Source organism: Neovison vison, chromosome 3, assembly GCF_020171115.1.
Source record: "Neovison vison isolate M4711 chromosome 3, ASM_NN_V1, whole genome shotgun sequence".
NCBI lineage: Eukaryota > Metazoa > Chordata > Mammalia > Carnivora > Mustelidae > Neogale > Neogale vison.
Window position 1 is genome coordinate 150,190,490 of NC_058093.1, and position 141,128 is coordinate 150,331,617.

Here is a 141,128-nt window from a genome sequence, read left to right on the forward strand (position 1 = left end):
GACACAGCAAGAGAGTGAACACAGCAGGGGGAGTGGGAGAGGGAGAAGCAGGCTTCCTGCTGAGCAGGGAGCCAGATGGGCTCGATCCCAGGACTCTGGGGTCATGACCTGAGCTGAAGACAGGTACTTAACGACTGAGCCCTCCAGGTGCCCCCTTAGTAGTTATCTTGATGCCTACCTCTCCCTTACCAATTCAATCTCTAACAATTTCTGTTTTACCTAAGATCTCCTGAATTTGTCTGCTTTGTTTCCCCACAATTTAGTGCAAGCATTGCTCTTGTAGCCCTGCAGTAGCTTACCTGGTCTCATGTACAATTTGGTCCCTCTCCCATCCATTCTCCATACTGCAGCCAAAGTATTTAGAAAAATGCAAGTCTTAACATTACGCACTTGCTTAAAATCCTTCAGTGCTGTTTCAGTTCGCAGCTCTTAGTTCTGAAGGGGAAACTAGGAGCAGATTCCTTTTCCTTTAACCAAGTATGCCCTTACATAGAAAATAGACTTAACAAATATGAATAAAACAAAAACAACCTTCAGACCAAGTGGGGAGGAAAAGTAGAGGGTCGCTAGTCCAGAAGAATGTGTTCTAGCTCACAACATAGCAGGCTGCAGCCCTGGGCAGAGGGGGTGTTGGATGGGTTCTGGTAGCACCCAGGCAAGGAGTTCCATATGTGCAAACCAGAGTGTGTATCCTACTAAGACTGCTCCAGAAAGTTTTTCATTTAGTCGTTTTCATAGAGAATGCATAAGATGACCACATCTGCACTCAAGAAGTTTTACTTATTTGAAGGTAGCCATTGTGGATCAGAGACTCCCAGTAGGTGCGTGGGAGAGGAGCAGTGAGGGAGATGGTTACATGCCACCTCAAGATACTGCTCCACTAGGGACGATAGGCAAGGCCTGGGGTTGCTCCCTAATGAGAGGCAAGATGGGAGTGTTGGCAGCTTAAGGTTTTGGAACAGCTGATGTAGGAAAAGAGGAACCTCGTTGCCTGAGGTAGGGGTTAACACAGCTGCAAATGCCAGATGCTATTCAAGTAGCAAAGCATAAAATGACTTAAGAGATCGGGTATTTCACAGAAAGCATCACGGAGTTAACTTCCAAGTTCCACCTCTAGAATGGGCATGAAGTGGTGCAGCGAGGGAGGGTGGCGGCAAAGAAAGGTACTCAGTACTCGGTTCACCAATGGGGCTGCAGAAGGGTAAAGAGCTGCTGAGCGAAGACAGAGGTTTCGTTTATCCTCCTACACCTGGGGCTAAGCAGGTCGTGCCCTTCAGGGAGCGGGTCTTAAGAACAATTTTTACACCTCCAAAGTGGCAAGGAGCAAGCCTACACTCTAGAGTGAGGGCCCGCAACCCGGAAGCAGGCAGGGGCGGATGAGGCGGAGTTGGACGGGGGAGAGGCGGGACTTCCGGTGCGGCTGTCGGCCCAGTTTCCGGCGTCTAGCGGCTGCTTGCCTACCTGGACTGGCTTCGAGGACGTTGCGGACGGCAGGGTTGTGCTGACTTTCCTGGTAGCGGGGCTTTTGCTGAGGACGGCGTGCGGAGCAGGGGTGAGGAGCCGCTCTGGGACGGGCGACTTCCCACCCGTGCGAAGGCTGCGTTTCTTTGTGAAATGCTGGGTGCGTCTCCAGGCCACCCCCCTCCTGGGCCGCGGACCAACCCGCGCTCGCGCTCTGAGATGACGGTCCCACCCCTCCGGGCGGGGGTGGTTCCCGTGGCCGCCGGGCCGGCGCGCATGCGCGGAGTGAGGCTCCGAGAGCTTCCGTGTGGTCGCGGGGCTTCGGGGCCGTGGTGGTGCGGGGCTGTTTGTAGTCCTGTAGCACATCGCGATTCTGGTGTGGTAGACATCCCACGGGACCTGCCCCCTGGACTGTTTTTCGAAGCTGGTGTCCCTTCCGGTCAGTCTGGCCAGGTCCTGGATTTTGCAGTGGGGCGGAGTGCAGTGACCAGTCCCGGGGCCCTTCATCCAGGAGGTGGAGGAGCTCGCAGTTGTTAGTGCTGAAAGACCTTTGTTCCTGGAATCCTCCCGGTCAACTGAGACCGGGATTCATGAATTGGGTTAACTCACAAGCCCATACTGAGCGGTCAGTAGTGCCGCGGAAAAGGCCACAACAGCTCCTTTCCTCGAGTGATAAGTGGAGTAATAGGAGCAAGCTAGGAGCTCCTGGCCCGTCCCTGGGCGGAAAGGAGTTGCACTCGGGAATGCCAGAGGAAAGGATGCTAATCTGAGACCTATGAACTGCAGTTGTCCAGGGGAAAGGAGGATGTAGGGGACAGGTGTGGTAGAAGTCAGAAAACAAAAGGATTTCCAGACAGAAGTCCAGCGATGAGGGAGGTAGAGTATAGGGTTGGTAGCCGCCTGCAGTGCTGTGGAACTTCCGCGTCGAGTAGAGGGGAAGGAGTTGGAGAGGTGAACCCAGGGCTCCTCACAGCAGGGTTCATTGTTGGAACTTTACCCTGAAGACAGTGCAGAGCAACTAGAAGATTTTTTTTTTTTTTTTAGATTTACTTATTGACAGAGACAGAGGAGAGGGAACACAAGCAGGGAGACTGGGAGAGGAGAAGCAGGCATCCCGCGGAGCTGGCAGCCCTGTGTGGGACTGGATCCCAGGACCCTGGGACCTTGATCTGATCCTGAGGCAGACGCTTAAGGACTGAGCCACCCAGGCGCCCCCAACTGGAAGATGTTTAACTGGATAGTGACTGAATACTAGTGTCATTTATGGAGTGCATACAGTGGTTCCAGACTTTTCCACCAGAAGTACATAGGGAAGAAAAGAGAGTTAGTATTCCCCAGGAGGTCTAGGAGGCATATTCTGAAAAGCCCCAACTTAGCAGGAGAAAATGGTTTGTTGAAAGCTCTTGTCTTAAATATTTATTCAAGATTTGAATGATATGCCCAAGTATAGACTTGGTTTGGTAGAAAATGTTTTCTCAAATTCTCAGTTTATTCTGAGGCTTTAGGACTTTGTGTCACATGTATCCTGTGATTTCTGTTGGCCTTGACGTGTGCCTCAGATTCTCTCCCCTCCTCCCCACATACTTAACCCAGCCTTCCTGTGTGTGCAGCAGTGCTCACAACATGTGTTACTTTCTGTAATTGACCTGTCAACCCTTAGAGTTGGGTGTAATTCTTTCTACTTTAGTAATGAAGAGCCTGAGGCTGAAAGGTTAAGAAAGTTGCCCACGTTCACACAGCTAGTGAGCTGACATTCAAACCCAGCCATGTGCAGCCCCTTCGTTCTTGGACTTCGCTAAACTACTTCACTTCAGGTAGCGGATTTGGGGCTAGAAATAAGATTTGAAGCAGAGAAGACACTTAGGGAGTTGTTGAAATAGGCTAGATGAGAGGTAGTTTCAAAACCAAGATCGTTTGGGGGCGCCTGGGTGTCTCAGTGGGTTAAGCCGCTGCCTTCGGCTCAGGTCATGATCTCAGGGTCCTGGGATTGAGTCCCGCATGGGGCTCTCTACTCAGCAGGGAGCCTGCTTCCTCCTCTCTTTCTCTCTGCTTGCCTCTCTGCCTACTTATGATCTCTCTCTCTCTCTGTCAAATAAATAAATAAATAATCTTTAAAAAAAAAACCAAGATCGTTTTATGGGGTGCCTGGGTGGCTCAGTGGGTTAAAGCCTCTGCCTTTGGCTCAGGTCATGGTCCCAGGGTCCTGGGATCGAGCCCCGCATCGGGCTCTCTGCTTGGTAGGGAGCCTCCTTTCCCCCTCTCTCTCTGTCTGCCTCTCTGCCTACTTGTGATCTCTGTCTGTCAAGTAAATAAATAAAATCTTTTTTAAAAAATTAAAAAAAAAAACAAGATCGTTTTAGTAATTATGGAGAGAAGTGAGTGGATTCAAAGGAGGCAGAGCTGAGGTGACTTGGCATTTGATTGAGTGGGAGGAAGGAGTGGGAGAGGCTGGTGGCTACATCTGGATGGCCATTCCTTGATAAGGGTTGTAGGAAAGAGCAGCTTGGAGGGTAAAGAGGGCTTGCTGTCCTGAGATGCACCACGATATTCAAAAGGAGATATCCTTCTGAAGTATCTTGAAGAGTTCCTTTTGGCATGAGAGAGAATTTACTTTTCTTCTCTGCACTGAATATGGGCCATTCATTATCACCTGTTGATGGCTTTCTAAGTTAAATCTCCTATAACCTGTTCAAACTATGGGAGACGGTGGGACATGGACCCAAGAAAAAGGACATGGGCTACTTCCGAAGCCTTTGCCTGTTCTTTGGAGGTGACACATGTATTTTACAACTATATTTTATCAACTACTGACCTGTAGATCAACTAACAAGTATTATAGGGGTTCAGACGAGGTCATGGCAGAAGTGGCCATGGCCTATACTGGGGCTAATTAAGGAAGTGTGTTTTGAGGTTTGAGTGGGGCATCTCAGTTGTTGTTGTTTTTTTTTCTTCTAGACCTGTCACTCTCAGATATGTAATGCTCCAGAGAGCATTTTAGGATTTAAAAGTTATGTTCTGTGGAATTGATGAAAGCAAAAATAGCCTTTTAAAATGCTTTGGTAACATTAAGCCTATGTGGATACTTCAATAAGGATTAATATTATCAGTATTTATTATGACCATTTGCTGGCTCTAGCTGTACAGGTTTTTTTCTTTGTTGTTGTTTTTTTTAACTGCAATTCTTTTGTTGTCTGTCCAGTCTTGTTTATATTTTGTTCTTTATTAACTTCAGAGTTAACATTTTTTATTGAGTACAGATGTTGCCCATTTTTCTACTGATTGTTTGTCTTAATATTTATAGTTTATATTTTCTGGATTTTGGTCCTTCCTCACATGTAGAGAAAATTTGTTTTTCATTCTGTATGTTTTCACTCTGTTTCTCTCTTTCCAGTACTTTTAAAAACTCTTTTCCAGTAATTGAATTTATCTGCCTTTTCCTTTATGGTTGGTGCTTTTTATATCTTTTTTTTCCCTAAGATTTCATTTATTACTTATTTGACAGAGAGAGACACAGCAAGAGAGGGAACACAAGCAGGGGGAGTGGGAGAGGGAATAGCAGGCTTTCTGCTGAGGAGGGAGCCCTATGTGGGGCTCGATCCCAGGACGCTGGGATCATGACCTGAGCCAAAGGCAAAAGCTTAACCGACTGAGCCACCCAGGCTCCCCGGTGCTTTTTGTAGCTAAAAAAAAGCCATTCCTATTCTCAAGTCGTGAAGATACTCTATCTAAAAGTTTTACAGTTTTGCTGTAAACATGCAGTCATTTAATCTACCTGGGAAAAAATTGTGTGTGGTGTTATATGGGAGTGCAATTTAATTTTTTTTGACACCATTTTATTGACCACATCATTCTTTCTTCATGTATCTGGAATTACCTCTGTCATGTCCGGTTTCTACACATGGGATGGAGGTCTTTTTCTGGATTCTCTCTTCTGTTCCAGTGATTACTTTGTCTCCTTATGTGCTAATACCACAACATCTTAACCAATTATGAGACTTCATTAGTCAAATTTGTATATTAGGTAAAGCAAGGTCCCACCTTCTTTTTCTTCTCCAGTCTTGGCTGAAGTATGTTGGTTATCTCTGGCCATTTGCACTGATGTCTAGCTTTTAGAATCAGCTTACCAAGTACCACAAAACATTCTTTGAGATAATGATTTAAATTGCCCTGAGCCTATAAATCATTACAGGGAAAACTGACATCTTTACAATATTGGGTCTTTTAATCCATGAAAATGGTACATCTGTATATTTAGGTCATTTTTTGAGGCTTTCATTGAAGTTTTTAAATTTTGACCTAAAAATGTCGACATCATTAGACTTTCCTGGTTACTTTACATTTTATGACACTGTTGCAAGTAATATTTTTAAATTTGTTTTCTAAATATTTTTAATGACATAGAAATGATAATGATTTTTAATATTAATTGCTATACTTTCCTGCTGGTTCAGCATCTTGAATTTTTGTATATACACTCATAACATGTATGAATAGCAATAGTTTTCTCTTTTCCAGTCCTTATACCTTGTTTTTCTTGCCTGACTACACTAACTAGGATATGATTTACACTGTTAAGTGGAAGTGGTCTTAGTAACATCATTGTGTTATTCTTATCTCTGAGATGTTTCCAGTATTACTGATAAGTCTAATGTTGGCTGTAGGCTTTTGTAGTTAGTCTTTATCAGCTTGTAGAAGTTGCCTGCCATTTTTATGTTGCTTAGAGTATTTTAGTATGTATAGGTGGTAAGTTTTATCAAATGCTTTTTTTTGCATGAATTGATATGATCAGACATTATTTTACTTTCATTTGTTAATGTGGTGAATACAATGATTGGTTTTCTAATTTAAACCAACCTAGTATTAATAGGATAACCCCAATTTAGTAATGAATTTTTTATTATATGTTACTGGATGGGCAGTTATTTTCTTTCAGCACACTGAAAATACTATTCTAATGTGTTTTGGTTGTCAGCGTTGCTAGTGTGAAGTCAGCTATCAATCAGTCTCTTGGGTCTTTGAAAGTAATGTATCTTTTCCCATGGCTGCCTTCAGGATCTTTTCTTTGCTTTCAGTATACAGCAGTTTAGATAATGGACTTCTTTTTATTTTGCTTGGAATGCGTTGGGCTTTCTCAATCTGTTTTGCACAGATTTTCAGTCTTTTATTCGTTAAACTTGCAGGCCTTACCCAGTGGATTTGTCTGATAATCACATTTATCACAGGAGCCCTTACAGGACAGCTTTATGCTCGGTTGTTTCTGCAGGTTCTTCTCCCTTATGGTCCTTGTTTCTTTAGGTTACATGCTCATTGTGCTTAGAATTTTATTTTATTTGATTTGTGGGATTTCTTTGCTGTTTGGGCTGAAAGTCATATCTTGGGGAGGATTTGCATTTGCTTCAGCAGGCACCTGCTAGTCAAGGTCATTCTAATTAAAATCTTGAAGGTTCTCTGAGGACTTACCTTCGATGATGTGAGTTTAGTCTGCAGACTGGGTCCAGGGCTGGCTTATGTTTCCACATTCTCTGTAGCATTTTCTTCCTTTCACTCTTTGGTCCAAGTTTCATAGCAGTTGATTTTCTTGTAATCGCCTAAGATGGTGGAGTGGGAGTGCCAGTGATGGTTTATTTCTGGCTCATCCTTACAGGGAAGGCTCTGCACTTAGATTGGGAGGATCTCTCTCTTCAGGTGGGCTCTTGAGTTTTATTTTGTATTCCCTGAAGGGGCCAAGGAGTTGGGGGACTCAAGGTAACCTAGTGTGGGCAGATGCTCTTAGGGCCAAAACAGGCTGTGGTATTCTGCTCATCTTCTGGTTTGTTGCTTTATTCAGATCTAAGAAATCCTTATTTTCTTCCTTACTCCTTGAAGCTTTACACACACGCGCACACACATATGCATACATATGCACCCTTGAACAGCATGTGTTTGAACTGCGCTGGTCCACTTATATGATTTTTTTTTCCCATAAATACAGTATAATACTGTAAATGTATTTTCTCTTCCTTACAATTTTCTTAACATTTCCTTTCTCTAGCTTACTTTATTGTAAAAATATAGCGTACAATACATACAACATACAAAATATGTGTTAACCTAGTGCTTATGTTATTCATAAGGCTTCCAGTCAACAGCAGTCTGTTAAAGCAGTTAAGTTTTGGTGCAGTCAGAAATTATACTTGGACATCCAGCTGTGCAGGGGTCAGCATCCCTAACCCCTGTGTCATTCAAGGGGTGTGTGTGTTTGTGTGTGTGTGTGTGTGTGTGTGTGTATTTTAATCTAGTATTGTTAGGTTTCATTTGGAGCATTAATTTGGTCACTTAGCCAGCTATGTTATAGGAAGCCCAAGTCCAAGAATGAGGGTTTTTTTGTGTGTTTTTTTTTTTTTTAAGATTTTATTTATTTATTTGTCAGAGAGAGAGGGAGAGCGAGCACAGGCAGACAGAGAGGCAGGCAGAGGCAGAGGGAGAAGCAGGCTCCCTGCCGAGCAAGAAGCCCGATGCGGGACTCGATCCCAGGACGCTGGGATCATGACCTGAGCCGAAGGCAGCTGCTTAACCAACTGAGCCACCCAGGCGTCCCAAGAATGAGGTTTTTTTTGTTTGTTTGTTTTTGTTTGTTTGTTTTTAAGCAAAGAAGCATACCAGAGTTTATGCATCCACAAATATGTATTTACTTTTCAAAGGAGTCAGTATAGGAGATTACAAGTTTCTGCCGTTGCTCAAGATATATTTAGAATCTTTTTTTGGAATTGGTTTCAGAGCTATAACATAATCTTTTAAATATCTTTATTACCTGTATTTTTCATCCTTTAAAGGTGAAACTTGGGCTTACCAAAGGATCCAGCAACCACACTCCTAGGTATTTACCCAAATAAATGGAAAACTTCTCTTAACGCAAAAACCTGTGCATGAATGTTTATAACTGCTTTATTCAGGATCACTGAAAACCAAACAGACCAAGGTAAAATTCAACTGGAGAATGGATAAACTGTGGTATATCCACATTGTGGGGTACTATTCAGTAACAAGAGGGATGAGCTTTATTGATTCTAGCAAAAACATGGATGGATCTTAAATGCATTTTGCTAAGTAAAAGAAGCCCACCCCAACAAGCTACATATTCTATGATTTTATTGATAGGACATTCTGAAAAGGAACGAGGGACAGAATAACAATTGTTGCCAGGAGTTGGTGGAGGGGACAGCAGTTGACTATAAAGGAGGTACACAGGGGACATTATGAAGTGATGTCTTTTATACTTGTTTGTATGTCGGAAATATTTTATTATTATAAAAACAAAAATGGAAGAAAAAAATGAATAAGCTTAAAAAAACTAAAAATGAAGTCCCATTCTCTTCTGTTTCCCTACTGTTCTTATCCATGCTGTAATTTTTAAACAGTACATATACCTTATATGCCTTTGTATATATGATGTAGCTCATAATAAGAAAATTTTAAAGGGGAAATATGCAGAAGGAAAGTTGAATGTGGTTAAGGTAGGGGAAACATCTCCTGACTAAAATTACTTTATAGCTTGAAATTTCCTTCTCAGTGACCTGTAAACACTGGTATCTCCTTGATTACATATACCATATCAGGCTATCATGGTGGAGATGGGCAATTAGAACATTTCCTTCCTTCCTTCCTTCCTTTCTTTTTAAAGATTTTTAAAATTTACTCATATATAGAAAGAGAGTGTGCACACATGCATGTAAGCAGAGGGAGAGGCAGAGGAAGCAGGGGAGAGAATCTCAAGCAGACTCCACCAGAGCCTGACATGGCTCTGTCTCTCGACCCTGAGATCATGACCTGAGCCAAAGTCAAGAGTCAGACACTGAACCGAGTGAGCCACCCAGGCGCCCCTCAGCACTTTCATCATATATAGTAAAAGATGAAAAAGATTTTGTCCATGATTTAGAGCTTCCATTTACCCATTCTTCAGAGTACATTTGCTCATATTTAAAATAAATTTTTGAATGAATTATTCCACCAAAGAATTATTTTAAGAAATCTGAAAGTAAATAGTAACTTCTCTTTTATTATTCCCCTTCCTATGGTTTTAATTCAATTAAGAAAAATCAAACATTATAGAAGTTCTATGGATCAAATTTTAGATTTTTTTATTTTTTAAAACATTTTTTTTTTCCTAAAAGAATCAGCTTAACATGAAGCAGTATTTTTCTGGATATGAATGATATTTTTGAAGACTTACCAGTTTTTAATTGTCCATTGTTTCCTAAACTGTATTTTTAATTTCATTTGCTCTCTCCTAGGGAATGAAGGATGGCAGCACGCCGTGCGCTAAAAGCTGTTTTGGTGGATCTCAATGGCACACTTCACATTGAAGATGCAGCTGTGCCAGGCGCCCAGGAAGCTCTTAAAAGGCAAGCTATTCTCCAGGTTCAGCTGACAAATATGTTTGTAAGTGCCATTTTACCAAGGCAGATCATTAGCTAAATGGATGGCCTTACAATGGCATTTCACCAGCTTACCATATATACAGGAACTGCCTTGGGTTTAGCTAGAAGATGTATGCTCTGTAATATCCTCCAAACACTGTTTTCTAAACCTTTATTAGGTTTGGCCTTTTGATCTAGTGCTTTTGTTCTTTGTGTGTGTGTGTGTCTTTATCTAAGTCAGTAATGTAAATTTGGGAATAAAAACTCAAGATTCTAAAGTATAGAATAAATACCCATTGGAAAATCACAAATGAATCCTGGAATCACAAAATGAAACACACACATACACAAAGGCATAGTTCTGCCTACTCCCTTCATCCAAAATTTAGCATTGAGTGTGCAACTGCTTGAGTAAAATTTAGTAAGAGGCTTGAAATTTTATATTGCTTTCTGTCAACTACATATAATGCTTTTGAAGGCTAGAGACTAGCTTACATTTGTCTCTCTCTCTTTTTTTTTTTTTTAATTTGAAATACAACTTTACTCTGATTCTAAATGAAGAGGAATGGGAATGACAGTGACAGACGAGATTACACCCCTGGATATTGTGATGGGATTAGAGCAGTCTCATATCTGAAACTCAGGAGGGTATGGTTGCATTCCAAAACAGCTAAATATGCAGGTCCCAAAAAATGAAGGTACTTTTTAAACGACCACATTCACTCCAAAGCCCATTCATCTCCTTCAGCATCCAAAGGTTAAGCACGTGTCCAGCTCGGCTGTATCATAAAGTGGCAGACATGTTGCACCACTGACATCATAGGACAGTTATCCTAGAACTAGACTTCTGCCGCTGGGCTCCAGCTACCCTTCTTCTTGGGTCACTGTCCTCACCCCGGGGTGTAGGTGTCTGAGCAGCCTCCAGCTCGTGCTCCTCCTGTGCTGGCTGAGCTGGCTCCGTGTCCGCCACTGGTGGGGCAGCAGCAGACATGGCCACACACCCACACAGCACATTGGCATGTTTTCACACCCTCGGACCAGATCTCTATGCCAGTTAGGCACATTCTTGTAAGTAACCCTTGGCGTTATCAGATATTACAGTGGCACCCTGGGCTTGGACGTCACAGCCATCCCTCAGCCCACCAGATTTCTCTTGACGAGCCATATCCCATACATTGAACCTAGTAGGTCCTCTGTTGGTATGGAACATGAAGGGATGGACCTCAACACCCAGGGTGGCTCCATACTGCTCAAATTCAGTCTGATGATGTTTCATGAACATAGTTTTTCTGGTACTACCATCACCTGCCAACACAAGTTTGAACTGGACTTGGGGTTCTCCTTGGGCAGCCGTCGTGCTGGTGCTTCCAGAAGCATCTCCGGCTGTCTGACTGTTTAGGTTCTGTCTGACTGATGTATCAATCACAGTGCTTAACACAAGTCTGCATACGAACTGGGGACATGGGGAAAGTTTATTAAAGTGAACCAAATGTGTTTGCTTCTGAGTTCTGAAAAAGATACTCATCGATATGACACAACTAATAATGTTACTAAGTACTTTCATCCTGAAATAATTTAGGGAAGTTTTCAGAAATCAGCAGTAATGAGCCTGTGGTGCTTATCATTTTCCAACCTGAAAATATTCATAGTATGCTGTTAATTCAGAAAATACCGTGACCAGGGTCACAGGGCCAGGTAGTAAAGCAAAAGAGTGACACAGACTTTGGACTCTCCAGGAGCTTATTTCCTGTTGGGGGAATCAGTAAACATGAAGAGGCTTTTGTATCTGGTAGATTTCAGTTGGAATCTCTCAGTTTTGTTAGAATTATGATATCTGTTAGAGATGGACATGTTTAAAACCAAAAGAAAACCCATTGTAGGGTTGGACTTTCTCTGGACACAGTTTCTAGGTAGGATTTCTAGGGAAAAGGATGCCTGTTGTTGAGTCCATTCTACTGGGTAAGAGCTTTTGCTGCTCAGATGATGAGCTTTCTACTGTGGATCCAAAGAATTTCTTTCTGGTGAACAATGGACAACATTTCTAAGTTGCCCAATAAGCTGTGAGCCTGCCAGTCTTGGGGAACGGGAGTCTACACACTATTCTCTTACTGGCACTGTAGGCTTTCCATCCCAAAGAAATCACTGTACTCTTGTCATTGCTGGTTTGTGTTTCTGTGGATACAAAAGAAACTAAGGGAAGTTGAAGGACTAGTCAAAAGAAAAGTGTTTTTAAAAATCCTCATTAAAAGTGATGTGGTAGGGACGCTTGGGTGGCGCAGTTGGTTGGACGACTGCCTCCGGCTCAGGGCATGATCCTGGAGTCCCGGGATCGAGTCCCACATCGGGCTCCCAGCTCCATGGGGAGTCTGCTTCGCTCTCTGACCTTCTCCTCGCTCATTCTCTCTCACTGTCTCTCTCTCTCAAATAAATAAAATAAAATCTTTTAAAAATAAATAAATAAATAAATAAAAGTGATGTGGTAATTTCCATTCTTGTACTGGTTCATTTTTAATTATGTTGATGGTTATGTTGAAGTCATCAGTTTCTTTTGAGAGATAAATCACCAAATTTAATGTGTTTTTCAGAAAAGCTATCACACAGATATTATACGGATAATCATGATTACAGTGAACCATTTAATCAAGGAAATGTATTTAATGTTCTTTGGGTGAATAGTTAAAAATTTTTTTTCTGATTTATTTGCTTGCTTGTTTTAAATTGTTAGTACTGTTATGTTTTGTGTCCATTCAAGAGAGGCATAAAATAAAAAGCAACAGGGTATCAATACAAAATTTTAAATTGTGGTTAAATTAAAATTATTTGTGGATTTTAGATTAAAATACTTTAAGGCTAAGAAAATCATTTCCATTTTTAAAGAAAGCTAGACTATCACGAATTCTCTCTCTGGTTGCCAGTTTAGGTTCCAGGAGCAGATCACGGAATTAAAACAATCCTGTATGTAGGTGGTTCAAGGGGAAAACACGTTTAGGTCTGTACAACTGGGATGTTTCTTTGAGCATTCCAGATAGTTTCTGTTGATTAACTTAGTAACATATTGAGGGTTTAGCCTGACTCTGATTGACTGCTAAGAAGGAATAAGCATACTGAAGTGTCCCCTGTTCTCTTCACATAGGAGTTCAGAAGTTGTACCACAACATAGATCTGAGTTGCCCATGGGCTCTACTGACCCCCTTCTATGCAGAGCTGAGCAGTCACTTAACTCCTGGCTTCTGTTGTCCCGTCTTTAGGAGAACGCTGCACTAGTAGATAATCTCTAAAATAACTTTCTCTTTCATAATCTGTGAGTACAGTGGTTACTAAACTTTGTTTTGTTTCGTTTTTTCATTTCTTTACTAAAACCCTGAGGTAAAACTCAGTTTCAGAAGGCCTTCAGAGAGGTAGACATACATAGCTTTTACAGTTAGACGGTGCAGCCTTCGAAGATGAAGCAGTCCACAGGGTGCGGATGGTTTGTAAAAATCTGGATAGGTTACAAAAACAAGCTTATTGGCCATAAAAACATTGGCTTGGTGACTTACTCTTCATTTTCTGACCTCTGGCAGGTTCTTGTAAATCCGGTTTTATGGGGCTAGAGTGTAAATGCTGCTTGTTGACATATGAATTTGACTTTCCCAGGTTGCGTGGAGCTTCTGTAATGGTTAGGTTTGTGACCAATACAACCAAAGAGAGCAAGCAAGACCTACTGGATAGGTTGAAAAAATTGGAGTTTGATATCTCTGAAGATGAAATATTCACTTCGCTGACTGCAGCCAGAAATTTAGTAGAGCAGAAACAAGTTCGACCCATGCTGCTAGTGGATGATCGGGCGCTCCCTGATTTCAAAGGTAGGGGACATTTGGAAATATACAGAAACTGGTTCCTCACATTTGCTTCTAAGTCATTCTTAAAACTGGACGTTAAAACGTTCTTAAAACTGGACATTTTGTCAGATTTCCTCTTATTATTGAAATGGTCAACAGATAGTTTTAATAAGTTCATGTTTCTCAAATCTGGTTTCTTTGTTGTTGTTTTTAAGATTTTATTTATTTATTTGACAGAAAGAGACAGAGCAAGAGAGGGAACAAAGCAGGGGGAGTGGGAGAGGGAGAAGCAGGATTCTTACTGAGCAAGAGGCCTAATGCGGGGCTTGATCCCAGGATCCTGGGATCATGACCTGAGCTGAAGGCAGGCGGTTAATGACTCAGCCGCCCAGGCGCCCCTCTCACACTTCTTTTGACGACATGCCACAATACGCACACATGATAGAGTAACCCAGTAGGTAAGTATTTGTGTTTATGTGTGTTAAACAATACTTACTCCGACTATATGAGATGTACTCCATTTTCTGTTTGGTTTACTTTATTGTTTGTTTGAATTTGATGCTGCTTAGAGCCCTCCAGATTGGCTTCACAATCTGCTAATGGATCATGGCCCACAGTTTGAAAAAACACGGGTCAGAATCACTTTATGTATTATAATCCTCAATCCAGGAGCCACTGTATTAATTTGATTAAATGAAATATGTTAGAATCTTACATTTTATTTCAGTTTTAATGGAATTAATATGATCTCATTTATAAATGATTGATTATGAGGAGTTTCTGTATATGATGGGTTTGGCTTTTGAGGCTGATGAATAAATCTTAATAATATTGTGAAAAAAATAGATATTCTGTTTCATGTGAAGTTTTTACAATGACCATAAAATACTTTTAATCAAAATAAAATAAAACTTTTTTCTTTAAAAAAATTAACAGACCCTGGGAAAATATCCTGTTTTTTATGAAGCTTTGCCACATTACTTCTTTTTATAAATGACACTCAGAGTGAAATGACACAATATAGAAAAATGGATATAAGTACCTCATTATAAAGTCTTATGATGATTTTACAAATAATGATGAGGGAAATTCAGCGTGACTATATTGTTAGGCAGAACCTCGAAACTTGTCCTATCAGGAAGTAGAACAGTGTATCAAGCAGAGTTATTATTTGAAACAGAAAGCCAACTTTGGCTGAACTAAACAGAAAATATATTTATTAAAAGAATCTGGGGCACCTGGGTGGCTCAGTGGGTTAAAGCCTCTGCCTTCAGCTCAGGTCATGATCCCACGGTCCTAGAATCGAGCCCCGCATTGGGCTCTTTGCTCAGCAGGGAGCCTGCTTCCTCCTCTCTCTCTTCCTGCCTCTCTGTCTACTTGTGATCTCTGTCTGTCAAATAAATAAATAAAATCTTTAAAAAAAAAAAAAAAAGAATCCGAATGCTGACTAGAATATAAAATGGAGCACCTCCTATGGAGAGGAATTTGGTATTAGCAAAACCGGGTATGAAGCAGAACAGCCACTGGTAGGAATCCATCCCCAAGAGGTAGTTACAAAAATACACCATGGCATGTGATTAGAATTGTTCATTATGGCCTTACTGGAAATGACAAAAGATTGGAAACAATATGAATGTTCATTGGAAGAGGCTGATTGTTTCAACTATGATATGTCCCCAAAACGGAATGGCTTGTAGCTGGAAAATAAGGAAGGGCAAATTCTGTCTCCTGATAAGAAGTGGTCTTCATAGGATATATTGAGTGAAAAAGCAGGATGTAGGAAAAATTACATATTTTTGTGTAAGAAAATGAGAGAGAAATGGATATGTGTTTGTCTTATATTTGTGAAAGGAAGCTAAAAAAGAATAAGTGGGAAACTAGGAAGAGTGATTATCTAAACAGGAAGAAGGAAGAAAGTGATAGGAGACAAGACTTCTCTGCAAGTACCTTGTTTATAGCGTTGCCTTCGGAACCATGTAAATGTTTTGCATGTTTGAAAGGCGGTTAAAAAGTAAAAAACAAGCCAGTCCCTGAAAACCAAAATCAAATTGGAACAAATAAACTTAATTCTGTATCAAGTTGGTGACATATTCACTCAGAGAAGAGACTTACTTCAAATGACTTTAAAATACAGTATTTTTTAAAATTATTTAATTTATTTAATTGACAGAGATCACAGGCAGGCAGAGCGTGGCGACCGGGGGAAGCAGGCTCTCTGCTTAGCAGAGATCCCAGGACCCTGAGACCATGACCTGAGCTGAAGGCAGAGGCTTAACCTACTGAGCCACCCAGGAGCCCCTAAAATATAGTATTTTGATGGTTCGTACCATAGAGGGGTAAATTCTAAGGATAAAAGCACTGCAAAGGATGGCATGATACTGTATGTTGAAAACTCAAAAGACTCCACCCCAAAATTGCTAGAACTCATACAGGAATTCAGCAAAGTTTCCGGATATAAAATCAGAATGCACAGAAATCAGTTGCATTTCTATACAATAACAATGAGAGAGAAGAAGAGAAATTAAGGAGTCGGTCCCATTTACAATTGCACCCAAAACCGTAAGGTACCTAGGAAAAAACCTAACCAAAGAAGCAAAGAATCTATACTCAGAACTATAGAACTACAGTTCACTCAGGGAAGAAATTGAGGAAGACACAAAGACATAGAAAAACATTCCATGCTTGTGGATTAGAAGAACAAATATTGTTAAAACATCTGTGCTACCTAGAGCAATCTTTACATTTAATGCAATACCATCAACTTTTTTCACAGAGCTGTAAAAAATAATCCTTAAATTTGTATAGAACCAGAAAAGACCCTGAATAGCCAAAGGAATATTGAAAAAGAAAGCCAAAGTTGATGGCATCACAATTCTGGACTTCAAGCTCTATAACAGAGCTGTGATCATCAGGACAGTATGGTACTAGCACAAAACAGACACATAGATCAGTGGAACAGAATAGAGAGCCTAGAAATAGACCCTCAACTCTATGGTCAACTAATCTTAGACAAAGCAAGGAAGAATGTCCAATGGAAAAAAGACTCTTGTCAAAAAATCATGTTGGGAAAATTGGACAGATATATGCAAAAGAATGATACTGGACCATTTCCTTACACCACCCACAAAAAGAGACTCAAAAAGGATAGAAGACCTAAATGTGAGACAGGAATCCATCAAAATCTCAGAGGAGAACACAGGCAGCAACCTCTTCGACCTCAGCCACAGCAGATTCGTGCTAGACATGTCTCCAAAGGCAAGGGAAACAAAAGCAAAATGAACTATTGGGACTTCATCAGGATAAAAAGCTTTTGCACAGCAAAGGAAACAGTTTACAAAACCAAAAGACAACTGACAGAATGGGAGAAGATATTTGCAAATGACAGATAAAGGGCTAGTATCCAAAATCTATAAAGAACTTACCAAACCCAATGCCCAGAGAACAAAGAATCCAATCAAGAAATGGGCAGAAGACATGAACAGACATTTCTGCAAAGAAGACATCCAATTGGCCAACAAACACATGAAAAAATGCTCAGCATCACTAACCATCAGGAAAATACAAATCAAAACCACCTCATACCAGTCAGAATGGCTAAAATTAACAAGTCAGGAAACGACAGATCCTGACAAGGATGCAGAGAAAGAGGAACCCTCCTACACTGCTGGTGGGAATGCAAGTTGGTGCAGCCACTCTGGAAAACTGTGTGGAGATTCCTCAAAAAGATGAAAATAGAGCTATCCTATGACCCAGCAATTGCAGTACTAGGTATTGACCCCAAAGATACAAATGCAGTGATCTGTAGGGGCACGTGCACCCTAATGTTTATAACAGCAATGTCCACAATAGCCAAACTATGCAAATAACCCACATGTCCATCAATGATGAATGGATAAAGATATGGTGTATATATATATACAATGGAATACTACTCAGCCATCAAAAAATGAAGTTTTGCCATTTGCAACAATGTGGATGGAACTAGAAGGTATTAGGCTAAGCAAAATAAGTTGATCAGAGAAAGGCAATTATCATATGATCTCACTGATATGTGGAATTTAAGAAAAAAAAACAGGATCATAGAAAAAGAGGAAGAAATAAAAGACAATGAGATGAGAGGGAGACAAACCACAAGAGACTCTTAATCATAGGAAAACAAACTGAGGGTTGCTGGAGGGGATAGAGGGATGAAGGAGTGGGGTAACTGTGGGTAATGGATGTTAAGGAGCCTATGTGGTGTAATGAACACTGGGAATTATATTAGACTGATGAATCATAGACCTCTACCTCTGAAACAATAGTACATTATATGTTAATAAAAAATTAACTGCAGGAGCACCTGGGTGGCTCAGTGGGTTAGGCCGCTGCCTTTGGCTCAGGTCATGATCTCAGGGTCCTGGGATCGAGTCCCGCATCGGGCTTTCTGCTCAGCAGGGAGCCTGCTTCCTCCTCTCTCTCTCTCTGCCTGCCTCTCTGCCTACTTGTGATCTCTCTCAGTCAAATAAATAAATAAAATCTTTAAAAAAAATTAACTGCAAAGAAATCTTAAACTGCATTTAGTAGTCTTAGTGTTGTTAGTAATGTAGTTAGTTATTATTTTTAAATTATAGATACAAGATAAAACAAAGTAGTAATTACTAGTATTACTAGTATTGGTAGTACCCGTGATTTTATGTATAAGTGAAAAGAGATAAGAATATAAAAATCAAATAAGCCGTGTATTACCAATTTTGAATTAAAAATACCATTATCAATTCCCTTTTTCTCTTAAAAAAATTTTTTTCTCTAGATCTTGCACTGCAAAGGCCTAGCTAGAAGCAGTGACAACCAGTGCTTGCTGGTGGTGTACTACCATTTCTGAACTACTCAGTATTTGTGGCTACTAGTAAGGAGGAAATTGGAAATCTGGGTATCTGCTCTTTCTATTTCTTCCCCTTCCATTTTGGTGGACTCTGTGATGATGCTTCAAGGCAGGCAGTGAGAGAGGCAAATAGGAATTGGTATATAGATAATCTACAGAACCTTTAATCAGACCTTTAATAACTGCGATGGTGAATGCACTTGTTCAGTTGTCATATCTAAGGTTCTGTTACCAGATACCAAGGCCTTAAAATAACGATAGAATAATATTTGTGGAACTGAGAGTAGATGAGGCATTAAGTAAAAAACTGTAGAATCTACGGTGCACTCCTTATTTATCATGAGTGTGTTAACCTCAGCTGTGTCAATTAGAAAGTCTAATTTCCCTTGCCTCTTGGACTTTTAGTCCCTTATCAGTTGCTATTGATCTGATAGCTCATAGAGAACTTGTGGCTGTTCTTGTTGATTGTAATCAGTAAAGCTTTTAAAAGTTAGAAATTGTCCTTGTTTGAGAGCATCAAGTTGTAAGTTTCCATTGGGATCTTCTGATTACTAAACATTGTGACATAGTGGAAAAGGATATGCAGAAATACTAGAAAATTAAAAATAATGAAAACAAACTATTTAAAGTATTGCTTATACCTCCAAAGTACTTTGGGCAGAATAATCTCTTAAATTTCAGATTATGGCTACAGCAAAAATTTGTATTTGATTGACTAAAGCTATTTTATTATAAAATGTATCATTACTCTTAACTGCACTTTTCAATAATTGCATATTTTTTCCATTCCCAGGAATACAAACAAGTGATCCCAATGCTGTGGTCATAGGATTGGCACCAGAACATTTTCATTATCAGATACTGAATCAAGCATTCCGGTAAGTCTCTAGCTATTTATTTTTCATCTGATCATATGCTCCTCTCTTCCCTTCCTGAGTCTCTGTCATGTAAGGTTATAGATGTATTTCACTTTCTGGCCACCCAAATTGTACATGAGGGTAGATGCCTTCAAGATCACTTCAAGATCAACATTAAATCATATTTATTACTATCTTGCTTAGTTTTTAAGAAATAATCAATATGTTAAAATGTGATGATCATTGGGGTTTTTCTGGTTTGTAGAATCAATACCCTGGGGCAGAAATTCATAATAATACTGCAGCTCTGAAGTTAGCAATTTTGTAATGGAATCCAAGTCCATCTGCCTGGTGGGGAGCAAAGCCAGTCCCTGAGACATCAGGTTTGCAGCAAGGAAGGAGTTTATTTGAGAGGCAGCCAAAGGAAGAAATTGGAGGATAAGCCTCCAATCTGCTTCCTCAAAGGGGGAGAGAACAAGGGTTTTATGATCAGAGAGGTTGAGATTACAATGTACATATTGCTGAAAAGGGCAGGGAAACTTACATGACTCTTCATGAGAAAAGATGGACTGTGATCACTGAGCAAACATAGATGTAACATCCCATGTTCACTTTGGGGTGGAGATTTAACCCCAGGATGAGGCAAAATTCAACCCCAGAAGGTTATCTTGGGACAAAGAGTAGAAGTGGTTATGGGCATGCTCTGAGAACTGGTGTAAACGGAATGGGGTTTTGGCCTTCTTATCTCAGGGTAGGAATGCTGGGCGTGGCTTTTCCTAGGCTGGAACCCTTTCAGATGACCTTGAGTCCAGGCTTCTGGAGAGACAGCTAGTGGATATGTTAGTAGGATCTGAAAATATGTAATGACTGATGAGGGGGCAACAGTTCTCTGAAAAACAAGCTTTAAATTTTCTGCTCATTTTAACCTCATTCATCCTGTGGGAAAAAGTTTCAGTTTTATCTTTTATTATCATTCCTTTGATTCTCCATGGACTATGCTGTTGTCTGAAGGTAGGTATATCATCCCGATTAATGCTCTAAAAACAATACACACTATTTCTTCCTCTAGTGATAATCTAGGGTTTGGAGGGAAGTTGACACATTTGACCACACTTTCAAAGAAATTATTTGATAAGTGATAGGTGATAGTGGTAGTCTGAACTGGGATGGTGGCAGTAAGGATGAAGGAGCAGATTCAGGTCGTGTCAACATGACTTGATGGATAGTTGGGTTTAGGGGTGAGGAAGACCAGTGAATCAAGGTCCAGATGTCCAGATTTCTAACCTGAGCACATATGACAGAGACACCCCCTGTCGGGGTTCAGGAGGTGATAAGTTTAGGTTGGGGCTGTTTGTCCTTTGGGGTGTTTAACTGGAAATGTTCCAATGGCTGCCAATAGAAATGTGGGGAAATACAACATGGAAAATGTTCTGAATCTTCACTTGTGTGTCCATTTTGGTTACATGAACTTTGCACTGGCTGCTTCAAAAGGAAGACAGCATCCTGGTTCTTACACTTCAGATAAATTGGAACAGAATCTACCCACAAATATGCTCTAGAGGGAGACTGATTTTTTTCCCCTTAGATTTTTCATTTTTCTTTTTTAGTTCTTGTCAAGCCATTAAACCATGTAATTTGCCTTTCAGTTTATGACAAGTTCAGTAGTTCTAAATATTGCATCAGGATATACTGAACTTGTGTAAAAAATTTTTGTAATGGTTTGGTAAATTTTTGGTATTTAGTTACAAAGAATGCCATAAAAACATCATTTTCTTCCTAGTATGAAGATTTGTAAGAATCATTCTGACATACTTGATGTAGAAGTCGTTTCTTGATGTAGATGTCCAGTAGTCAGAATGTTTGCAGGAAAGTTTAAAACTCACTGCAGGGTTCAGACATCTGGGCTCATTATTTGCTGCTGATCTTGGAAATCTTTGTGGCCAAAAATAGCACTTTGGGAGTAACCACTTTTTCTCTTTGTATGAATATTTATTTTAGATCCTTGGTTAATAGAAACCTTGGCTACTTAATGCACTTTTATTTGTGACTCTCTTACCCGTCACTGTGATAGTCAAGCCTTTGTTTAAAAGAAACACTCACTTTTCATAGTTGTTCAGTATCCATTTGCTGTACGTATTTCCTGAAGATCCATTGCTGTGGTGCACTGCTTGAAGATACACTTTGGGGTGTCTGGTAGTAAAATTCTTCTTGCTTCACCTACTTCAGTTATCCTCCTTTAGTTTCTTGGGTGGGGGGGAAGGGGGTAGATTATCTAGCTGCTCCTTAAGTAAGGTTTACCGCTATGCCAAAATCAGTTTTCATGTAAAATGGAGAATCTGCTATGATTTCTTTCTTTTTTTTTTTTTTGCTATGATTTCTTACTTTTGAACTTAACCCACTATCTTTTATCCATTTCTTTAACCACAGAATTCAAGGAGAGGGTATTGATTGATTTTAGTTGGTAATTTGGGAAGGACATATTTAATAGGAAGTTGGGAGGTCTCTGTCTTAGATGAATACTAGACTCTGGGTAATAAAAATGTATGTTGACATAATACTGACTTTGTAATTGCTCGGATGCTGTCTAATTAGTACACTTCCCTAACCATATTGATTTTTTTAAACACTACATTTTAAAGCATTACAGTGCACTTATAGGTCAACTCTAATTTCACAAATGCACTTAACAGCTGGGTGGAGAATTAACAGAAGGATTTTAGGTCTTGCCCTTCTTTGCATATTGATGTCTCCACAGAGACTGTGCCTTCCAACCAATGACTACAGCTGTTTGGATTGTGTGTGGCAAATATAGACATCTCAAATAAACCACCGATTAGTTAAATTACTATTCAGGTTGATAATGAGAATAAACATTGGATTTTAAACCCCGTTGCATCGCTGCCTTGAATAACAGCTTTGGGGCATATCACCCTGAGGCAGACACATCAACCTTCCACATTACACTGCCTCTTATTTACTGTGTTTTGAATGGGTAAACCCATTCATAAACCCATATGTAAACCCATACGTAAATGTATGTAAGCTCCAAACACATACACACACACACATATGTAGTACAGTCTGTCTTCAAATGTGTCTTAAATGTCTGAATGAAAATGAAAAACCTGAATTTAAAGAATTGATTTTGGGGAAGGATAAGAACCAGCTATAGGGAACAGAAATGACTTGGGTTTGGGTTCTAGAAGACATTCAAATGCTAAGAACCATGGATGGCTTTTCCTCTTCTATCTAACACTGAAAGATACAAAGTGTAATATAAGGAACACTCATATGCCTGTCAGTCAGTTTAAGAAATACAAACTGTCAGCACATTTGATAGCCCCTGCGTGTGCGTTCCTGATTTTACCACCTAAGACCCAGAAGTAATCACGGTCATGAATTCTGTGTTGATCATTGTCATATATTTCTTTGCACTTACCGCATACGGCAGGTATCCTTACACAACACGTAGTAGTATTTTGTGCGTGTTCTGTTTTATCCCCTGGTAGTACATTCATTTGCACAGCTGTAGTACTTGCTTGTGGCAAGGTCTCTTTTCATCTGCTGACCTGAGTAAGAAACCTAAAGCTTAAGCATTTTAGTAATGGACCAATTATAATTAAGCCTGATGATCTCTATTAGGAGAAAGGCTGCTGGGCAAACAGATCACTTAATAACAGATCACTTAACTTAGTCACAAGACTAAAAAAAAAAAAATCAGCGTAAAAGTAATTTTCAAAATTCTTCAATGTGGATAAGTTTAAATGCTCAAAAAGGAAGAGAATAAATAAAATTACTTGTAATCCTGCTACGTAAAGAGAGCCCCAGTTAATATGCTAGCACGTAGCTCATTTGTTTCTATGTCCATAAATGCCAGATAAAAATGAGAATGTATGTATACTCTGGGTTCACTGGTTAACTCCCCTTTTGTGCATGTTTATCTGTGTTACTAGTCCTCCAAAACACATTTGATTGCCACAGCATATTCCACTTTAAAAAGTACAATACATATCCTATTGGCTGTTTCCAGGATTTTGAAGTTAGTTTTTGAAAAATGAAAGCACGTTTCTTTAAATAGTATTTATATTTATTCCTTAAGATTGTTTTCAGAAATATATATTGCTGGGTCAAAAGGATTTGGGAGGAAAACTACAGAGAATTGCTTAACCTAGGAAAAGTTGTAATTTTTGGCTTTTTTTTTTTTTTTTTTTTTTTCCCTAAGAGCAGCTTAGGAAAAAAGAGCAGCTTACCTGTAGCTTCTAGAGGAACTTCTTAAAATATCATTATAACAAGGTAAATGATACCAAAACTTTCACAATTAAATGCAGAGATGAAGTGTGCTTAGTAATAATGTTTTGAAACTTTGTTAGTGACTTCTTTTCTATAATTGTTGCCAGGTACAGGAGTCCTCCCAAAGTCTTAGAGGTGTGCAAAAATTAGGGGGTTTTGGTTTTGGGAGGAGATCCTTATCACCATGGATGGTTTCTGTTCAGTGTTGAATTGCTTTCTTTTCCCTATCTCCTTAAGAAAAAATAAAATGTTTTGATTACTCCAGTATATTCAGTTCCTTAGAAAGGGAAGAAAAAATCAACAGTAATGGCCTCGGTTATTAGTGCATTTGGACAGGAACTCCTGAACTTCTTCTGGGTGTTCAGAGCCCCGGGCATGAGGAATTCCAGAACAGTGTGGCAGCAGGGCTTAAAGTAAAAATCATTTCTCTGGGCTTTTTCTCTTTTGAAAGGGCTGACTATGATGCAGTTTTTAAAATTGAAGTCCAGACTATAAAAATAAAACACTTTGTAAGTAAGAAATTGTTTAAGACTTAAGAACTTGAGTTATATAAAGCATTCCATTAGTATATGCAGGAGGACAACTCAATATGCCAGTCTGAAAATCAGAATACAGAATTGAGTTGATTATTGGCCACTAAACAACTCTTACTTTTTAATCAATGGGGAGATTCTTTTATGGTCAAGGCAGCTCTTGCTACTCCAAATAAAAGCTTCCAGTGAGTAAGTCACATAAATATATTATTACTGATTTTTTTGATTTGATGTATAACATGCATGGCAGGGTATACAAATTGTCAGTATATGACTCAGTGAAATTTTACACTTAGGTATACCTGTGTAACCCCCACTCTGATCAAGGACCAGAACATCTACAGCACCCTAGAAGGCTCCCTATCCCAGTCAACACTACGCCTTCCTTACAGTCACCACTATGATTGCTGTCAATGTTGCCGGTTCTTGGTCTTCATATGAATGAAATCATATAATTGTAGCATATTTGTCTGTTTTTGAGATTAATCAAGTTGTTGCATGTAGCAGTACAGCTCGTTGTTAGTGAGATTTTCCTTTGATATGGTTCATGATTTACTATCATTTTAATTCGGGCTTTTGGTAGTTGTGTTTCTCACAAATGTATTGAGTGTCAAGGCTTTGGTAGTCATCCAGTTTAATGGTTCTTAACCAGGGGCACTTTTGCTTCCCAGGGGACATTTGGTAATGTCCGGAGACATTTTTGGTTGTTACAACTGGGTAAGAGGCTGCTGCTGTCATCCAGTGGGGAGATACCAGGGGTGCTGCTAAACGTCCTTTGCATATAGGATAGGCACCACAACAATGCATTTTCCAGCCCAGAATATCAGCCATGCTGAGACTGAAAAAGCTTTGATCTGTTTCAGCCTCTTTGTTTGATAAGGCCCACAAATATGAAGTGATTTGCTCTTAGCTATTTTAAGTAGCATGGTTCCCATACTTCTGTATTTATGAAGAATAATAATTGCCATTATTGTCAGACATATACTGTCTGAAAAGGTTTGCATAGATCCTCTCTAGTCCTCGGAATGTAAGTATTACTCCTCATGTCATGTATCAGGACCAAGACAGACGGAGCTTCATCCATTAATTCAGTAAACATTTGGGGAGAAGTGCCAGTGTTTTTTTTGTTTGTGTTTTGGACGTCAGAGATAACAGCAATGAGTAAAACTGATGGGCATAGTGGAAATTATATTCTGGTGAGGAAGACAGACCAATCACAGTTGAGTAAGAATGGTGAACTATGGAAAGTGATACAAAGGGAAAAGGGTGATGCGAGAAGAGATCAGAGGCGAGGAAGAAGTCCACTTTACATGTGAAGGCTGGAAATGCTTCTTCGTTGTGCTGATGTTGAAGCTGAGACCTGATGAATGAGCAGAAGACAGCCGTGTGAAAACCATGGGGAGCTGTGTCAGGAGGTGTGGTCTGGAGCACAAGGGAGTGGCATGGTTTTTAAGAAGTTGGAAGACACTGCTGTATCTGGCACATGACCATCGACTGAGAAGGTGACTTAAGACCGGAGATGTAGGTTGCGGTGAGGACTTCGGGTTTTATACTATTTGCAGTGAGAAGTTGTTGAGGGCTTCTGAGTAGGGGAGGGATGTGATCCCATCTGTACTTTTAAAACTCCCATATTGCCTGTACAATGGCTTGGAAGAATGGAGCAAGAATAGAAAGCAGGAAGGTTGGTTGGGAGACCGTTGCAGAAGTTCAGGAGAGGAGGAAGACAGTTTTGAGATATTTTAATTTTTGTTTTGGAATTGGAAATTACTGGATATGTTAATGAGTAGGGGTGAAGGGGGATGGGTGAAAGGGAGAGGTCAAGGATGGCTCCTAGGTGTCTGGTTTGAGGACCTGGGTGAATATATTGCAATGGGAGAGATTGGGGCATGGTTTTGGGGGGGGGGCAGAAAGGAAGGGACTCCCTAGTTTGATGTTGGACATATAGGAAAGGTCTGACAATCATTTAAGCTGCCATGTGATTTCATTTCCATATGCTCCATCTTCCATGGAAATGATGAAAAGTTGATTGTTTTCCTAGAAAAGTTATTTAGAAAGACAGTATAGTGCATTTGGAAGAGGACTAGATTGGTTTTCAGATGTTCTCTGGGCTATAGTTCTCCTTGGTGGTGCAGTCGATCATGGCCAGCATGTCTGGATGATCTCTTCATCCAACGGCAGGGCATGTTGGACCTGATGTTCCTTGAGGTCCCTTTCAGCAGTGGTTTGTAGCTGTAAATGTGAGCTATCCCCTTAGCTTTCCTCTCACTGCTCTGCCTAAGATTTCTGTATTGTGGCCCTGCTTGGCTAGGGCATGTTACAGGTTTTTTACTTTGCCTACATGGGACTTGCAGCCAGAGATATTTGAATCAGGCCTTCTTTGTGCCTTTTCCCTCCCCTTATTTCTTGAACCTCAGTGGTTTTATAGTGAGATACAGACAGAAAATTGTCAGACTTCCTGCTAATGCGTTCTTTGTTATAACAAAAGCAACTGACCCTTTGCGGCCCTGTCTAGGAAGTGTAAAAATACTCCCAAGTATTGGGGTGTCTATTTTTGATATTTTTAAAAATGTTCTATAAAAGATCTTCTAATCTGTGTTCTAGAACACGTTTATCTTTCAGTCCATCCTGAATATGGCTTGGCTTTTCAAAGATTCGGTAAAGCCCATATTGTGCACAGAAGGAAGGTAGAAGCAGGAACCACTTCCCTGAGAGATGTCTATCCTCTCCAGCCTCATGGAGAACCTGTTCCCATTTAGAGAAATGTGGAGCAACCCGCAGTTTCAGCCCTTCCAGGGAAGGCACTAAAGTACTGCCTGGGAATTAAAGTACACACATCAATCAAGCTGATAAGTCTTATCCCCAGTTAATATATAATAAAATATTAACAAAGCTAAATCAAATGAATTTTTAGTTTAGCTATATAAGTGGAAAGCAATTTTGAGGTCTGTTGCATAAAGAATTCCAGTTCCGTGGTAGAGTAGCAAATAAATGGGATTGGGGGGTGGGGTGACAAGAAGTGGGGCTAGATAAATCAACCAGTATTATCTCACTGTTATCAGCAGTGGTTCTTTAAGGCCAACATATTGGCTTTATCAGGTTTCCTAACAGTTGGATTTTAGGATCTGCTTTAAGAAGTTAATTTGTATGAATGTTAGTGAATACATTTGAAGGATCTATCCTGTGCTGTGAGCAATTCGTAGTAACTAACAATAAGGCCCTGTAATAGTCCACTGTTGGTTTTTACTTAATAAAATATTTAATCATAAATGTCTGAATTCTGCATCTCCCGCAGGAAGGCATTTCTGTGCCCACTGACAAGAATAATTTAGCAGTTTCATAGTTGAGCGCTTAATTACTCATAATTGTGAAGGGTAAGATGTGATGAATTCCTCCTCGATGGACATACTAAATATTTTAACTAAGGAGATGACTTAAAGTAAATCAGGCCAGTGAGATCATTTATTACATTGGTTAAAAGCAGTTGAAGAAATCTATCCTGTCCCGAATTCCATTAGAGGAGAGGGCGTTGTGTGGCTGTTTTCAGCCCTGTGACTGCGGGCGGCGCTGTTGGGGCGGGCGGCAGGTGTTTGGGGATGGGGGTTAGTTCTCTGTGGAGTTTGGGTCTCAGACTCCGGTTGCCCTTCCCCTCCGTCTCCGGGCATTTGTCCTATGTTGGGACAAAGGAAGGGACTTGACAGCATGGCCTTTCCCTTAAGCCTCACTGGTGTGTTCTTCAGGGAAGATGGCCTGAAGCAGTCAAAGGTAGAATGAAAAGGTAAACCTACAAGAAAAAGCGTTTGTAAAATGGTCTTCTGAATTTCTGACTGAAGAAGAAACTCACACCTTGGAGTAGAGAAAGAGGAATGCAGGTATTCCCGGCGTTGGCAAGACCGTCCGTGCGGCAACAGTTGTCTCCGTTGGAAAAGGCTCCAGAGCCTCCTGCTTGCCGTTAGGGAAGGCTGAAACAACCTGTCTCATTAAGTTAAGCTTCTTCCCTCGAGTGTCTTATTTAGCTTTACTTCTCTTCATTCTCTTTCCCTGGTGATTTGCGTAAAGTGTCTGAAACCGCTAAAGGTAAAAGGTTGAAGCAATCCCAAATTTAATAATCTATCACCTTTCTTTCGCGTATCTGAGTGTAATTCCCAGCAGTTCTTCACGAATTCATTAGAAGACAGCAAGTCATTAAAAGTTAATAAGAAACTATTTGTTTCCGTGAGTGTGAATAAAACCACTTTGTGAGCCTGACATGCTTTTCCAGTTATAAAAGCCTTGCTTTCTTAGCCACTTTCCATTTTCTCCGTCTCCCTAGCTTACTCCTGGATGGGGCCCCTCTGATAGCAATCCACAAAGCCAGGTATTACAAGAGGAAAGATGGCCTCGCCCTGGGGCCTGGACCATTCGTGACAGCTCTGGAGTATGCCACAGACACCAAAGCCACAGTCGTGGGAAAACCAGAGAAGACGTTCTTTTTGGAAGCATTGCGGGGCACTGGCTGTGAACCTGAGGAGGCCATCATGATAGGAGATGTAAGTAGAGAAGCCCAGGAAATGACCAGAGCTTACCGTCTGCAGGCTAGAGCCAGCTTTGCCACACTGCTTTGAAACACAAAAAGACTCTTGCTGTGGTATCAGGTGGTAGTAAGTGGGTGCCTATAAACAGACTTGCCAATAGCTGGTTAGCGACACTCTTGTAAAGAGCTGAAATTCTGATTACTTCTGACATTGTTCATGGTGTGGTATATACAATCAAAAGACCATTAAATGCAAGTCAGTCAAATGCTTTATGTCTTTTTGAAGAAAACCTCTACACAGACTTAAGGTTTTTTGAATATTATGTATGTAGAGAGCAATGTGTACCTACAGAATTCTACCATTATTGATTTTTTTCCTAGTATATGCTTTATGGAAGAATTTCCCAGTCAGTGTGCCACAAATAGCTACAGATATCGATTGCCTCGGCCCTCTGAGTGGTAGGGCTGGACCTGACGGTTGGAAGCTCTGGCCAGTGACCTCTGGCTGGGCGCTCCTTGCCAGTTTTCCCCAGTGTCCTGGGGACAGGTCTACGTGTGCCGTGAGGGGGAAAGAGCTAGAAAGCACACCACCTTGTGTCAAGGAGAGGGGCAAGGATCATATTTCAATTTTAAGTCAACACATTAGGCTGAAAGACCGTGGAGGTTGTCTGCTCCACACTTCATCATCTGATAGACTGGGATGCTGGAGCCCAGAGAGGTAAAGCTCCACGCCTGAATTCCCGCAGCTGAGTGGCCCAGCCAGAAGCAGAATTCAAGGCTCCGTACTTCCTCCAGAACTAACTACGGATCCCTTGCCTGGCTCACTTGTGATGGTACAGCCCAGTGCTCCTCATCTCCTGTCCACGTCCTTCCTTGCTCACCAGAACCCGAACACGATAATCACTAAACCTGATGCTGCTTTGAGAAACCACCTCTTCGTCACATCTTTTCCTCTTGGCAGATCTTTAACTGACTTTTCCAGGCAAATACATGTTTGAAGAAGTGGGGACATCAGAATTCTTTATCCCGGGAGTTACCAGTGTGGGGACAGGGTGGAAGGGGGAAGGACATGTGATGGCAGCATTCAGCTGCCTGGAGGGTTGCTTGTTACCCCAGAGACGGCAGGTTTTCCTTCCCTGCCCTTATCCACTGTTTCCCACCTCCCTTCTTCATTCTCTCCCTCTCCCTAGTGCTACTTCACTAGGGCAAGTTTAGATGCAATGGAGGGTTTCAAGTTAGACCTTGGATGAGGATTTTGATATTCTAAAACTCATCCCCAAGGTCTGTTGTTGAATGCTATCGATTTTTGAGGAAAAGACTTTTCTTCAGACATGGTCTGAATGAATCCTGTCTATAAAGTCCTATAAAGATATAAGATGGCAGGGTTGACTTTTTTTTTTTTTTTCTTTTTTTGGGGGGTGGGGTGGGTGGTAAGGTACAGAGGGAAAGGGAGAAAGACAATCCTCAGCAAGTTCCACACTCAGTGCGGAGCCTGATGGAGGGCTGGATCTCACAGCCCTGAGATCACAACTGGGGCCGGAGTCAAGAGTTTGGATGCTTAACCAACCGAGCCACCCAGGGGCCGTAAGGGTTGTTTTTCTTGATATTTCTTTGAGTCCTTGGATTTTTATTACCTGGTGTTTATCATCACAGTCAACCAAGTGTATTCATCTCTATCTTGGGTAAGAATTGGAAAGAGGAGCTACCTACTCTAACTGACCTGTTATCCCCAAGTGTGAAGTAAATCTCAGAGAATCTCAGTATTCTGATTTGGCTTGATTCTACCTTCGAGGGACAACTGGCTGGAGAGTAAGGGTGGTGTGTTACATGGGCAGCAGCAGAGCCGTCTTCCAGAGGTCGTCCATTCACGGTCTACAGTTGGATCATTCACCTTCAGAGCTGCCAGATGAATAGGAGGCTTTTTCCCATGATCCGTTTTAACAGGAGACGGATGTGCATGTGGAAAACATGAACTGTAGATGTGCTGTCTGTGCTTGGTCACTAGACTTACTACTCTGTTGTACACCTTACACTTCTTCAGCACTTCCCTCTCCAAATGGCATGCTTCGTCAGTGGGTCCCATGTGGATTTAGCCCCTTTTCTCTTGTATTTTTTTGAACTAAATGCTTTCTTTGTCCTTTTCTAGGATTGCAGGGATGATGTCGGTGGGGCTCAGAATGTCGGCATGCTGGGTATCTTAGTAAAAACTGGTATGTATCTTCTGCATAAGGCTTCTCTCAAATAGGATGGTAAAACACACAGTTGCTTAAAGAACAGTCTTTGCAGAAATGACAAAGCCCACTGGGCACTTTAATTCCCTTTCTGCCTCAAAGCAAAAATAGAAGGGGCTCGGGATCTCAGGGAAAGACATTGTGGGAGGGCCCATGCTGCATAAAAATTGAAAGATCAGAGAGAATTCAGAGGTTATTTTAAAACTTACCCAGAGATAACTGTGCTGGTTGACAATTACTATTTATATGATTTTCTTGATACACAAATCAGCACATTGGAATGGATCAAAGTTGACTGATTTGGGGATGTTCTACAAAAGTATCTTTTTTTTTTTTTTTTTTTTTTGATGCCAGCAAAAGATGATAAAGTTGGTCTCCTTAGGAACTTGTGGGCTAAGTGATCTGATACTTTCTGTTAACACTTGTATTTTTTTTTTTTTAAATCACACAAAGAACTTTTACTTACTGTTTTAGGAATTATTTCCTATACCCAAAGTAGGTATACTCTTTGTGGCCCTTCAGAATAAACTTAAGACAGGAACTTCCTGGGGAGGACTCAACTAATACGGTATTATGATGACAGAGGACCCAGTAGTGTGCTGGGTCCTGGCCTCAGTCCACAGTGAGTGGACTTCATAGAGTGCCCAGGTTCATAGAATGCTAGCAGAACCATTTAAGAGGCTGTTCCTAAGAAGGAAGATTTAAACAAAGTCTCAGAAGAGCCACAGCATGGACATTTTTTAGAAAAAGTACATTTACTCCCAACTGACATATATTCAAGAAAATGTGGTTGCATAAAAGCTATTTTAAATTTAAAAGTAGAAACTGGAAAGCATAGCTACAGCTAGCATTGAAGAAGCAGCATTTGGCAGGGCCCTGTGTGAACGGAGTACAGGCTGTGCCAGGATTCTGGAGGGAGTCCTGCGAGCCTTGCAGTTGGGACTCATCTTTCCAGAGCGAACAGGGTGTTTGTTTATACTTCTCAAAATGCTCAGCAGCCTCCTGCGAACATGACTGCCCTTTGATGTAAGCAAAAAAGAGGAAGTACCCAGAAAGAAAAAATCCAGAAAAGTCATCGCACTCATGGTCCCTCCCTGTATGCTAATTTTCAAGTTCCTGCCATTCACTGTTTTATTTCCTGGTCACTGAGGAAATCTCCAGATAACTATTTCTCCTGTTGTCTGTTACCCCTATGAACATTTTCTCTCCTTAATTCACATCATTAAGGATTTATACTAAGTATGAAAACCCGCTATGCCAGTGTCTTGTGGGCCCTGCTTCCTCTGTCTTGGCTGGCTTCTGTTGGTTGTCCCTTCTTTCCTGACTGGCAGTTGGTTGTGGTCAGCCTGTCACGGAGCCATCTAGTTGGTCTTAGAGAAGCCAGCAGCATAACACAACCGAACTGAAAATGTATAGCCAGTAAACAGCAAGTCCAGTGCAGGAAAACAGGCCCATTTGTACTGTTCATGTCTGGTCAGAAACAAGCCCAAGTAAGCCCACTGTTCTAAAAGCACACAAAATGGTTGGCTCTGTTGGTGAATTTGAAATCCATGCATTTGCACAAGTATTAGGCTCCCCAGTATTGAAAATGATCACAAAGGTGTTCATCTATCCCATAAAAAGTGCTTCTTGTGGATGGTCTTGAGCAATTCTGTTTCTCAGTGAGTGGCACCTGGTGTGCATTTGCCCAACGATGTTATTAAAGATTTGTGACTAGTCCTGCCCAGAATATATTTGCTTAGCATGTAAAACAGTCACCTAGAAAAGGTGGGGTCATTCTTGATGTAATATTCTCGAAATGGCTTCCTGTACTCCTCCAGGAATTCATCCATCCGGGAGAGCATAGACTGCCACAGTGAGTGAGGCAGGCGTGCATGCTGGTGTCCTGCTTCGTTCACGCGGCCCACATCAGTGAGCCCCTGCTGCATGCCAGCCGCCATTTGAGGTGCTGGAGCTACCACCCACGTCTGTAAGCCACTGTGTCGGTGTGGACTTTGTAGAAGCCCCCACTTGCACGGCCAGATGGCAAGAGCATTCTGCAAGCCCTTAACTCCGTGGCTAAGAAACTTGACTTTCACATATGCGCCCTTAGGCCACTGGATCCGGGAAGTAGGTGGTATGGTAGAGGAGTAGTCAGTGACTTCTGTTTGAGACCAAGTAGAAATGTGGCAAGAGTTTGTACTTAATGGAATTTAAGGTTGAGGAAGAACTAGCAGCAGAGGTTTCTGTGTGGCCCCTACCGTGGACAGGTGCCTAGATGAGGTGAATGAGGCCAGTGTTTGTTCGCTTTGTACATTTGATGCTGGCTCGGGTCCTATAGGGAATTCACAGTCAGTAAGACAAAGCAGAAAATATTTTCGCCGCAGCGCAGAGGTGTGGAGCAGGATTTTCAGGCTTTCTGTTTATTGAGCAAAGCCTCATAAAGAGGTAGTGAATGGAGAATGGCGGGAACTGTAGGAAAGGGGGGGTCTGTTGTTAGGGGAGCTGGATTCAGGCAGAGAGTGCTGGAGAATGCAGAAGGTTAAATGGGAGAGATCAATGGAAAAGGGCTGAGAGAGCCAAGAGAAGGGGAAAGTGCAGAGGTAGCCCCAGTGGCTACAGGGCACTTGGCCTTGTTCCCCAGGGCCTCAGCTGAAGCAGTGTTCCGCGCTTCCTTCTCCCTCCCTCCTCCCATTTTCCCTCCTTCCTTCCCTCCTTCCAGCCTTCCTTCCTCCCTCACTTCCTTCTTTGCATTCTTAAAGAAATTGTGGAGTGCTCACCTCGTGTTAGTCATTATGTTCGGTGCTGGGAATGAATACATTGGGGAAGATAACAGAGATGGTCCCTACTCCGAGAGAACTCACAGTCTTAGGTGAGAGACAGACCTTAAGCAAATAAATACATGAATTGCAACGCATTGTAAATGTGGAGGCAAAGAACAGGGTGCTAGGGGAAAGGCAGGGAGAAGAAGTAACCGGAATGGGAATATGAAATTGGACCCGAGCATGCGGGAGGTGATGAGCGGGGTGAGAAGACTGTTGCCAGCAAAGGGGACAGCAGGAGTGAAGTCCTCAAAGAGCCAGGTACCGTCTAGGACTGCAGTCTTGTGAAGGTAGCACGTGCTGAGGTTGGAGGGGTGCTGGGCCACATGACAAAGGGCAGTGGTAGGAATTTGGGTTCTTTCTGAAGGGCCTTGGGACCCATTAAGGGTGTTTAAATAGGGACCATGCATCATCCGACTTAAACATTTGTAAAGCTGCCCGTGACTACTGTGTGGAAGGGTTCCTCTCTGTACTGGGGTCTTCGGTTACGTGTCCCACATTCCAGAGCACAGGGAGACTGCGGCAGTGCACTTGCTGGGCACGCTGTCCTAATGAGCCAGGCCTGTGTGCCTTCGTCTCTTTCTGTCCCCACCCCTGGGTGCTCTCAGGGTCCCTGGGTGGCAGCACATGCTGTCTCCAGTCTCTCTTGGGAGCTGATAAGTCTTCCTCCCTGGCCTGTCCTGGCTTCCACTGAAGAGCATTGCTTCAGTCTCCATTCCTATCTTTAGGGCTGGTGGGGAAGAAAATGATTTCCCCAGCTGTGGAGATCTGAACGAAACCTTAGCGGTCAGGTGTCCTGGTCCCTGCGACTGTCCATTATGAAGGACCAGAGTCCTAGGGGAAGATGCTGGACGTGATATTACTTTGAACTGCCTCATTGCAGCCAAAAGCTCTACTAAGAGATGGTTTGGGAGATGGGGAGCCCCTGATTCTCCAATACTCGCCAGGGTGTTTCGGAGGTGGCCCTGGTGCTCACGGGACGTGATGCATGTGGCTTTCTAGCAGTAGCCTTTGTTCACTGGCTCTCCTTTCATTTCAGGGAAATACCGAGCAGCAGATGAAGAAAAAATTAATCCGCCTCCTTACTTAACTTGCGAGAGCTTCCCTCATGCCGTGGACCACATTCTGCAGCATCTCCTGTGATCTTTACATCAGTCAGAAGCAGCCGGAGACGCAGGTGTTCGTTGTCCGGAACGAATCCCTCCCTGTGTCCGTGCCAGCCCAGACCGGCGCGGAGCAGTGCTCCTCTGTTGTGCAGTAATTAGGAAGAAAGGTATCGAATCGCAGGCAACCACTACGCCTTGTGTATCCCTTTTGTTTTATTTTGTAAAAGAAGATGAGACCCAGAGAAAGGGAAAGCCGAGATTTTATGCCATTCCTCTTAAAATATTCATCAGGCCGGCAGGGCTGGGAGGGAGAGCCTCCTGTGGGGCATCACGTTCTCTGCTGCCTCCTCGCTGGTCCGCCGGGAGGGGGGAGTGTTCCGAGTGTGAAGGAGATTGAATGGCATTTTTTTTAAATTATAAAATAATGTGTTGGAAAGTGCATTTCGGCTGTAGTTTTAATATTGAGTTCAACTGTGAAATCCGTCAGAAGTGCCAAGTGGAGTACAAGTCAGAAGCGGCAAAATAAATTGTCCTTTAGCCCAAGTGATCAAGTGAATTTGCCTTAACGGATGTTGAAAACTAGATTATCTACCGTATTATTCCCAGCACGGGTGACTTCTTTTTCTCTTCATTAGCCAGAGATGACTAATTTAAATTTAGAACCTGATTTTAATTTAAAATAATATTTCCATTAATAACCTATTCATTGCAGATGCCTATTATACTGTGTAACAGTTGTTTTGGAAATTTTATGTAAAATTAAAACTATCAGTATTTTACAGATGTTTTAATTAGACATTGTTATTAACAGGAACAGTGCAGAAACTAAAATCAAGCCTTTAATGTCTTATAGACCATGCATTTTTGAAGTTAGTGTCCACCGGGGTCCTATTAACTGTACATTTGCAAGATTTCATTATTTTTGCCTCTGACACTATGGGAAAAATCTTTCAGAAGCTATTGGGACAGATTCAAGCTTTTATGTACTTGGTTACTACAGCTGTAAAATGAAATCTCGTCTTGTAGCCTGGATTATTCTTCTCATGTTAAACCCACCAAAATGAAGGGGCCTAAGTAGGTAATGATTTTCCTCGTGCATTTGCATACTGTGATCATCCTGGGCCTTTGCAATTGTTTTACAGGGCTCTTGGGCATTGAATTATTAGCATGTAATTGTATATCATTGTAGTGTTCACCTTATTGAAGCACGCGCTGATGTTAATGAGCTTCGGGCTTTGATGCTTGTTTAGAGATCAGCTTGGTCTTGGATGGCAGGGAGCAGAGCTAAATAAATGGCAGCCCTCTCTCCTTCTGGTGGTTTGGTGATCGCTCGGTTCTTGTTTTTGCAGATGCCCTGACTTAGTACTTAACACAGCCTCGAGTCCCAAGGATAGCATGATAGGAACGGCCACCACCGATCGGAGCCACGAGTGGAATGGCCAAGAGCATGGGTTTGGGGGCCTCGCTAGCAGTTACCTAGCTCTGTAGTTATGTGTGTAAAATGGACACCGTGACGGCACCCACCACGCAGGCTTGTCACGAGGGTTCAACGTGTGACCAGCGTAGTAAGTGCGGAGAGTAGAATTAGCCAAATGCTGAGGACCACATTCTGCAGCACCTTCGAAGCACATCGTGTCTTCGGCGCCGATGAGGAGGCAGACGTAGTGCCACTGTCCACACTAAATAATCTGATAAATCTTGATAGAACTCATCTGCACAGTCAGTTCAGTGGGGGAGGTCTTCCCGATCATGAAAAGGAGATGCTACTCCGTTGCACGCAGAGGCATGGCCAGCCGGGCGTGCGGCTGGAGCGTGCTGCCTGGCGCTGACGGCTGCGCTCCATGCGCCCGGGACCGGGTACCTGGCCGCCCGGCTCAGGGATGCCTTGGCTCAAGCACCACTGAGTAGTGTTTGCTGGTTGCTACGTGCTAAGTGCCACGCTAGGAAATAATCGAACGTGTAAGGAAAGGATTTTGCCCTGAGGACCCTCACTAGTGGAGGAGCTAGGGAGAGTGTCCAAGCTGCTCTTAACACTCCAGGGCCTGCTCTGTGGTGTCCGCCTGACGGCAGGTGGAATGAGCACTTGTTAGATGATGCCTTGGTCCCCACATGTCCCTTCTCCCCCAAGACAGGACTGTGGCCTCGGTCCCCTTGTGTCCCTGCTCTCCGAACATGGGACTGTGGCCTCGGTCCTTACGTGTCCCTTCTCCCTAACACAAGACTGTGGCTCATTCTTTCTTATATCTCCTGAAACAAAGCTAGTTGGTTACTCAGATGGTTCTCGAACCAATACAAACTAGCTGTAAAGACTACAGGAATTTACTGTCAGAAGGTAAAACTGGGAGCAGGGAGGAGAAGACTGGTTACCCGTAGGGGAGGCCCCATTAGACACTCAGAAATAACGATCTGATGCTTTAGAGACAGGTTAGAGCTAAAGTAAAGAAGTAGACGTCACTGATGTGTCAGGAGTCAAACGGGCAGGAAGAGGTTAAGACCACGTGAGCATAAGGTCCCGGGCCAAGGGAAGTGGCTTCTTTCCTGCATATTAGTTCGGCTGTATTGGGCCATTAAAATCTTTGTTTCTTGTTTTATTTCTTTAACAAGCATTATATAGGGCTTGTTAATTGACCTGTCCACAGTGAGGTTCATGAGGATAAATGAAAATCTGGTTTTAGATCCAGGTTACTATAAACATTCCCAGCATAGCTGGTTGGTCTGCCATGGGCCTCATGGAGCAGGTTTAATAACTGAAGTCCCCAAAAGACTTCGTTTTTCCAGCCATCCCATTAAAGGGCTTTCCTCCAATGGTATGATCTTGAGGGCAGTGTTTGTATCAGTTTTACTATAATCCTCTCCTAGGCCCAGAAAAGGAACCAAGTGCCATTTTGGGACTAGAAAGGGCAGTAAGGAACACTCAGTGTCAGGAGAAGATGACTTAGCATCTGCCAGAAGCCAGGTGTGTGCTGGGTGTGGAAGGCGGCGGAACCCAGTCCAGTGGTAGAGACCGGTGGCTGCCCCACTGCTTCAATCTTCTCCCTCCAAAACTGGCTTGTTTTGCTGTAGCTATTCTGCCTACCATTCTGCATCTGTCGGAGCTGATCGGGGCCATTGAGCTCTCGCAGCCATGGATGTCCGAAACTCCCTTGGAAGGGTGCTGTCATCACCTCCCTCTCAACCCCACGTTTAAAAAGTACTGTACCACGTTGGACCAGGAAGTCAAAAACACACCTGGATGTGTTGGGTTCATCTGGTTTGAGACCAGTGGTGGTTCACGTAGGATGAAACTGAAATCCTTGGGCGTCTCCAGTAAGGAATTTTTTAAAGTGCACTAGTCCCTTTCACCGAAACACTTTGCCAGAACAGCAGAATCCCTTTCTCATATCAGTGGTTGCTTGCGTAAAGCCCCTTTTGTGTTACCAGGTTCCTTTGATGTAGTCCCAAAAACTTTCCTCCGGCATGAATGCATAGGACCTTGGCTGACTGGGTCATGCCAGCCGTCAGGGCTGACTACCCCATAGCATGCTGCTCTCTTTAAGGGACAACCAGAACAAGACACCAGAATACCGAAATCATTTATCATTTAAGTTCGGTATCTGTTAAAATCCAGCAATTTTGAATATCTTACTCTCTTCAGTGCCTACCTTCACGTCCTACCCATCTCAACTCCTGTTGGTTTCACCAGCTAGTGTGCCCGAGAAAACCAAGTTATGAAACACCAACTATGGGTAAAGTAAAAGGTGTGTCGTGTAAGTGCTCTCAGAGAAGAGGTCGAGTGCAATGAACTAAGTGCTTTGGAATAGTCCCACAGTCCTTCCTGCGTGGGAAGCAGACACAGTGCTCCATTGTAAGGAATGTTGGCTTCCTTCACTGGCAGTGATAAAAGTACCACAGCCCTGGGGCTAACATTTTGGGCACAAGACGATAAAACGTAGGCACAACTGTGTAACACAATAGCTGTATGGCTCCATGAAGGACGAGAAACAAGTGAGGGCCTTATTTTAGATAAGTAGAGTCCAGTCCAGTAGGTAAGTAGAAGTCCACCAGGCTTTTGATGATGACCTGAATGAAATGCAGGGACAGGCCACGAATCCTAACGTAGATACTTAGCCTTAGTGGCCAATATCTGGGTATCAGGAGATCTCAAATGCAGATCAGTTACTACAGGTTTTCCTAGGAAGACTGGGAGATCGGCAGTGTTGGGTCCCAGTGTCTAAGTTGTGGGAGCTGCACCACTGCTGTGTCGCTCAGGTAGTCTCACCCTCCGTCGTAGCCCCTCCTCTTCCTTGTCTTACACCCAGCTTACTTACCCACGTGTTCTGTGTTCCTACAGGCATTGTGATTTCTGCTTTAGGACAAAGTGTACCGCATGTTGGATGAAGTTCCATTTCCCTCTGAAAATAGGCCAGGTTCCTATATATATCCCTATAAACTTAGATGTACTTCTGATCTACTTTTTAAATAATAGAGGCTCTAAACATAAACTAATCATATGTTTTGGTTGGTCTCTCTTTCTCAGAGCCCCACTAAAATCAAAGTAAAGGGATAAAGAAGTTACAAACTCACAAGGAGAGCCCACAAGAGGACAGATGGGCACAGGTGGATGAGAGGGTACAATAATTTGAAGGATGGAACGTGGATAGGTTGTTGATAACAAAAATCCATGCAAAGACAACCAAAACTCATCCTATAGAAACTCAAAGATTGAAGTCTGGAGACTAGGTAGAGAGAAGGTGAGGTGTGAGGTAGGACTGAGATTCTAAGCTGGTAAACAAAATGGTTGGAGTCCCAGGAAACATGGAAGTGAAGGCCTTGGGGACAATGGGTGTGGTAGTGAGCCAGGATGAGCTACAGGGCTGCAGATGGGGGCTAGGTACATCTCTGCTTATTCTATGAGGGCTCTTGGTTCCTTTCTCCTTAAAACACCAGGACCAGAGGATATGGGAATGCAATTGACAGTCTATCTGATATTGGCAAGGCACTTATTAATTCCTGGGAAGACAAAACCAACATATAAAGGAATTGTAATTTTGATTCACTAGGGGCTCTGCATGAACAGTACACGTTCCCATAGAAATACCGATTATTGGGGTGCCTGGGTGGCTCAGTGGGTTAGGCCTCTGCCTTCGGCTCAGGTCTTGGTCTCAGGGTCCTGGGATCGAGTCCCGCATCGGGCTCTCTGCTCAGTGGGGAGCCTGCTTCCCTCTCTCTCTGCCTGCCTATCTGCCTACTTGTGATCTCTCTGTCAGATAAATAAATTAAATCTTTTTAAAAAATAATGGTTATTGAGTAAACCTAAAATAACTATTTGGAGATGATGGGAACACAGCAGAGGGATGAAAGGGCTGCATTTCTTTTTTTTTTTTTTTTTTTTTTTTTTAAAGATTTTATTTATTTATTTGACAGAGAGAAATCACAAGTAGATGGAGAGGCAGGCAGAGAGAGAGAGAGAAAGGGAAGCAGGCTCCCTGCTGAGCAGAGAGCCCGATGCGGGACTCGATCCCAGGACCCTGAGATCATGACCTGAGCCGAAGGCAGTGGCTTAACCCACTGAGCCACCCAGGTGCCCCAAAAGGGCTGCATTTCATTTCATCCAATGTAGGAAGTCATTAGATAGTGTATAAAATGTATAAAGGAGTCAATGAAATACAGCATGACTCACAAACATACTTGAATTATTATTTGGAGACATATTTTCTAAGGGAAAGAGGAGGATTGAATATGCAATTGAAGTAGACGGAAGTATTACGATGATGAACTTGGAGATTCTCAGGAGGAATGGAGGAAGGATGTGGGGGTATGACAGGTACATAGTCAGCTGTGTGTGGGGTTGTGTGTATTTGCCGTGAGGGATGGCAAAACCACGCTTGCGCTGACTGGAGTAAGTAAAGAGCAGTAAGCTAAAAGGGGCCAAACATTGTCACAAAGCTTTTATCCATAGGGGCTGTCTCCTTTGCCCCTTTACCTGTTCACTTTCAAGTACACACACACAAACATACCTACTTCTAATCACAACGTTAGCAACAACAATTGAGGTTCCATCCAATTGAGATTTTATTAAATCAGAAAGGATGGTAGTGGCCACAAGTGGATGGACTAATGGCAGCAAGAAATACCCACTAACAACCTGACAAGGAAAATGACCCTGAGATGCGTGGGTGGCTCAGGTGGCTAAGCCTCTGCCTTCAGCTCAGGTCACGATCCCTGGGTTCTGAGATCGAGTCCTACATCGGGCTCCCTGCCTAGCGGGGAACCTGCTTCTCCTTCTGCCTGCCATTCCCCCTGCTTGTGCTTCTCTCTCCTGTCAAATAAAATCTTTAAAAAGAAAAGAAAGGCAGGAAGAAAAGAAAGGAAAGAGAAAGTAAAGGAAGGAAAGAAGGGGAAGAAAAGGAAAGAGGGAAAGGAAAGAAGGCAAGGAAAGAAAAAATGAAAAGGGAAGGAAAGGGCACCTGGGTGGTTCAGTGGTTTAAAGCCTATGCCTTCAGCTCGGGTCATGATCCCAGGGTTCTGGGATCGAGCCCCACATCGGGCTCTCTGCTCAGCAGGGAGCTGCTTTCTCCTCTCTCTCCCTCTGCTTGCCTCTCTGCCTACTTGTGATCTCCATCTATCAAATAAATAAAATCTTTTTAAACAGGCGGAGGGAGGAAAAGGAAAAAGGGAAAGAAAAAAGGAAGGGAAGAAAAGAAGGAAAAGGAAGAAAACAAAGGGAGGGAGGGAGGAAGGAAAGAAAAAATGATCCCAAAACATGGGAAGCAGATGTCTGAGACCATTTAGAGATGTCTACATCTAGGGTAGTGCTAGTGTTGGATATTATAAGACTTTCATGATCGTGAAGAAGTTTAAGTTGAGCATATACTAAGATGAAATGTCTTTTTTATTTTTAATTTGTTATATATGGTGTATTTTCACTTTGACTACATTACCCATGAAATGGCATTTTAAAAGGCATTTAAGAATATTCTCAAAATAATCAATACCCCCTAAATGCTTTGTTTTTGTTTAAAATTAGGATAAAGTCCTTTGGAATGTTTAGCTATCCAAAACACCCCCTTTTCCTGCAAGTTTTTCTTCAGGGGAGGAGTGTGCCTTGCAGAGGGATGAAGAAAATGAGGTGAGGAAGGGAAGAAGGAGGGGACAACCACAGGTAAGTTCTAGCGGGGGAGAGGGGTGGTGGCATCACTTAGCGGCATTTTTCAAGGGTTTAAAGTAGGTGGCCCAGATCATGAGTTTCTGAGGGAACTGCTTCCGTTAACAAACCCATAAGGAGATGCAGGGGAGCCCCAGGATGACTGCCCTGGGGCTTCCCTTCCCTAAGCTTTGGATCCACCGAGGAGCTGTGGCCATCAGGAGAGGGCAGAGCACACGTGCTGTGAAGAGTGGGAAGATGTTAGGAACGCTGGGACTGGGAGCTGGTGGCTTGAGGCTCCTGAAGCCCCTCCCCCGAGGTAAAGCAGCGACCTCTGGTGGGGGGGGGGCTAGTCTGCTGGGGCTTTGTTGCTGAGAAAACTGGCTGGGGTCAGAGTTAGGGAGAGCTGATGACACTCAGGATGTCGTCAGAAAAAAACACCATGTGTCCTTCCCGCACCCCTTCTTAACCCCCCTCAAGCCCATCAACTGGCCCGATGGTCTGTCACGCTTTGCTTCCAACGGGCCTCCCGCCACCCCTCAACTTGGAGGCACATTGCATTCCAGCACAGCTTCCAACACTACATCTTTTTCTTCAGAATGAAAACACCAATTCACAAACACAGAACACCGTAAGAAATAGTTCATCAAAGTGTAGGGAGTCTCAGTGGGAGGGGAGAAGTCTGCATTGCGCGACAGCAATTGCGTACAGCCCGTACGCCTGTAACTGACATCTTCCGCCTGTAACTGACATCTTCCGTGTTCTGCTGGCATCGGGCAGGAAAGGTTAACAAAAGTATCTCTCATCTCCAAAACAGCCCAGTTGTTCAAACGAACTCAGTCTTCAAGTATAATTTTTTCTCTCCCAACCATCATGTTCGTCTCCCGCTTACACTAATAAATGGGAAGGCCTCCATGGTGGTCTCTGTGGCCCGGTCAGGGTCGGTGTGATTTCATACAGACTCGAACTGACTTTGCCAGGCGGAGTATCTCTGAGTCAGATTCTTTGCTGAAGGCTTGGTGTGAGCTAGCACATCTAAGAAGTCAGCAGTGGTCACTGTATCCAGCTGGATTCCAGGTAAATTGCTGCTCTCTGGATCAAAACACAACAGCACAGTAATTGACCTTACTGGGATCAGCGCTCTTAAAATGCTAATAGACCTTTTTTCAAGACAATGCATAATGCAGCATTCTTAATCGTTAATGCAGCAAAAGGCAAGACTAAAGAGAGCTGGGGAAGGAATTCTTTAATGTGCAACTCAGCCCCTGAAGCCCAGATAAAAAAATAGGACTTAAATGTCTCCCTATCAAAGCAGTGTTTAAGAGTAACACAGTGCAGCAGATGGATCCCACCCACGTCATAGTGTGCCAAAGAAATAAAAGTCTGAGCCTTAAGGAGTTGATCAGCTGGGGCGAAGTTGATCCAAAACAACACCAGAGGAGAAATGAGTTGAGTACGCAGAGGACAGTTGGACCAAAGAACGTTTGCAAGCGCAAAGAGCAACCAAGAACAGGAGCAAGGCTCCATCTGCTGGCGAAAGTTGGGTTTTTAAAGAGCTTTCTCTCCCAGAGCACCCCCGCTGTGATCCCAACCATACCTGACTGGTGCTTTTCAAGGGCACTGAAGATCTTCCTCACAGTCCGCATGGCTGCTTCCCTGCAGACGAGCTTAATGTCTGAGCCCGAGTAGCCCTCCGTCTCCTGAAACAGTCATAGAGCAGCCGTGGGTCAGCAGGCGCAGTGCCGGTGGTGATTACGCTCTCTCTCACAGGCAAGACGCGGTACACGAGCAATCGGTACACGAGATTGGAATTTTCCCCCAAATTAAGTCACTTTAAAATTCTCTCTTTTACCTAAGGTATTTTGGGGATTCTTGCGGTACATGAGAATCATTGACTACTACGTCAGAAATGAATGATGTACTATATGTTGGCTAACTGAACTTAAATAAATAAAAAGAGCCCCTGTTTAGAACCTGTCTCCTTCCGCCACAAACACCAGGCAGATTCCCAGATCTGTAATGTCTGGGGCTGCTTATGTGTTTGGCGACCTGAGACACTGGAGCGTAAACAGCTTCCTGACCCCATCCAGATGCACGCTGGAAGGTGCTGGCAAAAGACTAGACCATCCACAGTAGCCTCATGGGGCCCTTGTGCCCACATCCAAGCATGACCAAATTTGGTAGACACTTTTGTTCTTGTGAGTAAGATCACACCTGCCTTTGAGGAACCTCAGAGAACATCATGCAAATGGCCACAGGATATGTTTGTTCCAGGGTCCACTCAGAGGCAGTGAGTGATGCCAGTGACAATGAGGGGAGCAGACCTGTACCTCCATTTCCATGTGTGAAAGACTTGAATCGTCACAGCAGTCCTCGTGGCATATCGGTTACCCGTTTCACAGATGAGGAAACAGGCTGAGAAAGTCCGTGGTTTTCCTGAGACCTCACGGCTAGTAAGGGGCAAGACCAGGATGTGAACATAGTTCTCTGAGTCAAAACCCTATGCTGTTTCCTCTACGTCATACTATTTCTCCCTGCTTGAATGTTTCTGAGGAACAGAGAGCTCACTCACGAAGGAGAGGTGCATTGCATTGCTGGGGCTGCTCGAGTCTTTTCTAAGTGATTCCAGGAATATGCCTCAAACCAGCTCACAAGAACCCTGCTCAGAAGATTCCAGCGGCGGCTGCTTGGCCTGCAGGGGCGCCTTCCAGGCAGCTTACCCGGCTCAGCACACTGTAATCCAGCTCCGTGCGCAGCTCCAGGGCTCTGCTTTTGCTCACAGGGGGCAGCCAGTGGTGGATCATGGCCTGCCTGGCCTCCCGGCTGGGGAGATCAACCAGTATCCTCTTCTCCAGGCGGCGTAGCATGGCACAGTCCAGCTCCCTGAGATCATGTGGGAAACAGAGGAACCGGTTAGAGTAGTCAACTCTTTTCTTAAGCAACAACATTTTAAGAACAGTTTAGCATCGTAGGAAGCAGTTCTGCATTTTAACTTTACATCTGTACCTGAGGAACAGGACAATTACCTCACGTTGTTTGGGAGAAAGACTTGGCCAAAAAAAAAAAAAAGAAAGAAAATACATCCCCAAAATACCTTAGGTAAAAGAGAGAATTTTAAAGTGACTTAATTTGGGGGAAAATTCCAACTAACAACCACCGCACGTGAGCATTCCCATTGCTTTCGTACCATGAATTATTCAGTCTGATGCTGCCAGTGAGTTATTATTCCTGACAATAATTTGGGCACTCTGGAAAGTACATTAATTCTTCCCAAACTCTCTCACATTCTGGAGTGAATGACTGTCTCACACCATTGCTCTGAGGAATTCAAAAGAGCAAATCTCCTTCCATTGTGCCCAATGGAAATATGGCCGTTTGAGCCCTGCATGCCTCCTTCTCCCTAAACACTGTCAGGCCAGGTTTATACAATTTTGCATCTGCAAGCCAATTCCCTAAACTTCTTAATATAAAATTTCCAAGCAGAAAAGTGGAATAAAGCAATGGATATCCACAAACCTTCCATCTTGACTCAACAGCAATTAACATTTTGTCGTATCTGCTTCATATCTATTTATCCAGTGAAATCATTTCAAATTACGTCATGAAACCCCACCCCTAAATGCCTTAGCATGCATTTCCCCCAGTAAGAACATTTTCTTACATAGCTTCAGTACTATTATGACACCCAACAGAATTAACACTGATTGCATAATATGTCTAATGCTCATTCCATATTCGATTTCTCTAGTGAGCCCCGAAATACCTTTTCCAACCCAAATCTAATCAAGAATCATGCATTACATTTCGTTGTATCTCAAATCTCTTATAATCTAGACCAGTCTCCTTGCCATTTCTTTAGACTTTGCCTTGACCAAGATAAGGCACATTCTGGACTCTCCTGATGTTTTCCTCACAGTATCATTGTAGCTGGTTCCTCTGTGCCCTGTCCTCTAAGATGGAATTTAGATTAAAAGTTTAATTAGAATCAGGGTAATGATTTTTGGCAAGTATATTTCATAGATGATGATATGTTTTCAAATTCATTATGTTGGGATCCACATGTTAGCATGTCTCACAATTACTGTTCAATTACTCACAATTACTGTGCTGTTCAATTACTGGGATCATCTGTTGACCTCCACTGTAAAGTAATAAGTATCCTATGTACAATACTTTGGCACTGTGTACATACCTCTTTTCCCATCCCCTTTCAACTAGTGGTTTTAGCTTCTGTTAATGATCTTTGAATTGGTTATTTCATAAGAGTGGTACAAAATCATGATTTAAAAAAATTTTTTTTCATTCCAAATGTATTATTTGGCACTATTTGGTAAGGTAGAGCTTCCCCCTCATTAACTGGGGCTCTTTGGTTACCTTGAATTACCATTCCTATTAATAGATGATTTTATATGTGAATTTGTAAACTCTTTATATGTTAAAATTTCAGGTCCCTAGACGGGAGAGCAACATCTATCTGATTTCCTGGTACAGAATTAGGCGATGCCTTTCTGTATCAGCAGATGTCTCTCACTCATAAAGACACAGATGTTCCTGTTCTTCTTACTCTCATTCTGAATCTCTGTCCTGATAGTCCCTTTTTCATCAGAAAATGAAAACACCATTTCAGGGAGCATATGTGAATCCTAATTTGGGGTGACTAGATTTCTATAGAGATTCTATTTTTTCTTTACTCATTATTCCTCTAGTCCCGAGCTGAGAATCCAGAGTCTGGGGGTGCTTCCGCAGCCGTAACAATCACCTCTTGCTTTTTTGCATCCGCTTTGTTCTTTACCGTACTTGCCCCGTTGAAATTTCATTTCACATCTGAGACCCAGACCCTCTCCCTCTGTGCAGCCACTCCCCCTCTCAAGGCCAAGATTTCTATTCAAGGCACAGGGTCAAGGAAATGTTGCACAAGTTGAGGAAACTATTTTTTTGATTTGAAATATGAATAAAAACTGTTGCTTATGGAATAGTTCTAAGTGGCAGACACTGGCTTTAGCATTTTATAGATAATAACTCACTGAATTCTCACAACAGCCCTACAAGGTAGGTACTATTTTTTAAGCCATTTTAAGGTGAAGAAACTTAGGCACAGAGGTTGAGTAGCTTGCCTGAGGTAAGAAAGTTAGAGAATGGTGGCAGGGGACTTGAACCCAAATGGTGAGAGCCCAGGGCCTGTGGCTTGGGTTCTGGTCTCATGCCAGCCCCGTGACTGTAAGCAGACTGCCGACTCCCATCATGGTGAAGTCTCAGGACCCCAAGAACAAAGAAGATTGTAAAAGCTTCCAGAGACAAAAAACAGGTTACAGACAAAGGATCAGTAATAAGTCTTCTCATCAGCAATGCAAGACAGTAAGAAAAAAATAGAGCGACACCTTCAAACTTCTGAGGAAAAATAATTTCCAATGTAGAAATCTACATCTTGAACAAACAACTAAGGGGACAGACTTAAGTTATGTTCAAAATGCAAAGCCTGTGAGTATGTACCTCCCGTACACCCTTTCTCAGGAAAGTACCAGAAGACCAAAGGGAGAGCATAAACCAAACCAAAGGGCTTCGTGAGATTCAAGAAACAGAAAGGAAAGGAAATCTCCAGGATGATGAGGCGAGCTCCCTGGGTCTCCTTATTTACTGGGTGCAGAGGAACATCAGGTCAGTCTGGTGTTAAAAGAAGGTTCTGGCAGACCAGGCTCCGAGAAGATGAAATTGAATACCTGGTGTGTCTGAATGAACCCAGAGCGGATGGAGACAGCGGAGAGTTGTGGCTGAATGGGAGGAGAAGGTGGGAAAGGAAAGGAGGGCAAGAAGGAAATTTTAACAGAGGAGAAACCATTAAACTCACATTTTAGGAGTTCAGTTCAGCAATACTGACCATTGCCAAGTGTGTTATCAGTGCTAAGTCTTCAAAATACAGAATTTAATGAGACGGATTCTCTCCTTATAAGTAACCGGAGGCAATACTGGGGAGGTTTTGGCCTTGGACTGCGAGAATGGTAGTCCTATAAATATCAAAGATCAAAATGGGACTTGAGATAGGACCAAAACCCAGGAAGGAAACAGACTACCCTGAAGGAAATTATAGAGCTGGGGGTGACAGGCAGTTGTTATATTTCTTTTCAAGGCCTCTCCCTGGACCAGGTGCCCCTCCTGCAAAGGCAGGGGACTGCAGAAGAAATGTTCTTTTGTAGGGTACCTTCTCCTGGGTCTCCCCATTCCATCTAGAGTGACTTCTTATTGAAAGGAAGACCAGATCCCCAGAATGCCTTAGGAAGATGGAGTCATGCAGGAGGTGGGAAACAATACCTCACTATAGATGTCTGTATTGATCAACTAATGCCCTAAAGCAAGAGATTTACCTCAAAACTGCTTGTGGGCACAAAATAAGTGCAACTCTCTGACAGCCAGGTCTGATGAATGCACTTTTAATGACATCAATAATCATATAATCATACAAGGGAGGAAACAAAGGACAAATGGAATGTACCCAGGAATTATTCTTTATGCCAATATAGTTATATGAAAAAATTTAATGTGTGGCAACCAAAAAACACTCCCTTTAGCTCTTACACTTTGGTTTTCGACAAGTTATTCGGTTCTCATGTGTCCTCTATTTTGCTACTCTGGTACCTTCATCACCTCGGAGGGCAAAAGCAACTAGCAATAGTGACATGAGACACAGTGGAGCCTCACAAGGCCTCAGGCCTGGGCTGCTGGGGACTATGCTCACTGGCCTCCCGGGCAGTCGCCTGGGCCCTGAGGCCTTGCTTCCAAGCCCCCGGGCGTCTGCTCCAAACCTGAACTCAGGGCCTCCCCTTTACCTTTCTCCCCTGTTAAACTGTGTGGTTTCTGGAACGGAGTTGATTCCAGATGTTACAGAATTTTGAACCAGAACGTAATTCTATTTCATTCATTCAATAGCTAAGTTCAAACTTCAAAACTTCAAACTTCAAAACTAAGTTCAAACCATCTCAGCATGGCGGGAGGAAAAGGAACCTCCCATTTTGTAAGCAGCCTTTCCAGTATGTCCGCAACCCACAAAAAGGTAGTGATCACGGCCGCCCTTGAAGAGCAGAATAAGGAACTGCATATTCTGTAGCAGATAACGGGGAGCCAAAGAATAAAGCATGGCAGGTTACTTTGTCTCCCACAGTGAACCCCGCATACGCTGACTTTTAGCTACATTTCCCACGAGGGCCAAGTTGGTCCGTTTGCTCTTCTTGGAATCTGCATTTTGCCATTCTCTTTGAGCTGCTACTCACGCGATTTTCGTCCACTTTGTCTACCAAGAGCCAGGTCATTTTTACAAGCCCAGTTCAAGTGTGCTCTGGTCCAAAAGGGTTTTGTTTTTTTTTTTTTTTTTCTTTAAATTTCTGTTCTCCGAAATGGCCTCTTCCCCATACAAGTGCATTTTACTTATTTTTTGTACCATTCGCATAGTACTGGCTATCTCCCCATCTCAGATGATTTGTGTTTATGTCCCATTCATGTCCAATCAGATAGCCAGCTTTCAGAGGCCAGTGGCCATGGACCAGATTTCTTGAATTTCCCGTCCATCCATCAAGCAGAATACTCAGAAGAGGTGCTCAATAAATACAGCTTGGAGGAATGAATGAGCTTTTGGGGCAGGACTATTGGCTTCATGTAAAATGGTCTGCTTTCTTAAAGCCCAGCCTTTATTTATGAAGGTTTATCTGTTTTGTTGAAAATTAGGATTGTCTAGTCATTAGTTCTTATTAATAGAGAAAATCAGCATCAACTTGGGCAATGGGAATAAAACTTTCTATTTTCATCCTTAGTGAAAATAATGGAAACAAAGATTTCAGAGGGTGATTCATCAAATTGGCTTGGCTGGGAAATAATTTTGAAGATGAAAGATGTTGTCTTGGGGCACCTGGGTGGCTCAGTCAGTTAAGCATCTGCCTTCAGCTCAGGCCATAATCTCAGGGTCCTGGGATGGAGCGCCGCATTGGGCTCCCTGCTCAGCGAGGAGCCTGCTCCCCTCTCCTCTGCTTCTCCCCTTGCTAATACAGGTGCGCTCTTTCTCTCTCTCTCTCTATCTTTCTGTCTCTCTCTCTCAAATAAATAAAACCTTTTTTAAAAAATAAAAAATGTTGTCTCCATGTGGAGTCTCCAGCTTTTCATCTCCAGAGACGTCTTATCCTGAGGTGTGAATTCACAAGCCTGAGACAAGAGTCTCCATTAGGAAAGTCTGGAGCAATCAGTTCAGTGTAGGCCCTACTGGTATTTGGGTTAAGAGCATTATTTCTTTATAATAAAGAGTAAAAATTACTTCTAGTTACTATAATGTCAACAAAGAAGATATATTCCCATTACTCTTACTAGCAAATATTTTATCAATAATTTATTTAAAAAATAGGAAGATTGTTTCCAGCAAAGTGAAGAACTCTAGATATCCAGAAATGTCTTGTTATAAAGCCCCTTTTTAAAACGATGAATTATAGAAACACTTTTTGAAAACACAATAAATGAGCCCACAAGGAAGCAGGGCCAAAATTCTTGAGGACTAAAAATGAAGAAGAAGCTGAAAATCCACAAGGCATTTGAACTTGAAGCTGTGGCTGACTTGGGGTGCTTGCCTCTTTGTTACAAAAAGGTTTGGATCTGAAAGTTACATGTGGGAGAGCATGGAAGGTCTTGGGCCCATTCAAGATGAGAGGTGGAATCAAGGCCCATTACATAAAACAACTAGAAGCACATCCTCTAGGAAAGGGTGGGTTAGAAAAATATGTCCACTACCAAGAAAGGAACAAAAAAGCTGTCTTGCATTTCAGGAAAAAGTCTTCCTTCATAATTCAGAACTACATACGTACCCTCATTGGCATGATCAGAGAGACCTTAAGCTGAGGATTAGCTTAGAAGGGTCTAAAGCTTAACACAGTCAAATACAAATTTTCTCTGCGAGGGCACATGCAAGACTCAGATGGAGTCCCCTTCATTAAATGCAAGCTCACCATCTAAAATTACAAGACCTTTATAACAAACCACCATGAATGAAAGCAGGAGAAACTAACAGAGTTAGATTCCACTGACCTGGAGCATAAAATCGTTGTGTTTAAGATGTATAAAAGATAAAAGGGAGTCAAGGAGGAGAGGGGAGACATTCACTTCTGGCCAAGATGGAATAGCCCACCCTCTCAGAATTAAAAATCCCTGGACACGATACAGCAAACAAATGCCAGGAAACGGTGAAGGGTAGAAAGGAGGAGGAGGACAGGCTGGGCACCTCGGGACTTGAGGGATGATGTGGCAGTGGCTTCTGTGGGTTTTCTTTTTGCCTCTAACATATCCGCAGTAGGGTACTGGGGATGCCCGTTAACATTCCCAGGCAAAAGCCCATTCTCTTTATCCAAAAGGCTATGAAAACCTTTTTTGATAAAACCTGCCCTACTCCAGCTAGACAGTAAAGGAAAAAGCTACTTCCCACCTAAGAGTATCTGTGGGGCGGAGCTGGGAGCTGAGTCATGGTGGGGAGAGTATGACCCAGTAGGCTGATGCCATATTAAAGTTCTCAAGAAAAAGAAAAGGAAAATCAAATCAATTATGGCCTACCATACAGTGGAACTCTATATGGAATTGGGAAGATTTTCAAAATTAACCACAATATATGAAATAAAAGGAAAAAAAAAACAAGCCATATAAGAAAATAATATGCATCCACAGGGTGATGACATTTTTTATCATATGTGTTTGTGTGTATATGTGTCTACACTGCACACACAAGACTCTGGGAGGGTTTAGATTTGCCAAGGTACAGCTCTAGGGGACCGTTCAGTTTCAAGCAATACTGACGCATATACTATGTTTTTAATGAGCATGTATTACTTTTCTGCAGAGCTGAAGCAGTGAAACTATTCCCCCTTTGGGAAGAAAAAAACTACCCCAGAAAGCCACACAGGCAACAAATGATAATATCAAAACCACTTTCACCAGAAGGCCTATACAAAGAGGCTAATAAACCTGTGTCACAGTGGTAAAATTATGAGTGTTTTTTTCCAGCTCTTAAATTTCCCATAAAACAGTTATATTAATTGTATAATTTATAAAATTTAGTTTTAAAATTACAGTTCACAAGTCAGCCTGCACCATTAAGAAGAAAGAGTAATGCCATGGTAGAGCCAGGTTGAAAGACTTCTGTCGGATGGAACCAAGCAAATGGAGTAAGAGGTGAACGGGACAAAAGCAACCTCCTGCTCAGTCAGTCCTGTGCCTTCCCCACTGCATCTACCCAGTCCTGCACCACACCCTTTCCTGGTTGTGTTAGAGTCACCCATCAACCTCACGTGGAGGATCATGGACTCGGTATTGTTGCATGGGATAGTGGCATTACATATGGACAGAAGCAATTTCAAGCAAAACAGTTTGACCACAGGTAAGCACAAAAATACAGTGAACAATAACAAGCCTGCAAGCGTGACTGAATGCAATTGCAGTGAAAAAGATGCGGTCATCAGAGTGAGTTCACGCAAACCACTGTCTCCCAAAGCAGTCTCAGACAGAAAACTGGTCTTGTGAAATGTTCGTTGAGGAAAGGATTTCAGGGTCAAATAAGTACAGAAAGTACCACTTGCTCAGCACTTTCTCGAAGCTTCTCTAGGAAAGTCAACAACACACAATAACATCTTAAAGGCACCGAGGAGATCTGAGAAGATAGTTGAACTATCTTTAATTCAGTATCTCTTGAGCTTATTAGATCACTAGATTCTATCCTCGGATAATGCTTACCGACTTATGACAGACTACTCAGAGAAATGTTGATCTAGAGGGTTATGATGGCGAAGGCATGAGGCTTTTCCCTAGAGCGCATGAGATGCATGGAGAGATTGTGGAACAAACTGGGGTTGTGTGTACTGAGCTCTTCAATCCCATGCACACATTTTTATAGAAATATCTCATCAGAGAGGAGATAGCTCCTACAGGAAGAAGTCAGTTCAAGAACTTACATATGTAAGAACTTACCTTATGTAAGTTCTTGTGTGTAAAAGAAGTCAGTTCAAGAACTTACATAAGGTAAGAACTTACATAAGGTAAGTTCTTACCTTATGTAAGTACATAACCTCTATGTAAGTACCTTATGTAACTTACCTTATGTAAGTTCTTACATATGTAAGTTCTTGAACTGACTTCTTCCTGTAGGAGTTATCTCCTCTCTGATGCAATAATCTCCTGGATCTTGTGCTTTCTTCTGAATATTAGACTTGAGGCTTGCTTGTTTTTAATCCAAAGTTTGGTCATACTCAGTGGTGTTTAATTTTAACAAGGATAGCGAACTCTCTAGCCCTTCTGCAGAAGGAAGTAGGAGATGAGCTTCATCATGCTTCACACATAAAATTTTCACACCTTATTTGTACAAACTACCATCAAGTTAAATAGACATCTAAAGATGGTTTTTGCCCTAATGACCCTGTTCAGTATTTTGTTTCCCTCTAGGCTCTTAGGCCTGAGTTTGTGCATACTTAACAATTGAGGCGGGTCAAATTAGCCCTAAGTGTGCTCACTAAACATTTCTCACGTGGCTGTTATTTTAATGATAATATATTACAAGTGCAACATTTGTTATTCTCCTCATTGCTGATTTACACATCGAGTGACACAGCCACAGTTATTTCTTGCTTCCTTCTGGTCCATTCTGTGATGCTATAAATGAGGGGAGGTGCCCCTTGGAAGAGAGGCTGCACGCTGTCTCACTGCTGAGAAGGGAGATATGACCAACCCTTTGAGACAGATGGACTCCCCCCATGGAAAATGGTAAGTTGACGAGTAGTAAATGATAGCCTTGTGCCCTGAAAGATGCTATAGGTGAGAACTACCACTAACTAACCATGAAGAATCTCTGGGGATTTTAAGATTGGGTTTTTATATAGTTTGGTATCATTTAATTATTTCCCCCAGAAGGACATTCTGCTTTAATCAGATAATTTTATTCTCTCATGTAAGACCCTGAAGCCAAGATAAAGGTCTGTTCCAGTAGTCTTAATAAGAATGTAGTATCTCCTCTCCTTGGACAGTATGTAGCAAGGAGCTTAAAAACCATCCATGTTCTTTTATACAGTAATCCTACTTCCAGAAATATGTCCTAAAGAAAAAAAATTTTGGCCAAAGATTTTTACTCAAGGAAGTTCATTTCAGTGTTATTTATAATAGAGAAGAGTTGGGAGCATCATATATGTTCAACAGGAAAGGAATGATTAAATTGTGGTATATTCACATGTGGGAATTTTGGACAGCCATTACAAAATCCAATTTTCAAGGATTATTTAATGACTTTGGAAATGTTCTCACTATAATGTTAAGTAATGAAAGCAGGACACTAGTGGGAATACAAAATGTACAACCTCTATGGAGGGAAATTTGGCAATCTCTACTATAATTTCATGTACATTAACCCTTTGACCCAGCAATTCTATTTCCAGGAACCTATCCCAGAGATACACTGGCAAATACACAAAGTGATATATGTGCACCATTATTCACTGCAACATTATTCATAATAGCAGGAGTAGGGATAACCCAAATGCCCATCACCGGGTGACAGGGATAGATTATCATATGCACAAAATGGAACATACACAGCTATCAAGGGAGTAAGAATGAACTTTCTGCCCAGAATATTTTGTTCAGAAAAAAATCAAGATACAGAACAATTTATATCATACACCACCTTTTGTGTAACCAAATTCAATTATTTTTTGGAGTTAAACCTTGAGAGTTCATCTGTGGAGCATGTGACAGTTTTTCTCTATTTAATGTCTGTCACTTACTTCTGTTCAGTGAGTCGCAACTGGGGAGGATTTTACTGCCCAGGGAACATTTGGCAATGTCTGAAAACAAACAATTTTTGTTGCAATAGGGAGCAGTGCTACTGGTATCTAGTGAGGCAAGGCCAGAGATGCCGCCTAGCCCCACACAATGCATAGGACAGGCCCCTACAAAGCGTTATCTGGCCCAAAATGTCAGTAGTGCTGGGGTGAAGAAATCTGGGTTTAGCACTTCCGTTTCAGGCCAGGTGTGTACCGTCATGCTCATCTAAATGTTGCTGTCATAAGAGTATTGCTATCGTTACTGAGAAACTCTGTTTCATACACAAATACAAAATACATCTACATCCTAGGATTGAGTGCATATTAATTATATTAGTGTTAAGAAATAAGATTTTCAGGGGCGCCTGGGTGGCTCAGTGGGTTAAGCCGATGCCTTCAGCTCAGGTCATGATCCCAGGGCCCTGGGATCGAGTCCTGCATCGGGCTCTCTGCTCAGCAGGGAGCCTGCTTCCCTCTCTCTCTCTCTCTGCCTGCCTTTCCGTCTACTTGTGATTTCTCTGTCAAATAAATAAATAAAATCTTTAAAAAAAAAAAAAAGAAAGAAGATTTTCACAATTAGAGAAAAGGTACAAACATAAAATCAAATAATTTAACTAAAGCTCTGATAATCTTAAATTTGAATGGGAAATACTAGTATGAAGTCATTATTTGCTTCTTTTTAAAACTATGTATTTCCCTAGTTCTGCCCGATCCAAAGGCCAAGGAAGAATGATAATCCGGTTAGCAAGGAGCGCCTGTAATCATGAGATTGCTATTCCCTAAGTATTATTTTTCCCATCAAAGGATACAGTGAGTACGATCCAGACTCTTCAGACGTATTAGAGGACAGTTTCCCTGACGATCAAGTCAATGGCAAGTGGGAAAAAAAGGGGAGGAGGTCTGTTATAGATCAAAGGATGCTTAAGGGAAATCACAAAGTGCAAACCTTGTTTGGATATCAATTCAGTAAATTAATTGTAAAAAGACATCTTGGAACAATCTGGAAAATCTGAAAAAACACTGGGTAGTCGGTGATATGGAGGAATTGGTGTTGATTTTGTTGGGGGTAGTAACGGCATTGCACAGTAATGGAAGAAAATGTCCTTTTTTAGAAAGATGTGTACTGAGGTATATTTGTGAGAAGTGACATGATGATAGGGACAGAACAATCTGGGATCTATTTTAAGGTACCGTAGCAAAACGAGGGAGGGGGCAGGAATAGATTAAATCAGTGGACAAGGAGCGCCTGGGTGGCTCAGTCAGCTAAGCATCTGCCTTCAGCTCGGGTCATGATTTCTAGATCCTGGGATCAAACTCCATGCTGGGCTTCTTGCTCTGTGGGGAGCCTGCTTCTCCCTCTCCTGTGAGTGCTCTCTCTCTCTCAAATTAATAAAATCTTTAAAAATCCATCGATCATGCAAATGTTAGTTACTGAAACTGGGAAATGATGGGTGCTTTCTCCTCTTCTTTAGTGTCTGGAATTTTTCGTAGTAAGCTTTTTTTTTAGAGCCCAGCATTGCTAAAGGATGGGTCAGAAAGAACATACTGGTTCCATGGTACATTGTCATGATGTAGGCAAAGCCATGTATTTGCCGTTTGCCAAGATGAGGGGCAATTCTTTTGGAAAAGCCTTCAAAGACTTCTTTAATATTTGATTGTTAGCCTTTTATTTCTTCTCTGATCATTTTAGTTGGTGTTTACCAAAAATTGATGACCTCAGGGAAATTGTGGCAGCACAGTAACTTCCTCAACAAAGTCCTACATATTCCCTGGAAGTAGAAGTTTCTCTTTTCCTGTAGAAAATGTGAAGGTCTCCCCAGGGGACACAAATGTTCCCGGAGCCATACACAGACCCTCTCCAGCTGACTCCCACATCACCTGGGATAGGAGTAAAGTGCTTATGATCAACCCTATTTCAAATGGATGAAGCAATGGAGATTCTTCCTCTGAGGGATTTCACAATCACATTTAAATGACAGTTCTCTGCTTGGATTTCACTTTAATATTGTATGTAAATACCTCTATCATGAACACATAAAGTGCTGATCACCTTACACATTAGTGAAGTCTTATAAATTTGCGGGGAGTTGGAGACAGGTTGAAATTAAGAATATATTTAAAATAACAGATTACATGTGAACATCTTTTCAGTGACTTCTTTGGGAGCTTAGATGACCAGCAAGAGAAACAGCAGAAGGGTTGCTCTTTCATCTTTGAATGTGGAAACAGAAATGGATGGGGTAGGGGTGAGTGTGGGGGGATACAAGCTACAAGTCCCAGCTCTGTTGCAGATTTGCTTTTGACTTTGGGTGGACTGACCGTCCTTGACTTTGGTCCCGGTCTTTGAATGGGAAAAATAGCACTTCCTTATCTGTGTCCTGTCTTACCTGCAGCTCAAAAGAAATAATGTCTGTGAAAATAGTATTGGAACTATAAAGGGATTGTCATTATTTTTTTTAAATATACTCTCCAAGTAGATATTGTTTTTCCCTAGTCAACCTCTCTTATTTCCCAATTCCACTTCTAGAACTGTTCTTAAACCACTCTGGGATACAATTTGAATAAAAGACTCTGTGAGTAGATTATATTTTCAATTAGAGATTATTTAGCTTTCTATTTACTATGCAACATTAAAGATTTTCCTAATTTAAAAAAGAGTTTGATTTTAATACTGTTAAAGTATAAGCATATTACTTCTGGAATATTCCTTGAATCCTGCCTGAAGATTTTAGCATTTTATAGTTCTCTGCCAAAGCCCTACTTAAATAGAGTAAATAATTTGACTTGAAACTCAAAATATATGTCCATTTTATTTTTTTAAAGATTTTATTTATTAATTTATTGAGAGAGAGAGAGAGAGATGGCAAGCAGGGAGAGAGGCAGAGGGAGGGGGAGAAATAGACTCCCCTCTGAGCATGGACCCTGACGTGGGGCTCAACATGGGACCTCGATCCCAGGACCCTGAGATTATGACCTGTGCTGAAGTCAGACACATAACCAAGAGAGCCACCCAGGTACCCCAGAATGTCCATTTTAAATATTGTTAGTGGTAGTCCTGGCCTATGTTCCTTCTATTAAGGCAGATTCTTTCCTGGTACAGATAGTAAGGACTGAGGACTTGACCAGAAAAGACTTCTGATTAATCCTCCAGGGCAGGAACCAAACCATGAGACTTTGCCCAAAACGGTCAACACAGTGTGTGCATCTGTACTCACTGGCTCATGAAAATGTATCAAGGGGCACCTGGGTAGCTCAGTCAGTTAAGCATTAGACTGTCTTGGCTCAGGTCATGATCCCAGGTAGTAGGATTGAGCCCCACATAGGGCTCTGCACTCAGCAGGGAGTCTGCTTAAGATTCCCTTTCCATCTCTCTCTGCCTCTCCCTGCTGTGCTCCTGCATACACTCTCTCTCTGATTGATAAATCTTTTTTAAAAATGTATTCAAAATGTACTAAGATCTCTTACCATGGCAGGTTAGAGGCTGCTAAGACAAACACGAGATCTTCTGAGCGAGCCAGCCCATCCATTTGCACCAGTAACTCTGTCTTCATCCGAAGGCTTCCTTCATGTTCACTGCTACAAAGGTACACAGAGGGGAGATTATTGTCCTTGCTTCTAGGACAAGACTGGCACTCACATCAATGACTGTCCCTGTAGAACAGGTTCCCTATCTCATTCTAAGGAGCCACTCGTACTAGAGTTGGAGGAAACAAACAATATGGTACTATTTTCACATAGAGGGTGATAGAAAGGAAGTAAATGAATATAGTGACGATATTGAAAAGAAAACCAAAGGCTGGCAGTGAACTAGAAAAGAGCTGAAAAGTAGACAGTAGCCCCAATGGACTCAAAGCAACCATGTTCCCCTACAGCGCTGTCTGCCCTTGGTAAACACGGTGTAATTGAGAAGAATCCTTCCATTTTGGTAGCAGGCATGAAAGTACGTTTATACACAGTATTTCCTTTAGTATAATTTGTGGATATAATCTATTGAAGAGGAGAAATGAGCTACTATGACGAATCTGTTTCATTCTCTTCTAATAAGAGACAAGACAATGACACGGAAAGTATGCTTGCCCCACACAGCAGATGGGGGCTGTCTTCCATGCAAATTCACCCTCTGAGCCCCTTCTCCATCACGGCCAAGACCCCTCCAGCAAGAAGGACCTCAGTACAGGACCTAACAATGTAGACTGGCTCTAAGTACTGACTACATTCAGCAGGCTCTCCTTCCTCTTTTCTTGTAGAGATTGAAATAAAAGGACAAAAAAAATCCATTTCTTGGACCACATGACAGCCAGCCTCTCATCTCTGCATGTGCATGGTGGCAGCACAGAGTAGGTATGTGTTTTGTTTTTTTTTTTAAAGAGCTGTGCCACTCACCATCAAACTGCCTTGTCCTAAGAGAAAGGACAGTCTCACAGCATAGTTATATATTTATTTATCAATGACTCATAATTAATCTTTTAACATCATATGACCCATGAAGTCTTCAGAGCACCTGCCCTTATTCCCTGGCCCTTTGAAGACTCTAGTTTTAGGGTCCAACTTCCAGACAAGGAGGCTGACGTTCCACACAAACCCTGGAGGACACCCTAGGATAGTTGATGAAGTTCCCAAATCAGCCTATTCAAAGCTGTGGGGAACCCTGGGAGCGGAGAAGGACCAAGTGAATAAAGAACAAGCACACAGGTCACTCTGGTGAGGCAGGCCAGGTGGGCTGGGTCTTTGCAGAGGGAATGACCAGTAGGGTGGTTGATCTGTCTGGTGGGTGCCCAGCCGAGTACCTGTGCACTGGTCTGCTCCCATCAGGTCCTGAAGAGAGAGACAGGGTGTCCCAGCCTGGGGCTCACTAGCACCCATTAAGCCATGGCAACTGTCCCATTTCAATCAGTGCCATCAATGCCATGCCTCTTGGGTACATCTTAATGGTTGCTCTGCCATTAGGAAAATGATTTTCAATAAGTAAAATTTCATAAATTATATTGTAGTTATACATCCAAGAAGCTAAATATTTGCCTTTTATTACTATTAGTTCGGCCTTGATAATGGACCATTAGAGGCCATTAATAAATGCAGCTGTGTTGAGATTTGCCAGAGATGTGTTTTTCCAAGCCAGGTTTAGTAAAAAGTTTCAAAGAAGAATACTTCTGATGAAGACAGACTTTCTTAAAACACACACACACACAGGAGGCTCACTGCAGTCTGAGATATGTGCTTTCCTGCTGGGGACATTAGTGGACACTTCATCTTTAGAGATAATATATGTGATATATTTAAAATCAGGCTGAGCCACAACCTGATGTCACAGAGAAGTGGTGGCTTCCCCGGCCTCACACACCTTGTCAAGGGCTGCCCCTTGGGCCTTAGCCTTTGCAGCCCCATTCCCCACAGGCAGCCCCTCTGGCTCCAGAGGCAGTGGTCACAGGCAGCTATTCTGGGCCAGCGAGACCGTGATGGCAGCCTGGGATCATGGGGCTGGGTGATCTTCAGTCCTGAAAACCACTCTGTGGGGAAAGGGGGAAGGGAGGATGACATTTCCTCCGGTTATAAAAACTACTTAAATCAGCTATTCAGTTAACAGGATCTAATTTAAAGACCTTTCCATGTGTCTGCAGAAAATTTGTGGGCTTATTAATAGGCTCATTCTGCTGGTAAATGTCGATGGGCTTCCGACCATCAAACACACTTACAAGAGGGGAGAAGTGATGACCAAAAAAACCCCCCTGTCTGTTACCCAGGAGCAGTGCCTCTCTGACTCATCACTGACTCCAGCTCGTCCAGGAAGATGGTGGAGGGGGCGTGATAGCGGGCAAGTTCAAATAACACCTGGGAGGGAGAAAAGCAACCACATGTTCAAATTCATACACTTAAATTCAAGTTCACTGATGCTCCCAGAGATTAAAAGCTTAGGCTGGCTATACTATTAAGGATTTATGCTGCACTCTGTTCTTCCACAGTAATTTTATAATCATTGCAATTTTTCTCCTTAGCAAAACCCCATGGATGGTCCAATTATTTCTACTTATCACTTGATAAGATTAGAGCCAGAGAGAGTTAGTGGTTAGCTCAAGGTTACTAACCATAAATGGGAGAGCTTAAGATAAAACTCAATCCCTGAGCTTCTAGTCAGTTAGTTAGCCCCTGAGACTCCCTGACAATAACATGTTCCATAAGGACACAAAAGCCTTGGAATGTGGAAAGTCATTTGATGATTTTCCCTTAACCTTTAGGGACAATGAAGATTGTTCTCAGAAGGAAGAACTGTAGGGAGTGGATACAGCTCCCATGTTGGGTAACAAGGCTGAAGAATTTTGCCCCTTTCTGCTCCCCAGATTACTCTGTGGGGTCCCCATACCACTCCAAACACTGCTGTTTGGTAGGCTCAGGTGCTTGAAGGCAATTCCCACTTGAAAAAAAATGTTCCATTCCAAAATAAAATATTATAGATTGAACAAGAACAGAAAAGCAGCCAGCAAAAGAACAGACATATAAAAACAAAATAAAGAGCTCTAAAGGGAGATGTGGTGGTGATGAAAAGAGTATAAAAAACTAAACCTTTTTTTTTTTTTAACCTTGAAACTGATCTCTTGAGCACCATATACAATTCTTCACTGGTTGATCGGAGAAAGCAGTAGAGATTTAGAAAAGAATAGAGGTTCTTTAATAGGCATAGGGGATTTATTCTCCATGTCACTTAGCACTAGCAAAGCAGCACAGAACAAATGAGAGGAGAAGAGCCCAGAGAAGGCCAGATTGTGGCTTTCATGAGTAGTGGCAGGTTATCCCTTACAGGTCTCCCTGTCACTGAGCCAGAAATCTCTCACCTTCACTGCTGCGTGCGCGTGTGGTATGACCATGCTCATCCTCAAGTGTTTTCCTTCCACAGAATCCTACTTAATTTGGCCAAGACAGTTGGCTCAGCCTAATGAACTGAGGGAACAGTGTCAATGCTGGGACACACATCACAAATGTCTCTTAAGACACTATAGAGACCCTCTCATTAGAAGCCAGCAACTTGTTTCACTTATCACCAAAAAAAAAAAAAAAAAAAGCCCCAATATAACTGATATTAAGGATGTCGCAAAAGCAGCATCTACCTAATGAAAAGTGGAATATCAGAACTTTTTAATAGAACCACACGTGTTTTTAAGGTGCTCCCTAAGGGGCATAGGGACTGAGAGGCTCTAAAAAACCAAACAACCAGTTGGAAGGAGAACCACATCTGGAGCCCATGTCTCCATATTGACCATGCCACTGCTCTTTCCAGTGCCAGAGAATATATATGGAATTCCGGGTAAGTGCTCTGGAAGCATTAGTCTAAAATTTTCTAAAGTACTCGGAGGAAGTAAAATCATATGATTGGGGGGCAGGGAAGAGTGTTGAAAGATGTAAGCACCAACAGGTGTGTGCATTTGCTGAAGAGACCACTCAACTATTCAAGAGCATCAATTCCTAGGAGGCAAGAACATTAGGAGGGGAGGGAGGTTCATAACCCAAGAGTTCCCTATAAATAACTCTTTAATTGGACTAGAAAGAGAAACAAATGGTAGGAATGTGTCTCTGATTTAGAGGAAGATTCTGAAGGGCTCTCTTTATCTGAAAGCTTCATAGTAAAGATCTTGACAGCATGACCAAGATTTTCCAGGTAAGGGTCCTTCCAAGAGCTCAGAAAATAACTTCTGAAAGGACAGAAGATGAGATCTTTCAAGGTTAGCAGAGGTTATCTGTTTCCCTCCTAAATCATTTTTTTTTAAAGATTTTATTTATTTATTTGCCAGAGACAGAGGGAGAGAGAGCGAGCGAGCACAGGCAGACAAAGAGGCAGGCAGAGGCAGAGGGAGAAGCAGGCTCCCTGCTGAGCAAGGAGCCCGATGTGGGACTCGATCCCAGGACCCTGGGATCATGACCTGAGCCGAAGGCAACTGCTTAACCAACTGAGCCACCCAGGCGTCCCCTAAATCATTTTTTTAAATATCCAAAACCAAAAATGCATTTCACAGAAAATAAGAAAATATAAATATCTTCTAAACTTATAAGAAGATGCTCAAGTTCATTCAGAATTAAATAAATGCATATTTGAGCACCAAAATATTAGTTTCATTATCAGATTGACAAAGATTTTTAAATTGGGGTTCTACACAGTGTTGACCAGGGTGCGGGAAGCAAACACGCACATCACTGATGGGTGTGCGAGCTGGTGCAATGCTGCTGTCAGGCAATTTGGCAATTGATGATTTTTCATTCTCTCTGACCTAGCAACTTGACTTCAGAGAAATGGTTCTACATTACTACGCATGCAAGGACATGTATATAGTGAGATTGTTTACTGTAGATTTGTTCATGATAGCAAGAGACTAGAAACAACCTAAATGTCCACTAAGAAAAGACTGGTAAAATACTTTTTGGTATGCTCAGGCAAGGAAATGCCATGTGGACTTATAAAAGAACTGTTCTGTCTATAATAATTTGGAACAATAACCAAGTTATATTGTTGAGTGTGGGAAAAAACCAAAAGGTATAGAAGGGTATTGTGTTCTACGATTCTGATGGATTCCTGTGTCATGTTGAGGTCTTTTATCCATTTCAAGTTTATCTTTGTGTATGATGTAAGAGAATGGTCAAGTTTCATTCTTCTACATATAGCTGTCCAGTTTTCCCAGCACCATTTATTGAAGAGACTGTCTTTTAATCCACTGTATATTTTTTCCTGCTTTGTCGAAGATTATTTGACCATAGAGTTGAGGGTCCATATCTGGGCTCTCTTCTAGTCTATGTGTCTGTTTTTATGCCAGTACTGTGCTGTCTTGGTGATCAGAACATAGGCAGTAACCTCTTCAATATCAGACACAGCAACTTCTTTCAAGATATGTCTCCAAAGGCAAAGGAAACAAAAGCAAAAATGAATTTTTTGGAACTTCATCAAGATCAAAAGCTTCTGCACAGCAAAGGAAGCAGTCAACAAAACAAAGAGGCAACCCACGGAATGGGAGAAGATATTTGCAAATGACAGTACAGAAAAAAGGTTGATATCCAGGATCTATAAAGAACTCAAACTCAACACACACAAAACAGGTAATCATATCAAAAAATGGGCAGAAGATATGAACAGACACTTCTCCAATGAAGACATACAAATGGCTATCAGACACATGAAAAAATGCTCATCATCATTAGCCATCAGGGAGATTCAAATTAAAACCACATTGAGATACCACCTTATCCCAGTTAGAATGGCCAAAATTGATAAGACAGTAAACAATGTGTGTTGGAGAGGATGTGGAGAAAGGGGAACCCTCTTACACTGTTGGTGGGAATGCAAGTTGATGCAGCCACTTTGGGAAACAGTGTGGAGATTCCTTAAGAAATTAAAAATAGAGCTTCCTTTTGACCCTGCAATTGCACTACTGGGTATTTACCCCAAAGATACAGATGTAGGAAAAAGAAAGACCATCCATACCCCAATGTTCATAGCAACAATGGCCACGGTTGCCAAACTGTGGAAAGAACCGAGATGCCCTTCAACGGACGAATGGATAAGGAAGATATGGTCCATATATACAATGGAGTATTATACCTCCATCAGAAAGGATGAATACCCAACTTTTGTAGCAACATGGACGGGACTGGAAGAGATTATGCTGAGTGAAATAAGTCAAGCAGAGAGAGTCAATTATCATATGGTTTCACTTATTTGTGGAGCATAAAAAATAACATGAGGCCATGGAGAGATGGAGAAGAGAAGGGAGTTGGGCGTGGATAACCATAAGAGACTATGGGCTCTGAAAAACAATCTGAGGGTTTTGAAGGGATGGGGTGGGGGTGGGAGGTTGGGTGAGCCTGGTGGTGGGTATTATGGAGGGCACATATTGCATGGAGCACTGGGTGTGGTGTATAAACAACAAATTCTGGTACACTGAAAAGAAATTTAAAAAATAAAAAATTATACAAAAAACAAAACAAACAAAAAACTCAGTAAAAGAAGGGTATTGTGTAGTATGTTCCTACTTGTATTTAATAAGGAAGGAGATATGGACGAAGTTGTTGGTCTTAATATAGATACAGATAAATGTTCTAAAAGGCTGCACTAGCAGACTGTAGTAGTTGCCTCTAGGAAGAGGACTCGAGGGTCCATATTTCCTTTTGTACCCTTTTTTCTTCCCAAAAATACTAGTTATTTTTTAAAATATTTATTTATTTTAGAGAAAGAGAGTGAGCGTGAGTCGAGGGAAAGGGAGAGAGAGAATCCTTCAGAAGACTCCCTGCTGATTGTGGATCCTGATGTGGGGCTTGATTCCAAGGACCCTGAGAGCATGACCTGAGCTGAAATTAAGAGTCAGCCGCTTAACTGACTGAGCCACCCAGGCTCCCCAACACTAGTTATTTTTTTTTCAAATATATGATAAAGGAAGGGGAGAACTTGGGGAAGGACTCATTTCCTCACCCTTAGAATCCTAACAAAATAATACTGAAGCAAAGGATAACTTTAGTTAAATAAAATGTTCACAGAATGGAGAATCCCTGTTAAGTGAATTTTCTGGTTATCAAACATTAAACAAGATAATTCTTTTAGTAGTTTCAGCTTTGTTAAGAATATTCATAAGAGGGGCACCTCGGTGGCTCAGTGAGTTAAAGCCTCTGCCTTCAGCTCAGGTCATGATCCCAGGGTCCTGGGATCAAGCCCCGAGTCAGGCTCTCTGCTCCACAGGGAGCCTGCTTCCTCCCCTCTCTCTCTGCCTGCCTCTCTGCCTACTTGTGATTTCTCTCTGTCAAATAAATAAAATCTTTAAAAAAAAAAAAAAAAGAATATTCATAAGAGGGTACCTGGGTGGCTCCATGGGTTAAAGCCTCTGCCTTCAGCTCAAGTCATGATCCCATAGTCCTGGGATCAAGCCCCACACTGGGCTCTCTGCTCAGGGGGGAACCTGCTTCCTCCTCTCTCTCTCTGTCTGCCTCTCTGCCTACTTGTGATCTCTGTCCATCAAATAAATAAATAAAATCTTAAAAAAAAAAGAATATTCATAAAAGGGGCAATCGGGTGTCTCAGTCAGTTAAGTGACTGCCTTCTGCTGAGGTCATGATCCCAGGGTCCTGGGATCAAGTCCCACATCAGGCTCCCTGCTTGGCGAGGAATCTGCTTCTCCCTCTGCCTCTCCTACTGCTCATGCTTGCCCTCTCTCTCACTCTCTGTCTCTGAAATAAGTGAATAAAATCTTTAAGAAAAAAGAATAATCATAATATATTTGAATTTATTCTTCTGTTTAGGGAAGTCCTGTCCAGGGAATATAATGTAATCTTTCTTTGAGCTTCTTGCAGTGTTTTGTGCTCACAGTTGTAAACACCACTTTTCATGACAGGAGAGAAATCTAAACTGATTCTGGGGGCATCTTGTAAAAGTTTTATTGTTCTTCAGCCCATAGAAATGGAATGTTAAAAAAAGAAGAAGTCTTCAGGCTGATGAAGATTTTATAGTTAGTTGGATTTTAAATAATTGACATCAAACTAACTAGAATCACATAGAACCCAAAAATTTAGGAACAGGTGAGTTCCAACCCCACCTTTAGACGGGCACTAAGATAGACTCAAAGAACAAAGAAACAGATGTCAACGTGGATTTCCACGAATTACAATCGTGAAGCGGTGATAAGAACTGTAAAAACTTACACATTTGAAGTAACTTGAGAAAAGAATCAAAGTAATAAATGATAGGCCATTTTAGGTAAATCAATCCTATAAAAATATTCCATTATGACTTCCAAGGAAGCCATAATATTTTGAAAATGAATCATCCAAGGGAATGTAACTTAAGCATAATATTTTAGAGTAATTTCTTTTCAGAAAATATATAGTATTTACATTGACTTGGTATTGATTACTTTCTAGGCATTCTACAGAATTCAACAGTTTAACAGGATTTCTGAGAAGGACCCACCTTACATTGAGGTGTTAAATCATAAACAGATGTTCTCTTAAGGTGCCAGAAAGTATAGTAAATTTTTATAGTAAAAAATTTTATATCATATTTTATATAAAATATATTTTCTATTTCTCTCCTAAGGAGAGGAAAAAACTGTAAAGCTATGGGGCACTGTGGAGGAAAGTTGCTGAGAGCATCTGAAAAAAGATAATTGTTTTCAATTTCTTGATTCTTTCTGAGCGTATCTAGTGTAGGTACTAGCATATGCTAGTAGCTTCTCGATAAATGTTAGCTGAATATACTGCACATGCTTAAAAATAAATGTTTCTTGGAGGAAGAAAAAAAATATTCCACTTCTTAAACAACCTTTGTCCCGGCTTCCATTCCTAAGCTACAGGAATCAAAAAAGCACTGTTGGTCACATCCCGGAAGAAAAGGAGATCATATTTTGCTGATGGGAACAGGATTAATATCCACATATAATAGTCAATCTATCTCCTGGGCTTTTGGTAATCAAAATCCAGGATAAATTCTAGCATACAAATCACTTAAAAACAAATAAGCTCTAACATCATGTTGAACCACTGTATTCTGTTGGAGCTTATTGTAAAAAAATATAAAATCAAGAATTCCTACCCGAACAAGTTTTTCTGAATCCCCTCTCCATTTGCTGACAATGGTAGATGCAGAAATGTTAAAGAAGGTGGTTTTACACTCCGTGGCCACAGCTTTAGCCAGTAAGGTCTTTCCTGTGCCTAGAGACACATGAGGATAAAATGCGAGTGACCCCCTGCACTCCATTCCTCTGCTCACAGATAGAAGTCAGTCTCCCAAGTGGAAAAGGAGGTGGCCATCCAGCGGTCCTTAGCCCCCCGCCTGAATGAGGACAGACAGGCCAGCTCACCCTCGGCATCCACACATCATACCAAGACCAAATCAGAAAGATTCCTTTACCTGGAGGACCATACAGCAGTAGACCTTTCCAGGGGGAAAGGATTCCCGTAAACAGCTGCGGATACTATGGAAACAAGGAACAAAGATGAGGTTTGGAATCAGTATGTCAGCCGGCACACCCTCAGCACAGACAAATGAAGGAAGCTGGGGAGAAACACAGCACAGCGAGTCAGGTCTCCCTTTTGTTGAGGCTCACTGCTTCTGTTTACATCTGATTTCTCCCCATTTTACTTTCACACATAATAGCAATGCCCGGCTTAATTTTTGTGGCTTTTAAAAGAGCCGTATTTGTTTTAAGGAAAACAAAGGCATATGTGGGTACTTTCCTTCTCTGTTACAGTAGTTATTTCCTACATACATAACATCATTTCTCCTGGAGTTCTGTGTACAGGGTATTTGGCAAAACTTTGGAATGTTGTGAACCAGGAATGCCCTTTAAGGTAAACACTAAAACCAACCAACAACGGTGTATGCGAATAACGCACAAAGCTATGGCAAAGCCTGATTTAGAAGTCGGGAACATTCAGTGCTCAATGCCTTGTGAGACAGTAACTCCAAGGAGGACATGCATGGACTTCCATATTCCACAAACTTCCATGATTCTCTCCCATTAGTTCAAATCCAGACAGCCGGGGGCAGTAAGTGGAGCTGATAGAGAACAAGGGAGAAGGAAAAACGATAGTAAAATTGTAACTAGCTCCTGTTTTCTTGCTGATGCTGTTGCCAAAATCTCCATGCCATCACACACAAAGCTTATGACACCATGGAGATGACATACCCAGAGCTCCAATGAGATGTCCATCCTTTCCCGGATGACTTTACTGTAGAGCCACTCAGAGGAAAGAGTGAATAAATTTCTACTAAATCTGAATGCCAGTATATTTCTTACCTCCCATGTCTGAATACAGGAAGAAAAGCCGGGGAGACCATCCAGATTTACTGATTTTTGTCTCATTAGACTAGAAGCAGCCAAAATTTAGGATCTGCATTCTTATCTCAGTGATAAGAATCAATAGATTATTCAATACAACAAATGTGTTATCTTGACTGCGGGAGATTACAGAAAATGGCCACAAATTAGCTGCAGCTCCTTCCACCGAGAGAGTATATTTCTCCGACACTAGAATCTGGACTTGGTCCTGTGACCTTGGCCAATGAAACATCAGCAAATATAAGAAGAGACTTGAAAATACAGGAACTATAAGAAGAGACGTGGAAAATGCTGCTGGAGTGGCACCGGCCCTTTCTTGCTTCTGTCTGGGAAGTCTGTGCCACCACGGAACACGACTGGGCCTGCCTGCTAGGGGAGGAGAGGCACGTGGACAAGTCTCAGTCATCCTGTCTACGCCAGCTTTCCCAGGCTCCAGCCCACACTGCCTACCGCCACCCCGACTGCCTACCAAATGCACGACGTCTTGGGGTGGTCTGTTATACAGCCACAGCTATGGGGTACAGACCTTCTCATCACCACACTTGCAAACCCAACATGGAATGTCTTGTTTTTGTTTTCCTTCCTGTTTCATGAACTGTCCGCACAAAGACTTGTCAGGAAAGAGCAGTGAGCATGATACAATGGCTTTCCTGGCCAGTGCCCTGGAAGGGGCTGCATGGTGTTTACAAAAAGTCAGAAACAGAACCCTAGATGAAGGGGGTCAAGGGGGAGGGCGATCTGTAGAAACAAAGTGAGAGACCCTCTCCTACAGGAAGCATTTCTACTACAGTAAGTATATTTTTAGGGAGGCAGGCTAATTTGAACCAATCTGTAGGAACTGACAAGTCTTAGATCTAAAATGATCACTTGAGCAGACCCCGCCTTGACCCAATATGTAACAGGATTTCGAACTGCCTGCAGTGGACTGGGCCTTGGTACTTCCGTGTTTAACCAAATACTGTGACACAGCCCAAAAGTTAAGGCGATGACAGAAGAGCATCCTGTCCTCTTCCTGATGGGTGTGTGACATACAGTTTGTCTGGTGGACAATGAACAGAAACCACCCCCAAGAGGCTTCCCATCCTTACCCTGATAGGGTACACAACAGCTTCCTTGACTAACTGCTTGGCTGCATCGAGTCCAATAATGTCATTCCACTTTATGTTAGGATTATGGAGATAAATGTCCTGCAATGCACATTTGATCATTTTGTTAAAACTAATGTTTTCCTCCACGGCTGTAATAAACACAGGAGCAGCAGAGTACTTGACTTACAATGGGGCATAAAGTGCTGGTGATAAAAACTCTTCATATTAGATACATGTGTATATATACATGGTAATTACGGGCTAGTTCACCAAAATGGATGCCATGAACACATTCAGTGACTTTTCCCCCAAGAGGAGATTGATGAGATAATACAGTACTTTTAAGAGGAAACAAAATCTCCTAACGATGGACTATACCTGTCTTCAGTCAATAGCAAACCATGCTGATTTATGACTGTAATCAAAGAAGCTACAGAATGTGCCTTCAAATTACACTGGCTTTTACTGCAAAACAGAGTTCCGAACCAGTGCCTGGCCTCCCCTGCTCCTTGCTCTCGCAAACGCTTTTTTGTGACCTAAGAGATAATGCTCCTCTGAAACCAATGTCTCCTTTCCCCCAGTGATCCCTCCCTACTTTCCATCAGGAGCAATTGCTTCTACAAAATTCAAGGAAGCCAACAAGCAAGCAAAAGTGCGGTTTGCCCTCTCCTAGTGGAACCCTGTAGCCACCATCCGGGACAATCAATTAAGGCAGCTTTTACTGATAACTAATTTACAGTTTCCAAACTTCAGTTCCACAGGACATCTCAGAACAGACACTCAGGGCCTTTGTTAGTAGAAGCTGTTCCAGGCGTAGTGAGTACCAAGAGTCATATCAGAAAAGGCTTCCTTTTAGAAGTCACTTTGAGTGACTATAGAACAATCTGGTAACTATTTTTATGTTCAGTTAATTTTTTTAAAGATCTATTTATGTATTTGAGAGAGTTTGTGTACCTGAATGGGGGGAGGGGCAGAGAGAGAGAGAATCTTCAAGCAGACTTCCTGCTGAGCGTGGAGACTACCTCAGGGCTCAATCTCTGGACAGTGAGATTATGACCTGAGCTGAAACCAAGAGCTGGACTTAAACTAAGCCACCCAGGCACCCGTATATTATCTAATTTTTAAATAATACATAAACATGTTTTAAAATATAAAAATATGTTTTTTCAGTGCTCGTGAGATGTTATGTCCCCATCCCTGTCCTCCCACATCCTTCCACCATGGCTGACCACTTTTATTAGCAAAAGTATTCATAGAAGTGGTAGTGCCTAATAGGTATGATCCTGTGATACAGCAACAGAGAAAGGACTCCGTCTTCCAAAAAACAAAACAAAACAAAACAAAACACAAAAAAACAAACAAACTTGGGAGAGCGCCCCCTATCTTTACATTGTGAATCTGCAGGCTAGCCTACCTCCAACTCACATTCTTTTTTTTTTTTTTTTTTAGATTTTATTTATTTATTTGACACAGAGAGACAGCAAGAGCAGGAGCACAAGCAGGAACACAGGCAGGGGGAGTGGGAGAAAAGCAGGCTTCCCGCCATGTGGAGCTCAACCCCAGGACCCTGGGGTCATGACTCATGCTGAAGGCAGAAGCTTACTGACTGAACCACCCAGGCACCCCCCCTCACATTCTTATTACCACAGTTTCTTAGGAAAAGCTTGGCACAGATGGGGGATTCATCTACCTTGGAATTCAAAGCATCCATATATCAGAGCAGTATTTCTTGTCCTCGTCTAGAGCAGATAGTGAGTTCCACATAGCAATGTTTAATTCCCTAAAAGGAAGTTCCTCCTTATAATAACAAAACTTATCAGTCATGAGGTGGTGATCTCCCCATCACTGTGAACATTCAAGCAGAGACTGGATGACTACTTCCCATGGTACTGTAGAAAAGATGCCAGGTGGAATCATTTGGGGCCAGTTCTACTCGACAGCTCTGTCATCACCAGTCATGTTGTCTTTTTGCAGAAACAGTAATGAGACTATTGATTTTTATGGGCATAATTTTTTTTTTCTCTGCTCTCCTTTGCATCCTAATTACCACAGCCTGGCTCCGACCTCATCCTCTCTCACTGGTAATAACTTGGAGAGCTGGTCTCCTCATCTCCATTTCTTTGCTCTCCATCCACCACACTGTCATTAGGACACACTAAAAGCACATTTGAGCATCCCGTTCTCCTGATGGACACCTCTCAAAGATTCCCCATGTCCTACAGGCCACTTCTAACCGTGGGCTAGCACTCACTGTGCCCTTACCCAGAAACTGTGACCTCTCTCTGCAGCCTCCTTCCCCACTGCTCCTTGTGGCTCATTCGGCTAAAAGCTGTACAGTTTTGCAGGCATGTTGTTTGACACAGAACCCTCCTCCCTCCCTCCTGTGCATTTCCATGTGCCTGTCTCTTGTGTATCTTCTTCCCTAATGCTTTCCCTACACTTTGACACAAAATACCCCTCCTTTTGTTCTCCTTACCCATGACATGAGAGACTCTTGTAGGCAAGGATTGTGTCTGATTCGTTCATCTTTGTGTTTCCACCCCCCAGCTTGATAGCTAATAAGGACAGGAAGAGCTGCCAAACAGAACAGCCAGAGCTAGGGAACCCTTAATCACTGCAGACAAGCTGTGCATCTTGGAGCATATTAAACATCTCTCAGAGTCTGCCTAGGTTCTAGTCTTTCATTAAATATGAGATTGCTGGATATCAGAGAAGTGTCCTGTAACTCAGGAAGGTATTCTGTTCCCAAGGAACATGTTCAAAGTCACATGGCTAGAAAGAGAAGGATAAAGAAATCACATCCAGCTCAACTGATTCCAGAGCCAGTGTTACTGACCAGGAGACTTCACTGCTTTTAAATTCTGGAGGGTAGGGAGGTAAGTGGGGGTATGGGGTAACTGGGTGATGGGCAGTAAGGAAGGCATGTGGTGTGATGAGAACTGGGTATTACATGCAACTGATGGATCACTGAACTCTACATCTAAAAGTAATGATGTGCTGTATGTTGGCTAACCGAATTTAAATTTTAAAGAAAGAAGAAAATTAAATAAATTCTGGAGGGTAAGCTTAAAAATCAGTAGTCCAGATGATAAACTCTTTACTACTAATCTTGTTTTTTGTGGAAATTTCCAATTATGAAATCATCAGACTGCCAACATCTGTGTTTCTAGACTTTGACTGTTGAAACCAGACACAGGTATGCTCTTTCCTTCTCTAAGAGGCTTTCTTTCCTTAACTCTTGGCTCTGCTCTAAAACCTTTCACCTGTCCCTTCCCTTCTAAGTCTTTTTCCCTTTTGGTTTTCTTGGCCTCTGTAGTGAGATGGTGGGCTTTTTGTATTGTAATTTTATGATTCTATAATTTATTTATCATGCATTATTGTGCCTCTAAACAATATGAGTGCCTTTGCAAGTGGGGGCACTTTATAAATAAATGATCATATTTATTGTTATTAATAAAAGAAGCAGCCCACAATGCTCCAGGAGCCCCAATCCGCCTCCGTAAATTTGTGAATTGAATATCAGATCTTACCCGGCTCACCACGGCTGCCAACTCTCGCATCTCACTATTCATGCCAATAAATGCACTCAGAGGTTTCAACAATCGTTCCTGATGGTGGGAACAGAAAGCTTTACGTTACAATATTCCTCATAATTTAGAAAGCGAAAGGGGGCATGGATCTCGGTGACATAAGTGACAGCAGGCTGCTGTGACCTTCGATTTGATCTCAGGGTTTCTCTGGACTCAAAATTATCTTTCTGAAGTTTGTCTGGAGGTTGGCAGTTTGCAATGTCACATCTTAGCCACTTACTGAGGGGTCTGGGTTACAGTCAAAGCTGTTCAAGCCAAGTTCACTGGTTGCTCCTTTGATGGCATCTGTGAGCAGGCCTCGGAAGTCAACGATTTGGCCCTGAAACGGAGTAATAGTTACTTACACCATTAAGACCTGGGGGAAGACTGTCCCTAAGAGCTCAGCTTCAGTAAATCAAGACACATTTATGTATCCTGGTATATAGGGCAAACTTAGGGTGAGGCCTTAAAAAGGACCTGCACTAATCATGAATGAGATGATTTCTTCAAGTTGGACACTCTAGAAAAGAAAATTAAGTTGCAGATAAACCCTTCGGAATGAAGTTGCTTGAATGAAAACTCACAGGCATTTTTCTAACACCATGCCCTCTGCTTCCTTCCAGGTCTGCCTCCCCTACATCGTCTGGTTCTTTGAAACATCCCACATCCAGGAAGAATCCACTGGCACAAGAGTGACAGTAGCTTCCACTTACTTACAGCCATGTACCTTCTCTACTCAGTAGAGTCCCAGGTTACAAGTGGCTTAAGGCCAGAATTCAAACCCAGATGTCTGTCTCCCATCCTCCCCGTAGCCCTTGCCGTTCCCTCAAGGGACAGGCCGAAAGAAGAAGCAAGGATGCATGCAGAAAACAAAACAGTAACAGCAGTAGCCAGCACACACAGATATATGTGCAGACCTCCATGTTATACATCGGGCACGAGGCTAACACTCTCTGTTCAAGATATTTAAAGCAGGCACTGATTATTTCCATTTTCGGGAGAAAGAGAAATGAGGCTTGGAAAGATTGAGCAACTTGCCCAAGATCACACAGCTGGTAAAGTCTGGGCAGGGTTTTGAACCTAGGCAAACTGACTAGTGCCTTTAAGAACATGCCTACTAAATTTGTAGGGGGTCCAGGAATGCCGAAGCTAGGGGCCCTAACATGGCCATGATAGGCCCATTTTGGAGATGGGCCCCTGGCCATATACCCTCATTCAGTTTATGAACATTTGTAGTGCTAAGGAGAAACCCATCTGCATTTTAAGGATACTCTCTTCAGGACATTTCTGCTGGAAAGAGAATTTATGACCAGACTCCTTCAAAGGTTAAGTGTTGGGTTAAAGAGTCCCTTCCTTGTGACCTGATCAGAAACGACTATTCATATCAACAGGAGATGTTCATGGGAGAAACTAGGGCCACAGAATTACTAGGCCAAAGTGACTCAAAACACAATGACACTGGCAGAGGTAAACCAGGAAGCATTTCTCCACAGGAGGCACTGATCTGAACGCATCATAAGCAGCGATCACCCGTATCACCGACAACCTTCCAGGGAGCCACTGGAGGCCAGTGAGAGCTCCTTAACTTCCAGGGAGATGCTTCCAGCTCCCCCTTCAGGCACACACAGCCAGAGTCTCGTTTATCCAAGAAGAGCTGGCCAGAGCTAAATCCAATGTCCTGTAGTCTGAGAACTTCCCAGAGAAAGAACGATGGCTCTTACAAGGAGTACAACCCCGGAAGTTACAGTCAAGAGAAATCTGTTGATGTTGATACTGCTTCTTCTCATCCTCAAAGGACATGTGTTAACTGGCCTTTTGCCTCCATCTACCCAGTCTGAGTCTTTTCTGTCTGAGCCGCTCTTATTGATGGATCAAGACATGAGGTTCATTATGAAAGGGGTAGAGCTATCTATTAGGGACAATATCCACCCTGTTTCTTTTTTATTTTTTTTTTAAGATTTTATTTATTTATTAGACAGGCAGAGATCACAAGCAGGCAGAGAGGCAAGCAGAGAGAGAGGGGAGAAGCAGGCTCACCACCAAGAAGAGAACCCGATGTGGGAGTCGATCCCAGGACCCTGAGATCATGACCTGAGCTGAAGGCAGAGGCTTTAACCCACTGAGCCACCCAGGTGCCCCTATCCACCCTATTTCAACTGAGGTTTCTTGGCTCACATGAAATGACACTCAAGCCTAGAGCCACACCTCCAGGGAGGAAAGGGGCCACTACTAGTCAGGTACCACACACAGAGAGGAAGAGAAGGATGTGTGTGCCACCATAACTCCTTCAGTAACCCAGAACACCAATGTTTCCCATTTCAGTCCCAGGACGTTTAAGCTGACAGTGACGTTAGAAGCCAAACCCCTGAGCTTACAAATAGGGAGACTTGAGCTTCTTAGAGATGGGGCTGTTCCTTCTAGACCATTCATCCAGAAAGGAGATTCAGACCAGAACCCCAGGGCTCAACCCCCCAGCCAGTGCTCTCCTCAGCTCACCTCACAGCCAGGCTCTGACCATTCTGTATTAGCTTTTCTATTTGACAAAGTTAACATTTTTTATTTTCGTTTTTAGAAAGAAAAGCAATTTCCCATTTTGGTGCTATGTTCAAGAATTCTACTTACTTTTTGTGGGCGGACGTTTTCTTCTCCACTGCCTTTGTTGATTCCTGATATGCTCAAGCCAAAGTCAGCACTCTCCGCGTGGGAATTATTGACAGCCTCCTGAAGAAAGAGGAAGACAGTGAGAAGTCAGCCATGGAAAGCAAGTGACAGATGCTGGTGGAAACTGCCCATTCCATCATCCAAAATTCACACATTGGCTCTCAGTTCAGTGAAAGGAAACCCCGTGTGTAACTGGGCCACTTCTGTGTAGTCCCAGCAAGATGAATTCACTCCCTGCCTGAGCCGTGTGGGAAGAGCTGTCAGTGGAAGCCATGGGCTCCAAGCAGCTTTTCCAGTGAAGGAAACCATATGGTGCCTCAACCCAGACCCACTCACTGACTTTTCTTTTGTGACCAGAGGTGTGTGATGTGGGAGGGGCTGAGTTTGGAGATGGAGCAGAGCTGATATTCAACCCGCCACCTGTGGATTTCTCCTGCCCCATCTCACCCCCCTCCCCTCCCCCTGAGGCAGATTACACTGGCCAGGAGTGTACAACCTCTTTGAGAGGGAGAGATTCCTTCCGACAACTGAATTTCATGATTAAATGCCTTTCTATACCGCCAGGCATCTCTGACAGCCATTCTTGCCATTCCTTTTCACAATTTCTTTTTTTTTTTTTTTAAGATTTTATTTATTTATTTGACAGAGAGAGGTCACAAGTAGGCAGAGAGGCAGGCAGAGAGAGAGAGGGGGAAGCAGGCTCCCTGCTGAGCAGAGAGCCCGATACTGGGCTCAATCCCAGGACCCTGGGATCATGACCTGAGCTGAACGCAGAGGCTTAACCCACTGAGCCACCCAGGCACCCCCTCCTTTTCACAATTTCACTCGGTTTTCTTTCCTCTGAAACCTGGTATATTTGTCTGAACCCAAGAGCTTCTAGGTATGGATCCCCTGAGTCAGGAGCCATTGATCTCACCCACCTGCTGGGCTCTTGCCTTTTCTCCCCACCCTGTTCCTGAGATCGTCCAGTGTGGAGGTACAGAGGGGGGCCAACCATGTGTGCTTTGGAAAAGCCCATGGAATGGAGGAGCCATTTCTGACTAATCTTTGGCCTCATCCTGGATGTGCTTTGGGACAGGAAGACTTGTCACCTACAGTTACCTTAAATGGAATGATTGAGCATTGTAGCAACCAGGCCCCCTGCTCTTTCTGGGTCCAGGGCTCACCCCTCAAAGCCTGTCATCCAGGACTCTGACCAGGGGGGTAAGGCTAAGGGGAGGAAGGAGACCTCCCACTCAAATTAGAAGACATTAGGAAGACTGGAGATTTGCCTGCGGTTTTAATCCAGAAGAAAATCTACAATTTAACACAATCACACAGCATTTTAAAAGCATATGTCCTTGAATAAATAAATGTGACTTTTTTTCTTGGAGCAATTTCTCAGCCACCTGTAATTTTACCAACACCAAGCAAAGCTGTCCAGACCTGTTTAGGATGCTCCTTACGGAGGGATTTGGCATCCCCTGATTTCCCCGCTGTGGTTCTGGACCGTGGCCTCTGCTGACTGATCTTGGGAAGATTTTGACAGCTGTCACTCATCACTCTAGGGAAGGGAACAAAGACCTTGGAGGAAATTATCTTAACCACTTAACTTGAGGTAACTAAACAACTTGTGTAGCACCTTAAAAAAAAAAAAAAAAAAGCATTCTGGAAAGATAGGCCTATGCCCCAGTTGGAGCCTCCATCTGCCCTGTCCTTCCACCTCATCCATCCTGGCTCTGGCTTGCTCCAGGCTACCCCTTGGGGTCCTCCAAGACCAGGCTAGAGTGTCTACCTCCTCCCAGACACCCCTGACCTCCTCTTCCTTTCCCCACATGCCACCCAGCCCCAGCCCTTCTGCACATAGCTCTGTATTTCAAGAACACATGGCTTCGTAAGCATTTCTCCAACATTCCCACTTCCCTTAAACAACAGTAGCAGACCAGGGGGCAGGTTGTGGGGAGATAAGAGAAAGCCTAGGCATTTGCCAGTGGTTTTGGTCTGGTGTGTGGGGTGTACCTAGAGGGGATCTGCGGAAGGGAAGCAGACCTTACCTCATCTCTTTTGTCACAGATCTTCACATTTGCAAAACAAATGTTCACCAAATATTGTTTACTTAAAGCAAAACAAATCAATGGGGCTGGAAATTCAGAGAGTGGCTGCCTCTGGTGGAGATGGGGAGTATTGGCTGGAAAGGGAGCCTATTGGGAGGCGGGGGGTGCTGGGGTGTGGCACTTAGAAGAGCATATATGGGTTTGCAGCATGTGTGTGTATATATGTGTTGGATGGCATATATGTTATATGTTTTACCTACATCAATGCAAAAGTAAAATAAATTTATACATGAGGTCCTCACCATGAGACCTAAAATTCAGTACTGGAATATTGTTGGATAGGAGATGGAATCAGAGAGAGGCAGGACTGCATGCAGGGCACCCCATAGCAGAAGTTGTTTAGTTTTCTCAGTTCCTTTGTCCTTACACGTGAGATGTGTTTGCAGGAGTTTCACTGGAAGCGTGTCTCCCATGTTCTAAGGGGTCTCAGAGAGCAGCTATTTCTCCATGTCTTTGCCGAGAAAGAAAAAGTTGTTTGTGTCTAATGTAAACAGATGTTTGGCCACCAAGACCGCCCACACCAGTGATACCCCCAGTGTCCATATGCGATGACCCCAGAGTTCACCCACAGGGGTAAGTGTCCTAAGAAGTGTATGGCATTTATTTTTCATCTGTAAATTAGGAATAAAAAAGCCTGTCCCTCAGGCCTTTAGCTGGCACAAAAATGAAATTATCTAGGAAATGAATACCAAACATTTTACAAGTGTAAACCCTTATTAATAGTATTGATTTAAATGAAGTGAGGTCATATATATATATATATATATATATATATACACACACACATACACTTGCCTAACGTCATTGCAGGGCTGGCAACTGGAAGTCTGATTCCCCACTCTGATTTCCCTTTAGAGGCAAGTGATTCACAGATTTGCTTTAACACAATCAAAGACAAGTGCTTAATGTGCAGAGCAGCGTGATTCATTTCCTGTCAGCTCTAATGACTGTAGAATTCTTCCTAATATGAAACCAAACTCACCCTACTGTAACTTTATTTGCCACTCCCAGGTGTGCCTTGTGGAATTCTACAAAGAAGGCTCAATCCTCTTTAGAGAGTGAAGACTGGTACCATGTTGTTCTAGGGGCACCTCCTCCCCAAGTCTTCCATTCTCCAAGCTAAACATCACCAACTTTCTGGTCATTTTTAAGACTACCTTGCTCCGAGAGTCATCCTCATCCTGGTCACTTTTCCCTTGTCCACTGTCTTCTGACCAGAACAGTCACCTCCCACTCTGTGGACACTGCATTTCCACTGAGGCCAAGATCACACGGGCAATCACATCACTCTGCTGACTTACACCGCATTTTTGTTAACTCAAATTTCTAGGTCTCTGATTTTGTAATGAAGGAGCTCTTTGTCTTAATCTTTGGTTAGAGCTTATACCTTATTTCGTTCAATTTCATCTTGTTATTTTGGGTTCAACTTCCAAATTGTCAAGATTTTTTTGACATCCTAATTCTGTTACCCATCCCATGAAATAACCATACCTCCCCTGGGTCATGGGCAAATCGGTACACTGGGAGCTTGCTCTCTGGTGTGAGATGCGCAAATTAGGAAAAGGTACTTTCATTTGTTAATGGCCAGTCTCATGACACAACCTCTCGTTTCAATATCTGTCTTCAATTATAAAATTATAAACAGCATTCATTACTTTCCTAATTATCCTTCCTGACTCCAGCCATTTGCCGGCTGACCTCTATGGTTGCCGTGTACAAACACTTACTCGGAGAGGAGCTGCAGACACCTAAGCTGCCAAGCTCCATCCCTAAAGAGAAGCAAAGTGCTCAGAAGACACTCGCTCATGGAATGTTCTGCCACACAGGGAATGCTGGGGAAGTTCCAGGCATGAGTGGCTGGAAAATAATCAGAATCCAAATGCATGCCAAAGCTGGCCCCTTAAAATGCTCCTCACCATTTCTGCTCAAAAGTAATTATTGGGGGCGCTGGGTGGCTCAGTCAGTTAAACCTCTGCCTTTGGCTCAGGTCATGACCCCAGTGTCCTGAGATGGAGCCACGCATCAGCCTCCTTGCTCAGCGGGAGCCTGCTTCCCCCCTCCCTCTGTCTGCTGCTCCCCCTGCTTGTGCTCACTCTCTCTTTGTCAAATAAATAAAATCTTTAAAAAGTAGTTATCATTCATTGTCAGAGTCTGACTAGCTTTATGGAAACTATAAATAAAAGGATAACACTTTGATCAAAACAATAAAACCGTTCCCAAAGAAGAGCACAAAGCAAAGGTAGCCTCAGGCAGAACATTATTATCATGAAGCATGCATGGGGCCCTCTACATGTGGGGACCTCACTTTGGGTCAGAAACTTGCTCCAAGTAGGTGAGTAGCAGAGCCAGGAATTGAACCTGGATCTTTTCATCTCTGAGGTCTATACCCTTCATAGCACAGAGCTTGGAAAGAGCACCAACGAATGCAGTTAATTGTGATAAAACCAGGAGAACCAACAGACAGTGACCCATATCCTGGGCACCTGTAACATGAGAAGAACCCATGGCTGGGCCCACCAAGGTCACAGGACCATAGTCTGCAATTGCTGGTAGACAGACATGGAGCTGAGCTGGAGAATCTTCTGGAAAGGGGTCCCACAAACTCCTAGAGTTGGGTTGACTAAGACGAATTACCATTCATCTTACCTTCTGGTCTTCCCTCCACTTCTCTGTGGTAAATTATTTTCCACTGTGACAAAACAAATATTGGGAGGAAAAGGAAAGTTAATTTTTAAGAGAAAGTGATTTGTCAGTAATGTTTGTCCTCTCACATCGTTCTTAAAATTTGTGTTACAGCCTTGTAGAATCTGGGAAGTCAAAGCTATTCTCACATAGAAAGAAGTGAAACTACCAGCAAAGAGAAAGAAGCCCATGTTTGCCAAGAATTTCCACACCGAGGAGGATCCCAAAGCCCTCAGATATGAAACGTGTTGGAAACCATGAACCTGGTGGCGACCTCAATGTGGGCCAGGTGACAGTAATCATTTCAAGTTTTCATGAACTTGACACCATTTTGCTGTGGTCTGTGGGACACCAGGGCAATTCCATGGAGACTTATCAGTTGTACTCTGCCAATTTACCTTAAAATAAACACACTGTGCCCAGTATCCCAGGAGACTATGGTTCCAAGTTAGATCAGAACAGAAATCTAGAGAGTAGATTGTGTCAGCGATAGTCCTGGTGGCTCAGTGGTTAGGCATCAGTGTTTTCTCTGCCAAAACCCAGATCCAACACTCGGCCAAGGACTTGGGAGCTCTGAACGCTGCACTGGAAAGGAACTCACATAAAATATCCCCTCCAGCTAGGAGAATCGCCCCCGGCTATTTTTAATTGACATTCCTCTCAGTTTCCTGGTCCCCACATGAAATGTTAAAGTCTGTGGCTTAACAAGTGCCTTGTAAACAGGACAATGATCTCCCTTGGTTTATAATTACTTCCCCCACTTACAGACTTCTAAGTCAATGTTACTACAAAACATAGGGCCCACACTTTAGATCTTTCCTCCAGCCAGCCTCCTTGACTGCTAACCTATACTGGGTCTTTACATTCTATTGATCATTATCTGGATTGATGGCTTTCAAAAGCATTTCATTATCTATACATGAGCTATTAGCTTCACCAATACTCATTTTCATGTTATTTTCAAGATAGATAATAGGTCTTCCTAACAACAACAACGAAAAAGTCTTCTGTCATTTATCCTCTTCCAACAGCTCTTTTCAACTCTAAAGAAATGAAAGTAGTGTGGGTCTTCTAAAAAGTACCTGTGATACACAGGGGTTTTGCACTCCTTGTCCTAAAATATATATTCCTTGAACAAATAGCAGCATGGCTATAGGGACATCATGGCCCAGACAATCACACTGACATTATCTGTATAGGATCTACTAGAGGCTACATGGTCTTTCTGGTCTATTCTTTCAGTGCAGGGTGGCAGTAGCATCCATCTGGGGACACAATGAGGAAGAAACACCAATCTTAAAGATGAGAGAAAACCTTATTTCTAGAAAATAGCCATGTACCTGTGTCTGATGATGCCTTTTTGACAATTTTGGGATATTTCTGAAATTTTACAAAATAGTAGCTCTCATACTCCATCAAAATAGTTTCAAGGTCAATGTTGTCACAAACTTCAAAGCGTCGTAACCCCAGTTTAGTTTCTTGCTCCAAAGCATTGGCTGCATCCATGTATCTGGCCATTTCACAGAAGAAAAAAGCAAAACAAAAGAATTGACTCTGGGTGAAATGAATAAAGGCAAACAGGCACGACAAGTCTAAACATGTTCAATACAAATAGTAAGCTTATGTCAAATGGTACATTAGATGACAGTAGGATACATGATGTTCACCTATAGAGTAAGAAGCCCCACATACGGTAAAGACATGCACTTAGTGTTTTTCAAAGCAGTTGCCTCGGGAAGTTACATACTTACTCTAATGATGTCATCATTGTTCAAAATGTTTTTGGAAGTGCTTAAAAGTCAAATAAGGAAATCAACTAAGAAAATGTTTTGTGCTTTACCTTTACTCATTTTTAGCCTAAAGTGGGTATTTGCCCAACTCGATTACCTGTTTATTCACCGGCACTCCTTTTAGATAACATCGGGCAATTGATAAACCCAAATTCAACCTCAAGAGGCAAGATCTGCCATGATTTTGAAGCAATTGAAAAGGGTAGGTTTTGAGTTTTGAAGGAAATTCTGAAACTATGTTGATCAATATCACTGAGGGAAATTTAGCATAAGAAGACATCATCGGCTTGGATGTATTATTCCTGGTAGTGTTTTCTTTAGTCACACGTGACACTAGCAGCTGTCTGGGGATGTAAGGACTGTCTTCACCAGGAGTTCTTCACTGTCATTTTTAACCTGTTCAGTTGTAGGGCCGTCCAACTTCAGTGGTCTTAGCAATAAAAACAAATGCTTTGTCTCACTCTGAAAGTGGAAAGACTGTCCAGGTCTTAATCTTAGCTCTTGGCTTCTTATTGAAACCAACAACTCTCTCCTGAAAAAGTGTGCAGATATGCACAAGTTAACATACAGTTTCATCCAAGGACCTCAGATTAAGAATTCCTGCTGCAGGACAGAGTTCTTGCTGTTTGATTCCAATCTGGGAAAGTAGAAGAAAACGTTATTTATTATGCTCTCTTCCTGCCCCAGACTCAGGTCAGTTGGAAGCCTGGACTTTCTTAAACCAGGTGGCCATGATTATTTCCGGTGACCCTGCTAATTTTAAAGACATTGTAAGTGTCAATTGATAGTCGACCTCTGATCTTTCTGTCTACCTAATTGTTCCACTTAGCTCATGCCCTTTCCTTCTTTCTTTTCTTTCTGTCTGCACCTGCTAGAACATCCTCGTCCGTCGTGTCTCTCTATCCATACGCCATACGTAGTCCATCCTCCATACATCTTTCAAGACCAGCTCGCATCACCTTCTCTACAAAGCTTTTTCTGCTTGTTTATTTCAATCCACTATAATCTATCCTCTTTGTGAAGGTAAATTCTTAGTATTTTGTTAAGGGCAGGTCTACTTTTCTGAAAGTTTACCTCTCATCTTGAGAATCCACTCATAAGTACCTTAACCAAGGGATTCTCAGGACAATGAGCAACTCTAGTCGAATTTTCATGAATGCGAGATGCAGGGGGCCATCTTGTGGCCGAAAGGGGAAATGCATGCTTTGTGAATAACAGTAAGCACTGTAGCAGAAGGATAAACTGCGCTGACTTTTCTTTGTTTTCACAGTTCTTCCTGATACAGTGCCTTCGCTCGGTTGACACCTGGGGCTGGATAACCCTGTTGTGGGTTGCTGTTGCGTGCATGGAAGGATGTTTAGCAGCATCCCTGCTCTCTACCCCCAGGTGCCTTTGTGGCAGTCAAAAAACGTCTCCTGACATTGCCAAATGTCCCCCAAGGGGCAAAATTACCCCAGTTGAGAACTGCTGCGTTTACTTGAAAGTTCAAGCCCTAAGTCTAAAACCCAAATATTTTCTTCCTGGCCGAGGCTTGGAAAGAAAGAAAACTCAAAAGTAAACAGTGGATGAGCTCTCTTCCTCACAAAACCCAGAACACCTTCAGCCTTCATGGCAAGGGCTTGCACGTTTCTGAATCAGGTAGGTGGCCAAACTCAAACGCTTCCCCATTTCCTCTCCTGCCAGTCAACAAATGGCATTACCCAGAAAAGAGAGTCAAGCACAGGTCATCAGGTAAATGCGATACCTTTATTTTGAGGGAAGGAGAATTGAGGACTAAGAGCATTATCTCTGTGTAGATACTCAGCAGTGGGACCCCGGGGAATCTTATTTGATAGGGCTGAAACCTGAATGGAAAAGGGAAGGTATTTCAGGAACAGGGTAGCTTTGTTAAAATTTTCAAATGCGTAATGGGAATAATATCTATGTAAATGAGGCAATAAAAGTCTGTGTCTGTGTTGCTGAACATGAGGGCATCGGTAGGCAGAGCACAAGGGATTTTTAGGGCGAAGCTATTGGATATGATACTGCAATGCCAGATCTATGACATTATGCATTTGTCAAAGCTCACGGAATTATACAGCCCAAGAGTAAACCCTGATGGAAACTATGGACATCAGCTAACATTAATGTAGCAAAATCGGTTCTCCAGTTGTGACAAAGGTACTATGCCAATACAAGAGGTTAATAATAGGGGAGACTGGCTTGGGGGATTCCCAGTAGGTGGGAACTCTCTATACTTTCTGCTCAGTTTTTCTATAAATAGAAAACTATTCTAAAAAATAAATTCTATGAACTATTTTGTTAAGTGTGTATCTGGAAAAGTGGGGGTCAGGGAGAGAGGATTCATCTCTGTAAACATTTGTAATGTCACATACCCTTCTTGTGTTAAGTAATGCAAAATCAAAATAAGGAGATTTTTTCGCCGTGCTTCTGTCCTCATCTCACACTGTGAACAAAAAGGAAAATTTAGATGGGATGACAATGAGACAGAACACTCTTTTTAGAGCAATAAACCGCAGAAGGAAAATGTAACCTGTCAAAACCAAGAAGCAGGACTTAAAGGCTGGAAGGCAGTTTGAGGTCTCTAAGGATATATAAAGTTATTTTCCATTGTCTTCTTCTTAGAGCTGCCTTCTCATTTGCAAACTGAAGGTATGATGATTTCAATTAGAATTGTACTTTACTAGTCAACTTCTTACAGCCAAGCTAATTGGCATCTTATTGCTCCAAACTGCAAAGAAGCAAATATATACACTCCTATTTGGGCCAGGTTAAGGAGAGTGATGGTAAAGAGAAGCTCATGACCTAGAAATCAGCTCTGACATCACAGGTACTCACCTGATAAGACCACTTCACTTCACTCAGAGTCCCACCCGGTCCCAGCACAAATGTGCGGACAAATTCCAGTAAGCCATTCAGCAGGTGGTCACACAGCAAAATGCCCAGAATATCCACTAAGAGTAGCAGAGGTCAGAAAAGGGAAATTCCTGCATAAATGCACCTGCACATTTTTTTAGGGTTCATGGGCTCCATTTAGTTATCGGGCATCTCAAATTCCCCTGAAATGTATTCATAAAATACCTACTTTCAGCAATACCTCCCTGACTTCAGAATAGCTTATCTAACATTTTTATCTAAGGAGAATACAGGTAAGAGCTGGATAAAAACAAAAAAGGCCCGAGTGGCCCAAATCGTATCATAAAAATCTATGTGCAAACACTCAGCTCACAACACATACAAAAACTTTTCAGATATGCATCCAAAGCTTCCTAAAAATTAATGCGATGAAATTAAAATGTACATATGACTGTTTAAAATTCAAGCAGTACTAGAAATCATTTTTCTTCTTACTTTGCTTTTTTATTGTGCAGAAACATACCTAACATACAACGTTCCATTTCAGCCATTTATTCATACAATTTAGTGGCATTAAGCTCATTTACCTTGTTATGCAACCACCACCACAATCTGTCTTGGGAGCTTTTTGATCTCTCCCAACTGAAACTCTGTATTCATTAAACAACGAAGCCCTCCACCAGCCCCCCATCCCCTTAACCCCAGTGACCACCACTTTCCTTCCCCTCTCTAGGAACTGGCCTATACTAGGTACCTCATGGAAGTGGACTCCTACAGTGATTATTCTTTGGTGTCTAGTTTTTTTCACTCAGCAAATGTCATCAAGGTTCATCCATGGTGTCATGTGTGTCCAAATTTTTTTTTCTTTTCAAGGCTGAATAATAGCACTATGCATTTTTAAGGAAAACCAATAGTCTCTGCTCCACTCCTCTACCCTACCTTCCATCCACTCCCTAGAGGCAACAACCTTAACTACTTTAGTTGTTTCTGCTGACATTTACCTCCGTATTTCTAAATATATCAGTGTTCCATGATACACGAATATTAGGCATTAACTAGTCACATCCTGTTAAGGTAGATGAGAACTAAGGAGTCATCCAACTTCTCCCCCTACCCTGCCACTGATATCAGTATTCCAGGATTCTATTATTAGAACCATGTAAACAGTGTTCACCACCGAGTCAGAAAGTACTTTTCCTTTCTGTACATTGTTTTTCTTGGAATGAATAATTGCCTCGTTTTTTTTTTAAGCTTGGTTACTCTTCTGTATACCTATTGCTAATTTTCAAACACCAACACACCTCTAAAGGCCCCTCATCACTTTCCTCACCATCAAATACATCTGAAAATGTGTCATTTACACTCCCCTCTATCCCACCAAGACTTCCCTTCCGTGCAATAGAACTGTCTCAGAATTCATGGCAGGGAATAAAGCTTAGGATTGCTCATTGCTCTGTGGCACTTCTGTTGCTTTAGCAACACGTATATTTTATTTAGCAATATACGTGTTGGGCCCCAATCTAAGATATCTTATAGTTGGTCACACTAACAGTATGAAAGCTTCTACAAAAAAATCTTACACTATCCTGATATTAAGATGTTTATCACTGGCAGTATTCGCTCACCTTTCTGAAGATGTTGACACAACGATTCTTGATAAAGACTGAAGCCTTTTGAATTTACCATATATAATAACTTTGACTTTGCTGGTCAAAACCACCCCCAACCCCCGCCTTTTTGGGGGGTGGAATCTGATTTGCCTTGCCTCTAGCGCCATCTAGTGTATTAGGAGGGGAAGCACTTCATGAAATACAGGTCAGTTCCAAATTATTATTTGCATAATAAAGATGACGGATCACAAAATTCAGTCCAAATCAAGTTTACAAAATAAAAATATAACCACCGTTAAATAAGCAATAGTAAAAGTGATAGGCTATGTTTCTAGATATACAAATTCTCAAGTTCACACTTGGGGCTTAGATTCAGAATTTGAAGAGTCTAGAAGGTACTGGGTGATCACTGAGTCTCAGGAACCCAAGATCCTGATAAATTAAGAGATTTGCTCAAAACCTGTGGAGTTGAGATTGGAACCCAGTGCTCTTCTCCCCACCACTTCCTCCCCTGCTCTCACCCCCTCAACCACCCCCACCCCTACCCCTTCCCATTAACCACAGACTACAAAGAAGCTGCTATTTTAACTTGCCAAAATCCATCTGCCAAATTTGCTAAAATCAAAGTCATGGCTACCACACAGTCTTTCTTAGCTGACCCCACATAGTAACACATGAATGGTGTCTCTTACAAGAGCCATGAGAGCCGTGTCCATTTTCAGAGGGACTTACCAGACACTGACTAGTGCCATTTCCAACTGGGCAGTGTTTTGCAAACTGTAGGGTGCTGAGCCCGTAGCAGGGTCAGTGACAAGTGGCTGCTCTACAGCTGTTAGTTGCTTTGTTCATGTATTTCAGAGTCTCTCCATCCTTCACACTGGAGGCATGCACTTCTTCCTAATCTAAACAGGCACAGATGCACCTGTTCTCTTATGAGTAGGATGCTAAGATTAGCTAAGGAGCATTTTGTTTGTGCTCCCCAGGACTGCACAGGCTGCACTGGGTTTGGCTGATAGCTCTGAATGTCCTGAAGATGAGAGTCTGGGTAGAGCCCGAAAACTTACTAGGGGAACAGGAAAAGACCTTGGGAGAGATGTTTGTTGTTTTGGGCTATTTCTTTTTTACAGAAACAACCCCAATCGTATCAAGAGAGCACAAGCAGGGGAAGTGGCAGGCAGGACTCCATCCCAGGACCCAGGGATCATGACCTGAATGGAAAGCAGATGCTTAACTGACTGAGCCAACCAGGAGCCCCAGGAGAGATGTTTTTAAAGGGTGATGGGAGCGGGGCATCTGGCCCTTCAGTGGCTGGGATGTGAGACTCTTGATCTCAGGGTCATGAGTTCGAGCTTCACACTGGGCATGGAGCTCACTAAAAAATAAAGAAAAAATAAGAAAAGAAAAGGGATGGGGAAGCAGAGGAGGATGGAGGAATGGAGATGGGTAATAGTTAAGGGGTACAATTTCTTTTTGGGGTAGTGAAAATGTTCTGGAGTTACTGTGGTCATTGTTGTATCTCTCTGTAAATATACTTTGGGTGAATTGCATGGTATGCTAGTTGTATCTCAAAGAAGGCTGTTTTGAAATGCCAAAAACAAATGGAGATAGGTAGAGAAAATAAGGTTAAAATGAAGGTAAATAATTTGAATAACCTTTTCACCCTGATCTCTAAAACATATGGTCTGACCGAAAAATGGAAATTATTTCATGCAACATTTTGGAGCCCTTCGGAATGGAAATGGTGGGGAGAAAGAGCTGCTTATCGCCCACAGCACAGTGAGAGCCTGCTCGCCAGCCTGACGGCAGAGCCTGGTCCCATCCTGGGCTGGGCTGCCACAGGCACTCCTTTATGTGCTCTGATGACCAGCTGTAGTGAACGAGCTCAGTCCAGGTGAGTCCAGGTGAGACATGCTGGGCAGAAGAGAAAATGCAAAACCATCCAGAAGGCTTTCACTTCCCTTTACTGTAGACATTTTTTGTTTTGTTTTGTTTTATCATTATTGGCTATGCACATAAAAGTTGAAGAAACCACCTTAAGCATCATTAATACTTCCTCAGTTCATTGGACAAAATAAGCTTCTTTCAGTAAGAATCTCCAATTTCTTTAAATGCAGAAATCTTAATAAAGTTATCCAGATAATACTCAGGCTTGGCAAGGGGCGAAAGAACATGCACTCAGCTGTGACTGGTGGAAATGTAAACTAGGACAACCCTTTTACAGAGCAAATTGGCAAAATCTATCAAAATGAAAAATGCACGTACTTGTTGACCAGCAATTCCACTCCCAGCAATTTACACTATAGAAGATCAATTATACTGTATTATAGAAATAGTCCATGTATGCACAATGATTAATGTTCAAGGATATTTACTACAGCATTATTTGTATTCATAAAAAAATAAGCTATAAATGCCCATTAGTGATTAAATAAGTCACGGCAGGAGCTCACGGTGGAAGGCAAGGTACCAGTCAGAAGAATGAGGTGGGTTGGGGTGCCTAGGTGGCTCAGTGGGTTAAAGTCTCTGCCTTCAGCTCAGGTCATGATCCCAGGGTCCCGGGATCGAGCCCCACATGGAGCCCCACATTGGGCTCTCTGCTCAGCAGAGAGCCTGCTTCCCCTCCTCTCTCTCTCTGCCTGCCTCTCTACTTGTGATCTCTGTCCGTCAAATAAATAAAATCTTTAAAAAAAAAAAAAAAGAAGAAGAAGAAGAAGAATGAGGTGGGTCTCTACACACTGACAAGGAAAGATTCTGAAGACATTACGTCTTCTCTCCACCCACTCGCTGCCCACCCCAAATATTGTGTTACTCAGGGAAAGAAAGTTTAAAATACAGGCTTGAATTAAATTTAACAAAGGAAAAACTTCAAATAGTACAAAAAGTTTAAAAAAAGAAGATTCTTTCTCCATGCTACCCACTATTTTTAATTTCTTGTGTAATGGTTCAGAAAGGAATTACGAATATAGCAACATGCGTATGTGCAACTTTTTAAAAATTTACAAAAATGGAATAATTTTATTGATGCTGTTGAGCATCTTGCTTCCCTCCCCCTTAATAATATTCTTAAAAATCTTTCTACCCCAGCATATGTAGATCTACCTAATTCTAAGACCTACTGTAAAGTGAAAAGTCACAGAAATATACAGCCATAATCTTGTTTCCGTAGTGTAGTGGTTATCACGTTCGCCTGACACAGCCATAATCTTTCACTCATAGAAAAAGTAAGGACTGAAAACCCAGATACATCATTACCTATGGGTAGAGGAAGGCCTGGGGGCACAGCAACTTAGGGGTCAATCCATATAATTTTGAATTGTTTAAAGTTAATGTTGGCAAGTAGGAAGCAAACATAACCTCAACTTGGGTTCAACTGTTCCCAGATCAGAAAATTTCTGGGCCAAAGAATTACATCCAGCACCTTCACAAAGAGCCACTCTGACATCTGGGTTCTTTGCCCCAGTCTTGGGAGGTATGGGGTGCGCAGCCATGTTCTTTCACTGGGAGGGAAAGATCCATACAAAGTCACTTCAAGTGACTTTGACCTCCTCCACACCACACTTCCCATCCCCTGGGACTCCAAACCCCACCTCACCTCACTGCACATGCGCAGATTTAGAGAAACCTAGGAGTTTTCTCGTCCACCATCCACAGCTACACCTTGGGTCTCACACCCACCCTGACAAAACTTGAGCTGGAGGATCTGTCAGAATTATCTCCCTCAGATTCCTGTTAGCCTCCTTGGAGTGCCACCCGAACAGTGACCCAGTGACCTGGGGAACTCACAGTAGAGCATGATGAAGAGGGAGGCAAAGCTCTCATTCTCGGCATGGAGGTACTTCTGGAGCCTGGACTGATCTGGGCCATGTTGGCCATACTCTTCAGAGAATATAAATAACCTAGCAGAGAGCTTGTCCAGGGCTTCATTTGCATTCCTGGAAAATGGTAGCTGTCCCAGCTCCAGTCAAGAGTATTTCTAGGGGTCTTTGACTGGAATCACCAAGTTTGGCAAATAGTCCTGATGTGTACGGCAGACAATGGGGATTGAGGGACACGCTTTGGTTCAGTGACTTAGAATTCTGTTTGGTAATGAAGCTGCTTCAAAAATGGCTTTCTGACTAAGCACATGGCAAAACAGCTTGTATTTGGGGGCTCCGGGCCTTGAAATAATACTTCAACTTTTTCTTGGAAATGAGTTTGATGGGAATTCAGAATTAAGTGAGAATAGAAAAAAGATATAAGAAAATACTATTCACATATCTAATGCTAAATATTTAAGATGCGCTATTACTTGAAACACAGAATGTGGTCTCATGATTTGTTAATTAAGAGTGTAAAGTTTACCAGATCTGTAACATCTTTATTCTCATGCCATTCAGATTAGCATAGAAAGTTGTCTTCTGAATTTAATTAATTAATTAAGTAAGTAAGTAAGTAAGTAAGAATGGGCCACCAACAAATGGTCAATTTAAACTGTGAAAGATGGTATACCCCTGAAATGGACACAATTAGATGCTCAGTTAATTTCTGTCTACCAAAGAAAAGTAGAGGTCCAGAAGTGAACATCTAACTGCGGTGTCTCAATTTGTCTCTGCTTCAATGATCTGGCTGTTTTCTTCTTCCTTCATTTCCTTTGTGGGCAATTGTGCAACAAAAATGCCTCCATTATCAGATTCAAAATTGAATCCTATGATACTGTAGCCTGAGGAAAAGGAAGCATTGAATATCATTCCTAGTTTTAGACCCAGAAGATATTTAGGAAATGTTACTGTATATACACCACATGCAACATTAGTGCTTTTAATTTCTTTTTTACGGGTGCAATGGAGATTAATTTGCATAAGCTCGTTTCAATTTCTGTAATAAGATCCAAATTCTGCATTAAGCTTTCCATCTCAAAAACAAACAGTTAAAAAGGACACATTTCTTCTTTCAAATGTTTTTAGTATAGTTCTATTTTACAGTCCCTGCATCTAATATTCACTTAAAAGCCTGAATATATACCCATAGGTTCTAATTTGTTTTTTGTTTGTTTCCTGATTACCTCCTGTTTCTACCAGGAAACTTCCCAAGTTTCAAATGCTGTACCACTTGACAAAGCACTGGAACTACCAAGAAAGTGTCTACAGATCCAGGAAAGGCATTTAGTGTATTAATATAAAGTCAGAACTGATCAGCTGTGCTCAGGAACAGTGTTCCACGAGAGGAGGCATTTGTGTGTTAATCCTGAGTGTGAACTGATTATGGAATTTGGGATTTCAGAGAACTATAAAGTCTACTGAAATGGGAGACGTTCCATACCACGTCATTGTTATTCAACACTGCACTAGGTTAGGGAATTACGATATTTGTGTTTTTTCCAAAAGCCATGCTGACACAGGCTACTTTCTGTTTATACAGAGCAGCGCGATAGGGAGATCAGATAGCTGTCACGGGAGCTGTCAGTTCCCTGATGTGTGCAAGGTGAGGTTCTCAGTGTCACCACTAAGGTAAATAAGAGGATTTAACTGAAATTCATCAAGCCTTTAGAACCAACTTCTCATTCATCAGTGACAGAGCAGCAGGTGAGACCTCAAGGAAGCAGTGAGACAAATCTGGAAGGGGAGATGTTCCGGACAACAATCCTCCTTGTTTCTTGAACTTGAACAAGCCAGTGTTGTTAAAAATAAAATAACAATAGAGAAGGTAGGGGGTGGGGGAAGCTCTGGTGATTCAAAGACACTGAGGGCTACAACAACCAGATACAATGTGAGATCCAGGTCAGAGAACTAGCCGCCTAAAGAACAGTATTTAATATGATTTCATTTTGATAAAACATGTGTGTGTGTGTGTGTGTGTGTGCGCGCGTGTGTGTGTGCACGCATATATCTGTATATACACCCGTAGAAAAGGATCATAGAAAAGGAAGAGTGTCTATACATACACTCACCTTTGGTTAACACCTTAGTGTATCCGGGTGTGGGATGTGGTGTTTTTATTTTATTTATTCTCTTTGTTCCCTTTAAACTTGACTTGTGGTTATGGAAGCAATCACGTGATATTAGAACTGCCAATTGATACTACTAAGAATATCAAAAACAATAATAACTGCCAAGAATTCTTAAATCTAATAAATTCTAAGACTTGAGATTCCTTTAAAACCTAGAGTAATGGGGGAGGGAATATAGGTTACCATATAAACAAATTATGTAAACAATATTAAGACAACTGGGAAGAATTGAGGGAAAAGTTGATAATGCTTCACACTGTATACCTATAGAACTGTTCAAAAGATTAAAAATTTTAAATATAAAAAATAAAGGAAAAACAACCATGGAACTTTCCTGATTGGAGCAAGAGGTCTGGCATTCCTGGAGATCCGACTAGGATCTAATCAGATCTGAGCTAATCAAATGAACTGTGATCAATGCTGTCATCTTAAGACTATTAAGTGATTATTATTTTTTTTAAGATTTTAATCATTTATTTGACAGACAGAGATCACAAGTAGGCAGAGAGGCAGGCAGAGAGAGGAGGAAGCAGGCTCTCCACTGAGCAGGGAGCCCAATGTGGGGCCCAATCCCAGGATCCTAAGACCATGACCTGAGCCAAAGACAGAGGCTTAACCCACTGAGCCACCCAGGCGCCCCAAGTGATTATTTTTAATGGTAATTACAGTAATAAAATGTAGTCCTTCTAAGAGAAGGGTAAGGCCTTTCAGGATAATTGGTTTGGGGGCGGGGCCCTTAGGCTGATCTGGCTCAGGCCCCACCGTGGACGTTCAGATGGTCGGAGCCAATGGCTGTTCATTCATTGAAGAATTTGTTTGATGCCTGTGTAACACTGATTTTGGGGCAAGCCTAGGTAGGGACTATTACCGGCCTCACAGGGCTACACTGTCTGACTTTAGACTAATCCTGTCTCTAGGCCTCAGCTCCTCCCCCTGTTCAGAGGTGAGGGCTCGCCCTAGCCCTGCGCTACCTAGAATCAGATTCCGGCTTCATCTCTTTCTGTTACTTGACCCCATGCAAGTTAATTCGATCTCCCCGAGCCTCAGTTTCCTCATCCATAAGTGTGTTGCTGGGTTGAGGTGAAAATTAAGATAGCCAAAGGAAGGCGCAGGGCACGAGGACAGTCACTGCTGATGGGCTCCTGCTGATTCTCAGGATCGCAGAGGGGCAGAGCAGCCCAGGGACCGCGCACAGGAGTTCATTTCTTTGGGGCCCGCCGCTGAGAGTGCCCGAGGGAAGGCGGCTGGGATACTTATGAGGCCAGGTGTTGGAGGCTACGGCATGGCTGGAGTCGTGGATCAAACCAGGCCCTGACTTGTGTCTCCTTTAAAGTCCAGACGTCTTGATAAGGGGTTAAGGACAGGAAAGTGGAGTAGCACTGAGGAAGGGTCCGTGCTACCTGTGGTGCGCTCGCCTGCGTGACTTCCCACACGCTCTCCCCACAGAAGGGAACAATGTGGTCAGGTCATGAATTCTTAGTTGGTCCTTGTTGTTCCTATACCTCCCATAACCCACTCCCTGGTTGATTGTCTTGCATCAATAGTAGCTAATGGCATTAGCCGTGACTACCTGGCATCACGAGGTTTGCTTGTAGTTAATGTAAACTTGTTACAGAAACTTGCAGTCACCTGACTAGATACTGATGTATTAACTTCTTCTCTTGTGATCTGCCTTATAAATGCTTGTAAGATGTGGAGTAAAATCAGCCCTGTTGGACACCCTCCCCAGTGCTCCTCCTGCCCCCATCTCTCTGTCTCTTAATTTCTTTTCACCATCCTCTTTCCCTCATGTTCCTGGTCGATTTGTCACGCCAAGTGGCCCGAACAGGGACCTGAGCACATTTCAAGGGAGCGCGCATATACAGGCAAGTAGCTGCCAGCAGGTAAGAGCAGCCCTGGTTGACGGGTGACGGGTGACAGCAGGAGTAAACTAACATGGGCCAATCTCATTCTTTGGAACAGGATCTTTTTGTTACGGCATTGCAGGCCCTTTTAAGGCAGAAGGGGTCTTAGCTCTCAGTAAATCAGTATTTGAACTAAGTTAAGTTTGTTGGGTTAATTAGGATGAACAGGTCTTTTGAGTTAACAGTAGTAAATGCGAAACTTCAGAGTTTTTACTTAAAGTCAAATAAGCTCGTGTTATTCATCAAAATCTGTGTTAAAATCTGTTGAAATCTGTTAGCAAAGAGATCACTAAACTGATGGTCAATTGTCCGTCTCCAAGTTTTAATGGGTAATTGTTAAAGTAGCTCTCAAAGTCTTTGCTGACCTGAAACTTGAAATCAAAAGGGGTAAAATGCTAGAGCGCTGGTCGCTGGAACTAGGTTTGTGCTTTTGAAGCCTGTTGGTAAACATGTTTTGTGCTTAACTGAATTCTGTTGTAACAGCCCTGGGGCCACTGTTTGAGCTAGACCCATTCGTAAAGAATGGAAGGGGTGACTGATCACCTCCCATTAGCCAGGGATACCCAAAGGGGAGGGTGTCCAACCTGTTTGAATCTGAAGAGTGCCTGACTGTGTGAATGTGCCTGTACGGCTCCACCGCTTCCGCTACGGAGTCTGAGTGGGCTGCACCCTGAGTCTCGCGGGGCATCATACGGCGTAACGGTCATCTACTCCACGGAGCAGCCTGGTCCGGGGTTTATACGGACTGACCTTAGCTAAGATGCTCCTAAGTTCCAGCGAGGGACAAGAGCAGGACAGCATCTGAAATCTGCTGCGACATCATTTACGATGGGAGGGAAACCCAGAAAACTCACCGTCTTAGGAAGAAAAAAGAGGAAAGACACTGGTATAGAAAGGCTGATGGAAATGAGAAAGCAACCCTGTGTGTAGGAAAGTAGGAGATATGTAAGAAAGGTTTAAGGAACGAGAATACATTTTGTTAAAAGTAAGAGAAGGTGATTTTGTCCTAAATGAGATGGTTGTTTGGAAGGAAATGGCTTGGGACAAAACCTGAATGCAAAAGCAAGTTGTAGAAGGTTCTTGAAGGGAATCCTTCAGAAAAAGAATTTTAGGTATGGTCAGGACGGGCTAAGATTAACTGTACACACAAAAAAAGGAGGGCCTAAAAGAATGAGTAGTTTTGCCTTAAAATGAAAATGTCTGGTTACACCAGAACATGAAAGGAGATAAACCTGCGGGTATATAGTAAGTCGTAGAAGGCTTGGGGGAAGTGACTTTTATTTGCCTTGGTTTATAGGTTTAAAAGGAAACAATGAAATATGTTAAAAATTTGACCGTATTAGATCAGTTTTGGTGGATTTATTCACAAGAGGAGAAAAAAGACTAATGAATCTTTTCCTGAAATTCTCTCCGTTCAAAAGGACAAAGTTTTCTAAGGTTAACTGATCTGCTGTTACGAAAATGTAAATGGTTTTCTCTTTGCCTGCCTAGAGTTGTAATGAGGCCTCTTTGACTCAAGGCTTTTCCTTGATATGCTAAGTTGTACTGCTAAACCTAGGGTAAACCTTGCCTTACATTTGGGTAACTGCCCTAAAGGAAAGTCAAATGGGAGATGTTCAGGACAAATACAGGTCTTTGATATGTTAAAATCCTGGGAACTGAAATGGGTAAAAATTTCCAGAAGTAAAAGCTGCATTCGGAGTAAACCAGAATTAGTAATATGGGACTAGATGAACTGAAGGAAGTTGTAATGTTGTGTCTCTTAATGTTCTGTCTTATTTTAAACATTGCTGGTTCTCTAATGTTTGCTCTTCCAGACTAGGGATATTTTTTTTCTTAAGATATCTGTGACTTACAAAAATGTAAAAATACTTATTTGCAAACAAATCAGAACATTCAATGGACATCTGCTACAATTCACAAGGACAAGCCATTGTCGAAAGAGCTATGGTACCCTTAAATAATATCTCAAAAATTTAAAAGAGGGGGAGATCCTACAGGGAACAGTGATATATTCTCCTCATATGCATTTAATTTTAACTCTGTATGTTTTAAATTTTTTTAATGTGGATGATCTCAGTTGGACAGCGGCTGAGCCATTTGGGCATCCTGATATTTCTCCGCTTCCATATGCCCAGTGGAAGGATCCCTTGACCGGAGTATGGAAGGGTCCTGATCCTGTCCTCCGCAGAGGAGGTTTTGTTGGTGTTTTTCCGCAGGATGAGGACACCCCACGCTGGCTTCCAGAAAGGTGGTGCCGAATCCTCGCATCTCCAACAGAGGATGGCTCGCCTCACGTTGAACAGCCAGAACAGACGGAGAAGAAAAAGACATCTCCCCCCTTACAGCCAGAGGGATGTTTCATGCAAAACTCTGGAAACTGGTTGCTGCCCTGGGACCAATCGGGAGTGCAAATAACCAGAAATGGTTACACTGTCACAAAAGACTTCAATCTGACTTTGCAGGCCTGTGTCCTGTTGGGCTGGCAGGAAGGGCTACTAAAGATGGCGAAAAGTTCCCGCCATACGACCTGAACTCGGACAGAAGAACAAAGGTCCAAGATGGCGAATGTTCCCACCACAGGACCTGAGCTCGGACAGGAGAAAAAAGGCCCAAGCAGGAATCTGAGACCCCCTCCCCGGGCTCCTGTGGACCAACGGGATCCCGATGAGCAGGTGAGATATCCGAATAAGGGAAACTTCCAAAAGACCCCTGAGCTTCCTCCGAGACCCCTTAAAAGCCCCCTCCTCCCTGCCTTGGGCGCGACTTCTGCCACTCTGCTTTCCAGAGTCGCGGAACCTCGCCCAAGGGTGCCCACCTCCTCCCGGTGCAACTTTCTCGGCTCCCCTTCTCCTGAGCCCTGAAACTTCGCTGGAGAGCGTTTTTAATAAATCTTGCCTTGCACCCACTTTGCCTGGTGTTGTGTTTATCTCGCCGGAAAAAACTTTACATGTCCCTAGACCTTTTTTTACTGGTAGTGATGAGGGAGCACGAGGCTGGCTGAAGACAAAGCAAAAGCTGGCGCCTTGTAACGCCCCCCCATCCGCTCCCCCTCAGTTGTATGTGCAGCATCCCTCAGGCAGCCCTGACTGCCATGAACAATAAGCAAATGGTTATCTTGCAGAGATCACAGTCCTGCAAGGCAGGAGTCTCCCTTGGTTTGCAAATGTCCTTGAGATTTACAACAAAGAAGTTACCTTATCAATAGCCCAATTTCCAAAGACACATAACTCAGTTCCTCAAGCCCTAACATCATCCTCCCTTCCTTAAAAAAAAACAAAGGAGGCAGAGGTAAAAAGAAAAGTAAATAAAGTTAAATTTCTTCTAAACCTAAATCTCATTAACAAGGACACTTGATAGCAGCAATGTAACATTCCACCAGGAGACTCCCAATTGTCTTTATGTTAATGCCTCATTAGAGGGAAAGTGGCCTTGGCTTGATAGTAACCAGGCCTTCAATATCCTGATAGTCTTCTTTACCCCAATAGCCCTTCTGAACCTCCCTTCCCCTCACCTTCCCCCAACCGCAAGGTATATAACCTGCCATCCCTCACTACCCGGGGCAGCAGCTCTTCTGCCCACGGGTCCTGTCCCCGTGCTTTAATAAACCACCATTTTGCACCAAAGATGTCTCAAGAATTCTTTCTTGGTCATCGGCTCTGGACCTCAGCCCATGGAACCTCACCTAGGTTCTAGAACTTCATCAGTAGTGGGTTCGGGATCAAAAGTTCTCACCTCTTTCCAAGGGGGACATCTATTGTATAATATCCATTGTGACCATGGTGTGTTAACAAATTGTCTACCTGTGTCCCTGCCTTCATCGGGCACAGGTCCCATGATCGTGTTTATAACTATGCAACCTCCATATGTACTCCTCCAGGTGGAAGTGGAGGATCCCTGGTATGCTAATTATGGGTATCAGTTAGCGTTGGAATTACAGGCACAGGTAAAAAGAGTTAAGCGCTTCATAGGGTTACTTATTGCTGGGATAACTGTATTAATTTCTCTAATTGCTACGGCTACTGTTTCTACCATAGCTCTTTTGCAATCTGTACAAACTACCACACATGTGAATTCTCTAGCCCGAAATATCTCTCACACCTTGGCTACTCAGGAGCATATAGACCAAAAATTTTAAGCCGGTTGGAAGGATTGGAAGAAGCGGTAGAATTTTGCGGGGGGGTGGGGGCAATTTTCGGTGTTAAGAACTCAAATGTCTTTAATATGTCATGGAGGATTTCAACATATTTGTGTCACTCCCTTGAAAGCCTTGAACTATTCTTGGGATGCCGTTAAAACATTTGCAAGGAATATGGTTTCATAGTAATGTAAGTCTAGATCTTGCAGAGCTGCAAAAGGAAATTGCTAATATAGGACATTCACAACTAGATGTACAAAATCCTGCTACAATAGTATCTCAGATTTTGGATGGGTTGCATGGGTTTAATCCTGGAAATACAATAAAATATTCCTTTTGGATTTTTACCATTATATTCATTGTCTTGGCTATATTGATTGTAGGATGGGGAGTTTTCCTTGTTTCGTACAGGACAACAACGACTGCATACTCAGGCACAAATTCATATGCTTGATTTATTTAAAAAAGTAGGGGGAGATGTTAGAGGCTATGGCATGGTTGGAGTCGTGGATCAAACCAGGCCCTGACTTGTGTCTCCTTTAAAGTCCAGACGCCTTGATAAGGGGTTAAGGACAGGAAAGTGGAGTAGCACTGAGGAAGGGTCCGTGCTACCTGTGGTGCGCTCGCCTGCGTGACTTCCCACACGCTCTCCCCACAGAAGGGAACAATGTGGTCAGGTCATGAATTCTTAGTTGATCCTTGTTGTTCCTGTACCTCCCATAACCCACTCCCTGGTTGATTGTCTTGCATCAATAGTAGCTAATGGCATTAGCCGTGACTACCTGGCATCACGAGGTTTGCTTGTAGTTAATGTAAACTTGTTACAGAAACTTGCAGTCACCTGACTAGATACTGATGTATTAACTTCTTCTCTTGTGATCTGCCTTATAAATGCTTGTAAGATGTGGAGTAAAATCGGCCCTGTTGGACATCCTCCCCAGTGCTCCTCCTGCCCCCATCTCTCTGTCTCTTAATTTCTTTTCACCATCGTCTTACCCTCCCGCTCCTGGTCGATTTGTTGCGCCGGCCGCGACAGCCAGGATCTAGCGAGGGGTCTTCCCTCTGTCCTGGGCTGCACGCTGCCATCGCTCTGCTCCCAGAGGAGCAGAAGCCAGGATGTCGGGAGCACCCAGACTGCAGACCCAGTTCCCTCTGGGCACACCCCACCACAGGCACGACAGAGCCCAGCTCAGGGCCTCAGCAGCGAGGTAGCTCAGGTGGTGGCGGCAAGGTCAGGGCACTCAGTTGTGCGGGAGCTGAGGGCTTGGCTGCTCACCAGCCTCTACCCAAAGAAGCAGCAAGATTTGAGGAAGCCGTCCGCCTGTTGGGCTTATCTCTAGTCATGCTCACGGAGAAGGGGCAGGGGGGCACGGACAGTCACTCACTTGCACAGACACCAGCAGAATTGACTCCTGTGAATCAGACACTGAGCCCTACCTTGGGAATAAGATTCCTCAAAGCGCCCTGGCACGGCTCTTCAGGAGGCCGGAATGAAGGGAGACGACCCACAACCCTGCAAAGCCTCCAGGTGTAGGCAGGACTGCCCTGAGCACAGACAGAACACACACACACACACACACACACACACACACACCTGGTGTCCCACAGTCCTGAGAGGAGACAAGGAAGAGCCACACAGATACTCCAGTTTGGTCCTCAGAGCAGGAATCTTCTGGTTACTCCCCGGGAGCAGTCTGGGGACAGGCAGAGGCCCATGTTGCATGCCAGAGGCCTGGGGGAGGCCACTCGGCTGCCTCTCAGGACAGACCGGGGCTCAGGCAAGAAGGCCACACAGGTGGCCCCAAGGGGAAGGGGTGGTGAGTCAAAGCAAGGGGCATCCATCATCCTAAAGGGACAAACTCCTGGTAGGTACCAAGAGCCGTGAGGAGTCCAACACGTTTATCAGCCAGAAATCACACCAGGTCGTCTTCAGAGAGGAAAGCCCAAGGCTTCTGTCCTGAGACAACACAAAGAAGACACGCCTTCTGTAGGGGTGTCAAGAAAGAAGGAAAGAGGGCCACTGCACCCCTACGTTTTCACCTCCATGGATGGTTGCTTCGGATGCGTTAAGCAAAAGCACAAGGCTCCCAGAAAACCAAATCAGACAAAAACAAGCAAAGTCTAGATAGCTTAGACGTAGGAAAGTGGGCAGGAGGCCTGTTGCCCAAGGTGAAAGAGAAAGTTCTAACAGCTCAAGGTCTCAGGAAGGGAAAAGAAAAGCTTCTGATGTAGACAGCAAGTCGGTGGGCTCCTCTGTGATGCTGAGATCTGCATCATGAATTGGAACCAGCCACCGTGCCTCTATGCCCCCCGAAGAAAAAGGAAAAAGGAAACAATCACGAAAACTTCAGCTACTGCATTCAGAGAAAAAGGACTTAAAAATGATTTTAAAAGCACTAGTGAAAACGTGGACTCAGGCCAGAGGTTACCTGAGGTGAACAAAAGCAAGTCAGAGAAGCCGCGGCGGCCTGAAGCCCCTTCAGCCAAGCTGAGAGAGGTCCCCACTGAAGCACTGCCAGTGTTGCCAGACCTTCCATCGCCCACAGTACAAGCCGATTACTGACCACTTCTGCACTTGAGTCAGTGTCCTCCTTCCAAACCAAAGCAAGAAGTACTGTCTTCACCCCTGGAAGAGGAAGCAGCTGGATTTCCTGGGCGCAGAATGAATTCAAAGATGCAGATGTTTTCCAGTTCCAAGTGTGCCTAGCTCCACAAAATGATCCCCCTGTGCAACTGTGCATCTGGGGACTTAAAAACAACATCCATCTTGGAAGCGGGAGGATATCACCCATTCTGTTCTTGAGCCCATCCACTTTGGAGACTTTATGCCAATCAGCTCTATTGCATAAATATACAATCATGTCCTAGTTGGAGAAACATACATTATGGAAAATTCATTGTCACTGAAACTTTAAGAAAGTTCAGAAGATCATGGGGCATGGTAGGAAACGTACGTGTGGCTTTGGGATGCCCAAGAGCAGCTATGGAGTACTGACAACAGATATCCAACCTGCACCTGCCAATAAGGGCTGACCCTTTTCTACTGTGTGACCTGGCCTCCTTCTCATGTCTGAAGGAGCCAGGAGAAGTCTGAACTAGGAGGAGCAGATCAAGTCAGCATTATCCCTCCAGGAAGCAGCCATGCTCCCTGCCGCAGTGATGGAGCAACCGTCTGAACCTCTTCTTGGGGAAGCCGCGCTCTGACAGCCCGAGCTCCAGCAGGGCCAAGAGGCACGGTGGTCAGCAGCAGGAAACCCACCAACAAACTGCCCGGATGATGGCCAAGACAATGAAAGATTCCAAGAAGGGATTCTCCCACCAGTAAACTAAGGACTTGCCCTGGACATGGAATTTGGGGGGAGGAAAACACAGGCAGTGGGGATTAGGGGATAGGACTTCTGAAGGAGACCAGAATCTTTTGCTTTGTGGAGACTTTTGGACTCTGACTCCTGGACTTTTCCAGTGTTGCCCCTGTGAACCTCTGTGCCACAGCCTCCCTCCCTGGAGAATACTTCAGAATGCTGAAGATGGAAAGCCTGGGTTTCACTGGGGATTTTAAGATTGATTATACTTTTGTCAAGTCGCCTCTCAGTAAACAACAAGACATCGTTTTGGTTAATAAATAGTATCCCCAGATTGTACTTAAATAAAGAAATAAAACTACTTAGCATGGTTTTGTTTTGTTTTCTAATCTCAGAGTAAATAAGGCCTTCTTAGACACAAACCCCAGAAAGCACTAATGAAAAAGACTGATAAATTTAGCTACATAAAAACTTTGGAAATAAAAAACAAGGTCAAAGGACAATAATCCGGGAAAGATATTTACAATTTTATTAATGTTCAAAAGGCCAAATTCCTTTATATATAATGAGGACCCACAAATCAACAGGAAAAAAATGCCAACAATTTACTACAAAAATGGGCAAAACAGAGGAGAAGATAGAATGCTGAAAAAGAAACACAAATGAGTCTTAAATATATGACAAGATGCTCAATCTTATAAAAATGCAAATGAAAGACATAATGTGATACAAATTTTTACATATCAGACAAATAAAGTTCAAAAGAACAGCCGGCTGTGTTGGCACAAATTACCACACGTTACCAGCAGACGCAGAAATTGACACAACTTTTACTGAAGTTACCAGGTAAAATGTCGACTGTATATGTTCTTTGGTACAGCCATATCAGTCTTAGGACGAGGGACTGAATATATCAATAGCTAGTGGTCCGACCCACATAAGTTCAGGAAGCCAAACCGTAACCACTGCGGCAACCATCCCAGAAAACCAAACCGCTAACTCTACAGCAAGCCGTCCAGGAACTGGAATCACAGCCTCTGTGGTAACTGGCCCAGCATGGTCAGGATTTGGTCAACAACTGTCAGCCTCCCGATTTTTTTACCCCCCCGCTTCCTGATGAGGACCAAGCAAAGAAAGCCAAATATGGTCTCCAAATCAGTCACATAAGATACCCTGCTTCTCGTTAGCCTGCATTCGGCTATCCCAGGTCAATAGCCTCTAGTCAGAAAATAGCTGAAGCTTTCCCTTTTTTCACTGCCAAGCTTTCCCATTCCATTGCCTCCCTTTGATTCTCTGCCAAATGCAAGTGATGGTACCTGACTCCCTTGTTCCAGCACATTCTCTATAAAGGGCTTCTGCTCTCATTTGGACGGTTTTCATTTATTTCCATAAGAATTTTATTCTACAGATGCATGTATGTCAACTATGCACACATAAAAACTCTTAAATATAGCAATTTCACTTATAGGATTTTTACCCTACAGATATACCTGTGTGGCGGGTGTGTGTGTGTGTGTGTGTGTTCATTAATACACAGACATGATCAAGGCATTTGAAGCCACTTTTTCCCAAGTTCGTTTACCTCCCTCTAAGAGGCTAAGATGCTGAGTAATATGTTTGACAACCTCAAGTGCTATAGGTACAAAAGTTGGAATCCAGGACCCAGCCTAATAGGGGACGCTGGTAAAAACCTATGAAGGGCTCAGTCCCATGAATAAGGACAGAGAAGTTGAATTGCCCAAGATCATTCTCTCATTCTCTATGTGGCCCAGAAAAATCTCAGTCCCTGAGACTGGATTAAGATGTTCCTAGATTAAGGGGCACTTGGATGGCTCAGTTGGTTAAGCGTCTGACTCTTGATCTCAGCTCAGGTCTCAATCTCAATATTGTGAGTTCAAGCCCCATATTGGGCATCCCTGAGTGTGGAGCCTACATTAAAAACAAAACATGTTCCTGGACTGCGAGTACCTCCCACAGGCACAATAATGCCTCTCATCCCCACTTCTGTTCAACATTTTGTTAGAGGTCTTAACCAGTAAGATTAAGCAAGAAAAACAAATGGCAAAGAATTGAAAGAATTAACTCTGTCTTTCTTCACAGATAATATGATTGCATAGATAAAGAAGTCAAAAGAATCCACAAATAATTCCTAGAATAAATGAATTTAGGAATGTTGCTCAAATAAAATCAATATACGAAAATTAATTGTATTTCTACACATCAATAACATAAGATGAAGTTTGAAAAAACAAGAAACCATTTACAGTGACGTAGAAAACATTTACAATAGTATCAAGGACTCAAAGTATAGCTAACAGAAGATGGGCAAAATCTCTATGCAGAAAACTTCTTGATTCCTACTGAAAAGAATTAAGAAAGTTGGAATAAAAAGGATAGGCATGATCAAGAAGACTCATTGTTTTTTGTCAGTTCTCAACTTTATCTTCAGGTTCAATTCCATCACAATCAAAATCCAGCAATCTTTGTGGAATTTGACAAGTTGATTCTAAAACACATAACTATGTGTTGTCAGTAATAGTAACCACTTGACAAAAAAGAACGAGTAGAAGTCTTTGCTTTGATAGATACCAAGATTGTGCCACTACAGTTATTAAGACAGAGTGGTATTAGCGTAGGAAGTAGACAACTAGACCAGTGGAACAGACTTGAGGGCCCAGAAACAATTCTGCATATACATGGACAAAGAACAGTCTTTTCAGTAAATGCTTCTGGAAAAATTATATGCCTACCTCATCCCTTACACACAGATGTGTGTGTGTGTGTGTGTGCGCGCACGCGTGCGCGCGCATACACAAATCAGTTTTACATGAATTACAGACCTAAATGTGAACACAGTAAGACTTTTAGAAGATAATACAAGAGAATATCTTCATGATTTTGGAATAGGGAAATATTTTCTTAGGATACCCAAATCCCACTAACTGTAGAAGAAAACATGAATAAAATGAACTTTTTTAAAAATATGAATTTGTGTTCATAAAAGTGAACATGTTGGTATGCTGCAAATATCAGCACTTAAAAGAATTAATATACTAATGTATAGTGTTCCTCCCAAAACAATTAAAAAGACAAACTCATCCAATAGAAAAATGGACAAGAGAAATAGGTACTTTGCAAAATGAGATATTCAAATGGCTAAGAAACTAACAAAAAGGTACTTGACCTCATGTGTACTCAAGGAAATGTAAAATAAAGGCTAAATAATTGAAAACAAGTATTGCTTAGATGTAGAGTAATGGGAACTATCATGCATTGTAAGGGCAATATAAACGGATATAACCACGTGGGAAATTTTTGGGCATTACCTACCAAAGTTGGTTATGGCTATTCTATGCTTCAGCAATTCCTCTCCTCAGGTTCCAGTTTACCTGTTAGCTGCCTTTCCTACTAACATGTAGTCACCATGAAGATAGAGGCAGTGTTTCTTTTTGCTACCATATCCCCAGAACTTAATATCTGACTCAGGCTCCCCATAAATATTTGTGAAGACACTTACAAGACATGTAGTAAAGTAAAAGGGAAATACAGAAGGAAGGAAATGATCTCTTCTGTGAAAAGAAAAAAATATAGAAATAAATATGCACTTAAGACATACAAATATATTCCTAAATAGTTTATAAGAAACAACAGATGATAGTTTCTTACAGGGTGAGGAAGCAGAAATGAGTAGGGGGTGGAGCATAGGGAAGAAGGCATTTACTTTTCCACTGTACATCTTTCTGGTAAATACTGTGTGAATTTTCATACCACTTTTGAAATCACCTTTATTAAGGTATCATTTACATACGGTACAGTGCACCCAGTTTAAGCACACAGTCCCATGAATGTGTGTACATACGTAATCAACACTCCAATCCAGATCTAGAACATTTCTGTCACCCAAATACGTTCCTTCTGCCCCTATGGTTGTTGGCAGAACTCAGTTCCTTATGAGCTAGAGGACTGTGGGCCTTAGTTTCTTGTTGGTTGTTGGCTGGAAGCTTTCTTCCTTTCCTTGCCCCGTGGGTATCTGCAGAGGGCCATTCGTAACAAAGCATCTTGCTTTGTCACAGCCAAAAGGAGTGTGTTTGTCCTGCTTGGAAGTGTTTGAGTTTCTTGGATCTGTGGGAGAATTTTAGCTATGATTTCTTATTTTTTTTTTCTCCTCTTCATCTCAGCTCTGGGATATGAATTGCACGTCTGTTTGACTCCTTGGTATTCTCCTTCATGTCACTGAGGCTTCGTCCATTTTTTTCTTCAAACTCCATGTGCTGCAATTTGGTTTCCAGGGAGTCTTTCTGATTAAAATACTGTCTTTTTCAACTCTGTGAACTGTGTTTTATTTATTTTTGTGTATCTTCTGGTTTTTTCCTCTTTAAAATCGTTTTCCTTAAATCCCCCTTAAACATATTTATTACAGCTATTTTTAAAGTCTTTGTAGTTTGTTTTTTTTAATTGGATGCCAGTTTTTGTGAATGTCTGGATTTTCTTGTCTTTTAAGTGTTAAGCTTTATTTTGGCAGGTAACTATTTGCAGGTAAGTCTGATCCGATCAAGCTGTGCTTTTAAGCTTTATTAGGAAAGAGAGATCTAAAGAAGCCTTCCTCTAGGGCTTGTTCAGCTTACTCCAAATGCACAGCCTTCCTGTAACCACTAAGTGCTCTGCTCTTCCACAACATTTCTCCACTCAGGCTACTTGGCATTAAAATATCTCTCAGTGTCATAAGGAGGTTATATGAACACTACTAGCTATTCAGCTTATCATTCCCTGATGATTGGGTTTTCCCCAGCTTTGTACTTTTTCACTCTGTAGATGCACAGCTTAGTGTTCAGCCCAAAACTCAGAAATATGGAGCAATTTGTTTGTACAGCTCCCTCCTCTCTGGTTCCCCTTCCTCCCACCGTTAACCACCTAAGTCTTCCCAAACTATACTCTGTCTCATCTCTGCTCGGCATAGATACTCCCTTGGGTGCCAGAACCCAGTTACTGCTTCCAAGCAGAAGACCTTCTCTCATGAGCACACTGTCCACTGGCTGAAAATAGGTTATTCATATACGTGGGCCAGATTTCTAGCTGTGTGCAGTAGGAAGGCAGTCTGGCGCCTGTTGCTCAATCACAGTGGAAAGCAGAAGGTTATATATTTTTTTAATGTATATGAGATTTATCTGGGTGATGGGGCACCTGGGTAGCTCAGTCAGTTGAATGCCCAACTCTTGGTTTTGGCCGGGATTATAATCTTGGGGTCTTGGAATCAAGCCCCACCTTGGGTCCCCACTCAATGGGGAGTCTGCCTGAGGTTCTCTCCCTTTCCCTTTGCCCCTCTCCCTGCTCACACATCCACACACGTGCTCTCGCTCTCTCTCTCAAATAAAGAAATATACTCCTTTAAAAAAATATTTATCTGGGTTGTGATATACTTTTTACATCTAAAAATAAAACCTAATAAATGTTATTTTTCCAAAAGAAGGTATTTTTAAACCAAACCATCAAATACACAAATTCATATCTGTCCACTGTCACATTCTCTTTTAGCGGTTAAAAAGGAAAGAAAACACAAAAACAAGTCTCCAAGAGTAGCAGTGTGACATTAGCAAAGTGTTCCAAGTTGTGTGATCAGTCTCCCTTCCTTGGTCCACGTCCAGGAAGAATGTGGTCCTACAGCAGCCACAGCATTTTAGAAGATACCCACAAGGCTGCTGGTCAGTAGTGAAGTGGTTAATCTTCCTTATGTAAAAGCAGAGAAGAGCACTTAAAACATAAAGTTACTTAAAATTCAGCTTTGCTTTATGGTGATTTAGAGTTTGTTTAATTAGTATTTAGAACTGCACATTGTTTATAGCTATTGGTATTTCAATAGATGCTTAAATGTTTGAACATTTAAAGTTTAATAAGCTTCAGTTCTTTAAAGAAAAACATTGATGTAATTAAATTTTCAATTACTCTTTTTTTAGGGGCCCATGCAATTAATAAAAGCTAAGGCATTTAACAACACTCATTTAAAAACCTAGTCAACCACCTCATTAATTAGCTAACACTTACAGCAGTTATTTTTTAATAATAAAAGTCTCACAAAGGCAGAGTCACAACTTGTGAACAGTATATATAATGACATGAGGAATAAAATTAACTTTATTCCAGGATTATTCTGTGTGTATATATGAATGTGTGGATCAATTATGGCTTTCCAAAATGCATTCTTGGGCATTGATACCAATTACTGTTTATTTGTTTTGAATTGTGTGGTCAAATTAAAAACACTAAAGCAATTGTTCCTCAGAGCTTCCTTGCCCTTAGCACATTTTAGAGGATCTTAAATTCAAGTTGAGAATAAGAAAGGCGCAGAGGTCTACAGATGGGAAAAAGTCTTATTCTAATTAAAAGCTACATTTATTTTGGTTTTTTGTTTTTGTTCAAGATTTCCCTCTCCTTTATTTAATTTTTAAAAATTTTTTATTTAAATTCAGTTTCATTAACTGTAATTTCTTTTTTTTTTTAAGATTTTATTTATTTATTTGACAGACAGAGATCACAAGTAGGCAGAGAGGCAGGCAGAGAGAGAGAGAGAGAGAGAGGAAAGCAGGCTCTCCGCTCAGCAGAGAGCCCGATGCGGGACTCCATCCCAGGACCCCGGGATCATGACCTGAGCAAAAGGCAGCGGCTTAACCCACTGAGCCACCCAGGTGCCCCAACTGTATTTTCATATACTGTATTATCCGTTTCAGAGGTAGAATTTAGTGATTCATCACTTGCATATAACACCCAGTGCTTACTGCATCATGTGCCCTCCTTAATACCCATCATCCAATTGTCCCATCCCCCCACCTCCATCCCTTCCAGCAACTCCCAGTTTGTTTCTGAAAGATAAGAGGCTCTTATGGTTTGTGTCCCTCTCTCTTTTTATCTTTTTATTTTTCCTTCACTTCCCTTATGTTCACCTGTTTTTGTTTCTTAAATTCCACATATGAGTGAAATCATATTGTATTTGTCTTTCTCTGATTGTTTTCACTTAGCATAATACCCTCTAGTTCCATCCATTTCATTGCAAATGGCAAGAATTTATTCTTTTTGATGGCTGAGTAATATTCTACCATATATATATATATATATATATATATATGGTATATATATATACACCACACCTTCTTTATCCACTTATCTGTTGATGGACATCTGGGCTCTTTTCATAGTTTGGCTATTGTGGGCATTGCTGATATAAACATTGGGATGCAGGTGCTCCTTTGAATCACTATGTTTGTATCCTCTGGATAAATACCCAATAGTGCAATTGCTGGGTTATAGTGTAACTCTATTTTTAACTTTTTGAGGACCCTCCATACTATTTCCAGAGTGGCTCCACCAGTTTACATTTCTACCCACAGTGTAAGGGGGTTTCTTGGCATCCTTGCCATCTGTCGTTTCTGGAGTTATAATTTTAGCCATTCTGACTGGTGTGAAGTAGAATCTCATTGTGGTTTTGGTTTGTATTTCCCTGTGCAGAGTAATGTTGAGCTTTTTTTCATATGTCTGTTGGCCATTTGGTTGTCTTCTTTAGAGAAATGTCTGTTCATGTTTTCTGCCCATTTCTTGACTTGATTACTTGTTCGGGGGTGTTGAGTTTGGTAAGTTCTTTATAGATTTTAGATACTGGCCTTTTATCTGATATGTCTTTTGCAAATATCTTCTCCCATCCTGTAGACTGTCTTTTAGTTTTGTCGACTGTTTCCTTTGTTGTGCAAAAGCTTTTTATCTTGAGGAAGTCCCAATAGTTCATTTTGCTTTTGTTTCCCTTGCCTTTGGAGACATGTCTAGCAAGAAGCTGCTGCAGCCAAGATCTCAGAGATTGCTGCCTGTGTTCTCCTCTAGGATTTTGATGGATTCCTGTCTCCCATCTAGGTCTTTTATCTGTTTTGAGTCTATTTTTGTGTATGGTGTAAGGAAATGGTCCAGTTCCATTCTTCTGCATGCGGCTGTCCAATTTTCCCAACACCATTAGTTGAAGAGACTATCTCTTTTCCATTGGATATTCTTTCCTGCTTTGTCAAAGATTAGTTGAGGGTCCATTTTGGGGCTCTCTATTCTGTTGCATTCATCTATGTGTCTGTTTTTGTGCCAGTTCCATATTGCCTTGATGATTACAGCTTTGTAATATAGCTTGAAGTCTAGAATTGTGATGCCACCAGCTTTGTCCCCGCCCCCCCCAACATTCCTTTGGCTATGTGGGGTCTTTTGTGGTTCCATATAAATTTTAGGATTGTTTGTTCCAGTTTTTGAAAAATGTTGATAGTATTTTGATGCAATCCTTATTGCATTGAATGTGTAGATTGCTTTGAGTAGCATAGATATTTTAACAATATTTGTATTTCCAATCCATGAGTATGGAGTGTTTTTCCATTTCTTTGTGTCTTCCTCAATTTCTTTCATAAGTGTTCGGTAGTTTTCAGAGTACAGATCCTTTACCTGTTTGGTTAGCTTTATTCCTATGTATCTTATGGGTTTTGGTGCAATTGTAAATGGGATTGATTCCTTGATTTCTCTCTCTTCTGCTTCATCGTTATAAAGGCAACTAACTACTGTGCATTGATTTTATATCCTGTCACTTTGCTGAATTCCTGTATGAGTAAGCAATTTTGGGGTGGAGTATTTTGGGTTTTCAACATAAAATATCATGTCACCTGCAAAGAGTGAAAGTTTGACTTCTTCTTTGCTGACTTGGATGCATTTTATTTCCTTTTGTTGTCTGATTGTTGAGGCTAGGACTTCCAGTACTATGTTGAACAACAGTGGTGGGAGTGGACATCCCTATTGTGTTCTTGACCTTAGGAGAAAAGTTCTCAGTTTTTCTCCATTGAAGATGATATTCACTGTTGGTTTTTCCATATATGGCTTTTATGATATTGAAGTATGTTCCCTCTATCCCTACACTACAGAGAGCTTTTATCAAGAAAGGATGTTCTGTTTTGTCAAATGCTTTCTCTCCATCTATTGAGAGGATCATATAGCTCTTGTCCTTTCTTTTATTATGTGGTGTATCACACTGACTTGCAGATGTTGAACCACCCTTGCAGCCCTGGAATAAATCCCACTTGGTTGTGGGGAATAATCCTTTTAATGTACTGTTGGATCCCATTATCTAGTATTTTGGTGAGAATTTTTGCATCCATATTCATCAGCAATCTCCTTTTTGATGGGGTCTTTGTCTGGTTTTGGGGAGCAAGGTAATGCTGGCCTCACAGAAAGGGTTTGGAAGTTTTTCTTCCATTTCTATTTTTTTGAAAGAGCCTCAGAAGAATAGGTATTAATTCTTCTTTAAATGTTTGGTAGAATCCCTCTGGGAGGCCATCTGGCCCTGGACTCTTGTTTGTTGGGAGATTTTTTATTAATGCTCCAATTTCTTTGCTGGTTATGGATGTGTTCAGGTTTTTTATTTCTTTTTGTTTCAGTTTTGGTCATTTATATGTTTCTAGGAATGCATCCATTTTCTTCCAGATTGCCTATTTTGTTGGCATATAATTACTCATAATATTCTCTCATAAATGTTTGTATGACTTTGGTGTTGGTTGTGAAACAAGAGAAGTACCAAATACACAATCTATCCTTACACCTAAAGAAGCTGGAAAAAGAACAGCAAATAAAGCCCAAACCCAGGGGGAAAAGAGAAATAATAAAGATTATTGCACAAATCAATGATACAGAAATTTAAAAAAAACAATAGAATAGATCAACAAAACTAGGAGCCTGTTATTTGAAAGAATTAACAAGCTTGAAAACCTCTTGCCCTTTAGTTTTGTCCATTGTTTCCTTTGCTGTGCAGAAACTTTTTATTTTGATTAAGTCCCAATAGTTCATTTTTGCTTTTGTTTCCCTGGTCTCCAGAGATGTGTCTAGTAAGAAGTTGCTACAGCTGAGGTCAAAGAGGTTGCTGCCTGTATTCTTCTCTAGGATTTTGATGGTTTCCTAGCTCACATCTTTTTATTTTTGAGTATGGTGTAAGGAAATGGTCCAGCTTCCTTCTTCTGCAGGTGGCTGTCCAGTTCTCCCAAAACGATTTGTTGAAGAGACTGTCTTTTTTCCATTGGATATTCTTTCCTGCTTTGTCAAATATTAGTTGACCATATAGTTGTGGTCCATTTCTGGGTTTTCTTTTATGTTCCATTGATCTATGTGTCTGTTTTTATGCCAGCTCCAAACTGTCTTGATGACAGCAGCTTTGTAATGTAGCTTGAAATCCAAAATTGTGATGCCTCCAGCTTTGCTTTGCTTTTTCAGGACTGCTTTGCCTATTCAGGGTCTTTTGTGATTCCATACAAATTTTAGGATTGTTCTAACTCCGTGAAAAATGTTGGTGGTATTTTGATAAAGATTGCATTAAATGTGAGCAACATGTATAGCAACACAAGCCCACCTCAAGAAACAAGAAAAGTCTCAAAATCTTAAATAAACAATCTATCCTTACACCTAAAGGAGCTAGAGACAGAAGAACAAACAAATTAAAAAAAAAAAAAAAAAGGCCAGGAGAAAGAGGGAAATAATAAAGACTAAAGCAGAAGTGGGGGGGGGGGACAACAACCCTAGAAGAGCAAGTGACAACAGACAAATATGACAATAAAATTGACAGATGGAAAGCAACTGGATAAAAGCCAGATGAATTAAGAGAACAGAAAAGGACAAAAGCAAAAGACAACCAAAATCAAAGAAAACCAACACCTATAGAAAAAGTAGTCAACAAGAAGTACCTAAGTATGACAGCACCCTAGACAATTACAGGAACTGAGTGCACTGGGCACTTCTGGAGTCACCAGGCACTTCTAAGGACAGAAATAATGAGGAGCAGGCTAAACACAGTATATAAAATATTCCCTTCCCCAACCCAATCAGGTGACAATCCCTCTTCTACCCTGACTGATGGTTGGACGTTTACTCTGAGAAGAAATTCAACCACACAAACTTTGGAAAGGAAAAAGTAATTAAGTATGCAATTACATAATTAAGGAAGGAGTAATTAAGTATAATCTATACATCAAACAGCAAGGAGAAATCCCCCACCCCACACATAGCTGTCTTCCCCTGTTTAACTCCACCGATGGTTGCAACCAAGATTATAGTGCCCTTATTCCTATAGGAGGGTGTAGAGGATTTCTCCTTGGAGAAATTAAAGATCTCAGAGCAATTGTACATGTATGGATATATAATTTGAAACAAGAATAAAAATCAACAAAATAAAAAGGAAGTATTCTAGAAATTCTAATACAGTAGATGATGTAGATGATCAAAATTCCTTGTGGACATGCAATCCTTCTTATATCCAGTTCACCAAATCACCACACCCACCTCTGTCTTCTTCCTTCTGCAGACCCCTAATCAGCACATCTCCTTGCACTTACACCCCCTGCAAAATCAAGCCATCAATGGGCATATCTAAATATGTCTCTCAGCACCATCTAGGGAATAAAACAAGAAGTAAAACTGGATCTGCCTTCAAGTTACATGAATTCTGTTTGACAGGCTATGTCACATGCAGGAATCTGTAACATAAATTAATCACAAATTAGGGGCACCTGAGTTGCTCAGTTGGCTAAGCAGCTGACTCTTGATCTCAGGTCTTGATCTAGGTTGTGAGTTAAAGCCCCATGTGGAGCCTACATTAAAAAAAATTAGGGGCACCTGGGTGGATCACTCAGTTGAGCGTCCAACTCTTGATATCAGCTTAGGTCATGACCTCGGGGTCCTGGGATGGAGCCCCACATTGGGCTCCCTGTTCAGCAGGGAGCCTGTTTCAGGATTCACTCTCTCTCCCTCTGCTCCCCACAAATGGATGAGTAAATCTTAAGAAATAAAAATAGGGGCGCCTGGGTGGCTCAGTGGGTTAAGCCGCTGCCTTCGGCTCAGGTCATGATCTCAGGGTCCTGGGATCGAGTCCGGCATCGGGCTCTCTGCTCAGCAGGGAGCCTGCTTCTCTCTCTCTCTCTCTCTCTCTCTCTCTCTCGCTCTGCCTGCCTCTCTGTCTACTTGTGATCTCTGTCTGTCAAATAAACAAATAAAATCTTAAAAAAAAAAAAGAAATAAAAATAAATTAACCACAATTAAATACTAACTTGCATGGTACAGAGTATGTGGTGTTCAGAGACATGTCAGATCAAAGAGAATGTGCCTGGATCAGTGGGAGGCAAAGCAGAAAGTGGTGAAGACACCAGACACAGGAGCTGGGCTACACCATTGCAGTGCTCTGTAGATCATGTCAAGGTTTGGGGGTTTTACTCTAAGTGTAATATAAAGCCAATAAAGGATCCTAGTCAGGGAGGGACATAATTTTAAGATCACTGGATGAAGAATGGACTAGAGGGAGGCAAAAACCAATAGGAAGAATAGTTAGAAAGCTATTGTGGATAGGTAAGCCATTGTGGTGGGTTGGATCAGGATCTCAGCTGTAGAGATAAGGATGATTAAAGACCTATTACAGAAGTAGAATCAGTAAGATCTGCTGCTGTCTTCCTTAGGTAGAGAATAGAGGGAGGGACTAGGAGGAAGGAGCTAAGGATGACTCCCAGAATTCTGATTTGAGCAACTGGTGGATGGTGGTTCACATTCCCAGGTGGAGGAAGACTGGGAAAGGTATAGGTTTCAGAAGGGAAACAAAAAGTTAGATATTGAGCAAATTCAGATGCAGATACTCTCCTTGATTTGTCAAACAATCAGTTGATTCATGGTCCTCTCTGTATTCCACCTTCTAGGACACCACGTGGCCTTGGGACCCAGCAAAGAAATCCACTCTAGAGTCAGTGAGGGGTTGGTGGTTGTTGGCATATAGATGACATTGAAAATCATGAAAATATATGAGACTATTTAGGGCAGTGGTTTTCAAAACTGGGTGTGTGTTTACAATGCACTTTTCAAGAACCCATCCTGGACTGTTTTTGATTCAGTAAGTCTTGGTGAGGTCCAGGAATCTGCTTTATTAAAAGTTAGTGCAAAAAGGTTAGGATGCAGGTAATTTGGGCTAGATTGAAATAGGCTTGAAGGCAATCCAGAGATGAGACCTAGCAACACCAACCCTTTCCAGAAGCTGGAGAGAAACAGAGAGAGGTTGGTAGGTAGAGGGGAATGTGAGGCCAACCAGGCGGTTATCTCTTTTTCTATACTATTTGTTTTTTAAGGTGGGAAACACTAGGGCAGTGGTTCCTAACCTTGGCTACACATGTAAACACCTCCTGGGCTTTAAAAAAATGCCGATGCATAGAATCCACCCAAAATCAGTAAATCAGAATCTCTAAAGGTGAGGGCTCAGATATCAGCATTTTTAAACTTTATTTATCCTCCCTCCTCCCCAAAGAATTGTTTTTATTTCCTCAGTGCCAGGCATTGAGAATGCGCTCAATTCATGTACATTGTTGTGTAAAGTACTGCTCACCAGTGAGCAGACGGTGAAACCACTGTATGTACTGTAAAGCCCATGTAATCTTCGTGTGAAAAGGATTATAGTCTAAGAATTGAAGCCCGAGAGGGGAATTAAATACGTAAATTCTCTCGGCCTTGGTAAGTGGAGAATCAGGATCAGAACCCAGGGTCCCAACTCTCAGGTGAGAGCTGCCTGGCCTTTCAACAATCCTAATTTTAACCGCTCCCCACATCTGCTCACCCATCTAGACAGCCGGTCTAATAAACACCACACCGTTTCCTAAATCACAAACTGAGGTCCCTTTCATCAAATCCGTAGGCACTCCCAAACCCCGCTCTGTCCCAGACCCAGCCTATTCCCGTCTCAGCCTTAAGCCCAGTCCTGGACTTGACCAGTGGGACCTAAGGTCCCTCCCAGCGCCGGCGCCGCTCGGCTGAGGGGAGGGGAGGGGAAACTCGTCGCCATAGCAACCGCGGACACGCAAATGGGCCTTCAGTAACAGGAGACCAAAGCTCCTGGCACAATTTTTTTTTTTTTTTTTTTTTTTGGTATGTACTTTTCTTACCGCTTCCCGTGCCTGGTGCGTGAATTTGAGCGTCTGGTAAGAAAGCTCCATCAGCTACGGTTTCAGGGCCGGAGAAGTGAAAAGGGCCAGTCACTAGCTTGACCAGTACTTCCAAAGAAAACTGCTGGGGGAAACCTGACACTCAACCAGCCCTCCCCTTTCAGGATTGGCCGGAGCCTGGACAGGTCAGCCAATCACTGGACAAAGATGGATTCTTTCTCATGCCAATCAATATTAAAATAAGCACGTTTCATCCAAAGCCTTTGCAGGGCACTGACCAATCAAGAGAGGGAGGGGGGATGATTGACAGGGTTTGAGGCGGGGTTTGAAGTTGTTCTGGGTCGCTTCATTTCTGTCTCTAAAACGCCAGGTTACCAAGTTTATGTATCGTACTATTTGTCCTTGATTTCGGCTGTTGTTCAGGCCTTTGTGACCCAGCGCTTATGTTCCCAAGACTACACTTTGACACCCCGTCTTTTCCAGGTCCCCATCTCTCCCCCCGCCCCCCGTATTAAGGTAAGGTTTGGAAGGAACTTTCTGCTTTACTTTGAAATGTCTGCAAGTGGTCCTTTTAGACTGGAAGAATCTGCTGTGGACTTTGGCTGTCAGAGGCTTTCTGGGATGCAAAGTGCGCGTCAAACTTTCCCTTCTCCAACTCCCTTGGCTCTGGACCTATGCTCTTTAAAAGCGGACAAACACGGACTTGACATTTTCCTCTGCTCCATTTTCTTCATGTGTTAACTATTTTGTGTCTTCAGTGTCTTTGCCTTCTGTCTCGCTTGCTGTTAATCTTCTTCTAAACCATCCCCTCTTCATTATCTTCGGGCTGCTTCTTCCATTCTCTACCCTTAGAATAAAAAAAAAAAAAAATCAAGTTTCCTCAATCTAAAAAAACAAAACAAAACAAAACAGAACAAAGCAAAACCCCAGGTCTCTCATCTTATAATTGCTGAATTGAATCCCCTCTTTTCCATTCACTTCAAGCTTTTTGAAAGGACTGTCTTCTTCCCTTTGCCACCTCTCATCCATTTCTCAACACATTCTGCCCCTCCTCTTTTGAACCTGTTCTTACCAGAATCTTCAATAACTTCCTAATTAAGAAAGCCAGTTATAGGTTATTTTACACCGTTTTTAAAATCTTATTTAAACTTGGCACCATTTGAAACTGTTGACCACTCTCATATTAGATAATAACTATAATTTATTAAGCATCTATGGCACCAGAAAACACACTATGTGACTTATTTGGTTACCTAATTTAATCCTAACACCCCATGCAGAAGTCATTAGCACTCCCAATTTACAGTTGTGGAAATGGGCTCAAAGAGCCAAATTAGCCAATCTTAAGTTATCCAACAAGATAAAGTTAGGATGCAAAACTATCTCCTGAATGAAGCCAGACTGCCTTTCCCCTATGCCATGCTGCTACCCTCCCTGCCCAGTTTCAGGTGTCATTCCCAGCCCAGTCGAGGCAACCCCCCACACACCCCATCCACAGATTACATGAATTCGTGAACTACTTCTGAACAGTTTCTTTTCCCTAGAGGATCACTCTCACCTCATTTGCCTAACAAAAGCCTGTATTGTCTCCTAGGACTCAGCTCAGACAGCACCTTCTAGGACAGTTCAATGGAGCTTTTCCAATCACTACACTTACAGGCAGAATTTAGGCAGAGACAAAATTGTTCCTTATTTCATTACATACCTTTCCTGTTGCACTTATTACATTGTTTTGTTGACATGATTTTCAAAAATTTCAAAACGGAATTCTCTTTAATATGAATGGACACATGGCAAAGATGTCCCTTAGGTCCTTGAGGGAGCCAGTGAAATGGTAAAAGTGGTTTAAAGAGCATTTTGAGGTACCAGATATTCACAGGCCTTTCAAGAGAACAAAGTTAGAATAAGACCTGGGTTATGGGGCGCCTAGGTGTCTCAGTCAGTTAAGTGGTTGCCTTCAGCTCAGGTCATGATTCCAGTGTCATGGGATCAAGCCTGCTTCTCCTTCTCCAGCTCCTCTGAGCTTGTGTTCCCTCTCTTGCTCTCTCTCTCTCTGTCATGAATGAATGAAATCTTAAAAAAAAAAAAAAAAAGTCTGCTGGGTTAAATACAAAACTGGTTAATGTTCTACAGGGTAATACAATCATAGCCTTTGGAATTTTTTCTAAGGGGCATAAATACATTCCTCTAGTTTTGACCATTTACATTCCAATTTTAATTAAAATAAAATAAAATTAAAGTTAAAAATTCAATCCCTCAGTCCCACAAGTCCCGTTTTCTAGTATTTAGTTGTCATATGTAGCTTGTGGCTGATATACTGAGCAGCCACACACGTAGAACATTTCCATCACAGAAAGTCCTATTGGATAGAGGTTGGGCCTCCTAAACATGGTTCTAGTGTGACATTGATAGGTGATGCTGTACTGTTTTGTTTTATTTCCAAATTTAATGTAATTTTTTCTAAGGAGTCTCCTTCACATGACCACTGGCTTTCAAACTTTTCTAACCAAGACTCACATTAAGAAATTCATTTTGAGGGGTGCCTGGGTGGCTCAGTTGGTTAGGCAACTGCCTTCGGCTCGGGTCCATGATCCCAGGGTCCTGGGATCAAACCCCATGTCAGGCTCCTTGCTTGGCGGGGTGCCTGCTTCTCCCTCTCCCTCTGCCTGCTGCTCTGCCTGCTTGTGCTCTCTCTCACTCTCTGTCAAATAAATAAATAAATTTTAAAAAATTTCATTTTGATCAACTAATATTTGACAAGTGAGCCAAGAATACTTAATGGGGGAAGGACAGTCTCTTTAATAAATGGCATCTCCTGAATGAAGCCAGCATGCCTAGCCCCATAAATTGGGAAAACTAGATATTCCCATGCACAAGAATGAAATTGGACCCCTATCTTACACCATTTACAAAAATTAACTTGAAATGGATTAAAAACTTAAACATAAGACCATGAAACTCCTAGAAGAAAACATAGGAAAAAGTTCCTTAACATCAGTCTTAGCAGTGATTTTTTTGGATATGCACCAAAGCACAAGCAACAAAAGCAAAAATCAACAATAGGGCTTACAGCAAACTAGAAAGCGTCTTCACAACAGAAAACATCATCAATGAAATGGAAAGACGACCTATGGAATGAAAGAAAATATTTGCAAACCATCTTTCTGCTAAGGGGTTAATATCCAAACTATAGAAGGAACTTACACAACTCAATAGCAAAACAAAACAAAACAAAACAAAAACCAAACAATTCAATTTAAAAAATGGAAGACATACAGGAGCGCCTGGGTGGCTCAGTGGGTTAAAGCCTCTGCCTTCGGCTTGTCTCATTATCCCAGGAGCCTGGGATCAAGCCCCATGTCGGGCTCTCTGCTCTGCGGGGAGCCTGCTTCCTCCTCCCTCTCTGCTGCCTTTCTGCCTACTTGTGATCTCTGACTGTCAAATAAATAAATAAAATCTTAAAAAAGAAAAATTTAAAAATTAAAAATGGAAGACATACAAATGAACAACAAGTACATGATAAGTACTTGACATCTCTAATCATCAGGAAAACGCAAATAAAAAAGACAGCGAGATATATCTTATGTCTGTTAGAATGACTATTATTAAAAAGACAAATAACAAATGTGGGCAAGGACGCAAAGAAAAGGAAACCCTTATGCACTGTTGGTGGCAACATAAATTGGTACAACCACTGTGGAAAACAGTATGGTGTTGCCTCAAAAAATTAAAAATGGAACTACCATTTGATCTATCAATTGCACTTCTGGATATATAACCAAAGGAAATGATGTCACCAGCTTGAAGTGATATCTGTACCCTCAAGTTCATTGCAGCATTATTTACAACAGCCAAGATATGGGAACAACCTGAGAATCCAGATGATTATAGAAATATAACCCTATATATGCTAAAAGAAAAAAAAAGTATCATTAACTTAGAATTCTATATCTAGTGAAAATATTCTTCAGAAATTAAGGGGACTTTGAAAAGGTGACTGCCAGGAGCTGGAAGGTCAGAAAGGAAACTATGGAAATGTTCTAGATGAAGAATAATGAGGCAGGGACTCTAAGGGCTGAGAGGGGAGATTTTCAGATGAGGTCTTTAGACATCACCTACCCACAGAGTTACTTCTACAGTTAGTCTTCTAGACCAGAGATCTTACACACTATACTTACAAAATCCTGTGTAGTATCCCAGATCATCCAAAGCCTTCATCTTGACGCATTTGTCTCCAATCTTCTCTTGCCCTGTCTTAAAATTCATTTTAATTAAAGCCACCACTTTTAAAAGAAAAAGTAAACACAAACGCATGTTTTCCGTTTAAGAAAGAAACTCAGGAGCGCCTGGCTGGCTCAGTCAATAGAGCATGTGACTCTTGATCTAAGGGTTGTAAGTTCAAGTCCCACATTGGGCATAGAGTTTACTTAAAAGGAAAAAAAAGAAAGGAACTCAGCTTTTCTCACTGAAATTCTCTGCTAGGTAGATTTGCTGGGCTAGGGTGGTGTATCTCAAATTTATCACTATTGACATTTTGGGATAGATAATTCTTTGTTGTGGGGCACTGACCTTTGCTTAGTAGGAGGTTTTAGCAGCATCTCTGGCCTCTGTCCACTATATTCAGGAACACTCCCAAAAACTGTGACAACCAAAAATGTCTCCAGGCTTGGTCGAGTGCCAAAAGTCCTCTGGGGAGTAAACTTAGCCTTAGATTAGTACCTAGGATATACATAAGCGTGCACACCCTCCATCCCCAACCCAGATGAATTAAAAGAAAAAAATAAGGGCAAAGTTCTGTTCCACAGATAATTTTTTTTTCTTTTTCAAGGATTTTAATTCCAGTAGAGTTAACATACATTATTATATTAGTTTCAGGTATACAATATAGTGGCTCAACAATTCCATACATTACTCAGTTGTCATCAAGATAAGTGTACTCATAATCGTTTTCACCTCTACCCACCCCCTTTCAACAGATAAATTTACCTTTGCTACTGGAAGATGTTTCCATGCCCCATTCCATGCCCTTTTCCTCTCAGGGCCACATGGACCTTTTCCACAGCTGGCCCCTTGAGCCTTTTTGTTTCTTTGTTTGTTTGTTTATGCTCTGTCATATAGGCACACTTTCAGCATGTCAGGGAAATTTGGAAAGATGTTGAGGCCACAGATATACCTGGTCTGGCTGGGCCACTTGGCATCTCCAGAGGGGACTGTGATATTGGACAACTGGCAGTTCCTGTTGTCCTCTGCCTCTGAGCTTCCCATGATGCACCTCACCGGTGTTTGTCTCTCATTTGGGGGCCTTCAGCCTTATATAGGACTTTCATTGACACACCTATAGACATCTCAATGGGAAGACAGTGTGGCCCCAGCCTCCTCTTCTTTTCTGGTGCAGCCATAACTCCAGGGACTGTGAAGGTGTGAGGTGAGCAAATGGTATGTTTCCTGTTCTCAGAACCAATATTTTTAATGTACCAATGTGTTGCTTCCCAAAGTATTACTATCTACCAAGAAGAGAAAAATTCTCCATTTTCTAAGAAAAACATATTTTTCCCTTCTTTTATAAAACACATTAAAATTTCCCATGCTTGAGGTTTTTGTTTTTTTTTTTAATTTTATTTATTTATTTGACAGAGAAATCACAAGTAGGCAGAGAGGCAGGCAGAGAGAGGGGGGGAAGCAGGCTCCCTGATGAGCAGAGACTCTGATGTAGGGCTCAATCCAGGACCCCAAGATCATGACCTGAGCTGAAAGCAGAGGCTTAACCCACTGAGTCACCCAGACACCCCTTGTGCTTGAGTTTTAAACAGTCTAAATAAAGACCAAGGTAAACAAAACTGTGTCTGATGCACACATTAATGATGCTTCCAAGTTGTGTCATTTGAGGTCTGTGAGGTAGAGCGCAAGCTTACCGCTTCTTCCTCAAGGCGTACTATTTTCTTTTTCTTTTTCTTTTTCTTTTTAAGATTTTATTTATTTATTTGACAGAGATCACAAGTAGGCAGAGAGGCAGGCAGAGAGAGGAGGAAGCAGGCTCCCTGATGAGCAGAGAGCCCGATGTGGGCCTCAACCCCAGGACCCTGAGATCATGACCTGAGCCAAAGGCAGAGGCTTTAACCCACTGAGTCACCCAGGCACCCCAAAATGTATTATTTTCTGAAGCATTGAAAATACTGTCCAGGGGAGGAGTCAAGATGGTGGAGAAGTAGCAGGATGAGGCTACATTAGGTAGCAGGAGATCAGCTAGATAGCTTATCTAAACATTGCAAATGCCTACAAATCCAGCAGGAGATCAAAGAGAGGAAGAACAGCAATTCTAGATCTGAAAGGATAAATGAGGCAGAAGAAAGAATTAGCAATATAGAAGACCAAATGACAGAGAATAAAAAAGCTGAGCAAAAGAGGGACAAACAGCTACTGGACCACGAGGGGAGAATTCGAGAGATAAGTGACACCATAAGATGAAACAACATTAGAATAATTGGGATTCCAGAAGAAGAAGAAAGAGAGAGGGGAGCAGAAGGTATATTGGAGAGAATTATTGGAGAGAATTTCCCTAATATGGCAAAGGGAAGAAGCATCAAAATCCAGGAGGCGCAGAGAACCCCCCTCAAAATCAACAAGAATAGGTCCACACCCCATCACCTAATAGTAAAATTTACAAGTCTTAGTGACAAAGGAAAATCCTGAAAGCAGCCCGGGAAAAGAAGTCTGTAACATACAATAGTAAAAATATTAGACTGACATCAGATTTATCCACAGAGACCTGGCAGGCCAGAAAGAATTGGCATGATATATTCAGAGCACTAAACGAGAAAAACATGCAGCCAAGAATACCATATCCAGCTAGGCTATCATTGAAAATAGAAGGAGAGATAAAAAGCTTCCAGGAAAAACAAAAACTGAAAGAATTTGCAAACACCAAACCACCTCTACAGGAAATACTGAAAGGGGTCCTCTAAGCAAAGAGAGAGCCAAAAAATAGTAGATCAGAAAGGAACAGAGACAATATACAGTAAGAGTCACCTTACAGGCAATACAGTGGCACTAAATTCATATCTCTCAATAGTTACCCTGAATGTTAATGGGCTAAATGCCACAATCAAAAGACACAGGGTATCAGAATGGATAAAAAATGGATAAAAAAACCAAAACCCATCTACAAGAACCTCATTTCAGACCCGAAGACACCTCCAGATTTAAAGTGAGGGGGTGGAAAACAATGTACCATGCTAATGGACATCAGAAGAAAGCAGGGGTGGCAATCCTTATATCAGATAAATTGGGTTTTAAGCCAAAGACTATAATAAGAGATGAGGAAGGACACTATATCATACTCAAAGGATCTGTTCAACAAGAAGATCTAACAATTTTAAATATCTATGCCCCCAACGTGGGAGCAGCCAACTATATAAACCAATTAATAACAAAATCAAAGAAAAACATCGACAATAATACAATAATAGTAGGGGACTTTAACACTCCCTTCACTGAAATGGACAGATCATCCAAGCAAAAGATCAACAAGGAAATAAAGGCCTTAAATGACACACCGGACCAGATGGATATCACAGATATATTCAGAACATTTCATCCCAAAGCAACAGAATACACATTCTTCTCTGGTGCACATGGCACATTCTCCAGAATAGATTACATCCTGGGTCCTAAATCAGGTCTCAACCAGTATCAAAAGATTGGAATAATTCCCTGCATATTTTCAGACCACAATACTCTGAAGCTAGAACTCAATCACAAGAGGAAATTTGGAAAGAACCCAAATACATGGAGACTAAACAGCATCCTTCTAAAGAATGAATGGGTCAACCAGGAAATTAAAGAAGAATTGAAAAAATTCATGGAAACAAATGATAATGAAAACACAACGGTTCAAAATCTGTGGGACACAGCAAAGGCAGTCCTGAGAGGAAAATATATAGCAGTACAAGCCTTTCTCAAGAAACAAGAAAGGTCTCAAGTACACAATCTAACCCTACACCTAAAGGAGCTGGAGAAAGGACAAGAAAGAAACTTTAAATCCAGCAAAAGAAGAGAAATCATAAAGATCGGAGCAGAAATCAATGAAATAGAAACCAAAAAAATAATAGAACAAATCAATGAAATTAGGAGCTGGTTCTTTGAAAGAATTAATAAGATTGATAAACTCCTGGCCAGACTTATCAAAAAGAAAAGAGAAAGGACCCAAATAAATAAAATCATGAATAAAAGAGGAGAGATCACAACTAACACCAAAGAAATAAAAAAATATATAAGAACATACTATGAGCAACTCTACGCAAACAAATTTGACAATCTGGAAGAAATGGATGCATTTCTAGAGACATATAAATTACCACAACTGAACCAGGAAGGAATAGAAAACCTGAACAGACCTACAACCAGTAAGGAGATTGAAACAGTCATCAAAAATCTCCAAACAAACAAAAGCCCAGGGCCAGACGGCTTCCCAGGGGAATTCTACCAACGTTTAAGGAAGAAATAATTCCTATTCTCGTGAAACTGTTCTAAAAAAATAGAAATGGAAGGAAAACTTCCAAACTCATTTTATGAGACCAGCATCACGTTGATCCCAAAACCAGACAAGGATCCCATCAAAAAAGAGAGCTATAGACCAATATCCTTGATGAACACAGATGTGAAAATTCTCACCAAAATACTAGCCAATAGGATTCAACAGTACATTAAAAGGATTATTCACCACGACCAAGTGGGATTTATTCCAGGGCTGCAAGGTTGGTTCAACATCCGCAAATCAATCAATGTTATACAATGCATTAATAAAAGAAAGAACAAGAACCATATGATAATCTCAATAGACGCTGAAAAAGCAGTGGACAAAGTACAGCATCCCTTCCTGATAAAAACTCTTCAAAGTGTAGAGATAGAGGGCACATACCTCAATATTATCAAAGCCATCTATGAAAAACCCACTGCAAATATCATTCTCAATGGAGAAAAACTGAAAGCTTTTCTGCTAAGGTCAGGAACACGGCGGGGATGTCCATTATCACCACTGCTATTCAACATAGTACTAGAAGTCCCAACCTCAGCAATCAGACAACAAAAGGAAATTAAAGGCATCCAAATCGGCAAAGAAGAAGTCAAACTATCACTCTTCGCAGATGATATGATACTATATGTGGAAAACCCAAAAGACTCCACTCCAAAACTGCTAGAACTTGTACAGGAATTCAGTAAAGTGTCAGGATATAAAATCAATGCACAGAAATCAGTTGCATTTCTCTACACCAACAACAAGGCAGAAGAAAGAGAAATTAAGGCTTCAATCCCATTTACAATTGCACCCCAAACTATAAGATACCTAGGAATAAACCTAACCAAAGAGGCTAAGAGTATATACTCAGAAAACTATAAAGTACTCATGAAAGAAATGGAGGAAGACACAAAGAAATGGAAAAATGTTCCATGCTCATAGATTGGAAGAACAAATATTGTGAAAATGTCTATGCTACCTAAAGCAATCTACATATTTAATGCAATTCCTATCAAAATACCATCCATTTTTTTCAAAGAAATGGAACAAATAACCCTAAAATTTATATGGAACCAGAAAAGAGCTTGAATAGCCAGAGGAATATTGAAAAAGAAAGCCAAAGTTGGTGGCATCACAATTCTGGACTTCAAGCTCTATTGCAAAGCTGTCATAATCAAGACAGCATGGTACTGGCACAAAAACAGACAAATAGATCAATGGAACAGAATAGAGAGCCCAGAAATAGACCCTCAACTCTACGGTCAACTAATCTTTGACAAAGCAGGAAAGAATGTCCAATGGAAAAAAGACAGCCTCTTCAATAAATGGTGTTGGGAAAATTGGACAGCCACATGCAGAAAAATGAAATTGGACCATTTCCTTACCCCACACATGAAAATAGACTCAAAATGGATAAAGGACCTCAATGTGAGAAAGGAATCCATCAAAATCCTTGAGGAGAACACAGGAAGCAAACTCTTTGACCTCAGCTGCAGCATTATCTTCCTAAAAACATCACCAAAGGCAAGGGAAGCAAGGACAAAAATGAACTATTGGGATTTTATCAAGCTCAAAAGCTTTTGCACAGCAAAGGAAACAGTTAACAAAACCAAAAGACAACTGACAGAATGGGAGAAGACATGTCAGATAAAGGGCTAGTGTCCAAAATCTATAAAGAACTTAGCAAACTCAACACCCAAAGAACAAATAATCCAATCAAGAAATGGGCAGAAGAGGGGCGCCTGGGTGGCTCAGTGGGTTAAGTCGCTGCCTTTGGCTCGGGTCATGATCTCGGGGTCCTGGGATCGAGTTCCGCATCGGGCTCTCTGCTCAGCAGGGAGTCTGCTTCCTCCTCTCTCTCTCTCTGCCTGCCTCTCTGCCTACTTGTGATCTCTCTCTGTCAAATAAATGGATAAAATCTTAAAAAAAAAAAAACAGAAATGGGCAGAAGACATGAACAGACATTTCTGCAAAGAAGACATCCAGATGGCCAATAGACACATGAAAAAGTACTCCACATCACTCGGCATCAGGGAAATACAAATCAAAACCATAATGAGATATCACCTCACACCAGTCAGAATGGCTAAAATTAACAAGTCAGGAAATGACAGATGCTGGCAAGGATGCAGAGAAAGGGGAACCCTCCTACACTGTTGGTGGGAATGCAAGCTGGTGCAACCGCTCTGGAAAACAGCTTGGAGGTTCCTCAAAATGTTGAAAATAGAACTACCCTATGACCCAGCAATTGCACTACTGGGTATTTACCCTACAGATACAAACGTAGTGATCCGAAGGGGCACGTGCACCCGAATGTTTATAGCAGCAATGTCTACAAGAGCCAAACTATGGAAAGAACCTAGATGTCCATCAACAGATGAATGGATAAAGAAGATGTGGTATATATACACAATGGAATACTATGCAGCCATCAAAAGAAATGAAATCTTGCCATTTGTGACGACGTGGATGGAACTAGAGGGTATCATGCTTAGCGAAATAAGTCAAGGGAGAAAGACAACTATCATATGATCTCCCTGATATGAGGAAGTGGAGATGCAATATGGCGGGTTAAGGGTGTAGGAGAAGAATGAATGAAACAAGATGGGATTGGGAGGGAGACAAACCATAAGTGACTCTTAATCTCACAAAACAGACTGAGGGTTGCTGGGGGGAGGGGGTTTGGGGGAGGGGGTGGGGTTATGGACATTGGGGAGGGTATGTGCTATGGTGAGTGCTGTGAAGTGTGTAAACCTGGTGATTCACAGACCTGTACCCCTGGGGATAAAAATACATTATATGTTTATAAAATATATATATACACATATATATATTAAAAAGAAAGAAAGAAAGAAAAGAAAACACCGTCCAACTTCAGCTGGCAAAAACAAGCTATTCCGCATACTCTTTATTCCCCAGCGAGGATATTCTATAAAGTGAATTCTGATTGTTTTAAATCATAAACTTGATTTATTGATCACTCTCTTCAAATCATACTTTAATCCATCAATCCCCATCCCTTTCTCTCCCCTAGCACTTCCCCAAGTAAACACCTTGGATTTCCTCATTTATGTCAAGCCACCTTCAGTAGGGCTTCTCAAGGCATTCAAGAATGAGGGGGAGTTTCCGAGAATGACAAGAAATATACCTGCCTCACTGCAAAGACTGTGACAGTCAACTAACTATAAGTCACCTCCGAAAATATATTAAAACTCCATTTTTCATGTTCCAAAAAAAAAAAATCCTGCCATTCTTTAAAAACTGTCAACTCTGTCAATGGGGAGAGAAAACATTTTAATCATATAGTCATTCTGTGTCGATAGAAATCTCTCTCTGCCAACGATTGTTGAAATGTGAGAATAAAATTTTTCTGGATCTTATCCAAAAACAGAATGAAATCTGGGTTTTGCCCCCACACTATTGTTGACGTCATTTTCTAAATTGCCCTGGATGATATTAAAATGTTGGCTCTGGGATTCCTGGTGGGTTCAGTTGAGTCCTTTCTGCATTCAGTTCAGGTCATGATCCCAGTGTTTTGGGATAGAGTCCCAAATGGGGCTCCCTGCTCAGCTGGGAGCCTACTTCTCCCACGGCCTGCCGCTCCCCCTGCTTGTGTGCTCTCTCTCTCTCCCTCTGACAAATAAATACATAAATACTTTTTTAAAGTAAATGAAAATAAAAATAAATAAAATAAAATGTTGGATCTGGTTTCCTCACCGCATCTCCACCACAGTCCTCCTGCTACCCTTCCCACAGCCACATGGAGTGACTCAGGCTCCTCTCCAGAGTCACACAGGCCAGGATTGGAAACTTCAGTGCTCTGTGATTTCAGGAACGTTTTTGGACCTTTTCAAGCCTTGTATCCTCGTCTGGAAAATGGGGCTAGTAACACTCTCTCATAATGTTACAAGAATTAAATGAGACCACACGTGGGAAACACTGTTTTAGTTAAGTTTCCTTGATGAAGAGATGGTTGTTGACTTCTCTGTTTTTAGGACGAATCATCAACAAAACAAAGAGACTTAATTTTAAAGAGACGCTAATTTTAAAAATGAAGGAACTGGGTGTCATGGAAGGACAGAGGGGTAACTATGTCTTTAAGTGCAGGAAACAGGGATGCCAGGGTGGCTCAGTTGTTGGGCATCTGCCTTTGGCTCAGGTCACGATCCCAGGATCCTGGGATGGAACCCCGCATTAGGCTCCCTGCTCAGCAGGAAGCCTGCTTCTCCCTCTCCCACTCCCCCTGCTTGTGTTCCCTCTCTTGCTGTGTCTCTGACAAATAAATAAATAAAATCTAAAAAAAATAAAAAAATTTAAAAAAGGGGAAAACCAGGAAATGTTGAGCAACATGGTCCAGAAAGGGCAGATACAACTGCAGCTTCAGGGACCTCAACAGCTGTCCCCTTCACTCAAAAACGTCCTGCCATCAACATGACTCATCTTCAGACTTGTTCAGCCTGGATGACTCTCAGCACAATTTTCAAGAAAAAAATCTGATTGCTTCCTCCTGGCTAACAGATGGGCTTTTTTCCCCCAGTGTTCGATATGGATCCAATAAGCTGTGACTAGGGAGAAGGCTTCCACATCATAAATAGGTTTTGGGGGCCTATGAGAAGGAGAGGAAGGCTGACATGCTCCCCAAGAAGTATGTGGTCCCAGTGCTTGGCAATGCCTGGTACATAATGAGCGCTTAATGAGTCTTAGCTGTTGTCATTGTTGACAGCGTACCCTGTAATTTTCAGTTTCCATGCGTTTGATTATACCTTTTTTTAAACCACTGAAGTGTCATTCTACTTCTTTTTGAATGAAAAAGAAATCAGTTATTCATTCCTCCAAAAAAAATACATCACATTTAATGAGTCAAGCAATATTCTTAGCAATGGGGATACAGCAGAGCTTAACATTCCCACTTTTCATGGAATTTATATTCTAGTGGAAGCTGGAGACTCTGGGAATAATTGCAGCCTTAAACCATGAATGAATGTAATCTGAGGTTGTGAGAAGATCCAAAAGAAAAAAAAAAAACAGTTTGAGGGGGTAAATAATGATAGTGGAGGAAGACTAAGGGATAAGTGTTGAAGATGAGACTAGGGCCGGTGGTCTATGGTAAGGTGCTTAATTTTTATATTTAGAATCATATAAACCCACGGAAAGGTTTTTGCATCGGGGGCTGGTGAGAGCAGATTTATATTTATAAAATGCCATACTGGCTGTTGTGTGGAGAATAATTGTAGTGGGACAAGATAGAAAGCAAGGAAACAAGACAGGAGGCTACTCCAGTCATTCAGGCTGAGGGGCCAGGAAGTTGGAAAGAATGATCAGATTTAGGATGTATTTTGTGTTTTGTCTTATTATGAAATGTTTCAAGCACACAAACATAAAGAAAAGTAGGTTGGTATATCTACCTTCCAAATCTGTCATAGCTTAACACTCTGCCACATTTGCTTCGGGTATGTTTGTTTGTTTTAAGAAAAATCTTTATAAATATAGAATCTCCCAGAATACCCCACAGATCCCATTCCCTTCTCAGAGGTACCCACTGTCCTGGTTTTGGTATTTGGCATTCACAAGCATGTTTTTGAACTTCTATCATATATGTATATATCCATAAGTATATACCATTGTTTCATACTTTGGAAAAATTTGGAAAGGATATATAACTTTTTTCTGACTTAATTTTTTTCCTTTCATATTGTTTTGGGAATTTAACTCTGGCTTATTCATTTTTTTCTTATTCTATACACATAGCATTCTTTTTCAGGCATCTAACACAATGTATATACCCACTCTCTTGATGGACAAGATAAGTTTTTTCAGTGTTTCACTATTACAAACAGTGATGTCATGAATACCTTATACATATCTCCCACCACACATGTGAGGGTGTAAGAGTTTCTCTAGGTGAATACTTCCTAGCCTTTTTGAGGTCATAGCTCATGAAGAAAGTGATAACATTCCTGTGGCATGTTGTTGAACAAGAAAGGACTTATGGGCTATAGAAAGGCTTCAGGGACCTCGACAGCCTTGGTGGAAAAAAAAAAGGCTCATTACTGTTTTCTTCAAAGAAAAAAATAGAATAGTAAAGCATTACAGAAAACATAATGTATTAAACTTGCATAAAACTTCCCAAAAAAGTTAATAAAAAGTTTGAGAGATCTTTCATAGCAGATTTAGTGCTTGAAATGTCTATACTCCTTGATGGAGACATTTTAATGACAATGTCTTCAAATTCTTGTGGATACAACTGAAAAGAAATTTCACATTTTTACAATCATTTAAAGGCTGAAGTGTCAGCAAACTGGTGCAACCCAGCCTCTGTGGAAAACAGTATGGAATTTGCTAAAAAAATTAAAAATAGGATTACCCCATGATCCAACAATCACACTACCGGGTATTTACCCAAAGAATACAAAACACTAATTTGAAAAAAGTTGAACTTCTATGCTTTTGCAGTATTATTTTCAATAGCCAAATTATGGAAGCAACCCAAGTGTCCATCAATAGATGAATGGATAAAGAAGATGTGGTATACACACACACACACACACACACACGCACACATACACATGCATACATACAGTGAAACATAAAAATATGAAATCTTGCCATTTACAAAACCATTTATGGACTTGGAGGGTATTATGCTAAGTGAAATAAATCAGAGAGAGACAAATATCATATGAATTCACTTATGCGTGGAATTTAAGAAACAAAACAGAGGGAAAACAGAGACAAACTGAGAAACAGACTCTTAATTATGGAGAACAAATTGATGGTCCCCAGAGGAGAGGAGGGTGGGGGAAATGGGTGAAATAGTGATGGGAATTCAAAAGGGCACTTGTTGTGATGAGCCCTGATTGATGTATAGAATTGCCGCATCGCTATATTGTACACCTGAAAACTAATATAACACTGTATGTTAACTATATTGGAATTGAAATTAAAAACTTAATAAAATCTTAAAAAAGGAGATAAAATGGGATGAATGCTAGGGATTAAAAGGGAATTAAACAGCATTTGAACCAGGGTTTAGGAGAGCCTGAGTGGCTCATTTGGTTAAGTGCCCAGCTCTTGATTTCAGTTCAGGTCATGATCTCAGGGTCAAGAGATTGAGGCCCTAGTCAGGCTCTGTGCTCAGGGCAGAGTCTGCTTGAGATTCTCTCTCTCCTTTTGCCCCTCCCTCCCATTCATGTTCTTTGTCCCCCCAATAAATAAATAAAATCTTTAAAAAAGTATAAAGTAAAACAGTTTAACTTACTTATGAGAAATAAAAATACAATTAATATAACAAAATAAAGGTTGAAATTGTTATTTAAAAATCTAATACCCTGGGCCACCTGGGTGGCTCAGTGGGTTAAACCTCTGCCTTTGGTCCACATCATGATCTCAGAGTCCTGGTATCAAGCCCCACATCGGGCTCTCTGCTTGGTGGGGAGCCTGCTTCCTCCTCTCTCTCTGCCTACCTCTCTGCCTACTTGTGATCTCTCTCTCTCTGTGTCAAACAAATAAATAAAAGCTTAAAAAAAATCTAATACCCCAAAAATAAAAAGATGAAAATAAAATAAAAATTAAATTTTCTTTTCTATCTTTGGAAAATATAATTTTGAATGATAAACATTTTATTTATCAAATATAATTTATCACTTTTATGATAAATAAGATTTAGATTCCAGTTGTGCTTATAGTACAGAGCTCACATATACCTGTTTCCCTTATTATTAACACCTTGTGTTTATATGATACATATGTCATAATTATTGAACAGATATTGATACATTATTATTAACGAAAATTCATACTTTATTCAGATTACCTTAGTTCTTGCCTAATGTCCTTCTGTAGCAGGATCTCAGCCACATCATATTTAGTTGTTATATCTCTTTAGGCTCTCCTTGGCTCTGTTCCTCTGCCTTACCTTGTTTTTGATGACCTTGACATTTTTAAGGAATTCTGGTCAATTAATTTGTAGAATGTCCATCAACTGAGATTTATCTGATGTTTTTCTCTTCTTTAAACTGGAGTTATGGATTTTTAGGAGGAATACTGCAGAAGTGCCATTCTCATGACATCACATCAAGGGTGCAAACTATTGTCACAAATCTCCTTTTTGGTTTTTAGTCATTTGATCCTGTTTTCTGGCATGTCTGGTAATTTTTGAGGAAATGTCAAGCATTGTGTACAAGTTATATGTAAGTTTTCCCCTTCATCAGTTTTTGTATTATGCTTAGTGTGTCTTTCTTCTTACCTTCCTTGGATAGTTTTCTATTCTGTTACTTAAAGTTGTTTAGGTCAACTGATTGCCAGTCTTTTTTCTTTTCTAACATGTAAGTTTAAGGTTATAAATTTCCCTATAACTGTGATTTTAGGTACAACTCACAGATTTTGGTATGTTGTATTTTCATTCAGGTAGTTTTTTAATTTTCATGGTGATTTTTTTTCTTTGACTCATTGGTTATTTAGAAGGGTATTCGTAATTTCCAAAACCGTGGTGATTTTCTAGTTATCTCTTACTGATTTCTACCATAATTGTGCACAGATCATAATCTGTATGATTTTAATCCTCTTAAATCTAGTGAAACTCAACAACAACAAAACAACCTGATTTTAAAAATTGGTAAAGGATTCAAGTAGACATTTCTTCAAAGAAGATATATATGTGGCCAATAAACATTGAAAAGACACTCAAGATTAATAATCATTAGGGAAATATAAATCAAAACCATAAGACACCAGCTTGCTCCTATTAAGACGGTGACTATTGAAAAACAGAAAATAACAGGTGTTCATGTGGATGGAGATTATTTGGAACTCTTGTGCATTGCTGGTGGGAATGGAAAACGATGCAGTCACTTTTGAAAATGGTATGGCAGTTCCTCAAAATATAAAAACAGAATTACCATATACCCCAGCATCCCACTTCTGAGTAGATCCTCAAAAAAATTGAAATTAGCGTCTCAAAGAGGCACCCCTATACCCATGTAAATGGCAGCATTATTCACATAGCCAAAAGGTGGAAACAACCTGTTATGGACAGAATGTCTTTGTTCCCCTCACTTCCCCAATACCCATCTGTTAAAGCTCTAATTCCTGCTGTGATGATATCTGGGTTTAGCTGAGTTGAGAGGGTGGAGGCCCTATAATGGAATTAATGCCCTTATAAAAAGATAAAGACACTAGAGCTCTGTCTTCCCACTATGCAAGAATACAGCAAAAAGGAAAACATCTGCAAACCAGGAAGAGGGCCCTCCTCAGACACCAAATCTTCTGGCACCTTGATCTTGGACTTCCCAGCCTCCAGAACTGTGGGAAATGAAATGTTCAAGCTATCTAGTGTGTGATATTTTGTTTCAGTAGCCCAAAATCACTAAGACAGACCTAAACTGTTCATTCACAGAAAAATGTATAAACAAAATATTGTATATACATACAAAGGAATATTGTTCAGCCTCAAAAAGGAAGAAAATTCTGTCAGATGCTACAACATGAATGAACTCTGAAGACACTATGCTAAAGGAAATAAGCTAGTCACAAACAGAAATGCTGTAAATTCCACAGGAAAAGCAGAATGGTGGTTGCCAGGGGTTAGGGGTAGAGGAGAATGGAGTTATTTTTAAATGAGTACAGAGTTTCAGTTTGGGAAGAAAAAAGAGTTCTGAAGAGGGATAGTGATGACAACTGTACAGCAGTATGACTATTCTATCTTTTTTCCTTTTTTTTTTTTTTAAAGTAGGCTCCATGCTCAACGTGGAGCTTGAACTCACAACCCTGAGATCAAGAGTCAGCTGCTTGGCACACCTGGGTGGCTCAGTGGGTTAAAGCCTCTACCTTTGGCTGAGGTCATGATCTCAGGGTCCTGGGATCAAGTCCCGCATCGGGCTCTCTGCTCAGCAGGGAGCCTGCTTCCCTCTCTCTCTCTCTGCCTGCCTCTCCATCTGCTTGTGATTTCTCTCTGTCAAATAAATAAATAAAATCTTAAAAAAAAAAAAAAAAAAAGCCTCGGCCTTCGGCTCGGGTCATGGTCTCAGCTCCTGAGATCGAGCCCCGCATCAGGCTCTCTGCTCATCAGGGAGCCTGCTTCCTCCTCTCTCTCTGCCTGCCTCTCTGCCCGCTTATGATCTCTCTCTCTGTGTCAAATAAATAAATAAAATCTTTAAAAAAAAAAAAAAAGAGTCAGCTGCTTAACTGACTGAGCCACTCAAGTGTCCCCAGTATGATCATGCTTTTTTTTTTTTTTTTTTTACAATTTTAATTATTTGAGAGAAAGAGAGAGAGAGCATGAGCAGGGGAGGGACAGAGGGAAAGGGACAAACAGACCCCCCACTAAGCAGGGAGCCAGACATAGGGCTGGATTCCAGGACCCTGAGCTCGTGACCTGAGCCAAAGTTAGATGCTTAACTGAATGAGTCACCCAGGCGCCTCTCAGTGTGACTACTCTTAAGGTCAGCAAACTGTACACTTAAAATGGTTAAGACGGTAGGGGTGCCTGGGTGGCTCAGTGGGTTAAAGCCTCTACCTTTGGCTCAGGTCATGATCTCAGGGTCCAGGGATCCAGCCCTACATTGGGCTCTCTGCTCAGTGGGGAGCCTGCTTCCCCCTCTCTCTCTCTCTGTCTGCCTCTCTGCCTTCTTGTAAACTCTGTCAAATAAATAGATAAATACAACTCTAAAAAAAAATTGGTGAAGATGGTAAATGCTATGTGTAGTTTATTATAATTTTTATAATTGTTGAGACTTGCTCTACTGTCATTGTATGTCATTTTTGTAAATGTTCCATATGTGCTTGAAATAATGTATTTTCTTCACATTAGAGTCACTCGGTCAAGTTTGTTAATTATGTTGTAACAAAAATCTATATCTTTAATGATTTTTTTCTTTGTCTTTTTTTTTTAAATCAATTACTAAGCTAGGCATGGTAAAATGCTTCACTATACTTACGGATTTATTCTATTTCTCACGATAGTTCTGTATAATACCTGAGGGTGATGCCCCCAGTTGCATACAAACTGAAAATTGCTGTATTTTACTGGTGAATTGAACTCTCTCAGGAAAGTCCCAAGTATGGCCTCCCCATCAGGTATTTATAATTCATTCATACTAAGTTCCTCCTGATTGAGAGGCAATTTGCCAGTCAGACGTGTTTTTGTTTGTTTGTTTGTGTTGTTGTTCATTATAGCCCTCTATCACCCTTCCAGTGAACAAAGCTAGAGTGTTAACTGAAAGTCAGGTACCCATGCAGGGCGGCAAAGGGTTTTGTTATCAGTTTATCTAGTTTTCTTCCATCAGTCTAGAAAATCTCAGATTTTATCTCTTCACATAATACTTCTGCCTCATTCTGGCTTTCTTCTTTGAGGATTCCAATTAAACATTTGTTGTACCTTTTCAACATCATCTTCTAGGCTTCAAATTATGTCTCCAATAGTTTCTGATGCATTTTTCCTTTTTTTGGTTTTGTTTTCTCTGTGCTTCATTCTAAATAGACTTCTGGGGTACATGGGTGACTCAGTTGGTTGAGTGTCTCACTCTTGGTTTTGGCTGGGGTTGTGGTCTTATGGGTCATGGGATCAAGCCCCAAATTGGGCTCCATGCTCAGTGATGGGGGGGGTGTCTGTTCCAGGATTCTCTCCTGCTGCCCCTACCCAACTCTTTATCATACCAATATTTTTTAAAAATAGCCTTCCGACATATGTTCTGGTTATTTTCTCTTTAACTGTATGTAATATACTATTAAACATCTGCAATGAGTTCTTAAACCTCTCAATTCTAGAATAGAGTTTCTGCTAGATTATTTTTTCAAACTTTTAATTTTTTAGTGTAGGCATGCTTTGATTTTCGTCTTTTTCTGATTTTTAACTATGTGCTGGTCATTTTATTTGGGAAATTATTTGTGTAGGGTTGTCTGAGATTTGGGGTCATGATATCTTCATCTGGAGGGGACTTAGTTTCTATCTAGTGCCTGTAGTGTGCTTCTCTAGGACCTGTTTATTCAATATAGAAAGCTTAATAAACAATTTCTATTAAACCTGATTGCAATCTGTGGAAGTACTCATTTACTTCTGGTTTATATTTACCCTAAGGAGTCTTGTATTAAATATAGGGGGTGTTTATTAGATTTTCCATCTTCTGTGATACTAGGTTTAGATTTCTCTTTTGCTCAGCAATCCTCCAAAAGTCATAGCTCATTTAATAGACGTTGCTTTTAGATTGTCAAATACCTTCAGGACAAATGTTTGGTTTGACCGCCTGGAATAAGATTTTGGCTAGATAATTCCTTATATTAGGCATTTGGTTCTGTTTTCCTAAACCCAGATTTTTTGGTTGTATCAGGTGGTGAGTTGGATCAAATTACAAGTTGCTTAATATGTATGCTGTGTGAAACCATCCTTGCATTACTAGGGTAAGAGGTATTGATAAGTTAGATGACAAAACTAATTTTTGTCTAGTTTTGCCATCAAAGTTATTATAGCACTTATTATAAGTAGAGAATGTTCCTTCATTTTTTAGTTCTCTCTGTAGTATTAGAAATCAGATCATTGGTTGCTTCTTGTGGGGGTCTTGACTGGGATGGGGCAAGAAGGAACTTGGAACTTTCTGGGGTAACAGCCATGTTCTGTATCTTGATAAGCATTTTTCAAAACTAACTGAAGGAGCGCCTGGGTGGCTCAGTGGGTTAAAGCCTCTGCCTTCAGCTCAGGTCATGATCCCAGGGTCCTGGGATCGAGCCCCACATCGGGCTTTCTGCTCAGCAGGGAGCCTGCTTCCTCCTCTCTCTCTGTCTGCCTGTCTGCCTACTTGTGATCTCTGTCTGTCAAATAAATAAAATCTTAAAAAAAAAAACTAATTGAAGAATTTACTTAAGATATAAGGATTTAATTGTATGTAAATTAGATCAATAAAAATTGTTCAAATATCAATAATTACTGAATCTAGTTAGAATATATACAGATGTTCATTGTATTATGCTTTTTTTCTTGGTGTTTAAAAATTTCAGAATAAGAAGTTGGGGATATAAAATTAAAAGATAAATTCATTGTTCAGTTTCCTTGATAGTAGTTTCAGTAAAGGTTAAGGCCAAACACTATTGGAAAAGTGTAAAGGACTGAAGAAATGTTATTAAAATAGATGTATGACAGGCAAAGGAAGAAAGGTGTCTTGGCACTATAGGAGGTTTGAAAATGATTATATGGAGAGAGGAAGAAATCAGTGGGAAAGAGAGATGTTGGGATGCCTGGGTGGCTCAGTTGGTTAGGCGGCTGCCTTCAGCTCAGATCCCAGGGTCCTGGGATTGAATCTCAAGTCAGGCTCCTTGTTTGGCTGGGAGCCCGCTTCTCTCTCTCCTTCTGCCTGCTGCTCTCCCTGCTTGTGCTCTCTCTCTGTCAAATAAATAAATAAAATCTTTAAAAAAAAAAAAGAAAAGAGATGTTGCGATCAGAGAGAATTGTTGGTTCAGAGGTAGGAAGGAAAAGAATAAGACATGTGCTTAGAACTGAATTCAAAATTTCATGCATGGTCCCACTAGGTTGAGTCCTTTCTAAAGATATTAGGGAATATCATATGGGTATATTTTGAGTGCCTCTTAATTATACTTTTTTTTGATGTTTATACCCTGTTTAGGTATAAAAGATTTATCATCTATCACTTTAAAAGTTCATAAAGTTATATACTTTATCTCATTTAATCCTTCAACATTCTGAGTTTAGGAATAATCATTTGTTTTATGTATTAGAAAATTGACTTTGCGGGCGCCTGGGTGGCTCAGTGGGTTAAGCCGCTGCCTTCGGCTTAAGTCATGATCTCAGGGTCCTGGGATCGAGGCCCGCATCGGGCTCTCTGCTCAGCAGGAAGCCTGCTTCTCTCTCTCTGCCTGCCTCTCCATCTACTTGTGATTTCTCTCTGTCAAATAAATAAATAAAATCTTAAAAAAAAAAAAATTAAAAAAAAAAAAAAGAAAATTGACTTTGCTAAAGTTACATAGCTAATAAATGGAAAAGTCACTCCCAAGACTTTGACTTCATGTAGTGTAATCTTGGGACAGTTTCATTAAATACTGATTTTTTTTTTTTAAAGGCTTTATTTGGCAGACAGAGATCACAAGTAGGCAGAGAGGCAGGCAGAGAGAGAGAGAGGAGAAAGCAGGCTCCCTGCCAAGCAGAGAGCCCCATGTGGGACTCGATCCCAGGACCCTGAGTTCATGACCTGAGCCAAAGGCAGAGGCTTAACCCACTGAACCACCCAGGCGCCCCTAAATACTGATGTTTTTTAACTGGAGCTAGGCTAAGGGGTGGAGCAATCAGGTAATTGCCTAGAATCTCAATCTATAAAAAGTGTTAACACATTTTATCATAGATAATAATGTCATGAGGAGGATGCCTGGCTGACGCAGTCTGTGGAGTGTGTGACTCTTGATCTTGGTGTTGTAAATTCAATCCCCATTTTGGGTATAGAGAATACTCAAAAACAAAACCTTAAAAAAAAAAAAAAGAAAATGTATTGAGAAAATGGTATTTAATGGAATTCTTCTGGGTGAATAGTTCTCTTTGTGTGTGGCTAGAAGTGGTACTTTGGTATGTGGTTTAAAGTGGTGGTGAGATTATTACACCTCCCTCCTCCCCATCTCTGCTCCAAGAACATTTCATGCCACATTATAAGGAAGTTAGATTCAAGTAAGTGCAGAGATTTCTATCTCATGAGTAGGATATACAAATTTAGACCAGAGCTGGACTGTTTGTGACAGTAAAGAGGCAAGCATCCCCTTCACTCTTTACTACTCAGGCTTTCCACTAAACAAACATTGAATGAATGTTAGAGTAGTTTAGAAAAGATGCCAAATTAGTAATCTGGTGCAGGCAGACAAGGTAGCATTCTATTTCAGGTGCTACTAATAGAAAACCTACAGAAAACTATCTAAAACAGTAACAGAAAGGCATTGGCTTAAGAAAACTGACAAGTAAAGAGGTGGGGGGAGGTGTCAAAGTTAATTCTGGAATTTTGGGGGAGATTCTTACCCATGAGATGGGTTGGTTCTCAGGCTGGCACCTCATTGTAGCAAAATGGTTATAACACTCCACAAGCTAGACGGTCTCCTCATCTCTCACCTCTAATCACTGAATAAATGGGCCCATACTTGATTTAATTGGCAAAGCCTGGAAACGCCCTGTAGCTGTAGTTGCATTTACAGGTTCAGCTCTGATGTAATCACTGTGGCAAGGAGGATATGGGACATGTTATGATTGGGTTATGATCTGAGGCAGCAGTTAGAACTCTGTAGTCAAACCTACCCAGCCCTACAATGAATACTACAAACAAGTCTCAGTGAGGCCATGCCCCGCTTAGTTTGTGTTCATCTTGGTCCCTCTTAGGTCTTGTAAGCTTCTTGGTGCAAGGGTTGTATTATATTCCATTCAAAGCTCCCAGTTCACAGTGGCCTTCATTTAATTACTGCTGAACAATGTTAAACTCCACTGACGTGTAAATCAAGGCCAAAGGAGAATAAGCTAAGATTAAGCCAAGCTAAGACCACAAAGTTAATGGTAGAGAGCCAGCACTGGAAACTAGATATTGTTCATTCATTCTTTTATTCATGAAACAAATAGGGCTGGGGAGAGGCAGTAGGTAGGAACCAAATCAAACAGGACCTTGCAAATCGTATTGTTTTAAAGTTCTTTCGTGGGTGGGTTTCATCCCCCTCTTCAAGGAAATCTGAACCCTGGCCTTGGTCCGGTGAATTTTCTGAGCAGCTTGACTCAGCATCTTCTCCCAACCTTTATCAGCACGTCAGCGGTGCCATCCAGCACCCTTCCATCTCTTCTGCCCTTGGCATTTCATCTTTCCCAGCTATCTGATTGCCCTGACCCTTCGACTTTTTAAAAAAACAGGGTTTTCCCGAGCACTCTGTTTTCGCTCTCTTATTTCACGGCTCCCCAGTTCCACCGCCCAACTCTCTCAACTCCGCACTCCATGACATTCAGGCGCCCTTCAAAGTCAGAAGGAATCAGCCGGGTTAGTACGTGGACGATATTCCCAAACCAAAGAGGTCTCACCCATCCTGCTCCATTAGATCGGAACAATAGCTTACCCAACACCCACATTTAGATTGTTCCGCCACTACTCTGGGGATGGTTTTATGTGCGGCTGCTTTCCTCCAGCTACAGCCACCGTGTGGAAGAGCACCGTTAGAATTTTCCCGAAATGTTGCTGTCAGGAGTCCCGGCCACCTCTTCGTCGTCTTCGCCGCTCCCCCGGGCCAGGCCCTCCTCCAGGCCAGCGGGTAACGCTGCAGTCGCGCCGGCGCTTCCAGGGGAGGCAGGCGCCGCGCGGGACGGAGGGCACCGTCACAGGCCCGACGCCTAAAGGCGTGCGGGAGGCCG

General features: G+C 41.8%; 2 protein-coding genes across 9 annotated transcripts; one reads left to right on the plus strand and one right to left on the minus strand.

The window, feature by feature from the left end:
- The first annotated feature begins 1,434 nt into the window (after window positions 1-1,434).
- On the plus strand, window positions 1,435-36,181 carry HDHD2 (haloacid dehalogenase like hydrolase domain containing 2). 6 transcript variants are annotated; one of them, XM_044243037.1, is made up of 8 exons: window positions 1,435-1,552; window positions 8,274-8,419; window positions 9,732-9,842; window positions 13,494-13,702; window positions 19,333-19,417; window positions 28,529-28,745; window positions 30,876-30,939; window positions 34,801-36,181. In XM_044243037.1, exons 3-8 carry the CDS (start codon window positions 9,742-9,744, stop codon window positions 34,902-34,904), a joined length of 780 nt encoding a protein of 259 aa, XP_044098972.1. In that variant the 5' UTR covers window positions 1,435-1,552; window positions 8,274-8,419; window positions 9,732-9,741; the 3' UTR covers window positions 34,905-36,181. The 6 variants fall into 6 exon arrangements, with proteins under 6 accessions (XP_044098972.1, XP_044098975.1, XP_044098970.1 ...); XM_044243040.1 differs by having other exon boundaries at window positions 8,274-8,317; XM_044243038.1 differs by lacking the exon at window positions 1,435-1,552 and adding an exon at window positions 1,723-1,900.
- Window positions 36,182-41,557: 5,376 nt separating this feature from the next.
- KATNAL2 (katanin catalytic subunit A1 like 2) lies at window positions 41,558-116,611 on the minus strand. Of its 3 annotated transcripts, XM_044243042.1 has the most exons (16): window positions 116,251-116,611; window positions 84,872-84,942; window positions 82,047-82,216; window positions 80,671-80,713; window positions 77,357-77,474; window positions 75,893-75,991; window positions 73,512-73,610; window positions 73,232-73,309; window positions 69,702-69,800; window positions 67,683-67,746; window positions 67,365-67,483; window positions 60,549-60,640; window positions 58,277-58,387; window positions 44,711-44,873; window positions 43,588-43,690; window positions 41,558-43,082 (listed from the first exon to the last, which is right to left on the minus strand). In XM_044243042.1, exons 1-16 carry the CDS (start codon window positions 116,299-116,301, stop codon window positions 42,943-42,945), a joined length of 1,620 nt encoding a protein of 539 aa, XP_044098977.1. In that variant the 5' UTR covers window positions 116,302-116,611; the 3' UTR covers window positions 41,558-42,942. The 3 variants fall into 3 exon arrangements, with proteins under 3 accessions (XP_044098977.1, XP_044098978.1, XP_044098980.1); XM_044243043.1 differs by lacking the exon at window positions 84,872-84,942; XM_044243045.1 differs by lacking the exons at window positions 84,872-84,942; window positions 116,251-116,611 and adding an exon at window positions 86,978-87,020.
- Between the last annotated feature and the right edge of the window lie 24,517 nt (window positions 116,612-141,128).

What these genes read in the sequence shown, in the direction of transcription:
- HDHD2 (XM_044243037.1), top strand. Translation starts at nt 9,742, where the DNA reads ATGGCAGCACGCCGTGCGCTAAAAGCTGTTTTGGTGGATCTCAATGGC. An exon ending in GGCGCTCCCTGATTTCAAAG is followed by an intron (nt 13,703 to 19,332) that starts GTAGGGGACATT and finishes TTCCATTCCCAG; the next exon opens with GAATACAAACAAGTGATCCC. An exon ending in GGGTATCTTAGTAAAAACTG is followed by an intron (nt 30,940 to 34,800) that starts GTATGTATCTTC and finishes CTTTCATTTCAG; the next exon opens with GGAAATACCGAGCAGCAGAT.
- KATNAL2 (XM_044243042.1), bottom strand. Translation starts at nt 116,301, where the DNA reads ATGGAGCTTTCTTACCAGACGCTCAAATTCACGCACCAGGCACGGGAA. An exon ending in ATTACAGTGTGCTGAGCCGG is followed by an intron (nt 43,691 to 44,710) that starts GTAAGCTGCCTG and finishes TGACTGTTTCAG; the next exon opens with GAGACGGAGGGCTACTCGGG. An exon ending in CCTTGAAAAGCACCAGTCAG is followed by an intron (nt 43,083 to 43,587) that starts GTATGGTTGGGA and finishes GTTTTGATCCAG; the next exon opens with AGAGCAGCAATTTACCTGGA.